Source organism: Ochotona princeps, chromosome 7, assembly GCF_030435755.1.
Source record: "Ochotona princeps isolate mOchPri1 chromosome 7, mOchPri1.hap1, whole genome shotgun sequence".
Lineage (NCBI taxonomy): Eukaryota > Metazoa > Chordata > Mammalia > Lagomorpha > Ochotonidae > Ochotona > Ochotona princeps.
Window position 1 is genome coordinate 80,306,961 of NC_080838.1, and position 141,114 is coordinate 80,448,074.

At 51.4% G+C, this 141,114-nt stretch overlaps 4 protein-coding genes across 4 annotated transcripts in view; 2 read left to right on the forward strand and 2 right to left on the reverse strand.

The window, feature by feature from the left end:
* Positions 1–5,458: 5,458 nt before the first annotated feature.
* Positions 5,459–58,460, forward strand: IGFBP7 (insulin like growth factor binding protein 7). Its single transcript, XM_058667274.1, has 5 exons — positions 5,459–6,000; positions 50,708–50,817; positions 56,819–56,935; positions 57,256–57,382; positions 58,200–58,460. The coding sequence occupies exons 1-5, from the start codon at positions 5,526–5,528 to the stop codon at positions 58,217–58,219; spliced, it is 849 nt and encodes a 282-aa protein (XP_058523257.1). The 5' UTR covers positions 5,459–5,525; the 3' UTR covers positions 58,220–58,460.
* On the reverse strand, positions 58,371–94,643 carry POLR2B (RNA polymerase II subunit B). The gene is made up of 25 exons (XM_058667266.1): positions 94,486–94,643; positions 92,130–92,202; positions 88,724–88,874; positions 84,980–85,092; positions 84,636–84,855; positions 84,161–84,319; positions 81,571–81,735; positions 79,231–79,427; positions 78,958–79,077; positions 76,889–77,075; positions 76,050–76,193; positions 75,690–75,829; positions 75,492–75,603; positions 71,595–71,749; positions 70,618–70,816; positions 70,201–70,369; positions 67,047–67,143; positions 66,420–66,514; positions 65,336–65,586; positions 65,163–65,252; positions 64,949–65,056; positions 63,785–63,898; positions 63,230–63,390; positions 58,932–59,127; positions 58,371–58,612 (listed from the first exon to the last, which is right to left on the reverse strand). Exons 1-25 carry the CDS (start codon positions 94,502–94,504, stop codon positions 58,523–58,525), a joined length of 3,525 nt encoding a protein of 1,174 aa, XP_058523249.1. The 5' UTR covers positions 94,505–94,643; the 3' UTR covers positions 58,371–58,522.
* Positions 94,644–94,859: 216 nt separating this feature from the next.
* On the forward strand, positions 94,860–108,819 carry NOA1 (nitric oxide associated 1). Its single transcript, XM_012928600.3, has 7 exons — positions 94,860–95,975; positions 97,068–97,232; positions 98,134–98,339; positions 100,958–101,089; positions 103,844–103,960; positions 108,170–108,290; positions 108,514–108,819. The coding sequence occupies exons 1-7, from the start codon at positions 94,883–94,885 to the stop codon at positions 108,711–108,713; spliced, it is 2,034 nt and encodes a 677-aa protein (XP_012784054.2). The 5' UTR covers positions 94,860–94,882; the 3' UTR covers positions 108,714–108,819.
* Positions 108,820–122,350: 13,531 nt separating this feature from the next.
* Positions 122,351–141,114, reverse strand: part of REST (RE1 silencing transcription factor) — a 21,454-nt gene continuing 2,690 nt past the window's right edge. The window contains exons 2-4 of the mRNA XM_058666658.1: positions 139,701–140,604; positions 130,655–130,738; positions 122,351–124,448 (exon numbers count right to left, since the gene is read on the reverse strand). Of these exons, the coding sequence (XP_058522641.1) occupies positions 122,557–124,448; positions 130,655–130,738; positions 139,701–140,595 (2,871 nt within the window). The 5' untranslated portion in view covers positions 140,596–140,604 and the 3' untranslated portion in view covers positions 122,351–122,556. The remainder of the gene's footprint in view (positions 124,449–130,654; positions 130,739–139,700; positions 140,605–141,114) is intronic.

Genomic DNA, 141,114 nt, shown 5'->3' on the forward strand with positions numbered 1-141,114 from the left:
CATATCCAGATGTGAGGATACAATGTAGTATGCATCTCTACTTCCAGACAAAGATGGACTTACAATGAAACTGTTTACTATATCTTGACAATAGGATGCTGGACTCTCTGCCATTGTCCATGCCTGCAATGATGGACATATGACTGTGTATGAAGAACTATACTTCAGTAATGATATAGGGGAACTTGGGGGGGTGGAAGTTGGGGAGGGGATAAGGGAAATCCCAGGAGACAATGGAACTGTATCATAAAATGATAATAATAATAATAATAATAAATTTAAAAAGATTTAAAAAAGAACCTGTTATAGGACTTGGACTTCAGAGTGACACAGCAGATTATGGATGCCAATTGATGTTCTGGCTGCTCCACTTCCCATCCAGCTCCCTGCTAATGTGCCTGGGAAAGCAGTGGGCAATGGTCCTAGTGCTTGGGTCCCTGCAATCCACATGGGGACCCAGAAGAAGCTCCTGGATTCTGGTTTCAGCCTGCCCAGCTCTGGGTTTTGTAGCCATTTGGGGAGTGAACAAGCAGTCTCTCTGTCTGTCAAATAAATCAATCTGTTTGCCTTAGCATTGACAGTTTTATGACTTTATTACTAATAATTGCACTTTTCAAATGTGTAAATTTCACAATGCTTAATTCAGTTCAAATCAACAAACATTCACGCCTACAAAACAGAACAAAATGAGATGGCAACAGCTAAATTCTTTCTAAAGATCAAAATATTGGGATTTGAAAACCTACATTTCAGTGCCACTGTCAATTCAACCACATGTGCATTACTTAGAAAGCCACAGCACTGTCCATAGTTTAGCCTTTCTTGACAGAGTGCAATTCATCTCCCAAACTACTTTTCCTCGGCATGAGCTTTGCCAGCACGTGAATCTGGACAGGCCAGAGAACTGTCATCTTGGTACCTGGTTGTCGGAGAGTGGCAGGTCGCGTTTGTGTCTGCTTCAGTACCAGGAGAGGTCACTGCTGACGCTGGGCCCGAGGGACAGTCACTGCCCTTGGGAGTTCCTGCTGAGTCTGAATGTCTGCTGAATCACGGAATCACTACCAAAGGCTCCGTGCCCTTGACTCTTGTCTTGCTCAGCAGGGCAGCTTGGTCTTCCTCTTCCTCCCTCCTCTTGGATGCTTCCTGGTTTCTTTGGCTCACAGTGCTTCTTCAGCTGCTCCACTTGTGATCCAGCTCCCTGCCAATGGCAGGGGAAATGGCCTGAGTGCTTGGACTTCTGCACTCACATGGGACACCCGGATGAAGCTCCTAGCTCCTGGCTGCTGGCTTCAGCTTAGCCCAGCCCTGCTGTTATAGTCAGCATATGAACCAACAGATGGGAGCTAGTGCGCGCGCCCTCTCTACCCACCCCCACTCCCTTTACCTCCCTCTTTCTCTGTATCTCTTTCAAATAAATAAACCGCTTCTAATCTGTAGCATTTTCTGTAGTAGCACTGGCAAACTAGTACCTATCTTCAAACATCAAAGATATGGAATTCGTGGCCAAGGAAATTCTCACAGAATAAAGCACAGATTTAGCTGACTTTACTGGCAAAATCAACCAATCCTCCAAGAAGAATTAATACCAATTCCTTACACTGTCTTTCTAAAACCTTGGAAGAGGTGGAAGCACCTGCTAATTCATCTTCAGAGGCCACCACGACCCTGGCACAAGTGTCAGAGGAGCGTCACAGGAAAACTGCAGACGGCTCCCCAACAAGACACCAGCGAATCCTCCAGAAGCAGGCGAAGAAGGATGCACGCCCTGATCCAGGGGGATTTGGTCCAGGAATGCAAGTCTGGGTTCAGCAGTTGCAAATCAGTTAAGGAAACCTGCCCCATCAGGAAAAACAACAGAGTGACAAATCACCTCAAAGCCAGCAACAGCATCTAACCTCAACATTGCCTCACGCTAAAAGCTCCACACACCAGAACATGTCATCTTCATGCTAAAAGCTCCACACACCGGAACACACCATCTTCTTTTTTTTTAAGATTTATTTATTTTTATTGCAAAGTCAGATACACAGAGAGGAGGACAGACAGAGAGGAAGATCTTCCATCCATTCATTCATTCCCCAAGTGGCCGCAATGGTCAAAGCTGAACCGATCCGAAGCCAGGAGCCCAGGGCCTCTTCCGGATCTCCAATGTGGGTGCAGGGTCCCAAGGCTTTGGCCCATCCTCAACTGCTTTCCCAGAACAAGGAATTTTTGATAGGAGCATGTGTGCACACCCCATGGCTGGCATCACACTCAGTGGTCGGAGCTTGAACATTTCCCTATAAATTCAAGACCGAGACAAGGATGTCTGCCAGCACCATGGGGACTCCTCATGGCGGAGGTTCACACCGGGGCTGCTGAGCGAGAAACACAACTACAGGCTTCCAAAGCAAACACAAGGACGTAAAGCGTCCCCACCTGCACAGCCCAGGCTCTTCACAGCGCTAAAATGGACATCAGGCAAGTCAACAGGGCTGGGGTGCTGGTTCAACTGACTAAGCCTCCCCTTTCCAGCACTGGCATCCCAATATAGGCACCATTACGTGTCCCGGCTGCTCCACTTCCCACGCAGCTCCCTGCTTGTGGCCAGGGAAAGCAGTAGAGGATGATTCAAAGCCTTGGGATCTTGCACTCACATGGGAAACCCAGAAGAAGCTCCTGGCTCCTGGCTTCAGATCAGCTCAGTTCTAGTCATTGTGGCCATTTGGAGGGTGAACCAGAGGCCGGAAAAGCTTTCTGTTTCTCTACTCTATCAGGTCTACCTTTCCAAAAAGAATAAACAAATATTTTTTTTAAAAACCAGGTGAACAACTTTCATGGGAAAGTTCCACCTCCTGTCTGGCCTCCTTCCTGTGAACACTGGCATTCAAGGCCCCCATTTGACTGGCACCACCACACAGCCCCAGTTCCCCATGTGCGGGAAACCCTGCCCTTCCTCCCCACCCCATCCCACCCCCTTTTCTGTTTTTACCTTGTGAGCAGTGCTCACTGTTCAGTGTCCTTGAATTCTCCCTGGTGGCGCTGGCGTCACTCTCTGTCACCTCAGTGGGTGAGCCAGCAATTCTGGATGCCCACAGCCCAAGATGGGTCAAGCACCCGCACTGGCCCGGCCTCTTGGCAACAGTCATGGTGCTGGCCGTGGCATAGGCACATGGCATGGGCACGTGACAGAGGTGTCTCCTTACAAAGAACCAGCATTTAACCACCAGGAAGCCCCCCTAGCCACCTAAGCCAGTCCCACCTTTCCCACAACCCCACCTCCACACACCCTAACTGGATTCAATTCCATCCTCTCAGTGCCACTAACGTTAGGCCTTGGGGCTAAAGACCTGATGCGGGAGACACAGCTACTCACAGCTTGGCACAGGGCTCTAACACACTGTGGGGTGCTGCCCCTGGTCTCCCAGCTGCTGGCAGCTCCCCCAGCATACACGCACACACAGTCTCGACCACGTGTCCTGGCATGGGCTCCCACGCACACCAGCATCATCAGAATCATGGTCCCAGTGCCACCCTCTGAGAACCTACAGTTACACAGACTGCGGAATCCAGCGAGCAGAGCTGGACCAGCAAATGTCTAAAGCTGACCCAAGACTCAGTGCCTGCTCCGCTTCATGTTCCACAGAAACCGCCTTCTCAGCCATGTGAGCTACAGGAGCATCCAGGGACTTTCTGCTCCAAAGATGCTTTAAAAAAAAGATTTATTTTTTATTGTAAAGACAGATTTAGAGAAAGAGAAAGATCTCCCACCTGCTGGTTCATTCCCCAAATAGCTGTTACAGCCAGAGCTGAGCCGGTCTGAAGCCATGAGCTTCTTCCGGGTCTCCCAGGTGGGTACAGGGGTCCAAGAACTTGGGCCATCTTCCACTGTTTTTCCAGGCCACAAGCAGGGAGCTGCATGGGAAGTTAATGAGCCAGGACATGAGCAGGCTCACATATGGACCCCAGCACTTGTAGGCAGAGGATTAACCAACTGTGCCAATGCACTCTCCAAAAATACTTGTCTCTTGTCACATAAGAGTTAAAACACACACACACACACACACACACACACACGAGTCACTTTTCCAGAATGCACTAATGGGGAGAACAAAAAAAGAAAAACAAGGTTTTCTGGATGGAACAATATTTGAGGTCTCTCCAACTTTGTGATTTAAATTTCACAGGGGCCAGTCTGGGGGGTACTGCCATAAGCTGCCACCTTCAATACCAGCATCCTATATCGGCGCCGCTTCCTGTTCCAGCTGCTCCACCTCCAATCCAGCCCCTTCTGCTAACTGCCTGGAAAAGCTGAAGATGATCTGAGAGCCTGGGTCCCTGCCACCCGTGCTGGAGACCCCTGAGCTCCCCGCTTCAGCCTGGCCCACCCTGGCCACTGTGACCATTTGGGATGGTCACAGCAGATGGGAGATCTCTCACTCTCTGTAACTCCACCTTTCAAAATAAATAATGCTTAAAAAATATTAAGAGAGAGAGCAAGCTCAAAGTAATAGTCCCGAAAGACTCTGGAGTTCCGTCCATCACTGACAGCACTGTGAACTTCACGCTAAGCAGTCCCCATGCCACAAGCCCTCCCACTGACACCAAGGAAAAAGAACTCCAGTGTGATATGCAGAGTCGGGCAGGTGGGAAGTCTTCAAAGGCGGTATGGATTTCAACTCATCTTCTGCACCATTCCATTTTCTGCAGCCCTTTTTCAAGTACCCCCCTCGGAAGGCTGAAAGGCTCTATAATCAACCAAAACACTAGAAGTGACTACAGAAGTTCGCATAGAAGGGGGCGGGAAGGAGGGCCAACACTCGGGAAAAGAACCTCGACTTTAAATTGGCAGAGAGATTGTGGTAAAGTTACCAACAAACCCTTTAGGTTCTGCCACCTACCTTGGGCTCCCCTGCGGCAAAATCCAGCAGTACCGAGTTTTCCTGAGGTGGAGCAAAACTCTGGGCGTTCCAGAACCTTCCAGAACTCGCTCTTGAACCTTCCAGAACTGACTTGGCCTAAGCAGGCGTGAGTGCAGTGTGGCAGGAGAGAGCAGTCAGAATCCTTCAAAGTGGTGCCTGGCAAGGGACCCATCCTTTCTGCCTGGCACCCGAGTCCACATCGGGGCTGCGGCCAACGGGGATGCCAAATCGGCGGGAAAGAGGTGTTTTTATGGTTTGGGGTCTTTTTTTTAAAAAAAGGTCTGTTTCTAAAAGTACTTGCCAAACGATACACAGGCTAACAGGACGCACAAGTCGCGAGCCGAGGCGGGAATCAGGTCGTCTCAAAGTTGGTGCTGTTCCCACTCGGACTTGGGATGGCAGCACCGGCGCCGGGGCGGTGAGCTGGGCGCAGGGTCCTAAGGCGCCGCGGACCCCGGGCCAGGGCCAGCGCCCTCCCCGCAGGCCCGGGAGGGCGGCGCGGCCGCCTCACACCGCCCCGGGGAGTGGTTCCCGCGGGCCGGGCGGGCGGGGCGGCGCGTTTAAGGCGCCGGGGCCGGCCGGAGCCGCCTCACTCGCGCCTCGCCGCCGCCGCCGCGTCCCGTCATGGAGCCGCCGGCTCTGCGCGCCCTGCTCCTCGGCGCCGCCGGGCTGCTGCTCCTGCTCCTGCCCCTCTCCTCTTCCTCCTCTTCGGAAGCCTGCGGGCCCTGCGAGCCGGCCGCCTGCCCGCCCCTGCCCCCGCGGGGCTGCCCGCTGGGCGAGACCCGCGACGCGTGCGGCTGCTGCCCGGTGTGCGCCCGCGGCGAGGGCGAGCCGTGCGGGGGCGGCGGCGCCGGCAGGGGGCACTGCGCGCCGGGCATGGAGTGCGTGAAGAGCCGCAAGAGGCGGAAGGGTAAAGTGGGGGCAGTAGCCGGCGGCCCGGCGGTGAGCGGCGTGTGCGTGTGCAAGACCCGCTACCCAGTGTGCGGCAGCGACGGCACCACCTACCCCAGCGGCTGCCAGCTGCGCGCCGCCAGCCTGCGCGCCGAGAGCCGCGGAGAGAAGGCCATCACCCAGGTCAGCAAGGGCACCTGCGAGCAAGGTGGGCAACGAGCGCATCCCCATCCCCCGGGCCGGCGCGTGCGCGCGTGGGGACCCCGCCCTGCTCCTGGCGTGTGCGCGGTTTTCTGGAGAGCTTTCGGCGCGCGGGCCAGGACAGTGAGAACTGGCAGGTTGGCGAGCGTCCGAAAGGTTTTTTTCTGAGCGCTGAGACTCCTGGCTGCGGGGAAGCCCGGGTCTGTCGTTTTCTTGGCTTAGGGTGGAGAAAAGGGCCGAAGAGTTTGTGCAATCGGAGCGTCGCTTCCGGAGCGAAGTCGTCTGTCCCACGCTTTAGTTGGCTGTGTGCTAATAGTTTCCAAAGTCGGATTTCGTGTTTCTTAGTAGTAACAGGGAGGAAAAATCTCACTTGGTGGAAATTACCCTTGCCCCACCATCCCCTAGCCAACTAGTTACAAACTCTTGGAAGAATGTTTTGCCGTATATCTTGTGAACCTGCTGTTTTATTTTACTTTATTGTTTCTTTTAGTCTGTGGGCTGCAGCACTGCCTTTGGAGGGTGGGGTGCCAATGAGGTTTTTTGAGAGTTTATTTCCATTCCCGACCTATCCAGACTTGCCGTAATGAAATAGGAAAACAGAGAGCCCTGACTTTCAAAAGCGAATAAAAAAGCAAGTTTGAACTCTGATGCCTGGAATAGCACTCTCCGTCGACAGTAGTTTCCAGGGAAAGTTGGACGCTCTCACTGGCAGACTTTTGCCTGCTCCCAGTGGGAGGGAGGCTGGGAAGGGGGGAGGCGGGCAGGGCAGGAGGAGGGGTGTACAGGAGGGAGGCGTTTCTGAGCCGAGCAGAACTGTGGCTGTGTTGGCTCTTGAGAGCTTTTCCCGGAAGTCTGGAGCCCCCTGGGTAGTGTGTCCCTCGTCTCAGAGTTCAACCCTGTAGACTAAATCCAGAAATCCCCGTTAGCTGTGTACAGTATCATCACTTTACTGTTAAAGAAAACTTATATGGCAGCCCCAAAATGTCTTCGGAAGCAGGTGCTGGGCTCTGCTGTCTCACTGGCCACTCTGTCCTGGGGAGAGAATTGAGTGTCACTTTGAGGATTTATTTCAAATATTGCCATGACCTTGTGAAGGTGCCGGGGGGGGGGAGGTTTACACACACAGAGGCAGGTGCACGGCGTGAGAGTGAGCTCGTGGCTTGGGTGGTTCTCCTTTTCCAGCCTGTCGCTTGTTTTCTCTTTGCTTCTCGCTCCGACGACTACTGCCAGCAAGCACGCAGTGCCACCAGAGCAGTGGGGAGATGCCAGAGTTCCCTGACTCCTGCACGGGCTTGGACAGTTTTCAAAGCCAGCCCTGCAGAACACACTTGACCTCAGTGCCATTCTGTGCTGGGGCTTTGCCGAGATGAGAAAATGCATTTTCTGGTTTCCTCCAGCCATTTCTCAGAGGAAATTTGTAACTTGTGTACTGACAGGGAGGAGACACTGCGGGTAGGGGTCTCTCGCCTTCAGTTCTGTGGATCTCTTCTGACACACCCTGGCTAAGCAGCTAGCTGTGTCGCACGATGCTACGGATGCCGTGTAAGCCTGCAATACCAAAATCAGGTTTTGCTGGCACGTGTACAATATGTGACTTGCCAGGACACTTTCCTGCTCCCTGAAGTGACTCCCAGTCTTCCCTTCTTTGCTTTTCCTTTGGAAGATCTGTTTGTTTGGAAGGTGATGAAAAAGAAAGATTGAGATCTTCTGTCCTTTGGTTCTCTCCCCAAATGGCCAGGCTGAAGCCGGGAGCCAGGAACTCGGTCCTGGTGTCCCACGTGGGCAGCAGGGCCCTGAGCACCTGAGCTGTCTGCTGCTGTTCTCCCAGGTGCGTCTGCAGGGAGCTGGATCAGATGCAGAGCAGCCAGACCAGAACCGTGCTTTGATAGGCATCAGAAGCAGCAGGCTTAGCCTGCCCCCGCTTCCTGGGACCACCCAAGGAAGGTTGGTCGGATTGCTTTCTGAATCTCGGCATACAAGGCAAAGGGTGAACGCAGGGAGCGGGGATTGGACCGATGACATTGATAACACAGAGCTGATGCTGAGGGCTGTGATGGTCTCACAGGCCGAGGAGAGCAGGTGCTCCGTCCTGCCCGTTTCTTTCTATAGCCTTTTCATCGTGGCCCTCAGCACCCGAGATGCTTGGAAATCTGAGATTGCTTTGGCTGTGTGATCCCTCTGGACGCCACCCTCCTTTCTGCCTTGAAACTCACTTTAACACACATGCTCCACCCCTCGTAGTTCTTGTGCAGCCAAGGCGGAGGAGAGGCTGCAGTGTGTACCAGCCTTCTGCCGTTGTGGCCTCATCCCTCTGACCCCGTTTGATGCACCAACTACAGGAAGTGGCTGCTGCGTCTGTTCTGCTATTCCTACCTCTGGGGACACTGTGCCTTCTGCCTGGACCGTGTCCCCATCTCTGTGCACATGCGTACACGCACACACTCTCACATACACACTCACACTGCACTCGGCCCCTGCACCCTTCCCTGTCTTTCCTTCCCAAGCACTCTGACCTGGCTGGAGTCTCCCGGATGTGAGTTCCAGTAACTCACTCCCTGGGTGCGGACCCTGACCGCTTAGAGACCACAGCCTTGAACCTGAGCCAGTTCCCTGAGGTTCCTGCCTGAGGGTTAGCCGCCTTAGGAAGTGCAGCTGTATCCATGCCTGCCCCACAGGGCTGTCCTAAAGACTGTCCACAAAAAGCTCTCAGTGAAGGTGATGATGTAGTTGTTCCTAATAGGCACTTGTCTTATGCGGCAAAACTTTCTTGCACCAAAATGCACTTAGAGTTTTTGAAGTACGCTTGTGTGTCCCCAAGGCCTGAATTGGTGCCTGGCATGAGTGGAGCACATGAACGGATGGATGGCTAAGTACGTGAACTGGTCAGCCTGTGCCCACTGCCCCACCTCCCCACCGCCACTGGACTGTGGTGTGTCAGAGGACTCCACCTCGCCTCAGGCTTGCTTACAGACCGGCAGCTTTGTGAATATTTGTTGGGTACACAAAGGGGTCCCCTGAAGGAAGCGCCTGCCCAGGGGCGGGCGTGGCCACTCCTGCCAGTAGGATTCTCCTGAGCTGTGTGCCTCAGGGGACTCTGTCCTCAGCTGGCCTGAGTGCTGGCGGTGGGTGGCCAGTCCGCTCGCCACGGGGACTTTTTCCAGGTGCATTGGCAGGGAGCTGGATGGGAAATGGAGCAGCCAGTGCCCATTTGGGATGCCAGCGTCACAGGCAGCAGCTTTGCCACAATGCTGCAACACCAGCCCTGTAGGAAGGATCTGAAGAACTAGAGAAACTGCAGAAAAGAGCTCACCTTGAAGGAGAGGACTTCAGAGTCTCTGGGGGGAAAAAACCTTAATAACAGGCTAAGGTTCCTATAGAAGGGATTAGTGAGTGAAGGGGCGGGGCCTGGGTTAGGGCTCCCTAAGCGTCTGAATGCCTGGAGTTAAGTAGCCCTGAGGTGCACAGCCCAGAGGATGTCCCAGGCCCATCCAGTGTGTCACACGTTCCAAGGGAAGTCAGGCAGGGGAGCATGGCCTCCTGAGAGTTTTCTGCTGCCTCCTTCCCGGGGCACTGCCGTTCTGTGGGGTGGTTCAGGGTCACAGGCCTGGCTGGACAGCATTCAACACCCTTTCCTCTCAGCCGCTAGAGCCTGCCCTGCGGCCCTACAGCCTCAAGGAAGCTGCCTTATAAGGCTGTCTTCTGGAAAGTTCACGGACAGGCAGAGAGCACACTCCCTTCTGAGCCAGCCAAGTCCAAGGCCACCAGCTCCCTGGAGTCCTCCATCCGCTGCTTCCTGTGCCCTCGGGCTGCCTGCAGTTTCCCACTGCACTGGAAGGGTTCTGTCCTGTGCTCCCCGTTAATAGAGGGACCCTGAATTACTTCACAAAAGCTTCTAAGCCAGGAGCTGGATGAGTGTAACTGAAGATTGGGCGCAGGGAGACGAAGGTACCTGGATGTCAGTTAATGCACCTGCTGGGTATAGGCCATTTCCCAGGAGCCCTTGACTCTGAGAGACCGTAATAAGCCAGGGGACGCCCCTGGTCTGTCGAGGGTTTTCCCCTGGTTGTCCCAGACCGTCTCCGCCCAGGGAGGCCACTGAGAAAGTGGGGTGGGAGAGGGGTCAGGAACAGTGAGTTCTTTGATTTCAAATTGGATCAACAGCTGAAGGATGCGGCCCCTTTCAAAAAGCCAGCTTGTGGAATTTCCCTGGAGGACAGGGGATGGGCGTGGCTGAGCCACAGCAGCCGCTGGATGGCACAGTGAGCCCACCCCCTCGAGGCCCCACCTGGCGACGGCTGGCCAGGCCGCTGGGCCCCAGAGCAGGCCAGAGCCGCAGAGAGATCTCCTGGGTCTGAAAAGTTAGAAAGGTTCAGATGGGGTGAGCGTGCTGACAAAGCGCCATTCATGTGCGATGCAGGCGCAGCTAAGTCTACCTGTTGATCTAAGACTGCTGGAGACCAGAGAGCCTGGAGACAGGAGGCAGGCAGAGGGCGGGGACAGCAGGCCCACCAAGATGGTGAGCTCTTGTCCTGCCGAAGCACCGGCAGGTGCGGCTCGCAGCTCTACACATCTGTAGCAGGTCGATTTTTTTCATCTTCATTTATTGTACAAAATGTCGATTGCATTATTTTGAATTCAGAGTCACAGAGAGATCTTAAGCTGCTGGCTCAGTCCCCGAAAGGCCACAGTGGCCACCACAGGGGCCAGGAGCTTCATCGGGTCTTGCACATGGGGAGCAGGGCCCAAGCACTTGGGCCATCTTGTGCTGCTTTTCTCGGATGCATTAGAAGGGAAATTGTAAGTGGAGCAGCCAGAACACCAGCAGGAGCCCAGATGGGATGCCAGCACCACAAACGAAGGCTTACCTTGCTGTACCACCACAAGGCTGGTTTCTAAGCTGGTAATTTTGTCTGGCCCACAAGTGATGCTATGGCCCATTTGCAGGAGGTGGGGGACATATTCTCCACCCCTAATACTGTCTACCCCCTGTGGGCAAAGACCCTATCCATACTGTACGTTATGATAAGTGATTTTGATACTTCATAGTAATTTAGAGTTCATTAATGGCTTCTCTTGCTGTCTCCCCTCATTGGATACTCAGCAGCCCTGACAAAGCAGTGTTTCCACCATGCAGGTTAAACAACTGCCTGCAGCATCAGCAACCCGTGTGGGCACCAGCCCAAGTCCTGACTGTTCCATTTCTTACCCAAATCTCTGATTATGGCCTGGGAAGGCAGCAGAAGACGGCGCACGCCCGTGGGCCCCTGCACTCACACGGGGGTCTCAGTTGGAGCGCCTGGCTTCTTGCTCAAGCCTGGCCCAGCCCTGTCTGTCGTGGCAGTTTGAGGAACACACCAGTAGGCGAAAGATCAGTCTCTCTCTGTCTCTTCCACTCTTTCAAATAAATAAATGTTTTAAAGGAAAAGGAAAAATGCAAAAGATGGAATAGGTGTGAAAAAGTTGCCAGAATCTCATTGTGAAATTATTTCGCTTTTCTTTGCAGTGTGTTAACAACACAGATGTGTGTGTATGTCTGAACAGATCTGAAAGAACTGTTTTTGTCAGTTTGCAGAAAATAAAAGCTCCAGGCCCTAATGAAGGTGACGTGGGGTGGAGGAGGCTCCGTGTGGTGCATGCTGTGTGACTGCCACATGACACTCAGGAAAAGCCAGAGTGTGAGGTTCCGGGGTCCCACGTCGCCCTGCAGGTCCCTGAGGCCAGTCAATGCCAGGCCTGCCAGGATAGCGGTCCCACAGCCTGTCTCCTGGCTGTGTGCCAGGGTGGCGTGAGCATGTACCCACAGCAGACCTCCCAAGCATGCCGCTCAGTGCCACTTGGTCGATGGCCAGCCCTTCTGCTGAGGTGCCAGGTGGGGTGGAGAGGGTGTTCACCCAGCTCTGTGCATTTCACCCGTGTTGACCCCACACCTGCCACCACAAGTTTCCCTTACTTAGCAGTGTTTACAACAGGCCAGGTTTTTTTTTTTTTTTTTTTTTTTTTTTTTTTTTTTTTTTTTTTTTTTGTGGGGCTGCTTGGCAAAAAGCATTCGTGATTTTTTTTAAGAATCGAAGTCTGTTTTTTGGCCAGCCGTGGGGCAGCCTGTAGAATTTTTACTGTGCAATCCATTGTGGTAAAAAATATGTATGTATTACAGAGAGATCTGCTTCTGCTAGTTAACTCCCCAAATGACCACGACAGTCAGGGCTGGACCAGGCTGAAGCCAAGATGTCCATCTGAGTCTCACACGTGGGTTCGGGGGCCCAAGGACTTGAGCCATCCTCTGCTGCTTTCCCAGGCGCATCAGCAGGGAGCTGGGTGGGAAGTGGCACAGCCAGAACTCCATACTGGATGTGGCATTACACAAGCTGCAGCTTAACACACTGCTCACTGTGTCTGAGAGGGGAGGCAGAGAGCGACAGCAGTCATGGTCCCGGCAGTGGGGATGCAGCCACCCACAGCCACCCACTCCAGCCCTAAAGAGAAACCCTAGCATGTCATTTCCAACACCAGCTGGCCATCAGCAGCCAGGGTCAAGTGGTCCAGGCCCCAAAGCAATAACGAAAACTGTGTGAGGGTGGATCTCCTGGAGCCCTCAGGAGTCTTTGCAGGAAACCACACAGAGAAGTGGCTTCAGGCGTTTGAGAGCTGGAATCCCCCAGTGCCTCTTGGCTCTGGCAAGTAACACCCCACAGCCCCGCCTCCCAGAGGAGCCCCAGAGCTGTGATGGAGAGAAGCAAACTGGAGAGCCCTCAGTCCAGCTGGGGGGCAGGCTGGAGGCCGGAGAGGTCCTCACAAGGGAGCCCCAACCGTCTCCCCCAGCCCCTGCCCTTCTCTCTGCCCCTGCTCAGGCAGGCCTTAAATCCAGGGCAGGAGGCTGGTCGGACCTCGCTCTGCTGAGCCTGGAGTTGCCAAGAAGAAAACCGACTGGGCAGGAAGGCAGGCCTGGTCCAGACCAGCCACACGCTGTGCCCGAGAGATGGAGCCTTCCTCCCTCCTGCCTCCTCACGGACTCAGATCTCATGGGAAGCGTGCTTGTCTGTGCCCTTTGTGCTGGAAGGGAAACCAAAGATCGCAGGGCATGTGGCCGTGAGTTCCTTGTAAGTTCATTGAGCCGGGGATAAGTAGTCTGCCATGGCTATAGACGGAGTGTCGACATGAACGAGGGGAGGCAAGAAGACTTTTAACTTCTGTTTGCTCAGAATTAGGTTAAAAAAAAAGAATTTTGACCCAAGGAATCTTCAAGGCTGCATTGAAATACTTTGGTAAATGCTAAGAAAGAAATACACAGTAAATACATGTTACCTAGTTCTCTGGAAAAATGTTAAAGCATACTTGCGATTTTTAAAATTTATTTGAAAGGCAGAGCTACAGGTGGGCATGGAGAGCGATCTTAGAATACCCTGGTTGGTACCACAAGTGGCCACAACATCCAGAGCTGAGCCAGGCCAAAGCCAGGGGCCTGGAGCTCCATCTGGTGTCTCATGTGGGTGACAGGGGTGCCGGCGCTCGGATGGTGTCTCATGTGGGTGACAGGGGCGCCAGCGCTCAGATCCTCTTGCTCTGTTTTCTCGGGTGCATTAGCAGGAAGCTGAGCTGGAAGAGGAGGAGCCAGGACTCAAGCTGGTGTGCGTATTTGGGATGCTGCTGGTGCAGGCAGCTGCTTAACCGGCTGCACTGCCGCTCCCGCCCTTTAAAGAAAAATCCTAGGTGGGGGTGATGTCTGGTGGAGACAGCGGGGGTCCCATCTTCACTTGATCTGCCCCAGTTCGTTGTTGGGTGTTGGGCTTTTGGCACAAGCCGCAGCGCATTCTAAATTCTGGACTGTATGCACACACTTGCAAAAATTCGTGCATCTTACGAAAAGCTTGCATGAGTTTCAGAAATGTTTTACATTGACACAAACTGAATTCCATTCTTCCACACATTTTTGAAGTCTAGTAGTATGTTCTTCTTAATGAAATTCACTTCATATGTTGGAGCTTTCAATTGACTGGGATGATGCTCTGCTGGCTCTGTCTTCAGACCAGAGAGGGTATACCTAAGAAACCGTTGGACTTGACTGGACAATAAGATGCTGAACTCTATGTTTGGTATACGCTTGCAATGGGGGAATCTCAACTGAACTTGAGCTGTGGTTATGCAACAAGGTGGAGGAATCCACCATGGTGGGAGGGTTTGGGGAGGGGTGGGGAGAACCCAAGTATCTATGTAATTGTGTCACATAATACAATGTAATTACTGAAGTTAAATAATAAATATATAAAAAAAAATAAATAAATAAAAAATAAAAATAAAAAAAGAAAAAAAAAAAAATGAAATTCACTTCAGCTTCTGCATGTCCCAGAGAGGTCAGCCAGTTCAAGGTAGACGCTGGCCACTGCTGTCTTGGCCCCGTCAGCTCGCAGGGGTCTCCCCAGCGCGGCCCCTCTGCTTGCTGCTGCTCCAGTTCCTCTGCCAGCCACTGTGGATCAAAACTGTCAGCTGAAAATTTCCCAAATAAGCGATACCTTGTACTTTTTTTGAAGATGTGTTGATTTAAAAGGCAGAGTGATGGTGAGAGAGGGAGATGGAGAGGCAGGGAAGTCTTCCATTCCCTGGTTCATTTCCCAAATGGCTGCAGTAGCAGGGGCTGGGCCATGCTGTACCAGGAGCCAGGAACTCCACATGCGTCTCCCACATAGATGGCATCTTCCGCTGCCTTCCTGGGTGCGTTAGCAGGGAGCTAGATTTGAAACAGAGTCACTGGGATTAGAATTGGCATTCCAGTATGAATGGCAGCACCACAAGCAGCGTCTTAACCCACTGCACCACAGCATCAGCCCCAACCATGTTTAGTACTACAATTTATTATTACCATTATTCTTTTTTATTGATAGCTGTTGTCATTACTTTCTGTGTTTAATTGGTAAATTAAACTTCACAGCTATAGACTTATAGGAAAAATTGTATTGCATTGGGCACTACCCACAGTTTCAGGCAGCCCCTGGGGAGTCTTGGCACTTGTATCTCACACAGATAAAAAACATTGTGCATATCCAGCTGACTCCAGGCATTCGTTTAAATCCAAATTGAGCGGGGCCAACGCTATGGCATAGCAAGTGAAACCACTGACTGCAGGGCTAACATCCATATGGACACCAGTTCATGTCCTGATCGTTCCGCTTCCAATCCAGCTCCCTGCTTACGCACCTGGGGGAACCACAGAGGATGACCCAAGTCTCGGGGCACCCAGAGGAAGCTCCACTCTCCTAGTTTGGGTTTGGCTGCTCCCTGGCTGGCCCCTGTACCGCCATGGGAGGTGGGGGAGAAGCTCCTGACAACAGGTTTCAGCCTGGCCCAGCCCTGGCTGTTGCAGCCATCTGAAGAATGAACCTGCAAATGGAAGACCCTTCCCACCCTCCCTCTCCTTTCCTTTTCTTCCTTCCCCTCTTCTCTCTCCCTGTCACTCTTTCCAATAAATCATGAAATCTGTTTTTGTTGTTTTTAATGTCACCACGGAGTCCTTAAAATCAGCAGAGTATCCTGAGAGCTAGATCTAACTTCAGATGCTGCCATGGAAAACAGGGTAGGCTCGGAGGTGGATTTCCCGTGAAAGTATGGCATTTAGTTCAGACTCAGGAAGTCCCTGACAGACAGGGAAGCGGAGGAAGATCCCAGGGTCCCTGGCTGAGCCTGTTGGGTCATTGGGGTATTTGAGCTGATAGCCATGGGTAGGTCCCTAGGCCTGTGCCCCTGCACTGTATCCGGAGCTGGTAGATGCCGGGGGGGGGGGAGGATGAGAGGAATGGTGGCCAGAGGGACGGTGAGGGCTGCGTTCAGCTGCAAGTACCAGAAAAACTGGAGGCACTGACCCGGCCAGGGAGGCCTGGGCATGTTTCCCGGCAGCCCCAAAGTCCAGATGTGAGAGCTACAGCCTGCCTTTGGCCACTCAGCAACGCCCCAAAGCACAGGTTTTCTGCTTCTGCCATCACGTGCTTTGTGCATCGGGCCTTGCCTTCTTACTCAATGGATGCGAGAAGCCTGCTGTGTCTGTGCTCATTGCTAATTAGAAAGCAGAAGGGAGAGGGCAGCACCACCGGCTGCGTGTCCCCATTATGTCAGGTGAGCAGATGTTTCCAGAACCTTCCATTCAGCACATTTCTGTCTGATGTCATTGACCAGGAATGGGTCACTTGGCAAGATGACAAGGGAGTCTGTGACTGGGGGCAGGGCGGGGGCCAAAGGAAGCTTCATGCCAAAACATGTCACCCACAAAACCAAGCAGTGAGGAGCTGCTGTGTAAGCGGCTGGCATCAGAAGTGGCAGAGACCAACTTTGGAAGACAGTGCCCTCACCCTCCTTCCCAGTCTCCTCCCAAAACAGGAAAAGGCTCACAGCTTGCATTGAAACAGAAGCTGCAAAAGTGCTTAGGAAAACATTGTACTTTATTTTGCAGAAATTATAAAAATAACCGGTTCATCCTTGAGTCTAAGTATGGTGAATTTCTAATTGTAGTGTTTTACTGTTTTCAAGATTTATTTATTTTGAAAGGGAGAATTAGAGAGAGAGAGAGAAAGAGATCTCCCTTTTGCTAGTTCACTCCCCAAATGGCCGGACCAGGCTGAAACCAGGAGCTTCTTCCTGGTCTTGTGCGTGGGTGCAGGGCTCAAACAGGCACCCATGTGGGATGCCGGCGTCACAGCTGGTGAGGACTCAGCACCAGCTTCTGGTTGTAATGCCTTATGCTTCTTCAAATTGTTACAGAGCTAGCGTTCAGGAGAATATGGGATTCAAATCCCCGCTCCTCCATCTTGGGGGTGTTACTTCTCTGAACCTCGGTTTTGCCATCTGTGAACCGGGGACAACACTGCCCACCCAGAGGGTAGGGTGACCGTTGCAGCTTGATGCGCAGCCTCAGCTGTGGTACCTGACACACAGCACTGCTCACCGAACAGCCGTCACGTGTCTCGCCGCCGTGCTGGGACCTCCTGCACTGTGCCTGAGGCGTGGTGACAAAGAGTGAAGGAAGAAAGGGAGCCACAGGGTGGCTAAGGGACTGCGTGGGAACATGCAGGCTGGCCTCTGGACTGGCCAGGATCCACTCTGTGATTCTCTGTTTCTCCTTCACATCCTGCCTTCTCTCGGCAAGGAGGTTGAGGCAGTTTCTGGCACCACACTCTTCAGATATCGCTGTGAAAAGCAGCTTGCACTCAGGAGGCCCCATCCACACCTGCTAAAAGTGATTGTTAAGCACGATGCGTGGTCTCGGTCCTCCCGTTGCCTACATGCAAACTGGGCTTAGCGTTAAAGGGTTAGGATAAGGGCTGTGAATATAAACAAAGTAAACAAGGCCGTGGGAAGTGCCGGTTGCTCTGTGAATGCAGGAGTCTGAGCTCTGAGCTTTGCAATGACTGCAGTAACAGCTCCCCAGTCTCCCCAGGGAGAGGCTTGCTGTGTTCAATGTTGGCCTCAACAGGTCGCCTCACAGACTTCTGGCCCCAGTAAGTGGTACCCAGGGGAGTGCCGTGTCCTTGTGTTAGCCAGGGCCAGGTAGCAAGCTGTGACCGATTCCTAGGGAACTCGAGATGGAGACCCTGCCGTGCAGGCTCAGTGGGTGACCGGCTGCCCCCTCTCCTGCCCCCTCTGGAGCTTGTAGACAGAGATGGCCTCGCTCTCCCTCCCACAAGTGCCTGTGGAGGTGTGAGTGCAGGCGGCCATGGCAGCTGCTGTGTGATCAGCCAGCCACTTGAATGAGCACGAGAAAGCCTGCTACCACCCGGCTCCAAAGCACAGGAACGAGGAATGAGGACCTCTGTGGTCTAACATGGGCATGTTATCTGCATGTCAGGTGCCGCACACGTAGAGCCGTGAATGTGGCCCACAGGCACCCAGGGGCCAAGTTGGATGGAATTCATCTGTGTCACAGGATTTGGTCCCTGGTGGACAGATGGGGCCATTAGAGGTGTGGCCATCAGGGGTGTCAAAACAGGGGAACAGGGAGTTTGTTCAGTGGGCTAGGCTTCATTTTTGCAAGATGAGGAGAGTTCTGGAGAAAAACTGCATGGTGGAAGGCGTGGACATGTACTGCCGGAACTTCCTCCCGGGCGCCCACCCAGGTCCAGGGCTCCCACCCAGGTCCAGGGCGCCCACCCAGGTCCAGGGCTCCCACCCAGGTCCAGGGCGCCCACCCAGGTCCAGGGCGCCCACCCAAGTCCAAGGCGCCCACCCAGGTCCAGGGTCCCCACCCAGATCCAGGGTCTCCACCCAGATCCAGGGCGCCCACCCAGGTCCAGGGTGCCCACCCAGATCCAGGGCCCCCACCCAGGTCCAGGGCCCCCACCCAGGTCCAGGGCGCCCACCCAGGTCCAGGGCCCAAGCACTTCCAGGCACATTCACAGGAAGCTGGGTCAGAAGTAGAGCAACAGTGACATCAACCGGGCCCCATATGGATGCCGGCAGTGGCTTGACCCTGCTGCGCCACACACTGGCCCATGGAGCCAATGGAGGGAAAGCAGCCTCAGAGGGCAACAGGTGGTCTGGGCCGTAGCAGCTCCTTCACAAGGTCAGGAAGGCCGGCTGTACCTAAACGGAAGCACAGAAAGGGCTGAGGGAGTCCCCACAGAGGGACAGGAGGACGGGAGAGATCCGCCTCCATCCTAGAGGGACATCTGCAGCACGTGCGTATTCACATGTAACAGCTGCAACCTGCTTTTGAGCAAAATGAGCTAGAAACCAGTGTACTGAAGTAGGCAACCTTCACCTGCTTTGCTAGCATCCTATATGAGAGTTGATTCATGTTTCTGCTGCTCCACTTCCTCATCCAACTCCCTGCTAACGCAGCTGAGGAAGCAGCAAAGGATTGCCCAAGTGCATGGGTCCCTGCCACCCACGTGGGAGACCCAGATGGAGCTCCAGGCTCCTGACTTCAGCCTAGCCTAGTGCTGGGGTTGTGGCCATTTGGAGAGTGAGCCAGCAAATGAAAGATTCTCTCTGTGTCTCTGTCTCTCTCTCTCTCTAATTCAGCCTTTCAAATAAATAAATAAACCACTTAAAATGCATATATAAAATGCAGTCACAACATCAAACAAAATTAAAAGAACTGAAAAATGAGATAAAGAGCTCAGAAAATAATTAGAAATAAAATGTAATTAATTTAGAAATAAAAGCAGATTCAGAAGAAACACAATCGAACATAAACATGCAGACAACACTTCAAAAGAAACAAAGTGGAAAGATCGGAAATGGTTATGTTAGCAGGAACCCACAGCTGAAGATACACCGGGCAGAGCTAGGAGAGCAAGCCCGGGACTCACCCAACACGGAAGCTAGAGCAGCCGAGCAGGACAGACACCGGACACCACAAGTCTGGGAAATTCCAAAGATGCAGGAAAACTTGAAACAGCATTCCAGAAGAGCAGACGTGCCTCTGAGGAAGCAGAGCTAGGCTGACAGCTGCCGCGTCATCCCCCAGTGAGATGACTAGACTTGGGAGTGCAGAGTTAAGTGATTCACAAGGGAGAAGTTACCGTCCGACTTGCTGATGGCATTGCCTGATGCCAGGGCAGGTAGAACCCCTGAGCCACAGAGGTGGGAGGTTCACTAACAAGCAACCCTGTGTAGGGGGCGTGAGAATCGCGACCTGTCACAGGGAGGCAGGCAGCCATGGCGCCTGCACAAGTGATGGCCTCATCACCACGCCAGAAAGGAGGTTTGGGGCTGGCATGCATTGGCTCAGCTGACTAATTCTCCAGTTCATGTCCCAGCTGCTCCCACTTCCCATCCAGCTCCCTGCTTGTGACCTGGGAAAGCAGTAGAGGATGGCCCAATGCCTTGGGACCCTGCATTGGAATGGGACCCCTGGAAGAAGCTCCAGGCTTCTGGCTTCAGGTTGGCCTAGTTCTGGCTGTTGTGGTCGTTTCGGGAGTGAACCTGTGAGTGAAAGATTCTCTCTGTCTCTCCCTCTGCAAATCTGCCTTACCCATAAAAATAAAAAATTGTTAAAGAAAAAAAAGGAGGCTTATTTGGGCTCTGTAAGATCAGGTGACCCCTCTCAGTAGGCCTGACAGAGTCCCCAGGTGGCAGGTAACAAGACGTGATATGGCAGGAGACCGAGGGGGCGGGTCTGTGTGGTGCCTGTCATCAAAGAACCTTGATGATCTGAGCCTGGGACCACACTGTTATGACCAAATCTGCATAATTGCTTTGCAAACTCCACCTGTGCGTGCCATCATTGGTTAAGTTCCTACCTGCTTAGACTGTTGGCCTGAGGCTCCAGGGACCAACGCCCGGGTGAGTGGGGGCCTGTCCCAGTTCACTAGCAGGGGAGGAAGAAGATGTGTGAGTTTGAGTGCTTTATTCTGTGAATCCAGTGTAGAATGCTAAGCGTGTCTTACAGCACTCCATGATTTTGTTACAATAGAAGTGATCAGCTGCGTCCCTCACGCTCTCTGTGTGTGTCAGTGTGAGCCCAAGGCGCAGCCACTGAGGCGCTCGATGATTGAGACAAGCACAAGTGTGTGTTCGCTTGAGCAAAAATCCAAGCAGAGTCAGCTACATCGACAGGCACTCACCTTTTTTCATTTTTTGTATATTTTCTTAGATTTCTCTGACGGTCGAATGGGTTTTTAAGATTGATTTATTTGAAAGGCGATATATTACAGAGAGAGAAAGGGAGAGACAGAGATATTCCATCACTGGTTCATTCCCCAGATGGCCTAGATGGCCGGAGCTGGGACGATCCGAAGCCAGGAGCCCAGAGCTTCCTCCTGCCCTCCACATGAGCCGCATGGGCCCGAGGACTTGGCCTGCTTTCTGCTCCTTTACCGAGGCCCATTAGCAGGGAGCTGGATTGACAGTGGAGCAGCTGGAACTCCAATCAGTGCCTATATGGGATGCTGGAATCACAGGTGGTAGATTTACCCACTATGGCACAATATTGGCCCCAACTGTAGTTATTTTACTAGCATATAAAATGGATGGTGGTATTTGTATTCTAGTATATAGATATTTTTATATATTTTTTTATTAATTATTTTGCATTATGTGACAGTTTCATAGGCTCTGGGAATCCCCCCACCCCTCCCCCTCCCCTAGTATATAGATATTTTAAATTATTTAAGACTTATTTGTTTTTTACTTGAAAACCATATTTACAGAGAGAAGAGACAGACAGATCTTCCATCCACTTGTTCACTCCCCAGATGACTACAATGGCTGAAGCCGAGCCAATCTGAAACCAGAAGCCAGGAGCTTCTTCTGAGTCTCCCATGTGGGTGCAGGCTCCCAAGAACTTGAGCCATCCTCCACTGCTTTCCCAGGCCATAAGCCTGGGATAGGAAGTGGGAGCAGCCAGGACCAGAACCGGCACCCACATGGAATGTGGGTGTTGTAAGTGGAAGCTTAGCCAGATATGCCCCTAGACCAGTTTAAATTCTAAAATTATTTACATTTCCTGTAGCCCTTTGCACACTAAGACGTGACTAACATTTACAGTTTGTTTGCCTTGCTGCATATGCAAAATGAATTTACGATGAATCAGGACTTCAGATTGAGAGCGAGCAGGTTTCATAAAAATAATGCAAGATAAATTGAAGGAGTCATTGTTCAAAAAGTAATAGAACAGAAGCATTTTTATGCCAGAAATTTTAAAAGATGGACAGACGTGCCCACATTAAAGTTTCAAGCTTGCACACTTATCCATTCCTCCATTTCTTTCGTGTTTTTTTCATTGAGAATGTTCTGTGTGTCAGGCACTGTTGGGGTGCAGGGATCACCCCACGTTGCTGCTCTGCTTGGAGTTCATGAGCTGTGTTAACCAGGGCCATACATCAGCGACCGTGGATAAGGTCATTTGCAGAAGATGTGATACATAAAGGAAATGTGTGTAATAGATAAGAGCTTGTGCAAGTTTGTAAATGGGGCAGTAGGGAAATGAGACGCCACGCGTGCAATAAGCGTGTGAGCTGTTGCTGACGCTCGCTGGTGCTCCTGGAAATGCAGTTAGAACAACAGTAACCAACGGCGCTTTGCCCCGTCAGTTTGGGCTAATTTCTGAAACTTTGTCAGCCCCAGTACCTGGAACCGTGTGAGAAAATGAGCCCCACCACCATCTCTGTTCCACCACTGCCAAGGGCAAGAATTCCACACAAGCTGTGTTGGAGTCTTTTGGGACAATCTATGGGAATTCCACATTCTCATACCCTTTGACCGAGCAGGTTCATTTCTGGGAACCTGTGGCACAGAGACAAAGAATTCCAATGTGAAGGACAAACATAGAGGCATATTTGTGGAGTCAGAGTTTAGAGACAGAAAATGGCTAAAGCATCCTCGGTGCTGTAAAAGAAACAGCCATGTCATGTAAGGGACAGAATGAGAGGCAGCTGGTTGGCTCAGTGGTTGAGCCACCTCCACGGGCTGCCCACTGCCCACATCGGAATGCCTGCGATGCGGCACGGGCTGCATCCTGCGTCCTGCTTTCTGGCAGTGCACACTCTGGAAGATTTCCCACGATGGCTCGAGTCCTCGGGTCCCTGCCACCTACATGGGAGACCCAGATGGGGTCCAAGGCTCTCTGCTTTGGCCTGGTCCAATCTCAGTTGGTGTAGATATTTGGGGAATGAACTATTAGATTAGCCTCTCTCTGCATTTCAGGTAATAAATAATTTTTTAAATGCAAGGAGAACGAGGGACAAGAGACTAGCTGAGTGGCGAGGAAGCCCATCAGGGTGCCTGCCTCCCATACCCAACTGCCTAGGTCAGACCCTGAGTCCAGCGTCCTGCTGATGACACTGGGAAGCAGCAGGTGATGGTTCAGCCACCTGGACCTCTGCCAGCACGTGGGAGACCTGCATTTACTTCTGCTTCCCAGCTTTGGCCTGACCCAGCCCTGGCTGTTGCAAACTTTCAGAGTGAGCCAGCAGATGGAAGCCCAGTTTCTCTCTCTCTGTCTCACCAATTTCTACCTCTCAAAATGAGTAGCTTTTTTAAAAAAAGAAAATGAAATGTGTATGTATTGTTTTAATGAGCATGAACTTAAAATTTTAAAACTAACAAAATATTTTCAAAAAATAGTATGTCATTACCTCATTGGTATTGATGTAATGTGTTAACATGGTACAAGTTACCAAGAATATGGAGGAATTTTGTTTTTCTTTTTTAAAAAAAATCATGATGTATTTGTTTTTATTAGAAAGGCAGATTTACAGGGAGCAAAAGAGAGATCTTCCATCTGCTTCCCTAAGTACCTGCAGCTGCAAGACTGTACCAGGCCAAAGCCTGGAGCTTCCTCTGTCTCTCCCACCTGGGTCCCGGGGCCCAAGGACTTGAGTCGTCATCCACATTATCAGGGAGTTGGATCAGAAGTGGGGCAGCCAGGCCTCAAAGCAGCACCCATTTGAGGTGCCAGCATTGTAGGCAGAGGCTTACCCAACATATCTAAGTGCCAACCCTTTGTTTCTTTAAAAAAAAAAAAAAAATATATATATATATATATATGGTGTAGATTCATAGAGGTAGGCTGATCCTGGAATGGTCTTGGAGGCCACCATTAGGCTTCCCCTGCCTGCTCCCTCTACCATCCGGTCTCAGTGGAGAAGCAGGTGCACTCAGCCCTCAGAGAGGAGGAGTCTGCATCCCTGGCAAACGCAAGTGACCCTCAGCCGAGAGTTTCTGACCGGGACACCTGCCTTTGGACCAATCTGAGATTCAAGAGCCTCTTGACTCCAGAAGAACCTGCTACATCACTGCTCTCCTCCGCCCACTTTAGAAATGAAAACACTTGAGGACCAAGCAGGATGAGGCAAGACCCGGTCCCTACACCCACTCCACCTCCCTGCGCGCTCCCCTTCCCCATGCGCTCAACATAGCATTACCCTTCTGCTGGAGCCACAATGGCCCACCCCTGCTCCATGCAGTCTGGCTGGTGCTGGCTGCATCCATAAAATCCCACCTGTAAAGCCAGTTGTCAGCATCCCAGGATGGGGGATGAGGAGAGATGCCCCATGCTCTGATGTCAGCATCCCAGGGTGGGAGACAGGGGAAGGTGCCCCATGCTCTGATGACAGCCCCAGAGGAGGGTCCTTCACAGCCACGGTAATCCTCCAACTGCCCAGCATCTGAGCCCTCCACCTGCTCCCTTTGCTGGCCGGTGTGTTCACAGCATCAGGCAAACTCAGGGGAGTTCCCCCACCCCCACCTCGACCCCAGTTGTGCTGGATTCACACCAGAAGCCCTCGCACCATCCCAAAGCCCCAGTTCTTTGCTCAGTCCCATGCTCCTTTTTGGCTGAAGGACAGCCAGCCACCCCAACCCTGCCCTGAGGGGGGTGACGGGGTCGAGGGTACACAGAAAGAACTATACACCAAGTCCAGGCATCCCCCCTAGCCTGGGAGCAGGGTGACCCCATGCGACCAGAAGGATGTGTGACTCACAGGGATGGTGACCTCAGAGCCCCAGCGAGTCCAGACAACTTCTGATAAACACTTGAACGGAGCTCAGGAATGTTTTCCTTGCCGCGGGAGGCGGTGGGGGTGGGGCTGAGTGGTCCATGGTGCGCGTGGGAGGGGGAGCTGGAGCTAGCCCACAGTCATTTCGCTTCTGAATTGCAAGGCATTTCTGCAGCCGGCCAGCTTTTCTTTAATGCCCTCACGGTCTGAGTCGGCAGCTGGGCCAGGGCCAGCAGGGAAGGGGAAGCCAGCAGGAGCTGTTAAAAAAAAAACGGACAAATGACCACTTGATGACCAAGCACGTTTCCCAACTATGGTTGGGAACACGGGGTCCATGTCCCTGGGCCCCTTTCCAGGCCCCAGGTGCGAACTCACTTCCTGTGCTGGCTAAAGGGGGGAGCACTGCCCAACACCCAGAGAGAAGGATTCCAGCAGTTCTTCCATCCACTGGTGCGTTCTCCAGATGGCCCCCATGGCCAGGGCAGGTCAAGGACAAAACCAGGAACATGGAACTCCATTTGGGTTTCCCCTGCGGCTGCTAGGAGCCCAAGCACTTTAGGCCATCTCCTGCTGCTTTCCCAGGCACATTAGTAGGGAGCTGGATTGGAAGCAAAGCAGCTGGGACTTGAACTAGCACCCACGTGGGATGCCAGCATCATTGGCAGCAGCTTAACGTGCTGTGCCACCTGCCCCTGGAATGATCTTTGATATATACTCTGGGTAATTGAAATCAAAATGCCTTGGAAACTGTCAGCTTTGTGTGTTTCCTCCCTCGCTGCTGGAGCCTGAAGCCCTGGGTGCCTGGGCAGCTAGAACATCGCACAAACCATGAATTCTCTCCTTGAATCTTCCACAGGCAGAGGGGGAGGCCATTTTGATCATCAATATTCCCATTCTATTTTAGACATAGCTCTTTGCTGAAAAAGTACATCCTTGTAAAAGTGTAGTTTTCAGGGACCAGTGTTGTGGCACTGCAGGTCAAGGCCCTGCTTTGTAATGCTGTCATCCCCTATGGGCACTGGTTCAGAACCCAACTGCTCTACTTCCTGTCCATCTCCCTGCTAATGTGCCTGCAAAAGCAGTGGGAGGTGACCCAGCAACTAGGGCCCCTGCCACCTGTGTGGGAGACCCAGTTGCAGGTCCAGACACCTGGCTTCAGGCCTATGCATTGTGGCCATTTGGGGGGTGAACCAAGCAATAGAGTATCTTGCTTTCACTCTGTGTGTGTGCCCCTCTCTGTGACTTCTACCTCTCAAGTAAATTAATATTTATAGAAAAACAAATGTTCTCCAGAAAGCACCTCATTTGCCTGTTCTATCTTCCACGTATTCGCTCCAACCCTGGCACCATGAAGACAGCTCAGGTGCTTTGCTGCCTTGTTGCTTAAAAGAGAACCTCCGGGGGCAGTAGGCGCTCCCAGCCCCCAGTGGCTTCCGCACAGGGCTCAGACATTAGTTGGCTCATTCATTCAGGCAGGTGCCCACTAAGCAGACGCCCGCCAAGCCTTGGGGTGGGCTCTGTGTGGATGGCAAGGTTTGGGTGCCACAATCTCTTCCTCAGATGGCACCTGCCTCATGTCACCAAGGAGCACAATCAGATGGCAGTCAGGGCACATTCATGTGGGGGGCCAGGGTGGTGGCCATCTGTACTCTCCACAGTTAGCTTTCAGGAGGGATGGAGCCCCGGGGCGAGAGGGGACAGCACAGTTACATGTGCGAGGGTGAGCTCCTGTAGTTACATGTCCAAGGGTGAGCTCCTGTAGTCACACGTGCGAGGGTGAGCTCCTGTAGTTACATGTCCAAGGGTGAGCTCCTGTAGTTAAATGTCCAAGGGTGAGCTCCTGTAGTTACACGTGCGAGGGTGAGCTCCTGTAGTTACATGTGCGAGGGTAAACTCCTGTAGTTACACGTGTGAGGGTGAGCTCCTATAGTTACACGTGTGAGGGTGAGCTCCTGTAGTTAAATGTCCAAGGGTGAGCTCCTGTAGTTACACGTGCGAGGGTGAGCTCCTGTAGTTACATGTGCGAGGGTAAACTCCTGTAGTTACACGTGTGAGGGTGAGCTCCTATAGTTACACGTGTGAGGGTGAGCTCCTGTAGTTACATGTGTAAGGATGAGCTCCTGTAGTTGCACGTGCGAGGGTGAGCTCCTGTAGTTACACATGCGAGAGTGAGTTCCTGTAGTTACATGTCCGAGGGTGAGCTCCTGTAGTTACATGTGTGAGGGTGAGCTCCTGTAGTTACACGTGCGTGGGTGAGCTCCTGTAGTTACATGTCCGAGGGTAAACTCCTGTAGTTACACGTGTGAGGGTGAGCTCCTGTAGTTACACGTCTAAGGGTGAGCTCCTGTAGTTACACGTGTGAGGGTGAGCTCCTGTAGTTACATATGTAAGGATGAGCTCCTGTAGTTGCACGTGCGAGGGTGAGCTCCTGTAGTTACATGTCCGAGGGTGAGTTCCTGTAGTTACACATGCGAGGGTGAGCTCCTGTAGTTACACGTGCGAGGGTGAGCTCCTGTAGTTACATGTGCGAGGGTGAGCTCCTGTAGTTACACATGCGAGGGTGAGCTCCTGTAGTTACATGTGCGAGGGTGAGCTCCTGTACTTACATGTGCGAGGGTAAGCTCCTGTAGTTACACATGCGAGGGTGAGCTCCTGTAGTTACATGTGCGAGGGTGAGCTCCTGTAGTTACATGTGCGAGGGTAAGCTCCTGTAGTTACACGTGCGAGGGTGAGCTCCTGTAGTTACATGTCCGAGGGTGAGTTCCTGTAGTTACACATGCGAGGGTGAGCTCCTGTAGTTACATGTGCGAGGGTGAGCTCCTGTAGTTACATGTCCGAGGGTAAACTCCTATAGTTACACGTGTGAGGGTGAGCTCCTGTAGTTACATGTGTAAGGATGAGCTCCTGTAGTTGCACGTGCGAGGGTGAGCTCCTGTAGTTACACGTGCGAGAGTGAGTTCCTGTAGTTACATGTCCGAGGGTGAGCTCCTGTAGTTACATGTCCGAGGGTAAACTCCTGTAGTTACACGTGCGAGGGTGAGCTCCTGCAGAGCCTCTTTCCCTCCCACTCTGTTATTGTTTTTTTATTCCATTGTACTGGAAAAGCGAGCCATTCTCTTTGCATTTCATTTTCTGTTTTGTTCCCAACACCTCGGGAACCACCTCAAGCCAAGGAAGGCATCCTGGCATTGGCCTTGGGGCACCAGGCCAATTATCCGGTCCATTATTTGACTGTTTCTGAATGTGTCTACCTTGGTAAACCTTGGCCCAGGAGGATGGTGTTAATATGTAACAAGCAGATAAATCCCCACTGCTGTTTTCTTCTCCTGTGGCTGTTCAACTAGAAAACTGAGATGGCTTGATTTGCATCTCATCCAGTGCTGTTGAGAAAAAGGACTTTGATTCCTGATAGACAGCTGGACTGGAATGTTCCAGGAAGGCCTGGAATCCCCTGATGTCACAAGGTGGTATCCGCCTCACTCAAAGACGTAACGGTGATGAACCAGAAGTTGGCATTGTGCATTGGGCCGGCTGTGCCTCCAGGCAGGTGGAATGAACAGTCCCCACGTGCATGGACCGCTGGCTGGTCTCTCTCACCCTGATTGGAAGGCACACATCTCAGGGGCTGGGAACCCAGTTTGGGATGAGAGGAAATGAGCAGCAGGAGGCTTAGAGTTGGGCTGGGGGGATCCCAGAGCCCGTGGGGCAGAAGCAGGCTCCGCCCTGGCTGGCACGGGTAGGCCAGTGGAGGGAGAAGGGGGTGCTCCTCTGAAGTCCCAAAAGCTTTGCTGGTAAATCGCCCTGTGACCCTCCAAGTACATTTCTGAAATGCCTGGAAGCTCCAGGCTCCGGATTAGCCAGTGCAGCATGACCCAATGTGCATTCAAATCAGAGATCAAAGGGACATGGAAAATTTTCTAAAGTCTCAACCCTCAAGGGAAGGAAATGCATTATTTTTCTGTCACTGGCCCCATGAAGGGTGAGAGAGGAGGGAGGGAAGTCACTAATTAGGAATGCAGCTCTCAGAGTTCAGAGCTGACGGAAGCTGGGGCACCAAGTGAAACATCCCTGGCCCTTGTTGAAGCCATGTGTTTGGGCCCAGCTCCGCTCCCATGCCAGCTGCCTGTTAACACACACCCTGAGAGAGGGCGGTGAGGGCTCCCTGAGCTGAGTCCCTGCCACCCATGTGGGTTGCCTGGATCGAGTTCCTGGCTCTTCCATGTGGTACTGGTCTGGGTGCGTGTTCACACTCAGGCTCTCTGACCCGCTCGCTCGCACTCCTTCAGCTCCCTGCCTCTCAAATAAACAATAACAGGAGTTCAGAACTGAAGGGACCCTGGCAAAAGCAATCAAGAAGGAACTGGAAGCCAGCATCGGAGCTCTTGTCAATTTTCCTTCAGCCCCAAGTCGTTTACCTGGATATGGTTAACAGATTTGTTGAGGAAGAATTAGAGAACAAAATAGTTTGTTCATGTAATTTACTGGAGAGGCACAGGGAGAAAGAGAAAGAACAGAGGGATCTCTCGTCCATTGGTTCACTCCCCAAATGCCTGCAGCACCCAGGTCACCTCTGAAAGCCAGGAATTCAGTCCAGATCTCCTGTGTGGGTGTCAGGGACAGAACCACTCGAGCCATCACCTGCTCCTGCCCCCCACCCCCAGAAGGCACGATAGCTGGGATCAGAGAGAAACCAGGACTCGAACCCAGACCCTCCAACATGGCATCGGCCATCCCCCACGGCTTCTCAACCGCTGTGTCCAACACTCACCCTAAGGGAGGATCTTGGATTGCCATGAGTCAACATGGGATAAGAGTTACAAATGTGAGTTCTGGAACCCACCCTGCCTAGGTGGGGCTTTTTTAAAAATTTATTTTATTTTTAGATGAAAGGCAGAGTTATACGAAGAGAGATGTTCCAGCCTCTGGTTCACTCCCCACATGGCCACGACATCTGGAGCTGGGCCAGGTCACAGCCAAGAGCCAGGAACCTACTCCAGGTCTCCCGCGTGGGTACAGGGGTCCAAGCACTTGGGCCTTCCCACTCTGCCAAGTGCATTAGCAGGGAGCTAGATTGAAAGTGGAGCAGCCGGGACTCCAACCGGCACCCACATAGGGTGCTGGCACTGCAGGTGCAGGCTTGGCCTGGTACACTAAGATTCTAGCACGAGGTGCCTCGTTTTTCATTTCAGTTCTGCTATGGATGCGTTTCGTGACTTTAGGCAAGTTACTCGGCCTTTCTGTGCCTTAGCATTCCCCTCTGTAAGCTGGCAGGCAGCACCCAGCTGCCAGGACTTTAGAGAAGGCTGAGCCTGTTGAGTCTGTGAGTGCGTGGGTCCACAGCCAGAGTCCCTGTTGAGTTGTGAAGTAGGGGCAGTGAGTGGAGCAGGAGGATCACAGGGCGTGGTTGAGAGAAGGCACCATGAAAGTCACTGGTGTGGCTGTCCCTTCACCAGAAAAAATGTCCTTCAGCATTTTAAAATCATAAGTAACACTAGCCACGTGCTGAGCGATCACTACATGCAGATAGCACAGGAGGCCAACCACCCACAGGCTCCACTACTTTATACGTGAGAAAGTCGAAGCTAAAACCTTACGTTCACCCAAAGCCACCTAGGTGTGAATTCATGTCTGTCTGGATTCAGGGTGGATGTGAACGGCACGGCGGTAATGCCTGCTGCCTTGAGCCTGCTCCGCTCCTGAAGCCTCGAACCACAGTAGCAGGGTTTGGCAGCAGGCTTTCTCCGGGTCTGGGCTCTGGGCTTGGGCCTACAAAAGAAGTGCCATGTCAGCGGCCTGGTGTGGGAAAATGGGCTTACCGTGACAGGTGTGCTCAGAGGGAGGGCTGTGGTGATGTGTTCCACCATCTCCCCAAAGCACACACAGCCTTTCTTCCATGGAACCCAGAGCACACATTTAGAAACACACTTTAATCCCACTCTTCCTGAAGAAATAGTTTTCCAGTGCCATGGATTAGCAGCTTAAAAGAAACACTAATTAATCTTTGAAATGCCTTTGGAGAGGCCAGCATCATGTGCTTGGGGTTAAACAGCCACATGTGTCGCTGACATTCCAACATCTGAGTGCCGTTTGAGTACCTGGAGGCTCCCCTCCCCATCCAGCCCACTGCTTATGGCCTGGCAAAGCAGCAGAGGATGGGACAAGGCCATGGGCCCCTGCACCTCCATGAGATACCAAGATGGAAATCCTGGCTTCACCCTGGCCCAGCCCTGACTGTTGTAGCCATGTGGGGACGTGAGCCAGATAGAAGATCTCTCTGTGTGTCTATCTGCGTAATTCTACCATTCAAATAAATAAGTCTTTTGCAATAAAATAAACTTTGTCTGGAGTAATCCACCATCTGATTGGGTTTGATTGTGACTGTGAATAAAGCAAGGGCCGGGTGCCTGACGGCTGCATGGTCTTTCCGGTTCACATGGCCTCCGGGTGGGGAGCCTGTTCATCGCTGGATGGATGTTGCGCATGTGTGATGCGTCTTCCCTCTCAGTGCATCCCTCTGAACTTCTTGTGCTTAGGCATGGCCCCGTCTGAGACAGGAGACTGTAACAGGAGTCTCCCCATGCCAGAACCCACACCCCCATGACCCTTGTCCCTTTTTCTGTTGCTTTCAGACCTGACACCATCCTTTACCACGTCACTTCCACTCTGGACCTGTTGACCAGATCCCTGCAGGCCACACATGGCGCTGTGTGCTGCCCCCACGCAGGGCTGAGCTGGTGTAGTGGCAGGCTCCGAGGTTGGCAGCAGATGGGAGAACTTCTGAAATCCGTCTTAGAGTGGCTGGTAGAGTAAGCTTCGCAGCACTGTTGGTGGGGTGCGAGGGAGAACTCCCCATCACAGGAGCCTGCATAAGAAGGGGCCAGTGTTGTGGTGCAGCTGGTTAAACCCATGCCTGCAGTGCCAGCATCCCATAGATGTGCCGGTTCAAGTCCCAGCTGTTGCACTTCCGATGCAGCTCCCTGCTAATGCACCTGAGAAAGCAATGTAGGGTGGCACACGTGCTTGAGCCCCTGCACCCACATGGGAGACCACCGAGCCGCGCAGCCTGCTGGGGAGTGAACCAGCAGGTAGAAGAGTCTCTCTCTCTGTGCCTTTCCTGCTCTCCTCATAACTCTACCGTCCAAATAAGTAAAATTAAGCTAACGTGGTAGCCTAGTGGCTAAAGACCTCGTCTTGCTCATGCCAAGATCCCGAATGGGCACCGGTTCATGTTCTGTCTGCTCTACTTCCCATCCAGCTCCCTGCTTGTGGCCTGGAAAGCAGTCGAAAATGGCCCAGAGCCTTAGGATCCTGCACCCATGTGGGAGACACGGAAGAGGCTCCTGGCTCTTGGTTTCGGATCAGCTCAGCTCCAGCCATTGAGGCCACTTAGGGAGTGACCCAGTGGACGGAAGATCTTTCTGTCTCTCCTTCTCTCTGTATATCTGCCTTTCCAATAAAAATAAATTCAACTTTTAAAAGAAAAATTAACTCTTAAAAAAAACCTAGCAGGATGAGTGGCAAGGGAGTAGCTGGAGTCGGAGCTGGGCCTGCCAGCGACATGCTGTGCCTCAGGGCCGCCACCTTCCCTGGACTGTGACTTTCTGCATGTCTGATTCCCAGTGGCTCTGTTGATCTCTCCCCTCCCTGAAGGATGTCTGGCTATTTTTTAATGCTTTTGCTCCAGGGAAAATTGGTGGTTTTTTTTTTTTTTTCATGGTTTCATAGTAACCTTGCAGAAATTTCATTAGAAAAGCACTTTAATGGGTGACTTGGCCACCAGATGCGTGGCTGTGTTCTGGTTCATTAGTTAGGAAACCTGCCCCCGCTTGGAGCAGTGGACGGTCCCCTGCAAACAGGGACATAGCGACCCCCTCCTGCCTGGACCAGCACTGGTTTCCGTGCTTTCTGGGGAGAAGGGAAAGGAAGGCAGGCTAATCCTGGCAAAGTGAAAATGGCGCTGATTAAGAAACAATGACAGGTGTCTCGGACGAGAGGCACGTTGCCACCGTGTTATCCATGGCCTGCTCTGGGTCTCCCTCAGAGGATGGAGGTGTGTTGAGCGACCGCTCCCCACACCCCAGCTGACCATGGGATCAAACGAACGAGGGTGACATGTCAAAGCCGTCCTCATCCGGCCGTGAACAGATGCATTCGGGTCTGATTTAAGAGGGTTTTCCTCTTCAACTTTAAAATTGCAAACCATCAAATTCCTTGCAGGCCGTGGTGTGTGCGGAATGACTGAAAGAGGATTACTTCTCTCTGAAGGCAGGTGCCCCGTTGGCAAAGTGCTGGGCTCTGAAATGGGATCAGGCCAGGTCTGGGCTGTCAGGCTTTGCCCCCACAGGATACTGGTTCTCTCTAGTTCCAGATTCCCGCCTCAACACTTGGCTCAACCCCAGGGCATCCCATGTATCGAGGCTAGATGAAGCCCGGGGTGCTGGGGACTTGATTTTGCGTTGGTATTGAAACAGTTCAAAGAAGCAGGCTGTTTGAGAAGGCTTAGGTACATGGCCAGCCATGTAGGAAACCCGAATTGAGATCCTAATTTCAGCTTGACCCAGCCACCTCCCCCTGCAGATGTTGCACGTGTTTGGGAAATGAAACAGCAGGTGGAAGCTTTTTCTTAGTGTGACAGTGTGCCTTTTAAGTAAATTTTAAAAAAAAAAAACTGACATAGCTAGTAAACGATTGCCTCATTAGGAGAAAGGGGAGGCATGGCAGAGTGTGAGCAGGCGCGACGAGCAGAGGGCCGGCAGGGTCAGCAGACTGCCGCCCTCCCCGCCACCCGAGGGAGCAGCAGAACAGACAGAGCCCGGGCTTGCTTTTTAACACCCGCAGATGCAGAGGAGAGAGGGCCAGAGAACAGCTCCATCCATTTTTGCTGCTCACAACGCAGAACCACAGCTAGCTAGCTAAGCTCCCTTGAAGAAAGGGGTAGATTGGGCTCACAATTCTGGCACCAGTCCCAGGGCCACATAGGGTGCCAGCCTCCCTGCCGGCAGCACCCTGACTGCACAGAGCCTTGCGTGGCGTGACAGAGGGCTTCCCCAGCCTGGATCTTGCAGCTGACCCATTCCTGGGGTGGCCCAGACACTACGAGGCCACTCATTGCACTACCAGAGGGCAGAGCTTGACCCACTCAAGGCCCCACCTGCTGCCTGCTCTGAGCATCATCTGCTGAGTGCTGAACTGGACGAGCTGTCTTCTGCAACAGAGGGGCAGGCACTGGAGGCCGGCTTCGTTCTGGGTCACGTGAAGGCTAGTTCATGTCCCAGCTGCTCCATTTCCCATTCAGCTCCCTGTGTGTGGCCTGAGAAAGCATATCAAAATGCTGCTATCTGTAGGACGTTCAGAAAGGCATTGGAGGCCATCAGCTGGCCAAAATAGATTTGTTTGGTATCTTTTCTTAAGATTTACTTATTTATTTGAAAGAGTTAAAGGGAGAGACAGAGAACAAGAGCTCTATCTGCTGGTTCACTTCCCAAATGCAGACCATGGCCGGGGCTGGGCAAGGCCAAAGCTAGAAGCTTCATCCAGGTCTCCCACAAGGATAGCAGGATGCCAAGTACTTGAGCCATCTTCTGCTTCTCCAGGAGCCTTAGCAGGAAACTGATTTGGAAGTGGAGCAGCAGCCAGGACCCGAACCGGCATCCTTACAGGATGTTAGCGTTAGAGGTGGCCACTTAAGCCACTGCACCACATGCCAGCCCCTTCTTCTGCACCTGTCTCCAGGTTTCATCTGCCTCCTCCAGCAGCCTTCCCCCTGCCAGAGGCACATTGGCACCTGAGGACCTGGCGCGCTTGGGGCAAGATACCTTCAGAGAAGGCACAGGAAGTGGTGTGCAGGCAGCATGTACAGGAAAAGCACCCGTCCCAGGAACGAGTCTTCTTCATTAGCAGTCTTACTTCTCTAAACAGGTTAAACATTGGAAGGCGTATGCTCTGCCATTCTGCTCTGATCTGCAAGGCTGGTTGCATTTGCTTGTTAGGATCAACCCATCTTCATTCAGTGAGGAGACACCCCAGGGTCTTTATTGCCTTCCGTGTTCGTGGCCTCTGATGGCCATTTGGGAGTGGGCTTGAGTTGTCCTAGACACTCGGGAGTGAAAATAAGGGTTTTCTTACTTCAGCTCTTGAGTTTTGCATATTGTGCATCTGACTTGAGCAGGGTGAGAGCCCAGGCTTGCCGACCACGACTAAGAAGGTTCCATCATTGCCCACTTGGCCTGTCACAAGCTCGCCTTGTTTAACAAGACGATACAGTGGATGCGGGACCAGGACGGACTGCCTCCTCCCACAGACTGATCCGTTTAACGGGTTTGCCCTCCTTCCTGACTCCAGCGGATTAGCAGAATGTGATGTTAACAGGAAGTATAGGTTTGTTTTCTGGTTGGTTAGCCATGTGGAAAGACATAGGTAAGCAGAGTTGGTGTTAACCGTATTAACACGGACCCTTAGGGGTGTGTGTGTGTATAGAGGAAATGGAAGAGGCTTATGTCCAGTGTGACATGAATGCCTCTTTGATTTATTTGCATTGAAACCAGCAACCTCTTCATAAAATTTCTTTTAAAAAAAGATTTATTTAATTATTTGAAAGTGTTACCAAGAAAAAGAGACACACAAAGAGAGAGAGAGATTGATCTTCCATCCGCTTCCCTAAATGGCTGTGGTGACAGGGCTGAGCCAGGCCCAGCCAGTTCTTCCAGGTCTCCCATGTGAGTGCAGGGGTCCAAGAATTTACACCATCTTCCTCTATTTTCCCAGGCACATTAGCAAGGACCTGGATCAAAAATGGAGCATCCGACCTTGAACCAGTGCCCATATAGGATGCTGGCATTGCCAGGCGGACACTTTACACACTACACTATAGCGCCGACCCCTGTACAGTTACTTTCTTAATAAGAATGTGATCTCATGAATCCAACCCACCAGTTAAGGTGGAAATGATTCACTCTGGGAGACTGTCTAGGAAAAAGAGGCAGATGCCCATCTGAGAGTGCCACAGGAGACCAGGAGAGAGCCCGGGCTGAGGGTGCCTACCAGGGCCCCCCTGGGTGGTTTTGTTGAGTGGGGTCATGAACAGCCTAGCCACGTAGAAATCTCAGAAGTCGCAAGCTCATGTTGTCATGGGACAGCAGGTTAAGCTGCCACCAGTGGGCTGACCTTGTTATGGTGTACTTGGAAGCGCCCGCCATGGCCCATGCGTCTTTTACTTCTCTCTGCTCCTTCTAGCCCCACAGATGGCCCAGGGCCCCATGGGGTGGGGAGGCAGGCTTCCTCCCTTGGTTTGGTGTTTTCACTGGGCAAGCCAGTGTTCGATTCCATTTAGGAATGGCACAAGAGCCAGACATAAAGACCCCTGATCCTGAGCCCTCGAGGCCTCACCCCTCCTATCCCACCAAGAGGCTGGCTCGGCTGTCAGTCCTCATGCCCCAACCCTCCCCATTGCCTAGCTGAGGAAAGGGCTCAGAGTAGTTTTCTAGGCTTAGTCCAGAAAGCTGCCTTGCAACCTTGCTACACCATGCACCTCCAGCCCTGAAATCAATCCAGGTCAGCCTTGCCCAGTTGGCTCTGAGCAAGAGAGGTAGCAGATGGGGGAGTGACTGCGGGAAGAGCCAGGGCGTGTGCTCAAGTCCTGGTGTCCAGATGCAGAGCGCACCTGCCCCCCTCCCTGTCCTTACACCACAGCCGGCCTCCTCCCACTCCCCCCCCCCCCGCGTCTCCCAGGCCCCCAGCCCTGCCGCAGTGCAGTCCGGGCTTCCTCCAGGAGGAGGAGGATGTGGAGAACACAGCCTGCCTGCCGCCCTCTTCCCATAGCAGGATCTCTCTTGTGCCTGCACAAAGCCATGTGGCATCTGGCTATGCACACACAGGGGCACTTCAGGAAGTCGGTGGGAAAACAACTGCAAGGGACACCGACTAGTACAGAAACAGTCTGTGTGTGGTTTTGCGGCAGGGGTATTTCCCAGCGACTCTCGGGGGCCCTGTGTGCTCACCCCTCTCCCCCTCTTGACCTCTCTGACCCACCCACCTGACTGGTGAGCCACCCTGGGCCTCGCTCAGCCTCCACACCTCTGCTGTGCCACCTGCTGCCTTGAGCATTGTCTCCACGTCCTTGCTTAGAAAATGAACTGGCGACCTTGAGGCTGTGTTGGAGGTCTGTCTAGCTTTACAAGAGTCTCAGGTCTTTTTCTTTAATCCCATTTCTCTTGAGACTTCAGGAGCTGTCCAGGAGAACAGAGTGAGCTCCACCCACGGAGAGCAGGTAGGAGGCAGAGAGCTGGAGAGGATGGGGACTTTGAGCTGGAGTGACGCTGGAGAACAAACAGAGAGAGGGGCAGGGGGAGAGGAAGGCTGTGCATGCGTGAGGATTGCACGTGTGTTTGTGGGTATGCACATGTGTGTGTTTGTGTGTGTTTATATGTGTGGCTGCATGTGTATGTTTATGTGTGTTTGTGCATGAGCATGGAGGGGGAGACTGAGTATGCATGAGTGCCGGCATATGTTTAAATGTGTTGGAGTGTTTACACATGTGTGCACACGTTTACATGTGTGTGTTTATGTGTATACACATGTGTACATATGTTTGTATTCTGTGGGTATGGATATGTTTATGTGCAAGTGTGTGTGCCTCTTTGTGTGTGTACAGATATGGGCTGCAAGCACAGATACCTGTCTGAGGTTCATGTCAGGGCTGAGGCTCAGGGAGGGAGCCTGGAGACAGCTCAGGTCTCCATCAGCAGCTGGACAGACCAGGAGAACGTACCGCAAGTCAGGGCCAAGATGGTCTTCTGACTTTGCGAGGAAGGCAGCTTGCTCTTCACAGCAGTGTGCGTGGAGCTGCAGATCTTGCTTATGAATGGAGAGGGACAGACACACACAGACAGTTAGCCAGTTATCACTCACCTCTAACCCAAGGCGGCAGGTGGCTGGCAGGGGAAAGGGTGAGGGGCCGTGGGGGAGCTGCATGGTCCAGGGGACCAGCCTGGGATAGGCGGGGGGAGGCGCTCTTGTTTCGGGTTTGGTCTTTGAGCTGCACAGGGTGGTATGTGAATCAACAGCAGGTGTTTCTAAGCTGTCAGGGTCAGCTGTTGACCCTGTAACTTGATGCCTGTGACCAGCTGTCTGGCCAGAAAGGAGGCTGTCAGCTCACACTTTCTAAGGTGCACCGTCCAGGAGCTGGTGGATGCTCTTGGCCTGGTGGCGGCTGAGGCTGCCCCCAGGAGCCACAGCCCTGACCTGCAAGAGATCACTAGCCTCTTGAGCTGCTCTTGGGTACCCTGCCCCCATCAACACCCCACCCTGGATGCCGGAGCCTTTCTCTGTCCTCAGTGTAGTGGTGGAGTTCGTTTCCAAGAACGGTGTCTTTATTTTCTCCAAGCCCCAATCTCTTTCCTTGGTGTTCCTATCCTGGCTGTAGCCTTTGGGCAGGCTGGCACCTGACTCCCACATTCTCAGAGCTGAGGTTCCCCTCCACCCCCAGCGGTGGTGTTCCACCAACGCTGTTTGGCTTATTACCCAAATTCCAGAATGGGCTGCAGTTGTGCAAGTCCACGGCTCCAGGGAACTGTAGCGGGACAAGGGGAGTGACTTCCCTGGAGCCCGGCTTGTCTCACTGGTCCATTTTCTGTTCACACAGCAGGGAGAGACCCCATAGCTGCATGCATGCTGCCCTCTGTCTGGCCTCTGCAGCCGTGGGTGCCGTTGCTGGTCTGTGGTGCCTGATGCAGCTCCCAGCTCCGTGCTGTGTGCCACAAGCCCGTTGGCCTGGAGCCAAGTGTGTTTGCGTTGTCACTAGCAATTTGCAAGGAAGTGGATTCCTGGAGTTGCAGTGAGTTTGGGCAGGTGCTTCGTTGTCCCTCCCCCACTGCTGGGCTGAATCCCTGGAAGGAGAATTTGCATGCCTTGTGGTTCATGGGCTCTGTGGTTGCCTGAGTGTGATCTTAGGGGCCAGCATGGTTGTGTATTGGGTTAGGTTGCCCCTTGCCATGCCAGCATCCAATGGGGGAGCACTGGCTCAAGTTGCAGCTCCCTGCTAATGGCCTGGAAAGCAGTGGAAGTTGACCCAAGACCTGCATCCAAATGAGAGACCTGGAAGACGTCCTGGCTCCTAACTGTTGCAGTCATTTGGGGAGTGAACCAGTGCCAGTGGAGGGAAGAGCCTCTGTCTCTCTCTCTCTCTCTCTCTCTCTTCTTCCCTTTCTCTCTGTAATTCTGCTTTTCAAATAAATAAATGTTTTTTTTTTAATTTTTGATTGGGAAGCCAGGAGAAGACTCCTGGGTCTCCCATGCGTGTACAGGGTCCCAAGGCTTTGGATCACCCTCCACTGTTTTTCCCAGACCACAAGCAAGGAGAGGGATCGGAGCCAGAACAGCTGGGACTTGAACCAGTGTGTATATGGGCTGCTGGTGCCACAAATTAGCCAGTTGAGCCATCACGCTGCCCCTTGCCTCTCCCTCCCTGGGGCTGGTTTTTAAATAGGTCACTAATCAGACTCTCTGCCCCTTCACCTTTTTCCAAAGGCGAAAGCATGACCTTGGACAGCCTGGAATTCCACAAGTTCTGCAGTGTGCAGAGCTGCCACCCTCCCGGGTTTGTTAAACAACGAACGGCCCAGGATGTCAGTTCTCAGACCGCCTCCTTCGGCTCTTGAACCTGTACATGTACATGCACTGTGCTGCTGTGTATCTTGCTGGCGATGTGGGTTAGGGTTAAGGTTATGTTCAGCTGGTTGTCACTGCCACTCGGTGGGACACAGAAAGGAACTGGAGAGAGTGTGTTTCCTGTTCCTCCCAGCGAGGAGCACACAGTCTGATGGGTGTGCAGGCTGTGACATGTCGAACAGGCCACATGACAAGCCAAGAAGGGGCCCCATTTTTAAGAGGGGGAAAGGGCGACACTCAGCACAGATGGAAAGAACCCACTTGGGACGTCCACCTGCCCCAGTCCACATGTGCACTGAGCACACGCACCCCAGGGACCCTGTTCAGACACGACAATGCCAGGGTGTACCCCGACATGCGTGCCTGGTAGACACTCCCATCTAAGGCCGGCATGCAGCCAGGGCTGGCAGCCATTGGCTGAAATCCCACAAGCTGGAGCCACCACCACCCCACCCCTGCCAACCACACCCAGGGTTCTGGCGCATTCCTCCTGGCCTGGGCCTCCAGCCAGATGGAAATCCTGCAGACACCACTTCATGGCATCTTGTCCAGCCTCTGCTAACCCCCGGCCTAACAGACTTGCCCCTGGCTGCATATTCAGATCCCAGCAGCTAACAGTCCCTTCCCTGGGTGCAGTGTGACACAGAGGGCTAAATCATCTCAGCCGTGTCCTAGGGATCCAGCATGTAGGCTACCTGATGTCCCTCAGGTCATTGAAGTACATAAAGGACAGGCTGTCCCCAGGGCCGAGTTCTCCCACGGGACCTCCTGGGAGCTGGAGTCTTGGCTTTTAGGAACATTGTAACATTAGGGTGTGGCTCACCTGGCCCTCTTGAAGCTGAAGGTCACTTGGGAGTCCCACAAGGAGCAATATTCAAGGCCAGTTCTTCCTGACCTGACTACACCCCCCCCCCCCCGGTCTGCAGGTAGACACGCGCATCAGGGAGCCTCTCCCATACATTCTGCCCAAGAGGCACTCACTGACCTGTGGGTGGATGCCAGGTATGGGTATGGGTGGAAGGGCAGGTGGGCACGCCCTTGGCAGTGAAGATTCTGGGGGATGCCCCGGTCCAGACTAACAGGAAACCTTGAAGAAGGTGTGACCACCCCTGTGGTGGGGCCATGAGCGCGGTCCTGTGGAAGCCTGTCCGGCTGACTCCAGGCTCACAGAGCAGGACCAAGTGGAGGGAGATGCGCCTGCATGGGAATGACCCATGGTGCAGGGCCAGGCAGGTCAGCAGGTCCACAATGGACAGAGGAAACATTATTTCCAAGGCTGCGTGAACGGAAGCGAGAAACACCCAGGTGAGCAGTGTGTGCGGGCTGAAGTGGAAGTGTCAGTTCTTCCAATCGCTGTAGCCACAGCCAAGTCCAGCTGACTCGTGCGGGCATGAGCCAGGACCAAGGAGCGCACTTGGGTTCCCATCCGCTCACTGTGCAGAAGGCCGCCAGCATGAGCTCTGCCCCCAGTGCCCCTGTGGTGCTCGGTGCCTCTTGCCAGGGCCCCAGCAGAAATCACCCAGGAAGCTGGGAGGGTCGGAGCCAGACCCTGGAGCCAAACCCTTGGTTAGTACCTCACTCTTTCCTGGTCTGGACTCATACAACGGAAAAAAACAATTAAGTATGAAACTGGCCTGCAAGCTGCAGATGGCAAGGAGCAACTTTGTCCTCGTGTTCTGTGTTCTGTGCAAACTTGTGCTACTGACTTTGAGATGGGCCTGCAGCCGGCACGTGCCCTTGAGAAGGTTCTTAATTACACTGTGAGAAGACTTGCATCACCAAAGCCTGGAGAGAGAATGAGGGTGGGGAAGGGGGCTTCTGTTAATGTAGGGGAGTCCCGTTGGTTGTTCCTCACTGCACAGTCTGCATGCCGGTAGATTGCACCTGCCAGAAAGTGGTCAGTGGCTGAAGCAGGCCTCATCTCTGCTCCCCACCCCCCCGACTCCCCAGACAGGGTGGCCAGCTGGGCAGCAGTGAGCTGAAGGAACGCCCCTGGAGAAGCCTGAGGGAGGGGAGTCCACGGAGCCTTCCAGTGTCTGCCTTAGCACCAGGGTCCTCTGGCTTGTGTCCCTGCTCCATGCAGCCCAGTGCCTCCTTGTTGCCCAAGTGATGCCCCAGTTCAGCACATCCAAGCCCAGGCCCATCGTCTTCCCTTCTCCGATCCAGGGCTTGCCTGCCTGCCATGGACACGCTGCGTGGTGTCTGCCCCTCACCTACAGCTTATTCCTCCTGTGTCACACCCAGCCGGGTCCTGGCTAGCACTGAGTCATCGTTCTGTGCACATCTGTGCCACCCGGGCTAGGTCCTCCACGTCTGCCCCAGTCTTCCCGAGCAGTATACCAAGATGCCGCCCAGGTCATTCCACTGTACTTGCGGAGATAGGCCGCTGTGCCCGCACACACATGGATCTTGGCTCCCTGGGCCAGCCTGGTGAGCTCACCACTGCACGGCGGGCTGGTGCTGGCCTGCCTCCAGCTGCTGCTCGGGCAAGCCCTGTTGCTGAAATAAAATTGGGTGGCTCATATGCACGGAATGTCCATTGCCTGCCAGGTCCTGCGCTCCTGCCTGGGTCTTGTCTGAGCCTTCCAATGATGCAGCAACTTGGCTGTTATCCCACTTCTCAGGTTACCAGATCACAGATGGTTCAATGGCTTGTGCCATGTCAGACAATCTAGGAGAACTCCTGACTTCGTATCTGTGTGAGAAACCATGGCCTATAACCCCCACCCCAGCACTTCATCCTTGGTCTGAACGTGTTGAAGTTTCTGTCCTCACCTCAATAGAGTGTGTCCAGAAGGGAAGAGGAGGCAGTTCCTGCACACTTTGGTGCCAGTGTTGGACAGAGCCCATCACTCTAACTGTTGGCTCCTTGTTCATACTAGAGTGTAAATGACTAACAACAGCTATACATGATGGCCTGACACCAAAACTCTAAAGTTAAATCTGACCATGCTGTTCCAAAATTTCCTATTTTCTTCTCCTCCCCTTACTACCCTCAGCTGATGCCTCTAACATTGAGCCCAAAGTACAGGGGCTGTGTCACCCACCTCTGGAAGTTTCCAGAATGACTTGCCTTGGCAGACAACTCTGCTCTTTAATTAGCTGCATGGTGCCTGCTTCCCTCCACCCCCCGCTTAATATCAGGAAGTCCCCGCTTGCTTCATCCCTTTCCCCCCATGGGCCAGGGTGCCTTCCTAGTATTCTTTTCCCACTTTGTACCTTTGTTTGCTGTCTTCCCCTCTGTGTATTATCGGAATCCCAGCTCGCACTGAGGGCTTCTGCCAAGTTGTCTGAACTCTGTATCTCCACGTGTGGTATCTGAGCTCGCTCTTCAGCCCTTATTTGGCATTAATGCACCCACTCCTTGTGGACTATTCCAGAACTTTCTGCTCTGTGGTAAGTGTGGGTTGCAAGTCTGCTGTACCTTGGAGAGGTCTGCATCTCACCTGGCTCAGCTGTGTGAGCAGGTGCCCAGAGAGAATCACTCTGTGAGTGCTGTAGTCCAGCATGAGGCAGGAGCCCCTCTGCGGTTTTGGGGGCGTGATGACCGTTCACCCCCAGCAGACCAGGCACTGTGAGGTTTGTTTGGAGTGATGGGTGTTCGGGCCGCTTCTGCATCTCCAGTCCTACTATAGCTGGTGGTGAGGGAGCGGCAACCAAGAAACAACGATAGAAAGTAAAGTACAAGGTCAAAGAAAATTGTGACAGTCATTTACACAGCTGGCGGGCGTGTGAGGCACCTACAGCACACAGCTTTGATCAGGCAGCTGGGCAGTGGGAGCGCAGTTCTTAGCCCAGTTCTAACCCTGTCAAGGCATTGGCATCCTCCGCTGGCCCCGCTGGGGGAAAGCGTGAGAGAACCACAATGCACCAACCAGTGTGGAACTAACTGTGACCCAAGAGCAGTAGGATCCCTGCTGTGAGGAAAGTGAAGGGGAGCCTTACAACCCAGAAAGGAGGCGGAACCCAGACAAGCCCCCCCAAGGAGGCAGGTCCATGAGCAGGAGCCAAGATCCCAGATGTGAGAACAAATGTGCAGGGTGGGTGAGCACTCGTGTGTCAGGAAGCAGACAACGGGCTTGAGCACACGTGGGGAAGGAGTGAACTGGCGGGATCCAGGTGTACGAGATGAGGGGCTAAGGGGAAAATGAAGCTTTAAACGTGTGGTGGAATGCGAGGCTGGAGAACCCAAGCTGACTTTTTTGCAGGAAATTTGATCCTGACCTCCAAAGTGCGACCTCACCTGACTTCTTCTGTCCCACCCTTTTCGGTTAAAGCATCAGCCAGACGTGCAGCTGAGGGTGGGTAACAGGTGTCACCTTCGTAAACCCTGCGAGAGTGGACTGCTCTGGGAGCACACACACTGTACCCAGGCAGACCCGCTCTATGGTGCTTTGAGAGGCGGTCTCGCCCTGCTGGATGGAGTAGCTGATCCAATTATCGGTTGTCAGAGAAGACAAGGGGCCAGAGCCGTGTATCCTGTCCTCAAGAACTTTGGTCTTTTTTTTTTCCTTCACAGTAATATGCTGAGGACATCCCAGGTCATGGCTGGGCTTGGGCTCTGGGAAAAAGGAGGAAATGGCTCGGGTGCCTCTTCCGCATATCCCTCCCTGAGCTTTTTATAGCACAGGATTGCTAAACCTGGCCTCTCCGTGGCCCATGGGTGGCAGGCAGATGGAGGTGAAGATGTCCACTCCCCGTGCTGGGGTGCCAGAGCTCCGCGTGGCCCTCCAGCTTGGTGTGGATGTACACCCGGGGGAGCAGCACTGACACGGTAGCTTGCTGCCTGCTCCCTCCCCCTCCTTGGTGGGAGACCTGGATTAAGTTCCCAGTTCCCACTTCCGCCTGGGCTGGCTGAGTTCTCGGGACATCTAGGGAATGGACCAGTGGATGGGAACTCCAAACTTCTCTGCCTCTGTCTCTCAGCCTTGCAAATACATTGTATTGTTTTCTAATTGAAAGAAAACAAACTTGAGTGACTTCATCAGATCCACTGCTGAGTCTGTGGCCAGGTTGTTTCTTCCTGCTTGGGGTGGGGGAAAATGGGAACCCAGCAGGGGCCAATCCCTGCTGGAGCCGGGTGGAGCCAGGGCCGGGTACCTGATAGAAAAGGGCTGGGGAGGAGGAGATGAGCCTGCGGGGAGATGCTGTGGGAGCTCTCACTGCTTCTAAATGCACATGCTTTTTAAGCTATGTTTTTATTTGAAACTCAGAAGCCGGTGAAGAGAGAAAGAGGACAGGTCGACACGTGCTGGTTCTCTCTCCAGTTGCCCACAGCAGCCAGGGCGTGGCCAGGACAAAGCCAGGAACCTGGCGCTCCACTGGTCTCCCACATGCTTGGCCGGAACCAAGGGCCTGGACCTTGAACCTGGTGCCTCCCAGCATGTGCACAGGCACTCCAACCTGGATGCAGGCATCCCAAGGGCATCCTAGCCACTGGGCTAGTCCTTCCAGGGACTTTGAAGGTGACCCTGATTCATTTGATGGAATTTTCATTGTCTTCCTCACTTCAGGCCATAGCGTCACAGATTGGCCATGTTTATTCGGTTATCTTATTTTCATATCTTCTTTTTTCTCCCTCTCTTCCTCCTCCTCCTCTTTCCCTCTTTTTTTGCTTTCTTTCTTTTTTTGGAGATTTATATATTTGAGAGGCAGAGAAATTTTTCCATCCAATGATTCCATCACCCAGATGGTCATAAAGGACAGAGCTGGGCCAGACCAAATCCTCAACCTGGAGTTCCATGCAAGTCTCCTGAGTGGGTGCAGGGCCCCACGCACACCCATGCACTCGGGCCATCGTTGGCTGCTTCTCAGGTGCTTGTGCAGGGAGCTGGATCGCAAGTAGAGCAGCCAGGACTCAAAACTGTGCTTGTATGGGATACCAGGGTCACAGGAAATGGCCAACCCACAGTACGCCCTCTCCCTTTCTAGTTCTTTCCCTCCAAGAAAAGACAGGAAAAAAAAAAAAGAGGCAAGTATTTAAAAAATAAGGTACCAAAGAAATGACCTTGGAAGGTTGAGAGCAAACAAGAATAAACAGGCTGTGTAAGGAGCAGAGAGAGGAAGTCAGTACAGTGTAGTTCGGGGATATTCGGAGAAGCATAAGTGGACCTAGGGGCAGGGAGGGGTGCATTGGCATGGACCGTGCCTCATGGTGGCTTGTGGCGGGCCCCGGAGGACCCAGACTGGGCAGTGACAGAGAATGGTCAGCCCATCTGGGGACAGGATGTTTGCGAGACAGTCAGTGGAGCAGCCTGGGGTCCTGAATGGAAACAGAGCATGGAAAAATAAATCTCTGGGCCTGGCCGTCGTGTGTGTCCCTGCGTGACTTGCCTTCTGTGGAATGCAGACCCGGAGCCTGCCTGAGACGATGTCCTTGTCACTCGGGGCTCTCCTTCTGCATGAGAAACTCCAGTCAGAGTCCCCTGAATTTGCCCTTTATCCCTGAAAAGGGGGACTCACTTCTGGGTCTGCTGCAGGGCGCAAGGAGTTGGGATCTGAGGCACAGAGCACAGTGCTCTCATCAGGTAGGACAGAACCTTCCAGAAGGGCGTTGTGAGAACAGGAAGTCCAAGTGAGACCGCCTTGCCCCCACCTGCACCAGGCGTTCTGTCGGTCCCTTTCCTGTCACCCCACAGCCTCTCTTGCCTTTGCAGGAGACCCCCAGGCAAAGCCCTGTGGAAGAACACCTTCCCAAGTAATGTTGATGACGCATTTCATTGCATTAGTGAGTCCAACATGCATTCGAGGATGTTTGTGATAGCCGAGGGAGTTTGTAAACACGCAGCCACCTGTTCCAGCTGACCCCCCACTGCCCTGTCACCCATCTCTCCCTCTCTCTCTCTCTCTCTCACACACACACACACACACACACACACAGTGTCAACGATGACAGAGTGCTGCGGTTCAGAAATTCCCCAGGTTCCTGGGCCCAGCCTGGCTGCAGAGCTGTACCCTTAAGCACTGGGAAACCTGGAAAGAGGACCTCAAAGCTGTATTTCTGTCGACATTGATGCACCAGTAATGACTCTTGCAGAGTGTTCCCACATTCTAGAATGTTCCATGCATTTTGGTACAAGAATGGATGCATAGAGAGCCTCGCAGGAAACAAGGCACATGTGGTCCACGGCTTGGCCGCAGAGGCATGTCTAATGATTCAGCAGAAAAAAAAATTTGGTCTTTTGTTTTTTGTTTTCTGTTGTTTTTCAAAGATTTATTTAGCTATTTATTATCTGAAAGGCAGAGTTACAGAGAAAGACAGATCTTCCATCTGCTGGTCCATTCCCGAAAATGGCCACATCAGGACAGAGCTAGACCAGAGCCAGGAGTGTGCAGCCCCATCCGGGTCTCTCCCATGGGTCAAGGGCCCAAGCATTGGCCCATCTTCTGCTGCCCTCCCAGGTACATGAGCAGGGAGCCAGCTGGAAGTGCGGCAGCCAGGATTTGAACTCACTCTGGTGTTGGATGCAGGTGTCCAGGGTGGCAGTTAACCAGCTGCACTGCAACGCCAACCCCCTAAGTGGTGTTTTGCTCAAATGCTGCTGGAGGAATTGTGCATCCTTTGAAGGGAAAGATGAGCTTCGGCCTTCATCACCCAGCGTCCATGCAGATTAGCATGGGGTGGGCCAGAACCTCAGTGGGGGAAAACAAAGCCACAGATGTGAGGGAAACTGGGAGACCTTGAGAGACCCTGAGAGCACAGGGCTGTGCAGCAGTTTCTGACGCAGGACCCAGGAAGCACTGACTGTAAAACACAACACCTGGTGCCCTGGACTGTACTGAAGGCACGAACGGGGGCCAGCGCTGTGGAAAGCTGCCCCCTGGTACACCAGCATTCCACAGTTCAAGGCCTGGCTGCTCCACTTTCCATCCAGCTCCCTGCTTGTGGCCTGGGAAAGCGGTCGAGGATGGCCCAATGCATTGGGACCCTGCACCCGCGTGGGAGACCCGGAAGAGGTTCCAGGTTCCTGGCATTGGATTGGCGCAGCACCGGCCGTTGCGGCTCACTTGGGGAGTGAATCATCGGAGGGAAGATCTTCCTCTCTGTCTCCTCCTCTCTGTATATCTGACTTTGTAATAAAAATAAATGAATCTTTTTAAAAACGAAAAAAGAGTGAAGGCTGTGCTGGAAGCGGCCACTGCAGGGGAGACCTCATGTGTTCTGGAGGTGGTCACGCCGGGACACGCTGCAGCAGCATGCCTCCCCCGCCCCCCAGCCAGACCCCTGGACCCTGAGAAGAAAGGAAGCTCTAACCCTGGCGAGAACCAAGACTCAGGCTGACCTGCAGGGGCGGTGCTCCTGGGCTCTGCACACTTCCCAGCCCTCTGGGGGATCCTGCCAGCTGCACCTGCCATTCCAGATGGGCAGATGCTCTGGTGGATCTGTTCTCCTGCAGCTGCCCCCTCCTCAGGGCCCAGGGAGAGGTTGGTGGGAAGCCCCGAAGGCATCTAGGGTCTGCTGGCTTCCCTGACCCCCGCCATGTCCCAGAGCAAAGGCACCCCTTGGTTTGTCAGCAGCAGCTCCCTCCCCGGAACCTGCACATGATGGATGTCTTGAGCCTCCCTGGAAGTCTTACTGGGGCTTGAATCTCCCTTTGCTTGACTGGAGCAGGAATCACATGAAAGGCCATGTGGCCAGTCTCAGGTCCCAGTCTCAAATGCACCTGTACAGCCATGGTGGCCGTGGTGGCAAGTTTGCAGCTGAAATGAGGGCTTCATATCATTCCCACATGTTATATTATCCTAAAAATTTTAGGACCATGTGAAAACCCAGAGTATTTGGCCTAGTAGCAGAATGCCTGGGTTTCAGACGCACCTCTGGCTCCAGCTTCCTGCTGACGCACACCTGGGAGGCAGCGGTCATGGCTCCTGTAGCTGGGTGGCTGCTGGCCACGTGGAGCCTTGGATCAAGTCTCCAACTCCTGACTGCAGCCTGGCCTGTTGGTCCCAGCCATGTATGCATGTTTAGGGAGTAAACCAGTGCATGGGATCTCTCTCCCTCTCTGTCCTGCTGCCTCTCAAATACATAGATTTAAGTAAGAAGCTCAAGGCAGACAGGAGGAGGTTTTTATCCCAACCCTGAAGACTCCTAGATCCTCACCAAGGGCTATCAGTATGAGCACCGAGGACTACATCCCCACTGCCAAGGAGACCACGGGGAAATGGAGTGCCTTCGGAGGCCAAGAACTCTGAGGTCACCCACCCCCATTTGGATCTACCACATGGGATGGAAGAAGCCCAAATCCTGCCTTGCAGGATCCAAGGTCATCGGAACAACAACCAGGATCCCTGAGCGGTCCGCAGAAACAGAAGAACAGTAAACTTCCTTCAGGACTAGGGAGAGGAGCTTTCTCTGGTCCTTGCCTGCTTCCAATTTTGGGTCCCCACCCCTCTCGTAATAACCATCAGGAGCGCTCCAGAAACCCCTCAAAATAAACTAACAAACAAACAAAACTAGAATAGATAGAGAACAACAAGGAAAGCTTAGAATCAGACAGGAAACAGCCAGCGGGGATGCACTTGTAACTCACTGGCTGGGACACAAAGATTAGTCACTCCTCACTGGGGTATGGAAGATTTCTCTGCACACCCCTCCTAAACATGCTTACCTAAACTGTTGACATATATCCTGTTAGAATTATAGAGTTAGACCACCCGAAAAACAGCCAGGTTCAGCGAAAACGTGCTTCAATGCTATAAACTGCTAAATACTAAAATTAAAATAGGCATGAGACAGCTGAATAGCAATCTAAGCCATTTTAAGGTGTATAGAACACGGTTGAATGTAAACCAAAATTGAAATGTCTATGAAGAAGTCACAGGTTGTGGTTGAGAACCTGCATTTTCCTATTAGCATATTGGTTAATCAATACCATGTCAATTAATGCCATAATGTTATAAATGGTTGAAACTATTATGTTGGGGCTTTTAATTGATTGGGATGATACTCTGCCGGCTCTGCCTTCAGACCAGAGATGGTCTCACCAAGAAACCATTGAACTTACCAGGACAATAAGATGCTGGACTTTATGCTTGGTAAATACCTCCAATGAAAGAATGTCAACTGAATTTGAACTATGGAAATGCAAAAAGGTAGAGCAATCCACCGTGGGGGGGGGGAGGGCGTGGGAAGGGGCGGGGCGAATCCCAGTGCATAAAAAAATGTATCACATGATGCAATGTAATTTTTAAAAAAATGAAATGCAATAAAAAAAGTTAAAAAAAAATAAATAAGTAAGAAGCTCACAAAGACTTGGAAGCAGATGTTTAGCCTGAGGGTCTCACATCAGAGAAGTAGAATCCCATCGCTGGCCCTGCTTCCCCTCCAGTCCTCCAGCAGTGCAGCCCTCGGAAGGCAGCTGGGGTGGCTCCAGTAACTGCAGTCTTGCCACCCATGTGGGAGACCTGAGTTGAATGCCCAGCTCCTGGCTCTGCCCTGGTCCAGTGCCAGTCATTGGAAGCATGTAGGGAATCAAATTGGCAGACAGGAGCTCACCTACTCTCTTTCTTTCTCTGTTCTGTCTGTCAAAGCAATTAAATATGTTTTTGGAATTTTTAAGTAAAACCAAGGGGACCAGTCTCAGCTTGCAGACTGAGCAAGAACCAGTGTTGGGTCAGCCTGGGCCTGGGACCAGGACCAGAGTCCTGCACCTGGCGCACAGGATCACAGTGCTGATGCTGAAGTGGAGGTGAGAAGTGGGGACAGGCACGACCCTCCATGTGCCTTCTTGCCAGAGACCTGGACCCCGAGAGCCCTGGGAGAGAGCCCACGCCTACTGCTCTCAGACCAGGCTGCCCCAGCAGGAGGGTCCTGTGTGCCAGCCCCAGTGGCCCCCAGGTCCAGACAGGCCCACTGTGCTGCAGCCCCAGGGCAGAGCCAGACACTCCAAGATCCTCAAAATGCTGCGGACACGGACTCTCACCGCGTCTGGGCACTCAGCACGCTTCCAAAACATCCTGTTAGAGATACACAGAGATGGGCAGACAGTGGGCGCACCTGTCTGCTGGTTCACCCCCAGGATAGAGCAAGGACCAGAGCAGGAGCTAGCAGCAAGAGCCAGGTCTCCTTTGTGAGTGCCATGGACCCAGTCACTTGGACCATACGACTGTCCCCGCCCCAAGGCTTCTGCATTGACTGGGGTCTGGAGGTGGCAGCCAGGGCCAGGAGCTCAACCCTGGCACCCTAGAGGGCGGCACCAGCATCTGACTGCTCTCTGCTTTGTTCTCTTGTTTCCCAAGGAATGGGTTTCTGCTGACCTCTTGCTCTTAGAGAAACAAGGGAAAAAGAGACACTGGTAAACAAAAGAAAGAAAAAACATTTTGGAACAACAACAAAAAAAAATTTACTACAGTAATTGGAAAATTCCAAATAATGCAAAACAGCTGGTGGATTAAAAATAAAATGCTTAGGGGAAAGAGAAAATAGTAACCACCGGTTTTTCTTGCTAATTCTTCTTGTTTGTGCTTTCCCAGAGGAGAGCTGGGAACAGCGCATGGGTGTTGGGGCTGGAGGAAGCCTGGTGACTGAAGCTGGCTTCCAAGGGAGCTGCCTCCACCACGGCACGAACATTCTACTTCCTGGGTCACCGACTGTGTTACTTAGTGCTGCTGCTTTGTGTCCTCCCACAGGTCCCTCCATCGTGACGCCGCCCAAGGACATCTGGAACATCACAGGTGCCCAGGTGTACTTGAGCTGCGAGGTCATCGGGATCCCGACCCCCGTGCTCATCTGGAACAAGGTCAGGGCTGTGGGGGTGGGGGACGTGTCCCAGGCTGCGGGCTGTCCTTGCCCTGCACCTGTTCACAGGGCTGAGCAACTGGGACAGTTATGTAGGCACCCAGGTCCAGACACACTTACCCTCTGAGTGTGTGCATGCCTGTGAGTGTGCATTTTATGGGTGTACCTGTGTGCATGCGCGTGGATGTGTGCACCTGTGAGGACTATGCAGGGAGATCTACCTGTGCTTATGCACGTCTATAGATGTGTGAGTGCACCTGTGTGTATATGGGAATGTGTGCTGTGGGAGTGGGAGGAAGTGTGCGTGTGTGTGCTCATGTATGTAGGTGTCCAAGTGCACCTGTGTGTGTATATGGGTGTGTGTGCTGTGGGAGTGGGAGGAAGTGTGCGTGTGTGTGCTCATGTATGTAGATGTGTGAGTGCGTGTATATGGGCATGTGTACTGTGGGAGTGGGAGGAAGTGTGTGTGTGTTCGTATACGTAGATGTTTCAGTGCACCTGTAAGTGTATGTGTGTGCATGCATTCGTGGGTTGTGTGTATGTTGTGCCCAGAGCAGACCACCCTGGAACACAGCAGGGAGAAGCAGCCCAGGGGGTGGAGCACAAGCAAAACATCCTTGTCTCTGGAGTCTGCCACTGGCCCCCAAGGGGGAAGACACTCCATTGGAAGGAAGGAAGGAAGCAATGAGCGAGCACTCACTCCTTGGCCAGACCACGGTGTTAATTCTGGGGGTGGTGCCGGAGCTGGGCAGGTGCTGAGCAGCCCTTGGCAGGTCAGTGTCCCTGTAGCCCCGAGCCGATCCAGCCTCCACAATGGCGAAATCACTAGGGTGGCAGAAAGGCCCTGCCCGCAGCTGCACACCACGCCCTCCACCATCCAAGCAGCATCAGTGCTGGTGATGTGACATCAGTCATGACGTCATGCTTACAGCCACCTGCAGCATAGGGCGCTAGAAAGCACCATAGCCATTTCTCATGGCTGTATTGACTGACTCTCTCTCTCTCCCTACCCTGCCCCACCAATCTGTCGCTCCTGTTTTCCCGTGGGCAGTGTCGCGTCACCAGCTGGACTTCCATACTGCCCTGGCTGTCATCAGAGCCCCTGAGAGAGCCCACCCAGGTCAGGTCACCTGCCCCCAGGTGTGGCCTGAGGGAAGCAGATGGCTTGTGGTGGATCCCAGAAGATTTCTAGGGGCTGGAGTGGGTAGAGACACACCGCCCCACAAATCCAAGGACTCTGCACAGCTGAGCCCAGTACCACAGGGAGTAGTGGCCTGCCCCTCAGTTTGTTCTGCCTGTTCTGGGAAGGGAGTAGGGGCCGAGGCCATGTTCCCAGGATGACAGCCTTGGAAGCAGCCCACATCCATTCTTCTTTGTGGTTTGGGAAGGGCCTTGTGCACTCAGGACTGGGCAGATGTGGGGGACCCTGTGCCCAGGAGTCCCCACACGCATCCATGGTGTCACTGTGGGCCCCTGGGGACATTCCATGAGAGGCCAGGGGGATCCAAGTATCCTGGGACATGTGACCTGTGGTGGCAGAGCTTGGCAGGAAATACTTATTTTATTTTTAAGATTAATGTATGTATTTCAGGCCCGACAGTGTGGCCTAGCGGCTAAAGTCCTTGCCTTGAATGCCCCGGGATCCCATATGGGCACCAGTTCTAATCCCTGCAGCCGCTTCCCATCCAGCTCCCTGCTTGTGGCCTGGGAAAGCAGTCGAGGACGGCCCAAAGCCTTGGATTCCTGCACCCGTGTGGGAGACCCGGAAGAAGTTCCTGGCTCCTGGCTTCAGATCGGCATAGCATCGGCCGTTGCGCTCACTTGGGGAGTGAATCATCAGACGGAAGATCTTTCTCACTGTCTATCCTCCTCTCTGTATATCTGACTTTCCAATAAAAAAAAAAAAGATTTATGTATGTATTTCAAAGAGTGACAGAGGAAAGCAGAGAGGGAGGTCTTGCATCCTCTGGTTCACTCCCCAAGTGGTCACAGTGGCAAAGCCTGGAGCCTGGAACTGAGTCCGGGTCTCCCAGAAGCAGCAGGGGCCCTTGTACCTGGGCCGTCTTTTACTGCTCTCCCAGATGCATTAGTAGGGAGCTGGGTGGGAAGTGGAGCAGCCAAAGCCCAAGCCAGTATCCACGTGGGATGCAGTGTCACAGGTGGCTCCAAAGGTTTCTTTGTTCAGTCCTCGCTGTGCCCCTGCCTCCCTGCCAGCATGCCTGGGGGACAGGGATAAATGTGCCTTGGCCACCCTTCCTTGGGCACCATGAAGCACACCAGGGCCGGCAGGCAGGACGTGCGTGCTGAGAGAACACAATTCCCACCGACTTGCCAGAACCCTGTGTCATGCTCCACCCACGTCCTTGCTCCGAGCTGACAGCTTCCAGGAACAAAGGTGCAGCACCCTAGGTGGGCTGTGCCAACCTCGGGAGCCGCTGCTGTGACCTTGCCATCCAGGGCTGATCCCATCAGCCCCCCTGCTGCCACAGTGTGCTGTGGCTAACATAGAAGCCAGGCTCTGAGCTAGTTGCCTGGGCCTCCCTCTGAGCCTCCTGCCCGCCGGTTCTTCCAGGGCCCACTGAAGGAGGGACAGCGCTTTCCGGCTCTCCACCCTACAGATTCCTAAGTCTAGACGTGGGGGTGTTCCCAGCCCATTGAGGCCTGCCAGTTGCCTTGGAAGCCACTACTCACAGCCAGCAGTTATCAACACTTAACACAGATAAGGCAAAGTTCACTGCATAAACATTCTTGGCATTTCTTTACAGGTTTTCTATGTGGTTTGTAAATTTACAATATACTAATTAAAATAAACCATGAGTTGCGTTAAGTATTATATATTTTTAAGGATTAGTTAGGGCTGGTGCGGTGGCATAGTACTTATCCTTTGTCTCAGCATTGGCATCTCATGTGGCACTGGTTAGAGTCCTGTCAGCTCTGCTTCCCAATCCAGCTCCCTGTTTGTGGCCTGGGAGAGCAGCAGAAAATGGCTCAGGTTCCTGACTCCAGCACCCAGGTGGGAGACCCAGGAGAAGCTCCTAGCTCCTGGCTTCAGATCAGCGCAGCTCTGTCCTTGGTGGTTGTTTGGAGAGTAATCCTGCAGATAAAGATCCCTGCTCAGAGCCTGGGCAGGCAGGGGATGCTGACCCAGGTGTTTGGGCTCCCGTATCCATGGGGAAGACCCAGATGGGGCTCCTGCCCTTCGATTTGGTCCTGCTCTGGCCATTGTGGCCATCTGAGGAGTGAACCAGCAGATGGAAGATCTCTGTCTCTCCCTTTCTCTCTGCAACTCTTTCAAATAAAATACATTCATCTTATTTAAAATTAATTCATTTAACTTGAAAGTCTGAGTTACAGAGAGCTGAGTTGGAAGTGGAGCAGCCTGAACACAAACTGGTGCCCACTGGCACACTAACATCACAGACCGATAACTCCACCTGCAGTGCCACAACACCAACTCCAAATATTGTGTTTAACAAGAATTATTTGGGCCTGGCACAGTGGCACAGAAGGTTCATCCTCCACCTGTGATCTTGGGTGCTCCATTTCTGATCCAGCTTCCTGCTGGTTTGCCTGGGAAAGTGGCAAAGGATGGCTCAAGTCCATGGACCCTTGCACCTGTGTGGGTGGGCCTTGATAGGGCCTCTGGCTCCCAGCTTTGGGCTGGTCCAGCTCTGGCCATTACATCCATTTGGGAAGTGAATCCACGGATGAAAGATAATCTTTCCCTGTCTCCATCTCTGCGCCTCCTCCAAGGAGTGACAAAGAGGGAGTCAGATTCTCTGGCCACAGTTTCCCTCCCCAAAGAGCCGCCATGGCCTGGGGCTGCGCCAGGCTGAAGCCAAGAGCCCAGAGCCCAGAGCCAGGTACTCCATCCACATCTCTCACACAGGTGCAGGGGCCCAAGGACGTAGGTGGGCCATCTTGTGCTCTCTTCCCAGGCCATTAGCAGGAAGCTGGATTGCAAGTGGAGCAGTCGGGACTTGAACAAACACCTTTAGGCGATGCATAACCCACTGCCCTGCCAGGCCAACCCCTATTTAATTCAGGAGAGACTCTCCAGATTCCTGCCACAGCTGGGGTTGGGCCAGACCAAAGCTGGAAGCCCAGAACTGTACAAACAGCCAGAATTTCCCGTGGTTGGCAGAGCCGCTGGGGCCTCCCAACATGCTGGTTAGCAGAACGTTGACCTCAAACATTCTGAGTGGTGACCCCAACCCAGGGTCTGTGATGTGGGGTACCAGTGCCCCAAGTGAGCATCCCAACGACTGCGCCAAATGCCCACCCTCAAAATGCTCTCCCCTGAAGATGGACAGCTCGGTTGCCGAGATTCGGAATTTCCGTGCCGCAGCAGTCCTGATTCTCTGGGTCACACGGAAAACACCTGTGGGACTGCGACTCAGGAAGTAAAGGCCTGAGACAAACTGCTGCAGCCTGCGGATCGCGTCAGTGTGAGACTGCTTCAAACAGCAGCCCAGGGCCTGGCGCCGTGGCCCAGTGGCGAAGTCCGAGGACATCTTGCATATGCTGGGATCCCATATGGCCACCAGCTTGTGTCCTGGCTGCTCCAGTTTTCATCCAGCTGCCTTCTGTAGCCTGCGAAAGCAGTGGAGGATGGCCCAAAGTCTTGCACCCATGTGGGGGACCTGGAAGAAGCTCCCAACTCCCTGCCTCAGGTGGCTCAGCTCCAGCCATGTGGCTACTTGGGGAGTGAACCAGTGGATGGAAGATCTTTCTGACTCCACAACTCTGCCTTTCCAATAAAAATAAGTAAATCTTTAAAAAAAAAAAAAAAAACAGAATTTATATATTTTAAAAAAAATTTACCGAAAATGGAATTAAAAGATGTTTATGTAGGTGCAAACTTGAAATCCATGATGTGTTTTCTTTTGTTTTAATATACAATGCTCCACCAACTTTTTGATGACTTCACATGCATGGCTGTCACATTTATTTTACCTCTCCCCCAAGAGAAATGTATCTTTTAATCCTGCTTTTCACATGAACTTTTTGAAACCCCTCTGTACTTAACCAGCAAGCTACACTAGCACACGCTTTCTGCCACCCCTTTGGTAAAGCTGAAACTCAGCTGCCGCATGTAGGTGTAGAGGGCTGGGGGGGTGCTGGCCTTTTAAAATGAGGTGTGTACTGGTGGCTTTCGTGACAGGCCTGGAGGCAACTCACAAGGATATGTGCAGGGGGTGGCACAAGTTTAGTTCCAAGACAACATATATGTGACAGACATGTGTGTGACAGGCATTTTTGGTCTCAGCTCTTCAATCCCCTGATGGCTCCTTAGCCCTCAGAACAAAGGAACGGTCTTGTCCTTTGGACTCGCCTGCTGTTATCCAACAGATGGGTCTGTTGCCTGAAGAATTCCAAAGTTCCCAGAATCCAAGCCAGGTCAGCGTGACTTTGTCCATCTAACACAACAGGGCTGGGAAGTAAAAGAGGCGAAGGATTTCCAGGGGCCAGAGAGCAGGAATGGCAGCTCTGTAGAGAGAGGGTGCCCACGGGGATGCCCCATGCATGCAGGATGTGTAGCCTAAGCCACACGTGCTTTGAGGGAGACCCAGGACAGGAAAGGAGAATATCCATGCTGTGTGTGTACTGGGGACAGGGCTGGGGGTGAGCTGTGTGTGCACTCGGGGCAGGGCAGGGTGAGCTGTGTGTGCACCGGGGACAGGGCAGGGTGAGCTGTGTGTGCACTCAGGGCAGGGCAGGGTGAGCTGTGTGTGCACCGGGGACAGGGCAGGGTGAGCTGTGTGTGCACTCAGGGCAGGGCAGGGTGAGCTGTGTGTGCACCGGGGACAGGGCAGGGTGAGCTGTGTGTACACTTGGGGACAGGGCCGGGGGTGAGCTGTGTGTGCACTCGGGGCAGGGCAGGGTGAGCTGTGTGTGCACCGGGGACAGGGCCGGGGGTGAGCCACACTTTTGGGCCAATGATGAGGATGCCCCATGTGTTCCCAGGGAAGAGAAATGATATACCTCTCTGATTTCTGCAGGTGAAGAGGGGTCAATATGGAGTTCAGAGGACTGAGCTCCTGCCTGGTGACAGGGACAACCTGGCCATTCAGACACGGGGAGGCCCAGAGAAGCATGAAGTGACCGGCTGGGTGCTGGTAAGTGGCTGGGGTTAGCGAGGACATGTCCCGGAGTGAGCCCTCCTCCACCACCCTCCAAGTACTCGGTCGTGTGAACAAGCGGCCGGACCCTGGAGTCGCCCCAGTGCTTCTCAGGATCTGAGCTGATTCCTTCATCGAGGTTTAGAGGGGATCTGTAGAGACCATCAGGAAAGAACTGCTTTCCCTCCTTTCCACATTTTATTTGACACCCGTGGATTGGAGGGGTCTGTGTGGTGTAACCAGAAGCCATCCAGAATGCCATGAAGCCCTTCATGGGGGGCCCCCACCCCTCAACACACACACTTTTCCTCTTGCAGGTGTCTCCACTGAGCAAGGAGGACGCGGGAGAGTATGAGTGCCACGCGTCCAACTCCCAGGGGCAGGCGTCGGCGTCTGCCAAAATCACCGTGGTGGACTCCCTACACGAGATACCAGCAAAGAAAGGTGGGCTGGCTCCCATGGCAGGGAAGGGCACACCGCGCCAGGGCGAGTTCCGGAGGACTGTTGCTGGCATTCGACGTCACACACAGCCCCACGGTTGCAGGAATGCCGTGGTTTCTGCTTGCCCCACACCCGACTGGCTTGGCTCTTGCTTGCCCTAACCAGCTCTCCCAGAGTGCGAGCTTGGATGTTTCCCATAAGGACATGGTTGTGGGCAACTCTGGTCCTTCAGGCTGGCTGGAATCCTGCTCAGCCTCCACCTGGCTGCCACAAGCTTTTGAGAAGGGCTTGTGCCGAGGGCGTCACGGCAGTGCAAGCAGACGTATCTAAATGGGCTCTGCCAGTGGCAGCCGGCCTGACCCACTGTGGAGCTTGCTCGGCCGGGACATGGCAGGAAATGGCCAGCAAGGATGGTCCGGCCAGCTTCTGCTCGGCCATGGTGCAGCTTCACCAAGTCTCAGCTCTGCCACTAACCACTGCCCCAGCAGTTCACACCCTGAGGGCACACTGTCCCTTGGCCCAAGGAACTGCCTGAAATCCAGAGAACCCCACCTGGGCCCTACAGAGTCTGCACCTTGTGTGTCCCTTGGGCCAGGGCTAGGGACTGTCCAGCCTGGGAATTCACTTGGGCTGGCCCTGCCAAGGCAGCAGCAGCTGGACTACACTTTCAGGGGGTCATTTTGTCCAGCCCTTGGCAGCAGTGTGGTCCGTCAGTGCCACTGCAGGCCCACATGGGGAAACGTTAGAACACCACACACCTGACAGGGCATGGTGTCCTCCGTGGGTAAAACTAACTTACTGTCTTTCTTTCTGTGTCCAGGTGAGGGCGCGGAGCTGTGAGCGCAGCGTGAACTGACTTGCCCAGCCCCAAGTGGTCCCGGGGCACTGCAGCTTCTGCCCTTGGCTAATCCCACGTCTCTTCTCCTGCTGCCCACTAATCCTTTGCTTATATTCAATGGTTTTGCACAGGAGCCCAATCTAAAAACACACATTGAGATTTTCTACAAAACTTTATTTGACTATTTACAGGAAAACAGCATGCATATCATTAAACCAAATAAAACGCTTTCATTGCAACACAGTACAGTTTATTGTCTTTTCAAAGCTGTATCGTAGAACTCTGTTGAGAATGTTCTAGAAGAGCTACACACTCATCATCCGTGGGGCGATGCTCATGGACATGAGTTCCTGGAACAGCAGCTTGCACGCGTACGGCATCCGCACCAAGGAAATCTGGAGGGCACGGGGCGTGTCAGCAGAGGACGGGCACGGGCCTGAGGCTGCAGCCTCTCTCCAACTTGGGCGGCTGCTTTCTCCCGTCCCTCCTTATCCCAGCCCTGACTCATCTGTCCCCTCCTCAATTAAAAGGTTTCAGAAAAACTAAAGTGCTTAAAATTCCTTGTGCAAGGTCTTACTGTTTACAAAAGATGAACAGCTAGAAGACAGTATCCCACCTGTCTGTAGAAAAAGCAATCATGTCCCACCATAGCACATCTCCCCGAGTGGTTACCTCCTCACAGCCCTGCTCTGGGCAGACAGGAAGTGCACCCACCTGCGTTTTATTGCGGCAGCCTCTGCATTCATATGTGTGGGTCCTGGTGTTGGCAATGGCCATGATGCCACACAGATTGCAGACATGAACCTGATAGGGATCAGATGCCTCGAAGAGCCTTTCCCGTAGAAACTGTGCAGCCCCGTGGGCAATCTGACAGTCCCGCTCCATTTCTCCAAAGCGCAGGCCGCCGTCACTGCCGAAACACAACAAGTCTGAGTGCAGGGCCGCCCCGATGCCACCCCGACCAGTGGCCAAGGGAAAGGCAAACGAGGCTCCAGTTCCTCTGTCCTCCCAGTCTCTCCCCCTGGTGCCAGAGGAGAAGCCCACTGACAGAAAGACACAGGCTCCTCAATAACTGTAATTTTCCTCATACATACACCCAACTACAGAATGAAGGCTCACTTTGCTATCACTGAAAACTTTCTTTTTATTAGAGAAGACTAACTGAAAGGCAGAATTACAGTGCCAGGGAGAGTTGGGGGCCAACCCTCCACTTGCTGGCTCACTCCCCAAGTGGCCACAACAGCCAGCACTAGGCCAGGCTAAAGCCAGAATGGCTCGCCCATGGGTGCAGCGACAAAAGCACTCGAGCCACCGTCCACTGCGTCGGCAGGCACGCTAACCAGTAGGGAGCTGGAAGCAGAGCAGCCGGGATCCAAACCAGCACCCATTTGGGGTGCCGGGGTCGCAGGCTGGCCCCTCATTCAACCTTCTACACTCCAACTCTTAGAAATCAAGTCCAGAAGTGACTGTCTTACAGGTCTCCTGGCAGGGAAAGACGCTGTTCAGACGGTCGGGCAGGTAGTAACGTCAACATTGTCCACACACAAACACCTAGAGCCAGTCAGCCATAACATTACCAAAACAAAAACATTAAGTCAACTTTGGAGAGTGAAGGTGGCCAGCTCATCATTCTGCAGGAACACAGCATCAAGCATTTATTCTTTCACCACAGGAACCATGTCATCAGATAACCAAAATTTTAGAAGTTATCCAGTTAAAAATGAAGGATGAAAAATGAGACTCTCATTCATAGCTGCACTGTAGGCAGCCACATACAGGAAGTGTACCACCACTTCCGGGGCACTCCTCTGCAACCCGAGCCCTGCACCGCACTGGCTGTTCACAAAAAGCCACACAGCACGGCAAGAAAACTCTACGACCATCTAGTTTCTTCAACCAACCGAAAGGAAAAAAGTTGATTATCTTGTACTCCAGATTTTTAATAGAGCCAAGCAGACATGTCCATCAACTACAAAGCAAGCCCTACCTGTATTCTGACTAAACCCAAACCCTTGAACACGTAAGCCAGGAGGCCATCTGCACGGCACCTACGCAGTGCTAAGGCAGTGCCAACCAGAGGCTCTCAGTGTGCAGCCCTGGCATTCTGAGGGCCAAACCAGTGCCTGCTTCTTCCCCCGCCGGCCCTGCACTGTGGCTCACTCAGCGGCACCCTCAGCACAAGGGGACTCCACTCACAGACATGGCACTCAGGTGATGGGAAGCCATGTTCACATCCAGGGTCCCCCAGGAAGCCGTGCATCGGCCTCACTGAACCCTGAGTCTCAAACACACGTCACTTCAGTGTTCTGGAACAACATCCATACCATGCACCTGCACTGGCTGTGGAAGTCTCAGAAGCCAGCCACGACGATGGCATGAAAGCTTGCACGTGACAACCGCCTGACAGCTGTCACGCACCCAGGGACCACGGCAGAGACCCACACGGAGCTCCCAGCTTCCACCTGGCTCCTCCCTGACCATCATGGTCATCTGGAAAGTGGAAGAAGTCTCTGTCACTCTGCCTTTCAAATAAAATAAATAAATCTTAACTTCTCATTAGGGGACAGCATCAAACACTATCTACAACCTGAAACTCCAAGCCATCTTCCCGTCTGCTCCCACATGTCCCACTCTCCTCACACACTGGAATACGATAGATCCAACAGGGCCCAAGACAGACGAAAACACAAGCGTTCGGCTGCCTGCCGGAAGCTGCTCACACAGGGACCCAGGCAGAGGTGAGCAGCGCCATTCGCGTCCCTGAAGCTACATGGAAACAAATGTTTATTGTCATGTATCTGGAAGGCAAGGCGAGAGCAAAAGCAGAAGACCCGAGGGAGAGGAGCTTCCACTGCTGGTTCATTTCTCAAATGCCTGCAACAGTCAGGGCTGTGCCAGGCAAGAGCCAGGAGCCTGGAGTCTTACCCAGAGCGCCCTGGGGCCCAGGCTCTCCAGCCATCACCGGCTCTCCCAGGATGCACTGGCAGGTAGAGGGACTGTGTCTGCATGCTGAACCAGCACTCTGGTAAGGGATGTGCAGCCCAAGTGGTGCTTAGCCTGCTGTGCTGCAACACCCACCCCCCGTTATCGTTTAGTTTTAATTATATATTTGCAATGTAAAGACAGCGACAGACATAACTCTCAAACATGCAGAAGGGCTGGGGCTGGGCACACTGACGCTGGAAACTCAGCCCAGGTCTCCCAGATGGCTGACGGCCACCCACCTGAGCCCTCACCAGCTGCCTCCCAGGCTGCACACGAGCAGGAAGCTGGAATCAGGAGCAATCAGAGTGCCTGAACCTGGGCACCATGGCATGGGACGCAGGCATCCCAACCTGGGGACACCTTAACTGCCAAGTCAAATACCCACCCTCACTTTGCAGTGAATATGTTATTTATACTAACACATAATGAATTTGTATTTTAAAAAATAGCACATATTCAGGGCCGGTGCAGTGGGGCAACAGGCTAATCCTCCACCTGCAAGTGCCAGCATTCCATACAGGTCATGTCCCGGCTGTTCCACTTCTGATCCAGCTCTCTGCTGGTGGCCTGGGAAGGCAAAGAAGGAAGGAGGTGCAAGGCCTCGAGCCCCTGCACTCACATGGGAGACCAGGAGGAAGCTCCTGGCTCCCAGCTTTGGCTCGGCTCAGCTCCAACCACTGCAGCCATTTGGGGAGCGAACCAGTGGAAGGAAGACCTCTCTTTGTCTTTCCTTTTCTCTCTGTAAATCTGCTTTTGAAATAAAAATATTTTTTAAAAATTAATACATATTTGGGCCCGGTGCGATGACATAGTGGTTAAAGTCCTCGCCTTGAAAGCGCTGAGATCCCATATGGGCGCCGGTTCTAATCCTGGTGGCCCTGCTTCCCATTCAGCTCCCTGCTTATGGCCTGGGACAACAGTCAAGGACAGCCCAAATCCTTGGGACCCTGCACCCGCGTGGGAGACCCGGGAGAACTCCTGGCTCCTGGCTTCGGATTGGTTCAGCTCCAGCCATTGCGCTCACTTGGGGAGTGAACCATGGATGGAAGATCTTCTCTGTCTCTCCTCCTCTCTGTATATACGCCTTTCCAATAAAAATAAATAAATCTTTTTTTTTCTTTTTTTTTTTAAATCCAGTGGCCTACCTACCACTTTTTCCTTCTGTTACCTAAGACTCTTACTTTCTTTTTTTTTTTTTTTTTAAAGATTTATTATTATTGGAAAGCCGGATATACAGAGAGGAGGAGAGACAGAGAGGAAGATCTTTTGTCCGATGTTTCACTCCCCAAGTGAGCCGCAACGGGCCGGTGCGCGCCGATCCGATGCCGGGAACCAGGAACCTCTTCCGGGTCTCCCACGCGGGTGCAGGGTCCCAAAGCTTTGGGCCGTCCTCGACTGCTTTCCCAGGCCACAAGCAGGGAGCTGGATGGGAAGTGGAGCTGCCGAGATTAGAACCTGTGCCCATATGGGATCCCGGGCGTTCAAGGTGAGGACTTTTAGCCACTAGGCCACGCCGCCAGGCCCAATAAATCTTTAAAAAAAAAAAAAAAATATATATATATATATATATATCTCAATTGCTACAAGCAATTCGGGATCCTAGGAGCAAGCAGTGTGAGGTCTACTCACAGATGTACATACAGAAATCTTTACACAAGGGGTACCGTGTCCAGGGGGAACTCAGTGCTTAGCCCACTTCTGGGGATGCCACAGCCCAGATCTGAGTGCCCAGGTCTGAGTCCCCACTCTGCTAACATGAATCTGGGCGGCAGCAGATGACGGCTCAGTACGTGAGTTCCCAGCTCCTGGCCTCAGCCCAGACCAGCCCTGGCTGTTACAGACATTTGGGGAAGCGAACCAGGAGAGGAAGATCTTTCTGTCTGTCTGTCTCTCTCCCTGTCACATAAAATGAAGTGAGTAATCAGGCTTGTAGGGACCTGCGCAGGTCATGCTGAGGACAGGCACACCGCGCGATGACACGATGCCTCTGTGGGGCTGAGGCTGGGCCCCGAACCCGCGACCCGTACCGAGAGCGGCCCTCCATGGGCTGCCTGTTAAGGATCTGGATGGGGCCTCTGGCCCGCGAGTGGATCTTGTCATCCACCATGTGCTTCAGGCGCTGGTAGTAAGTGGGGCCGACAAAGATCTGCGACGTGATTTTCCGACCGGTGAACCCGTTGTACAGGACCTGAGACAGACGCAGAGGGAGAGACACAGACCAAAACCATGAAACAATTTCAAAGAACACACCTGGCATGTGTATATGGTACAATTTCACCCATATCAGAACCAAGGCAGACAAAGCTAATTTAACACCAGCAGTCATGGGAGTAGTCACTGAGAGTAGGTGGGGAAGGCAGGGACTGGAAGATTCTAGAAATTCGCTTTTGTAGATGCTACTGCTAGTTAGGTGTGTTCACGTTATAAAATCCCATCAAGCTGTACATGATTTGGGTATATATGTATATATATATATATATAATGTGCTGTACTTTAACAAAAGGTCCTTTAAGAACAAAAAATCTACACACAGAAACTCAAGGACAACAGGCGAGAGGAATGACTACAGTGTGAGCCGGTACCTCGTTTCCTCTGAGATGGTAGCCGTAATCTGATAAGAGGTTGGAGATCTTCTGCACGTTAACAGCATCGTTAAATGGCGTGGCGTCACCTATCTCCCCCTTGTTGGCCGACACCTGGGAGAGAGAGCACTCTTGGAAGGATGCCCTGAGGTTCTCAGCAGAACCACACTCAACGGAGAACGCCCTCTATTCGGGGAAGATTCTGAGCTCAGGACCTGCGATGTCTGTTAAGGCTCATTTCATTAGCTCACCAAAAATACAAATTCACATATCTAAAAAGGAAACTCAATTATAAAGACTGCAAATAAGGCTAGGATCGGGTACAAAATGAATGAGATTCTCAAATGCTTCTCCATAGCTCAAGAAAATGCCATTTTAATGTCCCCAAACCAGGCGATCCATGTTAGACTCCAGGCATTGTGGCTTACCAGACACTTGAAACCAGAAAACCTCCAGGGAAAAAAGCATGTATAGCCGACAACGCAGATGTAAAATTCAGTTCACACCACACTAACCAAGAATGAATTAACTTTTTGTCAGTTAAAATAAGGACCTGGCAAAAGATAACCTCACATGTATGTAGAGGTTGGACAGCAGTCTAGAAAAACCCTAATAAAATGAACTTGTTTAAAATGTTAAAATTCTAATTTGACCGTAACTGTCAATTTCTTTAAAAAAATAAATAAATAAAAAGCAAAACTACAATCACTTTAAAAGCAGGAAGGTAAGTAAGTACCATACCAGCTCTGAAAGCTTTCTAGAAGCAGGTCAAGATGCCTGAATCGCACGTGGAGTGCTGGGCGCAGCTCCAGCTCCAGCACCTCATGCCAGCTTCCCACTAACACAGACCCTACCAGCCTCAACCGACCGGGCTCCTACCACTCACTTGAGAGACCAACTGAGTAACTAGCTCCCAGTTCCAGGCCAGGCCACTCCAAAACTAGAGCGGGCATCTGGAAAATGAACCAGCAGATGGGAACACTCGAGTTGTCTCTCTTTTCAAATGTTTTTTAGAAACACAAGGCCCCGCAGTGGCCCTGGAAACCGCCCAGCTTTCTGAGCCCCAGGTCTGAAAGGAAAGAGAAGGCGTGTGCTTCAAACCCGAGCAACCATCCATCTCTGTTCTGAAAGGAGCTGCTCTGCTCTCCGGAGCACGCCTCTCACCTTCCCCTGCAGACACTCGATCAAGTGGCCGATGGTCATGCGCGAGGGGATGGCGTGCGGATTGATGATGATGTCGGGGGTGATGCCTTCACAGGTGAAAGGCATGTCCTGGGAAGAGAATTGTAGAGACACAAAGACACTTCAACTCCTTACAGCCCATTACGAAACATGTAACCTCCACTGTGGCTCGGGGTGAGGGAGACCAGAGACCTACCTCTTGCCTGTACTGAATCCCACAAGTTCCCTTTTGGCCATGGCGACTAGCGAACTTATCTCCAATCTGCGGAATCCTGACAGAGCGCACCTGCAGTCACGTGAGAACAGCTCAGTGAAGCTCAGTTCAGTGCTCTACCTTCTAAAGCAGCTACTGCCTAAAGCAATACGCACCCTTATTTTGCAAAACTTGTATCCTTCCTGGTTGAGCGTGACCATGACCTGGTCCACAATGCCCGTCTCGCTGGTCCTGAGGAAGGTGCTGCAGTCTCTCTTGGTGTAGCGGCGATTGGTACTCTCCAGCTCGTCCTCGTTTTCGGGCAAGGTGACCGTCTTGCCTATAATAACATCGTCCCCGGACACACGGACGCCGGGAGCTATCAAACCATCATCGTCCAGCTTGTCATAAATGGCATGCCTCATGCCTGTGGGGAGACGGACACGGGACGCTCTGAAATGCTGCTATGGGACAGATGGTACTTAAGATGTCTCAGTCCCCAAAAAAGACTAAAAACTACACACGACTCCGCAAGTCTGATGTTCACAGGACTCTAACATTAGGAACCATGTCTGGTGATGATGTGACGCTCTTATTCCAAGCATCACTTACTACTGGGAACCCTGCAATACCACAGTCTACGAAGAACGAAGCCAACAAAGGGACACTAGGCTGCACGCTGGGAAGGCAGCCTCTCCCGACACCCATCCCGGGCGACTGCAAGCTGCCCTCTCCTGACCCCATGTTCTGTCTGTGCCCTGGGCACACCTCTCGCAGAGGAACTGAGCATCACACGTGACCTTCCTTCCCACACAGAACCCTTCTACACAAAACACATTCTACATCACGTGATGCCATTAGAACTCACACCTGTGACGGACAGCTCCCACTGCCCGACATGGCCTATCCAGCCCACTGCACACACGTCTATGAGAACAAATGCCTGGGAAGTTTAAGCTTTTTCAGAATAAATGCTAGGTATCCTCCTTTGTTTTTATAATGTTTATAAACAAGGACGAGCGCATGATCTCTCCGACTGCCTCAGCCGTCTCCGTCAGACGACAGCAGGGGTGCCTCAGCAAGCCCATCTCTGGGCAAATGGCTCTCTGGCTGGCAAACAAACTCTGAAGAATGACATGAAAATGTACTCCTATACCACAAAAAATTAACAAGAGGGCAGGGAGACACACTCAGCAAAATGACCCAGGAAAGCACAGTAACCTGAACGAACTCCAGAACTTAAATCTTGGGATCACTTACCTTGGCACGTTTCACGGGTAGGTTTCTCGAAAACTTCTTCCTGATCAAATCCTTTTTTAGACTCCTGTTCTTTGTATGAGCGATAGAAAACAGACCTACAAACACAGGATTCCAGAGGTAACTTCTGTTTTCTCTTAACAGGACTTAGAATACTCCACCGACTCTTCATTTAAAACATTTGGAACCCAATTTAAAGCATGAATCTGGCACAAGAGTCACTGCATTAGGGGTCAAAGGTAAACCTAAGTGCTATCGCGAGGTACATTTGAGCCACAACCCCAGCCTCCTGGAACCACGGGCTGGCACCAGCCGAACCTCCTCACACAAGAACCCCTCGTAACAGACAGACAGAAGATCCCCAGGCCTCCTCATGCGTTTCCAGGCAGGGAGTTTTAATTCTTTAGACATTTATGTATTCTCTAAAAGAAAATATACTTGCCTACCAAAAAAACACAAAGCTGCAAACCTTCACCGCTGACTGTCCGAGGCAGGCACACCTGCACCGCCGGCGACCAGCCAGGCCTTTGCCTTCTCACAAAGCACGTGCTCACGGACACACCTCGTTCTCATGAAGAAACCTGTCCCTCCACTGTGCCCGTGCCTGGATAAACGCCATGCGAAGCTGACCTGAAAAAGCCTCGGTCCACAGCGGAACGGTTCATGATCACGGAGTCTTCCTGGTTATATCCGGTGTAGGAGGCGATGGCCACAATCGAGTTGATACCTACAGAGAACGTAAAAAATGTGCATTAAGCAATCATCTAAGACACAGGAAAAGAAATGCCTTTCTGTTAAAAAAAAATTCATCTATTTCTTTTTATCTGAGCACCACTGGGAAGAGCTCCCATTTGCTGGTTCACACCTCAAACACGCCCCACGGTCTGGCTGGGCCTAACTAAAGCAGGAAGCCAGCAATTCAATTAGGGTGTCCCGTGGGGTGGCAGGGACCCTGGGTATGACCCAGCCCCGACTGCCCGCCCAGGCACCTACACATCAGCAGGAAAAAGGGACAGACACTGGAGCTGGATACGAACTTAAGCACGTGGACACAGGGTGGGAGTGTCATTAGCATCTTAGCTGCTAGACAAAACCGACCCTGCCCCTGCTTCTCAGTTTTATTCAGCAGGAGACACCTGAGGCCAGGTTCACTCTCTAGTTCTGACTCCTAACGGCAGCTCCCTGCTAACGCACCCTCTTGGAGAAGGGGAGAGCTCACATAACTGGGTTCCTCCACCCACATACATGGACGACTAGGATTGAGTTCCCAGTTGCTCACTTTAGGAATGGCCACCAAAGCCATTTACTACAGGCATGCAGAAAGTGAACCAGTGGATGGAGTGTGCGAAATACTTAGAATGGCCAAGTACCGAACCCTGACCGAGACAGGGCGAACTCCCAATGAGTCAAACAGCATGTGCCCAGAGATGGTACAATGAGAACACGTCACCACTTCACTCGTCCTGCCAAACTCACAATCTGAGGACCACCGCAGGGAAACAGCCGTTAGACACAAACATGAAACTCACAGAGCAATTTGCCTGATCTCTAAAAATGTCAATGGCATGAGAGACAAAGACAGACTGAGCCACTAAATAGGCAACAGCACGTCGTACTCGACGAAGTCCCAGGAACCATGGGGCCGTCATCAGGACTCCTGGAAACACCTGCCCCACGGCAGGCCAGCCAGCCAGCACCAGCATTCTCGTGATCTGGATGGCTCGAACGTGCAGAGCGACTCACTTCAGAAAGCAACCATCAAAGAACCAAAGTCACACCAAAGCGAGATGTGACTTTTTCACTCATCCTTGGTTCAGGAAGACAGAATAAGGAGAAAACGAGTAAGCCTGAAGTAACCCAAGATTAGCTAGGGAATCTGGCTGAAGAGTACACAGGGTTCTCCGTACCCGTCTTTGAAATCAGATCCACAAAAAAGTTTCTGCAGAAGATCCCAGGACAAGGGTAGGCAGCAGAGCTGAAGGCACACAGTCCAAAGGCCCCACCTCACCCCTCCACATCAGCAGGATACGCACTGTCTTCTAAACCCACGCCTCACTGGATTTTTCTTCAGCCCTCAAGAAACTGCACTGGCTAAACAGTAAAGAAAACACTCCTAAAGCAGCCCAGAGCTCTGAACGTATCTGTGGGCAACCTAACAGGTCCTATCTCCCTTCACATAGGTGATCCCTTGAGGAGAACTCTGAACACAGACCATCTGAACCCACAAAAACTTGCTGTCAAAATTCAGAGTCCCCTATTACAGCTAATAAGCTACAACCACTGAAGACAAACGTCACTGCTAAAATAACGTTTCCCACATTTAAAAAGCCCAATTAGGTTAGCACGAGACGTCTCCTATGACAGACACCCACCCCTCAGGCTGCCCTGTCTCCAGCTCCCGGCAAACTCCACGCTCTCTTCCTTACCAGCTACTTCTCCTATTTCTTCTCCTGGCTCTTCTTTGGGGTACCTCCGGTTCTGTCTCTTGCCTTTTTTTCACCCTCAACTTTCCCTAAGTAAATTCACAGTCATCTAATTATAATACAAAAACTTACATCTGGACTTGAAGGTACAATGAGTAAAGAGAAAGCTCTTCCGTATCGTATGTTGGTTCACTCTCTAAATGCCCGCTGACGGCCTGAAGCCGGGAAGCTACAATTCCATCCAAGCCTCCCACACAGGGCAGCAGGACCCAACCACCTGGCTCATCATCTGCTGCCTGCCTGGGCAGAGGAACAAGGAAGCGGATCAGAAGAGGAGCAGCAGGGACCTGAACTGGCATCCCAAGCATGGGCTTACTTCCTGTGCACACAACACTGACGTTCCTTCAAAGTGCACTTGCAATTTACTGTAGGAAGATCACTGTTAGTGTTCCAGCACAACTCAAAATCAACACGCTCAACGAGCACTTACCATCTCAGCCCCCAAGGTGCTGCTTCCTTCTAACAGGCTCCAATCGTACTAAGAGAACCTCACTCCACACAACTGCCCAAGCCATAAACCCCAACATCTCCAATTCCTCTCTTCTCTCCTCATTGATCAATCAAGTCCCACCAGCTGTACTTCAAACATGTTGCACTCGCCGCTCTTTTACGTGCCTAGGACCTCACGACACCACACAGTAAAAACTCAGAACCATCTCCACCCGGACCCACTGCCTGATCCTATTCCACCTCTTCGTTACTGTCAAATCAGAGCCCCGATGCACGCCTGCCACCACATCGCTCCCCTGCTCACTGAGGTCCAACGTGCCTTCTTCCTCAAGCTAAACTTCACCTGCTCCGGTTCGCTGCACACTATGAAACCAAGCTCCCTCCATATGCACAGGTACCTTAAAATTTTCATGGAAAATATAACTGAAAGATAATTATTCTGGTGCAGTATTTTCATAATATGTATTCCTGTGAACTTTTCAAAGATCCTGCATGTGCACATATTTCAAACTTGTCTGAACCAAAACAACAGCTTGCAGCCTCATTTCTGCCCTTCCTCTCTGAAGCAGCGTGGCGTCTCCACGTCAGGCCCTCCCTTGTACTGGCGCACATGCGTACATTCACTGTTCCTGCACTCAGACCCTTGCTCAGACCGGCTCTGAAACCCAAGACATTGGGACTCATTTTACTCCAGACTTCCCACAGGAGTGAGCGCTTCTCAGTGCCTCAGTCCTACCACCTTCCCTGGCCCCGTGTTTCCTATGCTCATGGCTCCCACACAGTACAAACTCCACGAGAGCAGGCACTGTGTGTGTGCATTTTTTACCCAGCATGGACAGTACTGAACATACCTGCTGGCAGTTCTCGGAACCGCAGGTACTCCATGGAGCGTGTAGTCACAAGTGGCTTTTGCGGATAATAGAGGACATGGGCCAAAGTGTCCATTCGAACGTGGAAGTTGGTGATATAAACCCCCATGGCTTGCTTCCCCATAGCAGACTGGTATGTGTTTCTAGGGGACTACGGACAGAAAGGAGAAGCACACCAGTGAAAACCTAGCATCTCCAAAGGGAAGAGATGGACCGTAACCCCAAACATGATGGTAAGAGTCCCTCCTTTCCTAAAGGTACGTGATGACCATCAGGGGGCAGCTCGGTGCTGGTCCTACAGGAGTCCATGGGCTGGCTCTCAGACAGAGGGCACAGACGAGCTCCACTTCTCATGCTCTCCCCTGCCCCCTACCCACCAGAAGACAGAGCACCACCGACCTGGTTATGATCGGGGAAAGGGATGATAGACGCGCAGACGCCAAGGATCATGGACGGGTGGATCTCACAGTGCGTGTACGTGGAGCAGTACGCGACTTCCTTCTCCTGCAGATCGTCCGGCGTCATGGCGAGCATCACTGTTTCCTCCTCCAGCGTGTCAATGTACTCCACGACCCCGCTGGCCACCAAGTCCTGCCAACTGGAGGAATACCACGTAACTTCAGTGCCTCCTGCAGCATGAGGCCTCCGACACAGCATCCCATGTTTACACATACCAACATGCAAAGACTTCCAGCAGAGACAGACGATTGCTAACAGTGAGAAAAGCTACCATTGTTATTAGACTGTCCGCTTTATTTCAAAGAAGCTGCATCTGAGTAAGAGTTTAAGTCTATAAACACACAGAATATGGTTTGGTAGAACACACACCCAACTGTTGCCAGTAGTTACTTGCAAAGATGAAAAATTTTCATTATACATATTGTTCCAATTTATCCACAATAAGAATATGTACACTCAGTGCATCTTTGTCTCTTATTCACATCCTGTAGTATACTCATGACCCTTCTTCACATGTCCTAAGTATACGTACCTATGGGGCACACTCTGGTATTTCAATGCATGCATACGTGAGCCATGGTCCAACGAGGGAAACTGACAGAGCCATCACCTCTAGTACATATATTTGTAATGTACAGTTTATTAATTACGATGATTTTAACAAACACAAACATGTTATACTTAGAAAATCCTGCAAGTCGCTCGCTAGCCAACAGGCATTAAGACAAGCACTACCACTACGGGGCGCCTCTCTGTAGGCAGTGCCAACATTCCGCTGTCAGACCGTGGTGACGGCTGCTCACCCGCGAGGAAACCACCGAAACCACTCAACTGCATGCTTTTAAAGCAGCTTATCATTTTACAGTACACAAACTATCACTCTTTGAATGGACACATATTCCACTGTCTGTTTTTACCTGTAGTTGTTATATTCTCTCTCTTTCAACTGGTCAATATGTCTCTTCTTCAAAAGCAGCTTCTGTTTTTCCACAATGAGCAGTGGTCTACAGATCCGGCCTGCGTCCGTGTAGATACGAATCTCCCTCTCCCGAATGTCTCTGATCATAGAAACCTACACCCAAAGACAAATCCGCCGTCTCATTAAAGCTTAGTTAGAAATCTGTAGGGGACCATTTGGGCCAAAGGTTAAGGCCTGGGCCAAGACACCTGTGTCCTGTACTCTGTGTTCTATTTGGAGGCACCTGGCTTCAGACTCCCGCTCTGCTCACAGACTCCGCTCCCTGGCAGCCGGGCAGGGCAGCTTCAGCAGTGACGCCACCGCCTGCCCATGGGAGATGTGCACTGCCGTCCCAGCTCCATGCTGCTGGCTCTGGGCACTGGGCGACTAAACCAACATGGGGGAGTTCTCTCTCTGCTTCTCAGTCTCTCAAATACACAGTTTTAAATATACAAAATAGGGCCCAGCACTGTGGCCTAGCGGCTAAAGTCCTCGCCTTGAATGCCCCGGGATCCCATATGGGCACCGGTTCTAATCCCGGCACCTCCACTTCCCATCCAGCTCCCTGCTTGTGGCCTGGGAAAGCAGTCGAGGACGGCCCAATGCATTGGGACACTGCACCCGTGTGGGGGAGACCTGGAAGAGGTTCCTGGTTCCCGGCATCAGATCGGCATAGCATCAGCCCGTTGCAGCTCACTTGGGGAGTGAATCATCGGACGGAAGATCTTCCTCTCTGTCTCTCCTCCTCTCTGTATATCTTTGTAATAAAAATAAATCTTTAAAAAAAAAATATATATATATACAAAATAAATTTCTTGAGCAATTATCAAATAACATGGACTAACCTTAGAGGAGTCTTCAAAACTCATAGAAAATGTGTACTATAAAAAAAGCCTTGGAACTGCATTTAGGAACTGCATTTTCCATAAACCTTTTGAGTTATTCTTGCATTAAAAACTTTCTAATGAGGTGGGGGAGGACCAAGAGTTCAACTGTGATGTAGCTGGCAGAGCAATTGTCTACAATGCCAGCATCTCATGTGGGCAACAGGTCAAGCCCCAGCTGGGGGTAGCAGCAGCAGGAGGTCCAGTCCTGGGGTCCCTGCAGCCCCGTGGGAGACCTGGATCCTGGGCACGTTCCTGGCTGCGGTCTGGCCAGTGTGGACATCTGGAGAATGAACCAGCAGATGGAAGACTTTTTCTCTCGCTCTTTCTCTAACTCTTTCATATGAACATATCTTGAAAGTAATACCAGCAATGTCCCCAGGCTAACCCACGCTTCCAATTCCAGCTTCCCGCTCATGTGTGACTAGGGAGGCAGCAGATGACGGCTCAAGTACTGGGTCCCTGCCACGCGAGACACAGACCTGGATTAAGGCCTAGATTCCCAGCTCTTGCAGACATCCGGGGAATGAAACTTGCAGGCAGAAGACACCTCTTGCTCTCTGCCTTCCAAATAAATAGAATTTTAAGAGTAAAAATAATTTTTTAAAACCTAGGTATAATTTAAAATTGTATAAAGACAAAAATCTAACCCTGGATATTACACAGCTGAACAGCATCTGGTAAAAGTGTTCTGAGGGAAAAAGAAAATATGTTTTCAGTAAAATACTAAGGTATACATCGGCAATTTCTTATTTTGGCTCTTTGCTGATTGCCAGCCCTGTATCACTTTGTCCTAACACTTTTCCAGTGATAAATGTGACCTTTCACACTCACCGACCACACAAGTGGCTTAGAGCTCGCTATCCGAGCAGTTCCTAGGGCCCGGCGGTGTCACCTAGCAGCTAAAGTCCTGCTCTAGATCCTAGGGCCCGGCAGCGTGGCCCAGCAGCTAAAATCCCAGAGCAGAACCTAGCCACGTGTAATTACTGCTCACTGAAAGGCAGCCGTTCTGAGCTGCAGGAAAACAGAGTGTAAATCATTCATGAACAGCTCCGATGTGATAACATGTTGCAACTGTCATACTTTGGATGTGGTTTATCAGGTCACGTAAGTATATTTGAAAATATAGTCCTAAGAAATATCATAAGTATTTGGGGGAAAATTTTACTAAAGAACCTAGGAACCCTTAAAAGCATAAAATTTGAAGTACCTATATGTCTTTAAAAAGTCCGACAGGAAACATGCATTTCTTAAATTGCCATGATCTAACTGCAAGCCAATTAAGAAATGAATTAGTGGTTCATGAGGAAACAAAAAAAATACCAGTATTTCCCTTCAAAAGTACCTCTAAAACACCAAATCAAACGTGGGCCTTTTCTGAAAGGATTGGTTTTACCTAAGGAAATCTCTTCTTCAAAGGCCAAGGAGAAACGTTCTATGCTGCCAGTCCACTTCACGTCCTCAGAAAGCAACCGAGGTAAGACACACCGTTCCAGGAGCCACAGTGCCACCAGGGCCACCCAAACCCAAGCAGAAGAGGCCTTGACACACAGTCTGGGCCTCTCAAGGGAACCAACACTGCTCACAGAACACGGCTCCAGGGTCTCAGAAGACATCAACGGGGCTCCGTCAAACAGCATCCTAAGCTCAAAGAATGAGGCGTCCTTTAGCACAGGTGTAGAAAAGACTAACTACAGGACAGGTGCACAGCTTAGGACAGGCCAATGAGGACCCCTAGTGACTGCAAGAAGCACGGACGCCTGAAACCTGGCAAGTTCCTAAGAGGCTCCAGCCTTATTCTCACGTGCTCAACAAGCCTCACTGAATGTCTGCTATGCGATCATAACCAGACCCGAAACACACCCATGGCAAAACATGCTCCCCATCCCTACGGTGTTAGCAGCAGTGTAGCCAGCAAGGCAGGCAAACAAGTCCAGGTCACTGTGTGGCATATGCACCTGTCAGAAACGCTGTCATTAGCATGTGCTGAACAGTCACAGAAATAAAAATCAGTGACATTACCAAAGAGCCCAGAAGCCAAGTCCCCCTCGCCAGCCACCTACTCCTGTAAACAAGCTTCTTTTGGTTTCTGTATTATCTACGGCTGCTTCTACCATAAAATCCAAGGCCTGCCTGCTACAGAGGGCGCAGAGGAACCAAATGCTGCTCTGAGGTCAACGGGCACGAGTTAGGGTGCTGCAGCTTCTCCTCGAACCCCCTTCCACCTAGACAGGCTCCGTGAGCCACATTTGGGTGAGCCAGTGTTTGAAGGTAACCCTCAAACAGGACGCGAAAAACCCTATTTGGGGGCTTACATTTTATACTAATAATTTTCTTTTAATCCATCCTAGTATCAAAGCACTACAATATCCACCTAAACAGAAGAAAACCTTGTAGAGGTGTGTAACCCGTTATGAATGAATGTGCCTTCAACGGTTAAGTCAGAAGTAACCTCCATTTTAATATTCTCAGCTTTGGAAACAGACCTCCAAAAGAATTCTTTCACTGTGAAATATCATCTGAGCTCTAAAATAATAATAATAATAATAATTAAAATTACATGTCAAAATGTTTGAAAGAGCAAAGTAATACTACCTGAAGTTAGCTCAAAACATCATCTACTGTCTCCTGCCTCTAGAATAAGTTTTTCTGTATAATACCATGTAGACATTTTTTAAAATTATTCGAGAAACAGAGAGCTCTAATTCACCTGTTCACCCCCAAAGGCCCGACCATAGCCCAGGCCAGGGGTCCAGGTCTCCCCCTGGTGGTGAGCAGCAGTTACTGCAGCCAAGACCTGCAGCATCAGCGGAGCCGAGCCCAGAGTGGCACTGGGCATACAGGACACACCGTCTCAACTGCAAGGCTAAACTGTCTCTCCCTGAGCCCTGAAAATGTTCAAAGCAGCCGAAGCCAGTCTCCCACGTGGCTGCCAAGCTGCAGCAATGCCCCAGTTAATGACAGGCGCTGACCTCCGACACGATGATGTCCATCTGCCGCCGCAGTTTCCGTAAGGTGTTCATGAGCTGCTCGGGATCCTTGTGGATTCCAACCCAGCAGCCGTTCACAAAAATCTTGGTTGCACTAAAATGAAAAGCACAGGCAGTCTGTACTTAGCAATTCTCACGACGTTATAAACAATAGATTACAAAGAAATTATCCATACATACTCAGCAATAGCTGCAGGAGAAATTTCTTCCAAATTTTCCATACTCCATTCTTCCAAAAATTCCAGAATTGGAGAAGGCTGTGATCCAACTGAAATATAAGCCATCAGCGCCAGATTCTTCACCAGCCCCACAGCGTGGCCCTAGGGAACAACAGCCGTTACTCACGCTGACCTGACACACCTTTCCTCCGCAAGCTCTGCTCCTTCATCTGATTACACGATTTACTTACTAAGAACAAAATCACAAATAACAAGCCTAAATTACAACACACAGTCAAGTAAAAATGCATTTCCAAAATAATTCTGCCCTGCACAAGCCCTGGGACACTCTGTGTCCTAAATATTAACCTCCAAGCATTACCTCCGGGGTCTCAGCTGGACACACCATGCCCCACAGCGTGTTGTGCAGCTGTCTTGGTTTTGCCAGTTTGCCATCTCTGCCGATAGGAGAATTTAACCGACGCAGGTGGGAGAGAGTAGATGCAAACGTCAGTCGGTTTAACACCTGGGGGTGGAAACGGCCAACATTTCACATCTGAGGATTTCTGAGTCACTGTCACACGGGGCTGAGCCGTGCTTTGGCACTCAGGCCCCTGAGGAACAAGCTGTTACCATCCCTCCTTGTTCCAGTCTTTCCCTGGACAGTCCTGGAAACACTCCTCCAGCCGCTCTGCCAGCAGGCCGGCACACGTGAAGCAGTTCTAACTCAACCTGCTGTTACGGTTAGTCTCCGACACTAGGGAACCACTTCTTCAAGGGGAGGGTTTTCTTTTTAACTCTTTTGTCTTCTGCTGCAGACCGGCACCTAGAACACTACCCCACCTGTGTCAGGGACACAACACGCTTTCAACTAAATGCTCCCAACTCACCCTCCTTTGGCCACAGCAGCTATCACTGATGTCTCCAGGACTCTGGCTGCGGCCCCGAAACCCAATACAAACTGAAACTAGGCAACAGCACTTTGGCACAGCAGGGAAAGCTGCCAGCCGGGCCTGGGCATCCTGCCTGCTTGAACACAGCTGCCTGCTAATGCCCCTGCAGAGCAGCAGAGGATGGCCCAAATGCTTGGGACCTTCAACCCAAAGGGAGACCAGAAATCCCTAGCTCCAAAAGCCGCTGATACTTCTACATCTAACACAGTGCTGTCTACACAGCAGGTACGTGGCTCCCTCCGGAGCTCCGGCACGGCCACAGCCTCACCTGAGACACTCCAGCTCTGGCTTGATGCGCTTTCTTCTGATCACCCCAGTTCCCAGTAGCCAGAGAGTATTTCAAGCCATCAGATATAATCCGTGTTTTAATTGCCAACTCCAAATTAAAATCCTTCCCTCGATCAATAAATTTCTGTGCATAGATCCGGACTTCTTTAAGCAAATTCTTAAACATCCTGCCAAATACAACGGGACTGTGTTAAACACATCCAAATCAGCCACAAGTACTCTTCGGGGAACACTGCCCACAGAGAGGACAAACGGTTGGGCAGAGTTGTGCAAAGCACAAATCGCATACAGTTCACACACACAGCAGGAGGAATAATGGGGGGGGGAAGAAAAACAATCTTTCGTAGGCTGGAAACGAAAAATGTTGAAAAACACTAAGCCACAACATACTAAAACAAGTGCAAGGGCCCGGCACGATAGCCTAGTGGTTAAAGTCCTAGCCTAGAATGCACCAGGATCCAATATGGGCGCCGGTTCTAATCCTGGCGGTCCCGCTTCCCATCCAGCTCCCTGCCTGTGGCCTGGGAAGGCAGTTCACGATGGTCCAAGGCCTTGGGACCCTGCATCCATCTGGGAGACCCAGAAGAAGCTCCTGGCTCCCGGCTTCAGATTGGCTCAGCACCGGCCGCTGCGCTCACTTGGGAAGTGAATCTACGGACAGAAGATCTTCCTCTCTGCCTCTCCTCCACTCTGTGTATTTGCATTTCCAATAAAAATAAGTAAATCTTTTTAAAAAAAGTGCAAAACACTGCTAACGGGAACTCTCCTCTACGTACTCTCAACATACTTCACTTTTAAAATGATCTTTCCTAATTTGGGCCCGGCGCTGTGGCCTAGTGGCTAAAAGTCCTCACCTTGAACGCCCTGGGAACCCATATGGGCGCCGGTTCTAATCCCGGCACCTCCACTTCCCATCCAGCTCCCTGCTTGTGCCCTGGGAAAGCAGTTGAGGACAGCCCAATGCATTGGGACCCTGCACCCGCGAGGGAGACCTGGAAGAGGTTCCTGGTTCCCGGCTTCAGACTGGCTCAGCTCCAGCCGTTGCGCTCACTTGGGAAGTGAATCAACGGACAAAAGATCTTCCTCTCTGTCTCTCCTCCTCTCTGTATATCCGCCTTTCCGATAAAAATAAATAAATCTTAAAAAAAAAAAAAAGCATCCCAAGAAGGCCCAAGTGGCCCCTGCACCACATGAGTCCTGATAAACCTCCCAGTCTTGGCTCCAGCCAGATCCAGCCCTGGCTAGTGCAGTCAGCAGTCAGCGGAGGAATGAACCAGCGGCTACAAAATATCTCTGCCCTCCTTCTCTATCTGTAACTCTGGCTTTCAAATAAATACTTGTAAAAGCATGAAAAATAGAGCCCCACTCGATAGCCTAGTGCCTAAAGTCCTTGCCTTGCATGCACTGGATCCCATGTGGGCACCGGTTCTACTCCAGGTGGCTCCACTTCCCATCCAGAGCCTGGGAAAGCAGTAGAGGACAGCCCAAAGCCTTGGGACCCTGCACCCGCATGGAAGACCCGGAAGACACTCTGGGCTCCTGGCTTTGGATTGGCTCAGCTCTGGTCACTGCGATCATTGTGGGAGTGAATCATCAGATGGAAGATCTTCTCTCTCTTCCTCTCTATATATCTGATTTTGCAATAAAAATAAATAAATCCTTAAAAAAAAAGCATGAAATTATATCAAGAATAAAATTTAAAATCACTCACAAATCCATCACTATGAAACAATCACTAATATTTCTGGAATTTACCCCCAGATTGTGCCTATTTCTGTTCATAAAACACAAAAACAGAGTCAAAAAGAAATCCAACACTGGCACTTAGAAAAGACAATATACCACACTTGTCGAATGAGAGTTACCAAAGGAATAAAGAAACAAAAACAACCCACTGTCCTCACCACCTTCACTTCCAGGACATGAAGCAGAAACAAGGCCGGGCCCGAGGCCAAAGACTGCAGCCAAGTCCCTAAGCACCCAATATGGACACCAAGACACCCCCGTGTGGCCGATCCCCGCTGCAGGCACTCGGCGCCAAGTCCTCACCCTCGAAACAAGAAGGCAAGCAGCGGCCCCGCGAGGTCCAGCCTCTTGTTCCCATAGTGATCTCTGTCGTCCAGCTCCCTCCTGCCCAGAGCCGCCAGCAGCAACCTGTGGACCATGTACCTTCAGGGACAGAGACGAGAGGGGAGAAAGCATGTGGTCTTTATTTCATGTTTAAAACGTTGTTTTTGACATTTTTACCTTTAAGAAAGGAACTTTTTGTCACCTCTAAAACAAAACCAGAACAACCCTTAAAGCAACAGAAAGCTAACATACCCCAGGAAATAGGCTTTTTTGGTCTCACAAAAATCACTGACACCAACGTGGGGGAGCATTTCCTTCTGCAAGACTTCTTTTGCGTATTTAATTCTCTTCTCCTTAGTCACACCAGGCTTCGCCCCTCTCGAGCCAATGAAATTTAATGCAACATTCTGTTCCTGGATGACAAACGCTTCATCCAGGGAAGGTTTCACCTATTGGAGACAGAAACAGAAACAGTGAGTCAACTGTCACTCACAGCGTGCCACATCCCCAACATACCTAATCAAATCAAGTCACGAAATCTTACAAACCTGAACAGACCTTAGAGGTCGAAAGACCCCTTAGAAAATCTGCTCCTTTCTATGGTAGCAATACTTCTCAGAAAAACCTGAACAACTGGATTTTGAAAACAGTAGTACATATTTCATTATCTTTTTTACATTCTAATAACCAATGGTAAAATAAAGTTCCTTCCAAGAATCTAAAATCAATTTAGAAAACTTTCGTTGTCAAAATGTACTGAACTATGAGTAAGTGTGTCAAATCACTTTCACTATCGTTATTAACAAATTTGGGGGCTGGTGTTGTGGCATGACGGATCAAGCCAGAGCCTGCCATGACAGCATCCCATCTGGGCATTGGTTTGTGTTCCGATGCCTGCCCTGCCCACCCAGCTCCCTGCTGATGCACTGGGGAAAATAGCAGCGGCCGGCCCAACGCCGTGGGCCCCTGCACCCAAACGGGAGACCCGGATGAAGCTCCTGGCTCCAGCCTGGTCAGTGCCAGGTATTTGGGGAGTCAATCAGTAGACAGGAAGATATCTGTCTTGCAAATAAATAAAATAAATCTTAAATTTCTGACAAATAAAACCATTCAATTACTTTTTTAAAGAACACTACTAAAAGCTCACTGCTTTCTGTTTTGTTTTAAAGATTAACTCATTTTGCTTGAAAATCAGAATTACAGAAAGAGAAGGAAAGACAGAAAGATCTTCCATCTGCTGGCTCACTTCCCACATGGTCTCAACAGTCAGGGCTGGGATTATTTGGAGCCAGGAGCTTCTTCCAGGTCTTCCACATGGGCGCAAGGCCCCGAAAGGTTCAAGGCCATCCATCCTTCACTGCTTCCCCAAGCCATGAGCAGGTAGCTCGATCAGAAGCGGAATAGCCAGGACTCACACAAGTAACCCCACAGGACGCCAGCACCACAGACAGAGGATCAGCCTGCTATACCACCGTGCTGGCCCTTTATTTTTGTAAGATTTTAAAAGTCCACTGTTAACAGACATGTGGCCCACACCTGCCACTCCCATTGGCCTCTAAGCAGCCATGTAACCAGGGTCCTCACCTACCAAAGGCTTAGATGGAGTGCTATCTAAATTCTTCCCAGCACTTTCACACTAACTTTCCAACTGCACACAATGAGCATGAGGAATGTGCGCCTGGCAACCCTGCTCTCTCCAGGTCCCCTCTGATCTTGTCAAAGATACGAACTGCCTTTCCCATCTGGGACTTGCTGTCACTTTATCACTGATCTATCAACACCCGAATTCCAATCATGACTACAAAATAAATGCGATTAAGTATATTGCTATGACAGCTGACAGCTGAGTAAGAGACACACATTAACAGTATTACACTGCAGTTACATTTCCAGAATTGAACAATACTTTGGGGGAGTGCTGGTACCATGGCACAGCAAGCAAAGCCTCTACCTATAGAGCTGGCATCCCATATCAGCACCAGTTCAAGTCCTAGCTCCTCTATTTTCAATGCAGCTCCCTCTAATGCCCTGGGAAAGCAGCACATGATCCGAGACCTTGGACCCCTGCCCCACATGGGAAACCCAGAAGAAGCTCCTGGCTCTCAGCTTCAACCTGGCCAGCTCCAGGCATTTTTGTTCTAAAACACAAAAACAACAAAATGCCTTCTACGAAAGTGGGTGGCAGGGATCCTGGGAGACACACACGGAGGACTCAGGAGTCCGCTGTGACAGCTGCCACTCACTCAGGCGTTCCAGACAACAGTGACAGGCAGGCAGATTCCAGCTGGGGGGGGGGGGGGGGCAGAGGCGGCAGAGCGCCACTGTGACCCTGCCTGGAGTACATGGCTTCTCTCCCTGGTCTTAAACCATTCTGTGTCTGAAGCTGCTCCTTTGCCCTTGTGCCCAACTGGCAGCGGCCTGGTGTGCGCCACGATCTTCCCACCGTCCCTTCATGCTGCTGCCCCACGTTCCAGTCTATTCCACACAGCACTGGCAGGCCCCATTGCAAACGCCATGACCCAGGGGCAGCTATCTTTTCTTTGTGACAGCTGCCAGGCAAGGTTAGCCACAGTCAGAAACTCTGTATCTTACCATTTCCATCATCTCTGGATCTTCAAAATCATAAATGATATGCTCTAGGATGTCTCTGTCCGACACGAAGCCCAGGGCTCGGAAGACGATGATGATGGGGACCTCCTGCTTGATGTACGGCAGCGTCGCCACGATGCGCTGCCCGATGGCGCTCTTCTTTGCTCCCTGAGGAACCAAGTGTCAAGAGAGTGTGAGCACCCCGGAGCCCGCAGCCACACGAAAACACCAGCGCCGTGCCATGTTTTTTCCGAGGGTACATTTTTCTCCCCACACTGGATGCATTTCAAAAGCAGCTCTAATGAGGCTCCCAGGGCCACTAACTTTACAGACAAGCTACAAGAACTTCCAGTCTCTTCTGTCTGCCCTCAAGTAATCCTAACCCCGAACAACTACTTCCGTCACCCTCCTTCCTTAGATAACTGACCTCATCTCACAGGTTTGCTCAGTAGTAACTTCTAATAGTAACACTCAGGTTTCCATCTTCATCTTCTTCCTGTATTTCCAATTGTCATTTGGCTATTTCTATTTAGATGCTAGGCCCGGCATGGTAGCCTAGTGGCTAAAGTCCTTGGCTTGCACACGCTGGCATCCCCTATGGGCGCCAGCCCTAATCCTGGAAGCCCTGCTTCCCATCCAGCTCCCTGCCTGTGGCCTGGGAAAGCAGCCGAAGATGGCCCAAAGCCTTGGGACCCTGCACCTGTGTGGGAGACCCAGTCAGATTGGCACAGCTCTAGCTGTTGCAGCCATTTGGGGAGTGAATCAGTGGATGGAAGATCTTTCTCTGTTCCTCCTTCTCTCTGTAAATCTGACTTTCCAACAACAACAAAAATCTTTAAAAAATAACATTAATCTTGCTATCTCACAGTGTCCTCACCTTTGCCCTCCACACAAGCCAGCTTTCCTGACAAAGAATGTGCACCACAATTTCCTGCACTCACCCACAGCCGCCTTCCCCTCATCCTCCCCACCACTGCCCCCACCACCTGGCCAGCAGGAGGCAGAGGAGGGTCACTGAGGTGAGTCTTCAGATGAGAGCCTCCCTGACCCCTCCTGTCACACCCACCCACTCAGACTATCTCCTGGGGAATCTCGGCCAGAACGACCGTCCAACTTCTCTCTGCTTATGTAAACTCACACAGCACATCTAAGTATGAGCCACACCATTCTAGCACATTCTCCTCTAAATCTTCAAAGAACTATTACAAATACTGCCTCTTGACCTCTGAAATCTGTACTCCTGATAAAACCATTATCTTCTTCATCAGTCTGAGTTGATATCTCCCACACTACCCAGCAATACTGTACATGTAGAAGGAATTTAAAGTTCATCTTACAAAATTAAAGGTCATGAAAAACAAACAGAAACATCAGTTGCCAAGGAAAATTCAGTTCCATTTATATAAAGAAAGAAACATGTCAAATTCCTGTGCAACATCGGGATGTAGCTCACCTTCACATGGTATATACCTTCTAAGTGATTAGTCAGACCTTCCACAACAGCACAGGGCTAGAAAACTCAGTGTCCACCCAAAACAAATATCAAAAATATACGTGAAACTAGGCGCCAATACTGTGTGACTGCAGGTGACGTCAGCAGAGCACAGGTGGAAGCCTCATCCCATCTTCAGTCTGGCTTCCTGCTCGCGTGCCTGGGAAGGCAGCGGAAGACAGCCAAGGACGTGGCCCCAGCGGGAGCTCCTGCTTATGGCTTCAGCCTGACCCAGACCGGCTACTGTGTGATCAACCACAGAATGAACAGTGGATGACATGTCTCTCCCTCTGAATTTATGTATGGGTGTCACTTCCTCAAACATATCTTTTTTAAAGAAATAAAATTCAAAGTTACATGTGAGATTCCTTGTTTTTGTCTAAATTTTTACATACGAAATTAAAGGTAACTGAAACTACTTTCCAAGACAGCTAAAAAGATTAAATCAATTAATCAGAGTAGCGTTGTTGGCACGTAGCACAGTTTCAAGAAATCCCAGCTGTTACTGGATCGCATCACCATAAGCAACCTGCCTACAATGGGTACCCAATGATCTCTGCCTCCCACCGCTACTGTCCTCACGTAACCCCCCACGAGCGTGGGCTGGGCTGCTTTGCCCTTAATAAAAATAGGGCAAATACGGCAAACGCTCCTTCCGCATAAGGAATTACGAACAGACTGACTTCTAGTCTCACACTCTAGCTCTGGGCTTGTTCTGCGGTGGTTCTCTCTTAAGCTGGCTGCCATGTCAGCTGCTAAATGGAGAGGCTCACGTGGCTATCCAGCCAAGAGGCAACAGCCAGCCGGACTCTCCCCCACCAGCCAGCGGGGACTGAGTCCTACCAGCCGGCACTGAACCTTGAGGTGCCAACACCTGAGAGCCACAGTCAGGCAGAGGGCCCGACCACGTGGCACCCGGCAGCTGGCATGCTCACAGCTGCTACTGGAGTAACATCCCCGGCAGCACAGGGGACACCACACCAATACCCCATACACGCAGGATGCTCCAGAGCAGCTACCTGGAACCAAGAACGCCATTTCGTAACTTAGAAAACAAAGCACAAAGGAATGAGGCCAAACAAAGTCACTGCCACGCCTTACCTGTCCTCCTCTGGCCAGCATGCTCACCCAGATGGTGCTTGTAGGTCGGGAAGAATTCTCCAGACAAGACCGACACTCCCCTGTGTAGGCGTATTTAGAATCTTTTTTGGCAAATACATACACTGTGTTTGTTGCCATTTTTTCTTGAGCAATCAAAACCTAGACGATAAGCAAGTGGAAATCAGCATTTTCCCGTGGTCCCATTGTACAGGCTCACTACACAAGCACTCCTGAGCACCGGAAAGCCTACACTGCCCAAGGGTGTCAGAGACACACACGCTCCAGACAGACCAAACGGCCAGCACACGTCATACACGCCACCAAATCAAGCTCTGGTTAGACAAGCTTGTGCTACTCCACACAATTCAGCTGCTATTTCCAGATAATCCTGCATTGAAGTTTGCTTTTTAATATCAACTGTAGGAAGCTGAATTTCTCTATCATTTCATAATCTTGTAAAATAATACTACTCTACCTTTTCTGACCCATTAATAATGAAATAGCCACCAGGGTCCAAGGGGCACTCGTTGAGCTCACAAAGATCACGATCCGTCAGGCCGTTCAGCAGGCAGTACGTTGACCGCAGCATAATGGGAATCTTTCCTATGAAGGTTTTCTGGTGCTGAGTCTGAAGTTGCTCCTCGCCTTCTTTGATGACTGTCTTTGTTATGTCAACATAAAGTGGTGCAGAATACCTTTGGAAAGTAAAGGAGATCACAGTCAGCATCTGCTAACACCTCAATCCCCAGCTGACTAAAACCTCACCTTCTGCATTCTAACTTGGCCGCCGCTGAAAAACACACAGCAACTCCTTCTTACGTGAGGTTCCTTAACCTAGCTTCGTTTGGCATCATGGGCGAGGGAGCACCGTCTCTTTCCCAATGGGTAGGCTTGGAGAGGTAAATCTGCTCAAACTTCAGCAAGTATCTCGGCTGAAATTACAACAAAAATAAAAGGCTGGCGTCAACATTCCAAATCAAAACAACTCACCCGGGCAAACCAACCCATTTTAATGATGTGGAGACTCTCCAAAGTCAACACGCACACTGCAGAGCAGACAAGGTCCGTAAGCTCTCCAGCCAGGAGACACCAAGCACAGCCTGCCTACACCCTGTGTTTTGAGTTTGTATCCGTTAAAATGGAAGAGTATTAATGATCTACATAGTCTCACAGTCCTCTCCTGGTTTAGGGTCAGAAGGACAAAGTCGAGGTGGCAGTTTGGCTCAGTCCCTACAGAGGACACCTGAGAAGCCTGCATCCTATCGCTAAGTGTTTAGCCTCAAGTTCCTCTTCCGCCCTGGATCCCAGCTTCCTGTCAACATACGCCCTGGGAGGCAGCAGGTGACGGCTTAGGTACTTGGAATAAATTCTAGGCTCCTGGCTTCTGGCCCAGCCCCAACTGCTGTAGGAAGTTGGGATTGAACCATATGGGGAATTTCTGTCTCTGGATCTCTTTGCCTTTCAAAAAACTAAATTTCTAAAAATGCAAAGTGACCAAAGAACAAAAGAGATTAAAAAAAAAACCAGACAATTAGAACTGTGCCCTTACCTAATAAACCACAGTTCAGGCCACACAAAAACAGAGGGTTTCCACTATGTATCTACCTACTGTCCAATGAAACAAGATCCAGGAGAACAACTTTTCACCGGACACTGGTTCATCCCCAACTCAAAGCTCCGGGAAGGAGACCTGGGAACCAAGCAGGGCAAGCCTCCCAAGACGGAGAGAGCAAAGGGAAGATAACATTAGGACTATAATGACCCAAAGGAGAGGCAGCACTCCACCCTCAGCCGCTCTCTGAAGTTTCAACTAACCTAAGGGTTTGATTTGCCTCCTGCCACTTTCCACTCCACGTAAACCCCTTTCCAGAGTACGCTTCCTAAAACAACGCTTCTCACGTTTGTTGACAACCTTTCAATAACTCCTCATGACATCCAATGCTGCTCAAAGCCCTGACTCCTGCTGATCTCCAACTAACACCTTCAAACACAGACTGCAAGAACTCACAGACCACGCAAGGTGGTCCCCATCCCATCATCGGTAAGCTAAAAACCAAGTACTTTCTAGCTAAAACACCTCGGCAGCTTTTCTAAGCGCATCTTTTCACCTGTGCTAATGCCCTGTCTATCTTTCCAACTGAGAGTGCTCTTGCTCTTTCAACAGAATTTACTGTCACTGCTGAAGCAAGACAGGTCATGCCAAACTGGGCCAGAGCACTGACCAGCACACACAAGACCCTGGGCCAGAAGTGAGCTTGTGGAAGGCAGGGAAACTGTGGGGGCTCACCTGCTGGGCCACTGCTCTCACTGCTAAATGTGAAGCTGGGACTGGGAGCAGATCAGGTGAGGCAAGCTGCAACAACCGTCAGCCTGCATGTGAGCTGGGTTTGGGGTAAGGCTGGGCTATGTCTGGCTACTGCATCTGCTGGCACGTGCAAGGGCCAACACAAGCATCGACTGGCTGGGCTTTGCCACAGCATTCGCTAGCAAGTGCCAAGAGGGTGCAAGTAGTGTCAGACTGGACCACAGTGCTCTCTGCAAAGTGCAAGCCCTGGCATGGGGTCTGGGTCTAGCAGGGAAACCGTGGGCACCCCTCTGCTGGGCTGCAGCTCCTGCTGGTGTGCATGAGAACCAGGGCTGGGAGCAGGTCAGGCTGAACATGGTGGCAGCGCCTGTCAGCATACGTGTAGCCTGGATTGTGGGGTGGGTGGGCTGAGTTAAGCTGCAACTTCCATAGGTGTATACCAGAGCCCAACTGAGATGTGCCACACACTGCACTAGTCTGCTGCACATACTCACACACGCAGGAACTGGGTCTGGGGGTTGATCTGGTGGGGATAATTGGAGGTTTCTCCAACCAGGCTGCAATTCCTGCTGGTTTGTGCAAAGGCCAGATCTGTGGCATGCTGGCCTGGGCCAGGCCACAACACCCATTATTTGGCATGGGACATGGGGCTGGGAACAGAACTGACCCAACTACAATCACCAATGCAACTACAATCACCAACTTGTATGTAGCCTGATAAAGGTGACGGACTGCACGGGCAGGTACATGCAAGTCCAGCCTGGGTCACCTCAGACTCAAAACTCTGGCCACCGGGAGAATCACAGAATTTGTAGTCCAACCTTGAAATGCATGTGTTGGGACTATGCCTCCTCAATTGCTGATGCCTGTGCAGTGGACAGCACGCACAGTACAAAAGGGACACATGACAGCCAGCTCATTTGAGCCTGAGAAGATGTCGAATGCCACATAAGAAGATGGAGAGCAGAAGAGGTTAGGACAACTCTCGCCTGGGTGAGTGGTTGTACTCGCGTGGACTCTGTCAGCCAATGGACCTTGGAAGGATTTTCTCAACCTTGGAGCAGCAGAACAACAGCGTCTCAGAACTATCAAAACCAACCAAGCAATACCTGCGAATATTCTTCGCACTGGAGTTTCCAAGATGACATCGAATGGACATCACTATCCTGGATACTGATGTAGTCTAGCAACTGGAAGCAGCTCCCTCCCACTCCCAGCGGCCCCCACCCTCTGCCCAAATACAGGAGAAAAGTGAGAAAAGGAAAACTGGGAGCATCTGTCTCACCCACCTTCCCCCATACTTTGACCCTCACCAACCCTATCTGGTGGTCCTCGTGGGCTTGTGTCCTTGTCAATCATATAAACAACATGAGAAATAATTTTTTCAGAAAAAGGAACAGAATTTACTGTCACTTGGAATTGCCCATGTTATAGAATTAGTGCTTTTATTATACCAAAAACCAAGAAAACAAGCCAAATGTTTTTAAAAAAAAGGCACTTTATGTCCCTTTTTCCAGCACTGTACACTGTATCAGAAGAACCAATCACCTCTGTACTTAGAAGCAAAATGTCTGGGCAGCCTCTCCATATAAAATAGAGTAAGGGCCCAGCCTGAGGAGCTGGGCGCAGGGGAGCGCTGAGCAGCCAGCGACAAGGCCTCTCCTCCCTGGAGCCAGCTCAGGCTGTCCCCGCCTCATACCGCCCTTCACTGTCCCACCTTCTCAGAGCCCAGCACACTCTCACAGCTGCTTCCACTGCGCTAAAATGGAGGGGTCACCATTCCTGAGCATCTATTTCTTTACAACCACGGTATTACAAAATGATGCCACTACTACGATTTTATCAATGCTACAAATATGCAAGCATGCAAACAAAAACTATACGAAACTGAAAAAATAAAACAGGTGATATGTTTGTATCTCCTAAGATTTAATTTTGAGAGAAATCCACATTGTATTTAATGCAATAAATAAATTTTTTTTAAATAAATTAAATGTTTCCTTCAGGATTCCTCTACCATGGTTAGGATGTGTTTGCGGCTTGTTCATACTTCTGATCCTATTCCTCCCAACTATTAAATACCTACTATATGAGCAAGCATTTCTGTTTTGGCGTACTTGCACAAAATGCACCCATCTCTGCGTTAGTGAGAGTAAACCAGAAGCTAACTTGCTTGTTAACCTTGTGACAAGGGAAGAGAACTGAAATTTGCAACCTTCCTTCTTCTCCTGGTGCGACACCCCTCACCCCCATCTCACCGGCTCTTCCACCTCCCCGCTGGCATGCTGAGCCTCTGCTTGGAGATCTATGGGAGGAGCGTCTTCCACGATTCTCTGAACAGACATCTGAATAAACTCGTCAAAAGAATCCAGCTGTTGTCTGACCAGACCTTTCTCATCAAAATAGGAACTAGGAAAATAAGAGTTTATGATCAGTTGCCACTCCTTCCTGGCCCACTTCTTTGATTGTATTATAACACAAAGATACCCATTAAACAAACAACCACTACATGCCACTCACCGCACAAAAACCCATGAGATATCTTCAAACAGACCAATGCCAGGAATGCAGTTCCTTTATAGACGTCATTGTTTCAAAAACAGACAGAGGAATAAAACCTAGAGGAAGCCCTGGTTTGCGTCCTTTGTGGACAATTTCATTCAACATCTCTGAGGCATTTTTTAAAACTAAAGCATCAGGACCCGGCAGCGTGGCCTAGCGGCTAAAGTCCTCACCTTGAACATGCCGGCATCCCATATGGGCGCCGGTTCTAATCCCGGCAGCTCCACTTCCCATCCAGCTCCCTGCTTGTGGCCTGGGAAAGCAGTCGAGGACGGCACAAAGCATTGGGACCCTGCACCCACGTGGGAGAGCTGGAGGAAGAGGTTCCTGGATCCCGGCTTCGGATCGGTGCAGCACCGGCCATTGCGCTCACTTGGGGAGTGAAACATCGGATGGAAGATCTTCCTCTCTGTCTCTCCTCCTCTATGTATATCTGACTTTGTAATAAAAAAAAAATAATAATAAATCTTTAAAAAAAATAAAGCATCAGGAGAGCCAAATATAACAAGAATTCTAATTTGAGTAAGATGGTGATGTCAATTACTAAATTAAAAACGTGAGACAAATCTGGGGCCCAAGCTTGGGACACAGTAGGCTAAACCACACCTTGGAACACCAGCATCCCACTTGGAGCCAGCCTGCCTCCAGCTGCTCCACTTATGATCCGCCCTCTTGCTGATGGCCCATTTGCTCGCACCCCTCCGGACCGATCCTGTCAGGGACCTTGAAGGAGTTGCTGGCTCCTGGCTGCAGCCCAGCCCCCAGCTGTTGTGGCCATCACAGAAGTGAATCAGCATGTGGGAAAGACTGTACTAGTCCACTGCACATACTGGCAGGCACAGGAACAGGGCGGGGGGAGGCCTGGTGGGGGTTATTGTGGGTCGCTCCGACTAGGCTGCAGTTCCCACTGGTTTATGTGAGGGCCAAATGTATGCTGGGCAGAACCAGGTTGGACTGCAACACCCATTGGTTCCAGTGGAAGACAGCACTGGAAATAGAACCGACCCAACAATTGCAACCACCAGCTGATTGGGGCGATGACTGTGCTGGGTCCTGTACTTGCAAGTAAGTGCACACAGAATCTGGTCTGGGATCACCTCAGACAAAGTTTCTCTTGGGATCTCCTCAATCAAACTGCCGGACTCAGAAGAGAAGCGCACGTTCCATGGTCTGCCATGGAGTGCAAGTGCCAGAGCCAAGCCTTCTAAGAGGCTCACACAGAGCAGTGGAGAGCACAATCAGGTGCACGTGGAGGACAAGGCAGGCAATCGGAACCTGCAGAGGACACCTGTCACCACAACAGAGGACAGAACAAATCAATCAACTGCCTCAGCCATATGTTGGCAGTGAAAAACTGGGCAAATGGAGACTCTAAGGTGGACTATGTCAATCAGTGGATTTTAAATAGATTTCATTGTGCTTGGAATGGCGAGACTGGCAGCAATTCAGAACTGTCGAACTCTCAAAACCACTTGATCAAGACCCTCGGAGCATGCCCCACATCGGGGTCCTGGGATGGGTGGGAGTCTGGGTGGGGCTTCTCCCTTTATCTCCCCCTTTGCCCCAGATACAGGAAAAAAATGTGGAAATAATAGTCTTATCCACTTTCCTGTAGCCCTCGAACCTTTGTGCCCTAATTAACTATGTAAAGAATGTCAAAAATAAAGGAAAAAAAAAGGTGTGTGCACGGTCTGCTTTCAAATAAGAGGAAAGAAAAAAACCGAAAGATACATCGAAGAAATCTAACTGGCAGCACCAGTGGTGGAATACAAGTGCCTCGCAGTACACAGCACTGAAAAAAAGAATGGCACCGCTTTCAGCAGGAGTCACCTGAATTTAAGAAGAGAAAAGCTTCCAAAAGCCATGGGGAAGGAGAATTAAAGGACGGGGAAATCCATGCACATTTTCAGTCAACTCTGAAGCCCTCGACATCACATAAATCCAGCCCAAGGGGCATGTAAACGAGCAGGGGCAAGTTCTCAGAGCTGCAGCAAGACAGTATGTGGGTCAGCCACATTTCATACCAAGTCACCTGGCGTTCTGTTTTTGCTTCACATCCAATTGCAGCTGCTTGTTAACACACACTCCGGGAGTCAGGAGGCGACAGGTCCCTGGGTCCCTGGTGCCCTGGCACTGAGGACAGGAATGGACAGCTCTTGGCTTTGGCTTCACTCAACCCTGATTGCTGGGGATTTCTGCTGAGTGAACTAGTAGATGGAAGATTTCTCTGTATCTGACACTCTCTCTACCTTTCAAATACATAAAAATAATTCTTTTTAAACATCTATTTTTATTGGAAAGGCAGATCAGATTTATAGAGAAAAAGAGACAGAAAGATCTTCCGTACACTGGTTCGCATCCTAAGTGGCCACAACACCAGAGCTGAGCTGATACGCAGCCAGAAGCCAGGAGCCTCTTCCAGGCCTCCCACACAGGTGCAAAGTCCCATGGCTTTGTGTCATCCTCCACTGCTTTTCCAGGCCACAGGCAGGGAGCTGGATGGGAAGTGGAGAAGCTGGGACACGAAGCAGTGCCCGTTTGGGATCCCGGCGCTTACAAGGTGAGAATTTTGCCATTGAACCATCATGCCGGGCCCCAGGAATACATTTTAGTGTTCAACTTTAGTATTCAAATGATCTTGGTTTCACATAGGGCTCTCTGATCTCATACTGTCAGTTCCAGAATTGACACCACATCTCAATTTTATATGTAATACAGAACCAGACAGAGTAACTAATTAGCACAAAAATGAAATTTTAAGTGCAGTGTATGAAGTCAACATTTAGGACACCAGACATACAAACGAATAGCTAACAGAACTTTTCCATGAGTATAAAACATTTAAAAAAAATACAAAAACAAAAAGACAAGACTCTTGTAGTGCTGTGGCCCAGGGCGTTAGGCTGCTGCTCGGACGCCCACAGCCCTCAGCAGAGTGCCTGACTGCAGCAGCCCAGCAGATGAGATCTCTAGCTGCCCTCTCCCCGACACCGCCTTCCAAACTAAGACACTCAGCAGCACATTCCCATGAAAGGCCCAGCTGTCAAGACCAGAGAAAGCAGGCAACTCCGTTCCACGCGCACTGCCTTGGTCTGAAGTTACCTGATGACAATCCAGCACGCTTCCTGCCACAAATCCGGAGTGATTTCGTCGTCATCCTCGTCATATTGCATATCTGCAAAATCCAAAGCACTCACCTCATCTAGATGCCAGTCTTCGCAGTCAGCCGCTGTGACTAGCACACAGCTCACCCCCAATAAACACAAACACCTCTCCAGCCCCACTTTTCTAAAACTCCAGTCAGTTAATACAACTACATCACACAGGCTTTACCACAGAGGTTCAGTGTATACTGTGTGACTCGAAGTCCATGTAGCTCTCACTTGCAACTTTCCCAGGAGGTAAAGCAGCAAGCTGGCAACCTGATGAGCCAGCTCCCTGGAGGCTGGAGTCAGTTGGGAACGGGGCAGAGCCAGAAGGGGCCCAACAGCAGTCACCGCTCCCACGCAGTAGCCTTTCACGGACGGACAGACATGACCCATGGGCACACCCATGGCTGCCCTCCTTAAGAGTCGTCCATGTCGCGATCCTGACACCCCCATTGTCATGATACAAGGGTCTGTACACTCCCCCAGTGTTAGGTGGATTTCTGATTTTCTTGGGACAAACAGAAGCTATGCAGCATTTCAGCAGGTGGATCAGAAAAAGCAATGCAGCTTCCCCACAGTGGGCTGAACACCGTGAGTGGCCACTCATAGATGCCCCAGCCAGCCACCCTGGCCCTCGAGTCCTCCCAGGATGCGTGTCCGGCATGCGGGCAGACACACCAGGCCCTCCAGACCCCAGCTCTAAGCCAGCACTCAGCCTTCATGTGTCCCCAACCAGACACTGAGAAAACATGTCACACTTAATAAGCCCTGTCCAAATCTGCGATCCACAGGATCCACAAATAATTTCTTTCAAAGACTTATTTGAAATCAGAGTTCCAGAAAAAGAGGGGAATCTACCTGCTGGTTCACGCCCCGAGACAGCAGCACGGGCCAGCACTGGGATAACCGGAAGCAGGTGTGTGAGGGGAGCGGGCGTTTAGCCTCGGGCTAAGATGCTGGTTAGGATGCTAGCACCCAAGCCCTGGGCTCAAGCCAGGGACCTGGCTCCTAACCCAGCTTCCTCCTAAGGCGGCAGTGACGGCTCCCATAACTGCCTTCAGGAAAACCCTGCGCCTGTCTCCTTCCCTCTCCTTCCTTCTCTCCCCATCTCTGACTGCAAATAAAATAATTCTCTTTAAAAAAAAATCTCAGGGCCCGGCGGCGTGGTCTAGCGGCTAAAGTCCTCGCCTTGAAAGCCCCGGGATCCCATGTAGGCGCCGGTTCTAATCCCGGCAGCTCCACTTCCCATCCAGCTCCCTGCTTGTGGCCTGGGAAAGCAGTTGAGGACGGCCCAAAGCTTTGGGACCCTGCACCCGTGTGGGAGACCCAGAAGAGGTTTCTGGTTCCTGGCATCGGATTGGCGCGTACCGGCCCGTTGCGGCTCACTTGGGGAGTGAACCATCAGATGGAAGATCTTCCTCTCTGTCTCTCCTCCTCTCTGTATATCCGGCTTTCCAATAATAATAAAGTCTTTAAAAAAAAAATCTCAAAAACAAGAGCTGACATGTTCTAAACATAAGGAACTACTCTTTTTTTTATTTCATTTTATCGGTTTACACTTACTGAAACCCTGCATGGCATCACAGAACATGTACAAATATTACCTGGCCCTAAGACAGACACCCCAGTGTGGTCACGGGACAGTGCTCACACATCCCTGAGCAGTCCAGGGGCAGTTTCGTGTGCTGGGCTGGAAGGGTGTGTGTGTACACCGTGTATGTGATCTGCACAGAGGCGCTCACCGGGAGGAGCTGTGAGCATTCAGACTGGATGGGCAGGCAGCCAGGCTCTCTGGCCCCTGCTAGAGTGGCCTTCTAAAATGTAAAATGATGCTTGTCATTCCTCCCCTTCCCTTCCCGGGGCGGGAGAGGAAGGGGACAGAATGGGCCTATCCTCACGTCAGTGCCTCGCTGGGCACGGGCTTCAGCTCTGGACGGGCGGGCAGACATCGCTGCCCTGGGGTGCCTGCTGGGACGGAGTCCCCTCCTCTGCCTTCGCCCCCTCGGGAGCACCCGCGGTCCTGTGTGGCTGGCCGCCGACACAGCCAGGCAGCGTCCAGGAGGAAGACGCCTCAACTAACCCTCGCTCCCCGTCGGGGACCCGGCCCTGGAGATGGAGGATTCGGGGGAAATGCTCCCTACACACCGACAGGAAAAGCTGCTAGATACGCTACGCGCAAAACGAAAACGCAGGGAAACAGGAGCGCTCCTTTCCGTCCACCACGAAGGACGAAGAAGGCCGCACATCCCTCCCCGACCCCCAGCTCACGGCGGGGCGCGTCCTGGACTGTGTCCGGAGGGGTCACCTACCCTCGTCCGCGTCGTACATGTTGGCGAACAGCTCGGGGACACCTCACTCCGAAACCCACAGATGCACGAATGCACGCAGCAGCAGCCGGAAGCCGCCAAGTCCGGGGCAAAGCGACTTCCGTCGCCGGCGTTCGTACAATCCTCCGCGACGGGCGCCAAAGACCCGGCGGGAAGGCGTACACGTCTGATCTGCGCTTGCGCAATCCGGGGGCCCCTGAGCCCCGGCTCTCGGGATTCTCGGGAAGTGAGCGTTATCCTCGCGATAACTCACAGACTTGCAGGCGGGGTGGGCGGGGCGGCAGCAGGGCGCCTGCGCGCTCGGGGCCCCGCCCGTATCCGGCGCCGCGGGCTCGGCGGCCGCAGTGCGCGTGCGCGTGCGCGCCCGTGACCCGGCCCCATGCTGCCGGTACGCCTGGCCACTAGGCTGCTGCGGCCCTTGCTGAGGCCGTCGGGGCCGGCCGCGGCGCGCCATGGCCCCCGGAGGCCGCTCCCGGGCCGGGAGGCTGCAGCCACCTCCTTCTTGGAACGGGGGCTCCGAGAGGACGTCGCCGCGCCCCGGCACCCCGAGGACAGCGCTGACCCGGCTGAGCAGGAGCAATTCCTGTTTCCAGAGTACACTCCGGAGCCGGAGCCGGAGCCCAGCCCCGCGGAGCTGCTGCTGGAACTGCAGCGGCAGGAGCAGGAGAAGGAGCGGCGGCGGCTACAGCGGCAAGAGGAACGGCTGCAGCTCAAGCTGCGGGGGAACCCCGACCCGACCGTGCCGCCCAGCGGCGTCCACTGCTCGGGCTGCGGGGCCGAGCTGCACTGCCAGGACCCTGGCCTCCCCGGCTACCTGCCCAGCGACAAGTTCCTGGGCGCGGCGGGGGACGGCGGGCTGGCGCGCACCGTGTGCCAGCGCTGCTGGCTCTTGGTGCACCACCGGCGCGCCCTGCGCCTGCGCCTGAGCCCCGAGCGCTACCTGGAGCTGGTGAGCAGCGCGCTGCGCCGGCCCGGGCCAGCCCTCGTGCTCTACCTCCTGGACCTCTTGGACCTGCCCGACCCACTGCTGCCCCGCCTGCCTGCGCTGCTGGGCCCCAAGCAGCTGATCGTGCTTGGCAACAAGGTGGACCTGCTGCCCCAGGACGCGCCTGACTACCGGCGGCGGCTGCGCGAACGACTGTGGGACGACTGCGTGCGCGCTGGACTCCTCCCGGCTCCTGGCCACCAAGGGCCTCAGGGCCTCAGCGAGGACGGAGAGCAGAGCACGGGCCCGGGGCAAGGCGCCCGCACAGTGGTCCGGGACGTGCGGCTCATCAGCGCAAAGACGGGCTATGGGGTGGAAGAGCTCATCTCGGCGCTCCAGCGCTCCTGGCGCTACCGCGGCGATGTCTACCTGGTGGGAGCCACCAACGCCGGCAAGTCCACACTCTTTAACACACTTCTCGAGTCTGACTACTGCACCGCCAAGGGTGCCGAGGCCATCGACAAGGCCACCATCTCATCCTGGCCGGGTGAGTCGCGGGCAGTGTGGGCACCCGGAGCGCCTTTCCCTGACAGCCCTTAATGAGACTTTGATTTCAAGATTTATTATTTCTTTTTATTTATTTGAAAGGCACAGACAGAGATCTTCCCTTCACTGGTTCACGCCCCAAATGGCTACTACGGCTGCAGCCGGGCTGGTGCCAAGCTAGGGGCTTCTTCCCCATCTCCCAAATGGATGCAGGGGCCCAAGGACTTGGGTCCTCTCCCACTGCTTTCCCAAGCACATTAGCTAGGAGCTGGATCAAATGGCGATGGAGCAGCCAGAACTCGCACTGGCACCCCTCTGGGATGCTGGTACCATTGCTTTGCTATGGTGCCAGCCCGTTTTGACATGGTGATTAGAAAATGGGCCCTTGTGCGTGTGACTCTGTTGAGCGTGGTAACGTTAGCTGTACGTACCCCATTAGTTGCCGCAAAACCAGACTTGCACTCCATTTAGCGAGCTAGCCTTCTGCCATGGCCTTCAGCCGGGTTCTGCTCAAGTGCCTTTGCCCGAATGGTGTCGTGGGGAAGGGAGAAATCAGATTGAGAATCGAAATCCTTATTGAGCTTGGAGTCTAGTTCTGAGCTTAAGCCAAGCCTTCCTAAAGTGGCTATAATTTTGTAGAAGGCTGTCACAAAGGTTAAGTGGAACAAAGCCCTGGATCCAAAAATGTGTACCCTCAAAAACGTTAATTTCCTGGGCCTGATGGGATGGCTTAATTGGCTAATCCTGCTCTTGCAAGTGACAGGATCCCATAGGGGCAGTGGTTCCTGTCCCAGCTGCCCCACTTCCCATCCAGCTCCCTGCTTGTGGCCTGGGAAAGCAGTTGAGAACAGCCCAAAGCCTTGACCTTGCACTTGCATGGGAGACCCGGAAGAGGTTCCTGGCTCCTGTCTTCAGATTGGCTTAGCTCCAGCAGTTGCAGCCATTTGGGGAATGCACCAACAGATGGAAGATCTTTCTCTGTCTCTCTTCTGTAAATCGGCCTTTCCAATAAAATAAGTAAATCTTTGGAAAAAAATGTGGATTTCCTTCTCCATATTCCCTTTTCTAAAAACGCACATGTCTGGTGCTTCAGGTACTACGCTGAACCTTCTCAAGTTCCCTATTTGCAACCCGACTCCTTACAGAATGTTTCAGAGACAAAAACGGCTTCAGCAAGACGCAGCCGCGGCCGAGGAGGACCTCAGCCAGCAGGAGCAGAGTCAGCTGCGGCTGCTGAAGAAGCACGGCTACGTAGTAGGTAAGTGGCCGTCGGCTCAGTGCTCCAGGGCTGGGCTGAGTGACCTGGGCACCCGCCACCTCAGGCAGGGCTCCCGTGCAGGGGCCTGCCAAGGCAAGGCTTGTACCAGACCGACCCTCCATCCAGCAACTCCAGAGCAGGCTGACCTGAGGACGGGCAGGGGCGGCGCGTGCCTGTGTGCCAGTGCCAGCTGCACGCCATTCTAGCTTCCAACAGACACAGCCCGGGAGTGGCAGCTGATGCCTTGGTGGGTTTGTGTCCCTGCCTCACGTGAGGAAGACCCAGATCGAGTTCCTGGCCTCGGCCTGGCCCAGCCTTGGCTCTTGTGGTCATTTAAGAAGCAAACCATTGGCTAGATTTCTCTACTTTTCAAATAAAATAAATAAGTAACTTTAAAAAGAAAAATTGGGTTCCTCCCTCCCTTGGTATCTCTTTTTTTTGTTTTTAAGTTTGTTTATTTTTATTTGGAAAGTCAGATTTTCAGAGAGGAGAAGAGACAGAGAGGAAGATCATCCACCCAGTGGTTCACTCCCCAAGCAGCTGCAATAGCTGGAGCCGAGCCAATCCAGTGCTAGGACCAGGAGCTTCTTCCGGGTCTCCCATGCCGGTGCAGGGTCCCAAGGCTTTGGGCCAATCCTTGACCGCTTTCCCAGGCCACAAGCAGGGAGCTAGATGGGAAGCGGGGCTGGCTAGGATTAGAACCAGCGCCCATATGGGATCCCGGCATGTTCAAGGCAAGGACTTTAGCCACTAGGCTATTGCGCCAGGCCCGGTATCTCTTTTCATCCCCCCATTACTGCAAATTGATTTCCAGGAAAGCAAGGATACTGTCGCCACACATCCTGGACGCTGTAGTTAGTAACTCGTGACTTAGTAATGACTCTAGTGTGATTTGTTCTAGGCAGAGTTGGAAGAACGTTCTTGTATTCCAAAGACCAGAAGAGTGAAGCGGCTTTTGAGTTTGATGCGGATTCACTTGCCTTCGACATGGGAAATGAACCTGTTAGGATTCCAAAGAAACCCGCTGAGCGAGTCGAGCTGACGCCACAGGATGTGAAAGACGCCCACTGGTTTTATGACACCCCCGGGATTTCCAAAGAAAATTGTGTATGTACTTGGTCTCTCGGGCGCAGTTCCCGCCACCTGCCCAAGTGCTGTGTTAACTGGCGGAATGAGGGCAGACAGTTCACGTCCACCGTGGGTTAGGTTGTGATTCCCTCAGCAGCTGAGGGAGGAGTTGACTGCCTCCAGGTCCTCGTCCATCTGGTAGACCTGTTGGTAGCAGCTACAGGCCACATGCACCAGTTTCTGTTGACTGGCAAATACTTTATGACATGCAGCGTCCTCTCCCCACTCCTGCCCCATGGCTGCCTTTGCTGGTCTTTCGTTAGTTCATCCAGCAGACACGGAATGCGCAGTGTAGTGACACAGACTGAGGCGGCAGCTAGCAGCGCAGGCTCACGCTCACACAACCCTGCCCTCCGTGGGTCACGCGGGTTTGTGCCATGTGCATCTCGCCCTGATTCTGACATGCTCAGCAAACCCTGCCGCATTGTTCTCTTAGCTGGCTTGGGTCTTTGTCCGTGTCCTCAGTGGACTCAGGTGTGCGTTGGCAGGAGAGCCTCACACCAGGTTCGCCGGCCACTGGGTTTGCATCTGGCTCCTGAGCACCCCTAGTTCTCCCTGAGAAATCACAGGCTCCTGGGGTACCGGAGTCCTTGGCCTCACCAGGGTCACCTGCAGTGTCTTCATCCGCTTTCTCATGCTCCGCATCCCCGTGTCTTAAAGGGGGTCCAGCTTTTTCCTCACCCTCCTAGCAGAACGGCCCGGACTCAGCAGTCCATGATGACAGAAGAACCAGGCTGTGTCCTCGTGGCGTCCTGTGAGGTCAGCGTGGCCTGCTGCCTCCTCCCTTCACGTACTGTGAGGCCATGCACGGGGGACGCTTAGGGCCCAAGCCCTGTTGGGGACTCATTCACAAGATCGTCTAGGCCAGGGAATGAGGCCCTCAGACAACCTCTCTCAGCCCTGGCAATTTTTCTCTGTATGTTGACAGAGAAACTTTGTATGCATTTGGTGGCTGAAGCCAGTGTCTCAAACTGGGGTTAAGAAGTTTCTTCACTGCAAGTGGTTTTAAATGTCCCTTTTCAAACAGTGAGAACAATTGACAGCCCCCTCTTGTTTATTTTCTTGTAAACGTCTCTATCATATGTTTTCTAATGTCTTGTTAGGAAACCAGAGGGACAGAGCAATGTCCCATCCGCTGGCTCACACCCCAGTTCCCCGCCGCAGCTGGGGCGGGGCCAGGCTGAGTCAGGCACCCCTGATCCCCCGCACAGCTCAGTCCAAGGCTCCCACCTTGGTCCTTGAGCCGGCACCTGCTGCCTCACAGGCTGTGCCACAGCAGGAGCGGAGCCAGGCCTGGAGCCAGGCAGTCTGCGAGGGTATCCAGGCGTCTTCACCACCAGGCAGACCCCGCCCCTGTGTTGTGCTGTAACAAACCAAACTGACCAGGTTCTTTGTCCCTTCTTAACCAGATTTTAATTCCAGAAATCTTACCTAAGTCATGCACTTCTTGTCTTCCCATTTCTATCCTCTCTACTCCCTTAGGAACTTTTTTTTTCAAGATTTATTCATTTTATTACAAAGTCAGATATACAGAGAGGAGGAGAGACAAAGAGGAAGATCCTCCGTCTGATAATTCACTCCCCAAGTGAGCGCAACGGCTGGTGCTGCGCTGATCTGATGCCGGGAACCTGGAATCTCCTCTGGGTCTCCGACGCGGGTGCAGGGTCCCAATGCATTGGGCTGTCCTCAACTGCTTTCCCAGGCCACAAGCAGGGAGCTGGATGGGAAGTGGAGCAGCCGGGATTAGAACCGGCGCCCATATGGGATCCCGATGCGTTCAAGGCGAGGATTTTAGCCTCTAGACCACGCCGCCGGGCCCAGGAATTTTTTTTTTTAAGGTTTATTTATTTTTATTGGAAAGGCAGATATACAGAGAGGAGAGACAGAGAGGAAGATCTTCCGTTAAATGGTTCACTCCCCAAGAGAGCGCAACGGCTAGAACTGAGCCAATCCGAAGCCAGGAGCCTCTTCCGGGTCTCCCACGTGGGTGCAGGGTCGCAAGGCTTTGGGCCGTCCTGGACTGCTTTCCCAGGCCACAGGCAGGGAGCTGATGGGAAGCAGGGCTTCAGGGATCCCTGCGCATTCAAGGTGAGGACTTTAACCTCTACACAATTAGCCAGGCCCATCCTTTAGGAACTTTTTTCATCCTTAGAAGCCAGAAGAGTTGTTTGTTTTCATTTTATCTGAAAGAAGGCTTCTGTCTGCCAGTTCCGTGCCCTACAGGCCAAACTGGATAGTGTTTCACATGGGGTCTCCCGCATTGGTGGCAGGGTCCTTCCTTCAGCCGTCATCTGCCACACCCCGACAAACACATCAGTAAGAAGCTGGAGCAGAAGCCGAATAGCTGGGACTCGAACCAGCCGCTCCAATGCAGGATGCAGATAGTTCCAGCGGCAACTGGACCGATGCCCCAGAGGCTTGCCCTGAGATTAGTGTAGACAGAGGAGTGTGTTATGGACTTCATCTACAGACGCTGACATAATTTGGTGTATTGTGAAGTTACATGTATTTTTTTCTCTCTCTACCTTACAAGCAAATTACTATTTCTCATTTTCAATAAAAGTAATTTTCTTAAAATTCTGCCATTTGCTTCACAGATTTTAAATCTTCTGACAGAAGAAGAGGTAACTATTGTTTTGCCGACACATGCCATTGTTCCAAGAACTTTTGTGCTTAAACCAGGAATGGTCCTGTTTTTGGGTGCACTGGGCCGACTAGATTTCCTGCAGGTAAGAAAAGTGCCGTTAAAAAAGGACTGTTTTGGAGTTCATTTTTGTCTTTTTTTTTTTTTTTAAAGGACAGACTAACAGAGAGATTAAGATCTTCCATCAGTTGGTTCACTCCCCAAATGGCTACAATGGCTGGAGCTGAGTGAGTTGGAGCCAGGAGCTTCTTCCAGGTCTCCCATATGAGTGCAGAGGCACAAAGCCTTGGGGCATCCTCCACTGCTTTCCCAGGCCATAAGCGGGGAGCAGGAGCAGGATTAGAGGTGAAGCAGCTGGACTACAACTGGTGTCCCTACGGGATGCGCGTGCTGTACGGTGGAGGGTTGGCCTATTATAGATTCCCTCTGAGTCGTCAGATACGAGGGCACCTAAAAGTCTGTGGGGAAGTATAACTGAAAGTTTATTTTGTTGCCAAAACGTCTTGGGATCCCTGCACAGTGCTCGTTTCCATGACTGTTTGAAGATTCTACATGTGCCTGAATCTCAAAATTTTTTACTTTTTTTCATAAAATGGAGGGGTTGGGGGTGTGAGATTTTCCGTCTGCTGGTTTAGTTGCCAAATGGCTCCAGTAGCCAAGGTGATCCAGGCCCAGACCAGGAGCCAGGAGCCCCAGCCAGGTCTCCTGCTGCCCTCCCGTGCACATCCAACCCTGCATTGGAAGCAAGGCAGCCAGGCCTCGGAGTCGCGCCTAGGAGGGGGTGCAGGTGTCAGAGGCAGTGGCTGCACCCCTGTGATGGCCGAATGTTCAGGCCCCTGCCATCCACAAAGGAGACCTGGAGAGAGTCCCAGGCTCCTGGCTTTCACCTGGCTGTTGGGGCCGTTTGGAGAGTGCACCAGAGGAGGGAAGACAGCGCTTTCTCCTGTTCTCTTCCTGCCTTTCAAATAACTAACCTTTTCTAAAAATGTGTGGTTTAAAATAGGCTAGCTGTATTTTTTTTAATATGAATGTTTCTTGAGGAAGCAGTAAGTTATTAGAGTGGTATGTAGAAAAGATATTTTTATATCAAAATAAACTTTCAGTTCTATTTTCCATGAACTTTTGAAATGCTCTCTGGAATATGAACTGGGTTGGTAAAATGCCTGTAAGTCATGATTATTTGCTAGTTTAACACGCTTCCCTTTTTTTTTCTTGAATGTTTGGAAATCTCTGTATAAAAACTTAGGAAAAAGAAAGGAGGCCAATGAAAAGGCTGTGGTCTTAAACATTGTAACCTCCAAGGAATGCTGAGTCTCTCAGTAGCTTGGCATTGAAGACACGGTATTTCACTGTCCTTTGATATTTTAGGTAGGAAGCGTAAGAGCAAATGTTTAAATCCAGTGTTAACATGCTTCACAGTCTACATTTCTTTTATGTGCCAGTCTGTCTGCGGCTCGGTTTTGGTGCTATGCTTTGTTGGAAGTTTAAACTTGCACACTTAAAACCTTTACACATTTCAGTAAAGCTCATCTGTTAGAAATAAACGGAGGACATGAAGTCCACAAAACTGAATTTTTATTATTGTAGCAGAGTGTCTCACTGGATGACGCACTGAAACAAAGCAAGAGTCTTTTCTACTTTTACAAAAGCACAGTGCGAGTGGTGGGAAAGCAGGTGTGTGCAGTGCAGATCAGCTGGGCTCCCACAATGTCGGAGTAGCCCATAACAGTCCCAGGTAGCTCTGCTGTGGGAAGAAGAGGACCAGGCAACATCCCAAGAGACAACAGAACATCAGACCCTGGGCTCAGGCCTTTCATGACTCCAGGCCTGTGCACGGCTCTTGCGCGTCCATAGGAGGGCCTGTGCTCTACGTCTGTTGGAATGTCTGCCAAGCATCCTCATCACCCATGGATTGCTAGTATTTGTTGTTATTTAATAAACAGATTTCCCAGGCCCAGCGCAGTGGCCTAGTGGCCAAAGTCCTCGCCTTGAATGCGCCAGGATCCCATATGGGCGCTGGTTCTAATCCCTGAAGCCCTGCTTCCCATCAGCTTCCTGCTTGTGGTCTGGGAAAGCAGTCGAGGACGGCCCAAAGCCTTGCGACCCTGCACCCACATGGGAGACCCAAAAGAAGCTCCTGGCTCCTGGCTTCTAATTGGCTCAGCTCCAGCCATTGCGGCTCACTTAGGGAATGAATCATTGGATGGAAGATCTTCCTCTGTCTCTCCTCTCTATGTCTGACTTGGCAATAAAAATAAATAAATCTTAAAAAAAAAGAGAGAGAGAGAAACAGATTTCTATCTGCTGGTCCACTGCAGTCAAGGACAGGGCAGGCCAAAGCCCAGGGTCCGGAAATGGCAGCTGGGACTCCCCGTGAGTGGGGGGGTGGGCCAGGAGCCCTGCTGTCTCCTGCAGCTGCCACAGGGTGCAATAGCCGGAGGCTGGAATGGAGAGCAGAGCTGGCCTTGGAACCCAGGCACCCTTATCAGGAGCTGGCGTTCCAGGTGGCTCAACTGCCACCTAGCATCACTACAGTTTCAAGGTGGCTTTACACAGGGACGCTTGAGGCAGACAGCGTTCCTCTCTTTTTGGGCTGTTTTTGTTTTGTTACTTCTAGTGGCATCAACAAGCCTAGAGGTGGTGGCTTACGGCACTTGTTGAAATGCGCTGCTTCCACAGCCTGCCCTGTTTTATCCCGGGTGTTCCTGTAATTGGATCGTACCTGCTGTCAAGGGGGCTTGCTTTGGGTTTTCATTTTTGCTTCTGTTATTGATCACGCACTAAAGTGTGCAGGCTTTCCAAGCTTTTCCATTGTGCAGTCATTTGCTCCTTTCTTCAGGGCAGGAAGTCAGCTTGGTTTACAGTCGTGGCCTCCAACTTCCTCCCTGTGCATGTCACTTACTTAGAGCGGGCCGACGCCATCTACAAGAAGCATGCGGGACACACGTTGCTCCAGGTAAGGCAGCTTGACTTGCTGGTCTCACTGCTTGGGCGGGGTGCTCTTGGGGCATCCTGCTGTGCTCCCAGAGCCACCTGCTAGCCATCAGTTGGCCTGGCCCCTCACTACCTTGGAGGATCCTAGCTGGAAAGCAAAATGAGCCCTTAACTAAATGGGATATTGACATGGACTGAGTTAGAATAGCCATAGGCTGTGTTTCTGTCTACTGTCCAGCAGCATGGCCCCAGCCATATGTGGCTATCTAACTGTAGATTCATCAGCTAAGTGAAATGCGGAAGAGTGCACACATTTAATGCCAAGCTGGTGTGAGACGCGGTGTTGAGTGAGCAGAAGTTAGAGGTACTGTCGCCTCTGGGGACATAGCTGGCATCCAGCAGGTAGAGGCTGGACATCCCATGGTGCACAGCCAGGAAGGAGCCAGTCCACGCCCTCGGTGTGCTTGGAGACCTAGGCCGAGTGGACAGACCTCCCAGGTATTCTATCTCCAATACTTACTCTATAGGTTTTCCCACCTCTTGCCTGCTGACCTATAGAAACTATGAAAGTACAGCCATAGTGGAACAAAAACGCAGCTAGCTCATCACTTCTTCATTGCGCTCACCCCTCGGTCCTTACTGTAGTTGTCCCTACCAAGTTCCCCAAGGATGGGCTGGGTGAAGAGTGTTCCCAGCTGCTGACTGACAGGTGTGGCATGTTGTCTGGGATGCTCGGAGCCAGGTCTCCTGGTTCATTGTCTATTCCACTGCACTGCTCTACAGTGTGCTTTCAGCTCGTGTCCCTCTTCTCCGTGCTGGACCCAGCCCGTGAGGTTGTGGAGGGGATCTGGGGCCAGGCAGCGTGCTGTGCGCTGAGCAGTGTTGGTGCGGTGCTGAGGATGAAGGCAGAGGAAGAGAGGAAGGGATCTTGCAGGAATACTGGGTGCGGTGCTTACAGTGCAGCGGTGCTGTGTGTGCACGCACCTCCGAAACGAAACACACAAGCCTGACCTGAGAGGCAAGCAGGAGGAGGTGTCGGCAGCGTGTGGAGCGGCAGGTGCTGAGCGCGGCAGGGAAGATGCTGCTTGGGACACACGCGTGCCTGTCAGCACCTGGTTCAAGTCCCGCTCTGCTTCTGGTGGTAGCTTCCTGCCGATCCGCACCCTGAGAGGCAGAGCAGGTGACGCTTGAGGGCCTAGGTCCCTGCCACCGATGGGGGCCCCAGATTGAGCTGTCAGCTCCTGGCTTCTGCTCATGGCAGATACTGAGAGAGTAAACCAGGAGATGGGAGATCTCTGGCTCCCACATAAATAAAGCCAGTAATTCTTTAATTTTGGGAAAAGGAATGAAAAGTGTTTTGGTACCCAAATCTTACAGGACTGACTGGCACAATGGGTTAAAAGAAAACTTTAAATACATGAAAAATGAAAAAACTATGGATTTAATAATTGCTTTTGAGGGACACAGTGTAATGGTTCAGCAGGTTAACCGGCACCGGCGTCCCATATGGCTCCTGGTTCAAATTTGGGCTGCTCCGTTTCCAGTCCAGCACCCTGCTGATACACTTGGGAAAACAACAGAGGATGGCCCAGTGCTTGGTACCCTGCCACCCATGTGGGAGCCCAAAGAGGAGCTCAGGCTGCTGGCTTAGCCTGGCCCAGCTGTGCTCATTTTATTGAGCCATGAGAAATGATCCAGCAGAGGGAAGCTCTCTCTCAGCAAGAGGCCTTCCTGCCACTGCATCACTCCCCCAAATGGCCACAGTGAACCGGACTGAGCCAAAGCCAGGAGCTCGAATCCTGGGCTTCCACACGTACACAAGGGCGCAAGCATTTGGGCCATCTTGCACTGCTTTCCCAGGCACATTAGCAGGATGAGTTGGAAGTGGAGCAGCCGGATCTCGAACTTGTGCCCCTGTGGGATGCCAGGATTGCAGGCAGCAGCTTAATGTGCTTTGCTATGCCAGCCCCATAAAACTTTAAAAAAAAAAAAAAAAAAGCCCTATTTAGAAAACACACTCAAAATTGTTTTTGCACCAAAAATAAGTTCTCCCTCTGAACTGTGTTTTTTCCCTGAGCTCTTTGAAGTGCCCACGTACTTCCTGCTCTCTGGCTTTTCTCAGAAAGCCATACTGGAATTAAAACTGTGCTGACAGGGAAACACCTGCCCTGGATTGCCCCTGGCCAAATGCGGGGTCCAGGAGCCCTACAGGCCAGTGGAGCACGGGCTATGCCAGGCTTTCAGCCCTGCAGCTGTGGTGTCCTCTTGGCAGAATGAGGTTTGGCACAACGGGAGGTTCAGAAAGGGGCCTCGCCCAGGCCGCCAAGCCCACAGCTTGCTCTTGGGCATTGGGGCATCTCCCTCACACGTGGCTGGCACTTGCCCCAGCTCTCCCAGGCCAGGATGTAGGTGGTTTTTTGGTCTTTCTGGGACTCAGTTGCCTCCTGGCTTCCTTCTGTCTCCCTAGTCCCAATTCATCCTGCGACGTCACCCCTGGTGTGTGTCTCACCTTCAGTTTCTCCTGTTTGCCTCCAGCCACACACTGCCCTCCACAGGGCGCTGTCGGCCCCTCAGGGTCACTTGTTGGCCCCCAGGGATGGGCACGTTGGTCAGGAGGCATCCAGGACAGAGAAGGATTCCACAGAGTCTGGTCACAAGAACGTAACTGCCTTTGAAACAAATAAATCTAAGAATAATTATAAGTAAATCTTTTTTTATTTATTTAAAAGGCAGTTAGAAACAGGTTTTGCATCCACTGGCTCACTCCCCAAATGGTCAGAGTGACCAGTGTGGGCCGGTCTGCATCTGCGAGCGTGTGCCAAGTCTCCCCTGTATGGGCAGGGCCCAGGACTCGCACCTTCCTCCAGTTCTTTCCCAGGCACATTAACAGGGACACGAACTGGCTCCCAGGGGATGCCAGCACCATAGGCAGCTGTTCAACCTGGTACTCCACAGCACCAGCCCCAAATAAACAAATGGTTAAGAGTTCATGAAAATGAGTTAAAAGAGGTTTATTTGCAAAAACTGTTTTTAGTCCTTGCAGTTTTTGGTGATGTATGCCCTGGGTTTGTAAGATTGATGTATTTGACCCTTTTGTCACTTATCACCAGGATGGTTGGGTTGATGCATGTTCACGTGGCATCTAGCTCCTTTTAAACCCTGTGTGACTTCAACCATGATCCATCTGATAGGAAGGAAAAAACAAGAACAGTGAGACCCAGTGCGGTGGCCTAGCGGCTAATGTCCTTGACTTGCTTGTGCTGGGATCCAATGTGGGTGTTGGTTCTAATCCCAGCAACCCCAGTTCCCATCCAGCTCCCTGCTTGTGGCCTGGGAAAGCAGTCAAAGATGCCCCAAAGCCTTGGGTCCCTGCACCCGTGTGGGAGACCTGGAAGAGGCTCCTGGATCCTGGCTTTGGATCAGTGCAGCTCCAGCCATTGCAGCCACTTTGGCGAGTGAATCATCAGAAAAAAGATTTTCCTCTCCTTCTCTGTATACCTGACTTTCTAATAATAAACCAAAGAAGATTGTTTTCACCTGAGGCAGATTTACGAAGAGATACAGAGACCTTCCTCTGCTGGCTCACTGCCCGAATGGCTGCAGAGGCCGGAGATGGGCCAGTCCAAAGGCAGGAGCCAACAGCTTCATCCATTGTCTCCCAGGCGGGTGCAGGGACCCAAGCACTTGGGCCGTCTTCCACTGCTTTCCCAGACACGTTATCAGGGAGCTGGATGAGAAATGGAGTAGCCAGGACATAACCAGGTCATTTGGGATGCTTATCCCCTGGGTGGAGGCTTAAGCTGCTGCACCTGACACCAGCCCGCACCTTGGACTTCTATGAAGACATCTTGCATGCATATATTTTGCACCAAAATTGGCTTGTAATACCATTTGTGTGCACTTTCTGAAGTGTGCTTGGATCCTTGAGTTGAAAGAAGACATGGGTTCCACTCCTGGCTGCCCTGGGTGAGCTGAGCTGCTTGTCTTCCTGGCCCAGCATTGCTCCTTGGGCAGCCTAGGAAGCACTGTCCTTGCCCGTGGCGTGACCCTGAGCCCGCACACCAGCCTGTACTTCCCATGAGCCCTCGGTGGGCCTTGGGGTTCTCCCGAGAGGTAAAGTCCCCGTGCTGTTGTTCTTGCTGTCTGTACAGAACTCTCAGTGATTTGCCTTGAATGGGAGTCCCATGGGAGTAGGAGGTCAGCTTCCAGACACCCTCATTTTTGTTGGCAGGTTCCCAAGGGTGGAGAGGAGCGAATGAAGGCCTTTCCGCCTCTGGTTGGTGAAGACATCACCTTAAAGGAAGGCCATGGGGACATGGAGGCCGTGGCGGACATCAAGTTTTCCTCAGCAGGTAGGTAGCCCTGCACCAGGCCCCCACAAAGCACGGAGAACAGCCTGCCAGCTTAGAGCATGCCGTCCCAGAAGTGCGAACACACGTACTGCTTGTACTTGTCCATGAATGTGAGCGGTCCTGACAGTCCAAGCTTTACAAACAACCATGAAAGAGTGGCAGCTCTTTGGCTGTTTGTAGTAAGGTGGGTGCTAATGGCGTCTTCTCCCTCCTGCCCACCCAGGTTGGGTCGCGGTAACGCCTCAGGGTGACGACAAGCTGCACCTACGAGGCTACACACCTCGGGGCACTGTCCTGACCGTCCGGCCGCCCCTCCTTCCACATATTGTCAACATCAAAGGTGAACGCATCAGGAGAAGTGTGGCCTATAAGACCAAGAAACTGCCCGCCCTCGTGTACAACCTGAAGAAGAAAAACACGTAAATACACGAGGCTGGCCTCCACATCGTGTGGCGGCTCACTGAACACAACAGTCCTTACTGATGGGCCGGCGCTGTGGTGCCACGGTAAGGCCACCGCCTGCAGTCCCCTAGGAGCTACTAGGAAAAGCCTGGCCCAGCCCTGCCAGTGTGGCCATTTGGGAACTAAACCAGCAGATGGAAGATCTCTCTCTGTCTCTTTCTCTAATTTTGCCTTTTTAAATAAACAAATATTTTTAAAACAGCATACCTTGAAATTGTAGCAGAAAACACATCAGGAACTGACAGCAATGTCAAGTGCCTGAAAGTTCTGGCTGAGAGGAGATTCAAGCTGTATCTGCAGGCAGCTAGTATCTACCGTGCAGCTCAGGGCTCACTTTGGGGGCCAGTGCTGTCGTGTAGCACGTCAAGCCACCACCTGCAATGCTGGCATCCCATACAGACACTGGTTCAAGCCCTCACTGCTCCACTTCAGATCCAGCTCCCTGCTTGTGGCCTTGGAAAGCAGGACATGATGGTCCAAGTGCTTGGGCCCTTGTACCCATGTGGGAGACCTGGCAGTGGGAGAGGTTCTGATGGAGGGGCTCAGGGAACCCCTCTGTTGGGGCACAGTCCCTGCAGGTGAGCTCAAGAACCAAGAAAGGGAATAAGCCAGACCAGGCCAAGTAATGGTACCCAGCGGCATTCATTTGGCGCAGGTTAGGGACAAACCAGGCTGGGCCAGTTCATATCACCTGCTGGTGAATGCAAGCACCAGAATGGAGTGTGGGTCAGGCCAGGTGGACTACACCATGAGCCATTTCACATGAAAGTTGGGACTGGGGGCCAGCTGTGCTGAGCTAGGCTGTAGCCCCCACCAGTGTGAGCTGGAATTGGGAGTGGGCCGGGCCAGGCCAGGCTACAGCACCCAACCAGCATACGTGAGACCCAGGGGTAAGGTAGGGGGGGAACCCAACAGGGGGTGATGCATGGGGTTCCCCTGCTGGGCAACCATTCCCACTGGAGAGCATGAATTGGGATGGGGGCAGATCAGGCCGGACAGGGCCACAACACCTGTTTGCCTCATGTGAGCTGGGTAAGTGGAAAGCCAGGCTGGGCTGACTGTTCCTACTGGTGCATGCGTAAGCCAGAGTGGGTGTGGGTTTGTTGGGCTTGGGTCACAGCATCCGCTAGCAGATGCTGGCATGGGGGACAAATTCTGGCTAGCAGATGCTGGCATGGGTCACAAATTCTGGAGAGTGTAAGATCTGGGAGTGGGAGTTGGCCCAGTAGGGAAACTGGACACCTTCCTCTTGGGTTGCCACTCCCACTGGTAAACATGAAAACCAGGACTGGGAAAGGTATGGCCAGACAGAGTGGCACCTACTGGCACATGTGTAGGCAGGATAGTCAGGCTAGTTGGGTTGAACTAGGCATCAGTGCCCATTGACATGTATAAGAGTGGAATGGGATGTGGTACAGACAGAACCAGTCTGCTGTGCATACTGGCAAGCACAGGAACCAGGGCAGGGGGCAAGCTTGGTGGGGGTTATTATGGGTTGCTCCAAGTAGACTGTAGTTCCCACTGATTTGCCTGAGAACCGAGTGTGGTGGGCAGGATCAGAGTGGGCTGCAACACCCATTGGTGTTGTGTAGAAGACAAGGCTGGAGACGAACTCAGCAATTGCAACCACCAGCCTGTGCATAAGCTGTTTGGGGCGAACGACTGTGTCAGAGCCTGTATTGGTAAACACACACAAGAATTAGGTCACCTCAGATGAAGTTTCTTGGGGATCCCTCCAACTGAACCGCTTGACTCAGAACCCCAACCATTGAGAAAATTGCAGATTCCATGGTCTGACCGTGGAGTGCATGTGTCAGAGCGAGGCCTCTTCAGTGGCTTAGATGGAGCAGTGGACAGCATATCTAGATGCACGTGGAGGGTATGGCAGTATATTGGAGTCTGCAGAGAATACCTGGTACTACAGCAGAGGATGGAGGACAGAACAAGTCAATCTACTACCCCAGCCAAGTGAATACCTGGGTAAACAGAGACTCTAAGGTGGACTGTGTCAACCAGTGGATTCTGGAGAGATTTCATTGTGCTTGGAGTGGCGAGATCAGCAGTAATTCAGAACTGTTGAACTATCAAAACCTCTTGGGCCTGGCGGCATGGCCTAGCAGCTAAAGTCCTCACCTTGAATGTGCCGGGATCCCATATGGGCACCGGTTCTAATCCCGGCACCTCCACTTCCCATCCAGCTCCCTGCTTGTGGCCTGGGAAAGCAATCGAGGACAACCCAAAGCCTTGGGACCCTGCACCCATGTGGGAGACCTGGAAGAAGATCCTGGCTCCTGGCTTCGGATCGGCATAGCACCAGCTGTTGTGCTCACTTGGGGAGTGAACCAGTGAATGGAAGATCTTCCTCTCTGTCTCTCCTCCTCTCTGGATATCTGACTTTCCAATAAAAATAAAAATAATAATAATAAAAAAAGAAACCTCTTGAGCAGAACCCTCAGAGCATGCCCCACATCAGGGACCCGGGGGTGGTATCAGGGGGCTGTCCTATATCCCAGGGTGCAGGAGCATTTGGGAGGCTGGGTGTGGCTTCTCTTATCTCCCCTCTTCCCCCTGTATAGAAAGGAAAAAAAGAGAATGTGGAAATGATGGTCTAACTTACCTTCTTACAGGCCTTAACCCTTATCACCCTAATCAACTATGCAAAAATCATCAAAATAAATAAATAATTTAAAATTGCAATATCAATATATTAGGGTAATTCAATAAGTTAACAGAAAATGGAATTAAAACATTCTGTGCCTCCCTAAGCCACCACTCCCACAGCCTGACCTTCTACACAGTGTTTATTACTGGATTTTCTATTGTAGTTAGTCTGAGTTTTTTTTCTAAATCAAAATTAGAGCGAACTGCAGAGAGAGAATGAGACGATCTTCCACCTGCGGTTAACTCCCTAGATTGCTGCAACGGTCAGCTCTGGACCAGGCTGAAGGCGGGAGCTTTGTCTCTGTTTCCCACCCATGTGGCAGGGGGCCTGCACACTGGAACCATCTTCTGCTTTTCCTAGGGAATCATCAGGGAGCTGGATTGGAAGTAAAGCAGCCAGAACCTTAACTGATGCCCTATGGGATACATGAGTTGTGGTGGTGGCTTAACATGCTGTGCCGCAGCGCCAGCCCTGGTCTGCTTTATGCTGGTCACTTTGCTTTCTTTTCCCCTTACTGTTCCTTTTCTAACAGAAGTTGATAATTTCATAGTTTCAGTTTTTTTAATTGTCTTTATTGGAAAATCAGATTTTCAGAGAGGAGGAGAGACAGAGAGGAAGATCTTCCATTCACTGGTTCACTCCCCAAGTTGCCGCAAGAGCTGGAGCTGAGCCAGTCAGAAGCCAGGAGCCAGGAGCCTCTTCCAGGTCTTTCATGCGTGGGTGCAGGGTCCCAAGGCTTTGAGCCGTCCTCGACTGCTTTCCCAGGCCACAAGCAGGGAGCTGGATGGGAAGTGGAGCAGCTGAGACACAAACTGGTGCCCATATGGGATCCTGGCGCTTGCAAGGAGAAGACTTCAACCACTAGGCTCCCATGCTGGGCCCAAGAAGTTCATTTTCATACAGAAAAAAAAAAATTGACATTTATAGTTCTTCCATAATAGCACATTTCTCACAAATGTTCTGAAGACCCCTTGTATGTCTGGATCCTGGCTGCTCCACTTCAAATCTAGCTCCCTGCTAATGCCCTTGAAAACAGTGGTCCAAATGTTTGGACTCTGGCTTCAGCCTGGCCCAGCCCCAACTATTACAGCCATTTGGGGTATGAGCCACTGGATGCAAGATCTCTGTAGTTCTGCCTTTCAAATAAATAATATACAATAGAATTTTTTGGTACCAGAATATATTTTTTTCTTTTGTGAAATATTTATTTATTTGGGGCCAACCCCATGGTGTAGTAGGCTAAGCATCCACCAATGGATGAATGAATTTGCTGATTTCTTCAAATGGTTGCAACAGCCAGGTCTGGGCCAGGCCAAAGCTTGGTCTCTCACATGGGCGTCAGGCATTTTAGCAGAGAGCTGGACTGAAGGCAACATAGCAGGGACTTGCACCAGCACTCAGGGATGGTGAGTGGCAGCTTGACGCACTGTGCTGCAGCACTAGTACCAGAATGTTTTGATTCCATTTTCTGTTAACTTATTCAATTACCCTAATATGTTGCTACTGCAGCCTAGTCGGAGCGACCCACAATAACCCCCACAAGGCCCGCACCCTATCCTGGTTTGCCAGTATGTGCAGCCGACTAGTCCAGTCTGTCCCACATCCCATTCAGTGCTCACACGTGTCAATGGGCATTGAAGCTTAGTTCAACCCAACCAGCCCGACTATCCAGCCCACACACATTCTGTTGGGTGCCTTTCTGTCTAGCCCCCTCAACCCCTGTCCTGGTTTTCGTGCCTTCCAGTGGGAGTGGTAACCCAAGAGGGAGGAGCCCACTATTTCCCTTCTTGGCTACTCCCACTCCCAGATCATGCACTCTCCAGGTGGTTCTAAGGCAACACCTTTTTTTTTTTTTAAAGATTTTATTTTATTACAAAGTCAAATATACAGAGAGAGGAGGAGAGACAGAGAGGAAGATCTTCCGTCCAATGATTCACTCCCCAAGTGAGCTGCAACGGGCCGGTGCGTGCCAATCCGATGCCAGGAACCAGGAACCTCTTCCATGTCTCCCACACGGGTGCAGGGTCCCAATGCATTGGGCCGTCCTCGACTGCTTCCCCATGCCACAAGCAGGGAGCTGGATGGGAAGTGGAGCTGCTGGGATTAGAACTGGCGCCCATATGGGATCCCAGGGCATTCAAGGCGAGGACTTTAGCCGCTAGACCACGCCGCTGGGCCCAAGGCTACATCTTCAAATATAAGCATGTTGATGGGAGCACTCATCACTTTGTGGAGAGTCTAAAAGCAGGCAGGCGTTCAACACAGCACTGAAGTCCCTGCTGGGATACGTACATTCCACATGGAAGTGCCTGGTTTCAGTCTCAGGTCCTCACTCCCAATCCAGCTTCCTGCTAATGTGCATCCCAAAGGCAGCAGAGGGCTGAGCCGGTGCTTGGGACCCTGCCACCCAGACAGCTGACCTTGGTGGAGCTCCTGACCCAGCCCTGGCTGCTGCGAGCACTCGGGGAGAGAACCAGTGGGTGGCGCTGTCTCCTCTGCGTTTCAAAGACATAAATGTCCTTTTTAATGAACATAAACGTAAAAAGGAGTCACCGCCTTGACCAGAAAATTTAGAAATCAGAACATCACCTCTCATTAATTGTCTAGACTGCTAGGCCTCCTGACTAATACAGGTTGCATATTTCAGTGTTCCCAGTTCATCTTCTCACAGCTCAGCTCCTTCTGCCATTACAGTATTGTTTCCTGAAGCCATCCTCGGCCATGTCGAGAAGTTCCCCAAAGTAATTCCCCAAGAGTCCCAACAGTACAACTTCTGGGCTTCTGTTGATGTGGTCGTATTGGTTTATTTGGGCCTTCGTTTCCTCACTCATAAAATACAGGGCTTACAGTCATTATAGCTTTTTGTTTGTTTGTAAGGGCTGTGGGTCCTAACCTCTTGAGATCCTATGGGAAACAGGCAGGCAGGGGAGCGGGCGGCCGGCGGTGACGGAGGCGCGCGCTCCACGCCTAGACCTGGTCAGGAGCGGCCGCCATCAGTCAGTTCATCTCCTGCAGCCTAATGTGGCCTCCCCTCACTGAGACCACGGCATGCCGCTGGGCCGTTTTGACCAGTGGAGGAAAAATGAGTGGCGAAGTGGCAAGACAACCCCTCGCTTGCCAGAGCTGTGCCAGGCTGTGCCCAGTGACAGGAAAACAACCAAGTAGCAGACAGCAGACCCTGGCCCTGGCTCTGCAGCCTGGCAGTGCTGGGCAGCTCAGCCCCTGCTGGCATGCACCCCACAGCAGCCCAGAGTTTGCCCGCTGGGGGCTTTCTGGACTTCTATGACATTACGCCCCATTTTTAGTTTTAAGGAAAGTTAAGTCAATTCTCCTGAACAGAACGAAAACAGCAGCTTTTTAAGCGGCTCAGAGAAAAACGCAACTCGCAAGGCATGTGGCATTCTGAATCTCATCAACGCCCAGCTCCACCCATTGCCCAGGCTTAACTGCAGCTCCCAGGGCCTGCTTGCTGACCTGACTTGCAACACTTCATCCTCCGCCCCTGCGACCGGCCAGCAGGAGGCGGAGGACAGACGCAGCCCTGGTGCCTCTGCCTTGCCACCACTGCCAGACCCGGAACCGGGACAGCGCTGCCCGAGGCGCTCCCTGCACACTGTCCCGCAGCCTCGCAGCGCTGAGCCTGCCTCCCAGCCCGTTTGGCTCTGCCTCGTGGAGCAATAGAATCATTTCCATTCTTTCTCAGGCTGTTTCATCTTCTCTTGGCTGCTCTCCCCTTCCCAGGGGACAGGGCTGGCTCTCAGCTATCGTACCAAAGAGAGCTACTCAGCTGGTGGAAAACAAGGCCTCAGACCTCGGGAAAGGGCAGAGAACGCCTGTGCCCGCTGAGGAGGGCGATGCCTCAAGCCTCTGCCCTACCAATGCCCTGGGTGTGCAGGGGCAGACTCCCCATCACCGGGTGAACACCGTGCTGGAATGATGCCGCACAGCTCCCCTGCCTGTCCACACCGTCCTTCCCATCTCTTCCAGCACAACAGTTTCATGATCCGCATCCTCCCAGGCCATTCGAGATCATCCTCGAAACAGCCACTACTCCCACGTGCCTGGTTCTTGTTTTCCAAAAGCTTCCATTTACTTCCTAGATGACTCCCAGAGTTCACCAGGGGCGGTGGCTCAGTGGGTTAAGTCACTCCTCTGGACAGTTGCAGGCTCCAAGTGCCTGGAATTGTCTCACCTTTGCCTCCCTAGCTTCTTGCCCCCACCCTAGCTTCTTACTGATGTGCAGCCTGGAAGGCAGCAGGCGATGGCTTCAGTCCCCGGGTCCCTGCCACACACGTGGGAGACACAGGCTGAGCTCTTGGCACTTGGTTTCAGCTCGGCCCAGTCCTGGGGGTCATGGACATTTGTGGCATGCACCAAGCAGATGGAAGATCTCACATGTGCGATCTCTCTCCCCCGCTGCTCTGCCTTTCAGATAAATACCGTGAAAGAAAGAACTGACTATCTGTCATCAACCTAATGGAAGAATCTCCCTGGTGTGATGTCTGGTCACAGAGCCTACACTTCTGGCCTGCGGCTGGGTCCTGAAACAGGCCAGATGTGTCAGTGACCCTGTCATTGTGTGTCAGGTGGCCTGGAAGCTGAAAAGATGCCAAGGTACTTTCATAGCTTTCAGTAAGTCCCTGGAAACAGCAACAGGTGAACAAGCCAGTGACTGGGCAGACTAAGTGGATTGTTTTATTGTTATTATTACTATTAATCATTATTAAGTATTAGTATTACTATTTGAAAGGCAGATTTAAAGAGAGAAGGAGAGACACAGTGAGAAAAATTTTCCATCTGTTAGTTCACTCCCCAAATGGCCACAACAGCCAGAGATGAGCTGATCCAAAGCCAAGAGCCAGGAGCCTCCTCCAAGTCTCCCACGTGGGTGCAGGGGCCACCCTCCACTGCTTTCCCAGGCCACAAGCAGGGAGCTGGATGGGAAGCGGAGCAGCTGGGACATGAAGCAGCATGTGTATGCAATGCCAGCGCTTGCAGGTGGAGGATTCTCCTGTTGAGCCCCTACACCAGCTCCTTGGAAACTTTTCTACCACGGCTTCCCTGTTTCTGACCTCCTTTGAATCTCACCACATGCGATTCCTCCTGGAATGCAAAGCCTGGTGTGTGTGCCTCCACAAGTGTATGCACACACGTGTGCTGTGCCTGCCCTGGGTTCCTTCAGCGATGCTGCCCAGACGTGAGTGTCCCCGTGTGACTGGCATGTGGCTGTCTGGCCCCCTCAGCCAGTTATAATGGACTGTGATTTCCTGGCGGCCAGACGGGCTGGGACTCCTCACGCTGCTTGAGAGCCTGCCAAGTACCACGGACAGATCACAGCAGGCCTGGAGAAGCTGACCCACAGTCCTGCCGAAGGGAAGATCAGACATGGATCTGGAAGGCAAAGCTGCACACACTGTACAGCACTAAACCAGCACCGAAAGGGGGTGACTGGTTAGCCTAGGGGTGAAGACGTGGCATCCTGCGTGAGTGCCTGGTTCCAGTCCAGGCTCCAGCCCGATTCCAGCTTCCTGCCAATGGAGCTGGGAGGCAAGAATGATGGCTGAGGTAACTGGGTGCCTATCCCCATGGCAGACCTGGATGGCGTCCCTGGCTCTTCATCTTGTCCCCAGCCCAGACTCAGCGGTAACAGGCATTTGTGAAATGAACCAGATGGGAGTGTTCTTTTTCCTTATCACAAATTAAAAGCAAAACATGTTAGGGACTAGTGTTGTGGCACAGTAAGCCAAGTTGCGGGCACCAATTCTAGTCCCAGCTGTTCCACTTCATATCCAGCTCCCTGTTAATACACCTTGGCAGGCAGCAGAAGATGGCTCAAATGCTTTAACCCCTTCGAGTCCCACAGGAGATCTGGTGGAGCGCCAGGCTCCTGGCTTCAGATTGGCCCAGCCCTGGTCATTTTAGCCATTTGGGGGTGAACCAGCGGATGGAAATACCGTCCATCCCCTTCTCTGACTCTTCCTCTTTTCTCTGCAACTCTGCCTTTCAAAGAAAACAAATATTTTAAAATCTTAAAGCAAGGAAGCTAGGAGCCAGCACAATGATGCAGCATGCTAATCCCCTACCTGCAAGTGGCAACATCCCATATGAACACGTTTCAGTCTCAGCTGCTCCATTTGCAGCCAGCTCCTTCTTAATGACCTGGGAAAGCAGTGGAAAATGGCTCAAGTCCTGGAGTCCCCGCACTTTGCACTTGCACAAAACCTTGGGACCTTGCACCCACATATTCGCAATGGCCAGAGCTGAGCCGATCTGAAGCTAGGAACCAGTTTCTGCCAGGTCTCCCACTCAGATACAGGGTCTCAAGGCTTTGGGCCGTCCTCCACTGCTTTCCCAGGCCCTAAGCAGGGAGCTGGATGCCAAGTGGGGCTCCCAGAGCGTACAAGATGAGGACTTTAGCCACTAGGTTACTGTGCTGGGCCCTGTCCCACTTCTCAGTAAGTGTTGGAGGGAAATTTTATGTGAAAAGCAGTTAGAGATCCGCTGGTTCACTCCTCAAATGATTGAGAGGACCAGGACTGGACCGGGTCTACCACACAGAAAAACGTGGCCAAGGGCCTGGGCTGTCCTCCACCTTTCCCAGGTGTATTAGCAGGGAGCTAGATCAGAAATGCAACAGCTGGGACTCCAACCAGAACTCGTGGGCTACCAGCACTTGCAGGCTGGCAACAGTGTCACAGCACCAGTTCTCGGAGATTTTAACACAGGAACTCTAACAATCCAGTAAAAACCTCATTCCTTGCAAGACATGCAAACCAAGCCGGCAAGTTGTAAAACTAGATCAGGGAGGGAAAAATACCAATTCTGGGGTAGTATTTATGAATAGCAATATTTTAATGTACTTGGCAAAACTTTTAGAATTCACATGAAATTTTCATAAAAAAACAGCATAAACTTGCTTATATATTTTTCAAGATCTTTTTTTTTTTTTTTTTTTTTTTAAAGATTTATTCATTTTATTACAGCCAGATATATACAGAGGAGAGACAGAGAGGAAGATCTTCCATCCGATGATTCACTCCCCAAGTGAGCCGCAACGGGCCGATGCGCGCCGATCCGAAGCCGGGAACCTGGAACCTCTTCCGGGTCTCCCACGCGGGTGCAGTGTCCCAATGCATTGGGCCGTCCTCAACTGCTTTCCCAGGCCACAAGCAGGGAGCTGGATGGGAAGTGGAGCTGCCGGGATTAGAACCGGCGCCCATATGGGATCCCGGGGCTTTCAAGGCGAGGACTTTAGCCGCTAGGCCACGCCGCCGGGCCCTTCAAGATTTATCTTTAAAAAGTTTATCTTTAATGGGAAGGCAGAGAGGACATACACTAGTTCACTCCCCAAACGGCTGCCATGACAGGAGCTGGGCCTGGGCCCACCTGAAGCCAGGGGCCTCTTCTGGGTCTCCCACATGGGTGGCAGGGCTCACTGCTTTCCCAGGCAAGCGGGGATCCCGACATGTACAAGGTGAGGATTTAGCCACTGGGCTATCACACTGGACCCACTGGCAACATTTCAAAACCCACTTCTGGTCCAGCTCCACGCTAATGCACTCAGGAAAGCAGCAGTAGGTGGCCCAAATGCCACTGTGGCCACTTTGGGAGGGAACCAGCAGGTGGAAGCATGCACTCTTCCCCTTCTCAAATAAATAAAATGCAAGCCTGTGCCTGCAAAGGGATTTGCCTGTATCACTGTGAAGGGAGCCTCTGGCAGGGTGGAGTTCTGCACAGGAGCCTGCTCCACAGTGAGGCGCCGCGTAGAGGAGACCACTTTCATCACCTCCCGCTGGCCTGTCACCCAGACAAGGACTCTGATGTTTCTTCCCACTGCAGAAATGACTCGGAAACACTAACATCTGGAATTCCACCAGCTGTTTCCTCAACACCCATACATCCACGAGACCAAATGCTTTTTAAAACTTTATTTCAATGTAACTATGCTTACAGAAATACACTCATATTGGTTAATAGAACACAATTTAACTTATCCTACGATTCTGACCAAACACTTGGTACATGGTTTTAAGATTTTTTTTTTCAAAAAAGGATTTGCAGCCAGGTTTATTTTTCTCTATCACAAATGTATAAAAGATCTTCCATCAACGCTGCACAAGGAGGCAGCAAAAATCTTGAGAAATTTACCTTTGGTTTGCCTTAGAAAAGTAATACGTATTGCACTGTGAAAGTTTTACAAAATCGGTGCAGTAAAACATCATTGTAATGTTTCAATGCCAGTTTACAAAGTTCTGTAACTAATGAGGAAGGGCCAGACAGGAGAGCTGGAGAGCTCGGGAAGACAGGTCACACTGCATGCAGACTGTGAGCGGACAAAACCCAGGTGGAGATCATGTCTTCAGTCCGAGTTAACACTGTCAGCTTACTGTATCTGCCGAAGCACACTGAGCTTTTCTGACACATGCCAAAAGAAGAACATGAAGTTTCTTCGTAGCTTTTCAGTCCAGAGGGGACAGTGTCCTACAGGCATTCCTTCCGTCGTCAGCAATCACAGGGTGGCGTGCAATGAGGTCTGCTTGGGTTTCCATTTGTATCAACACTCATACAAAACAGTCCCCAAAGTTAATGACCACGGGACTTCAGAAGTGATTCTAAAAAATAAAATGGCCCTTCTTGGAAGACTATAAGAAACACAGAGCCACAATTCAAAGAAACCTTACCAAAACAATACAACACAAGTCCCCGCGAATTACATCATAATAATTAAAAAAAAAAAAACTAGCCCCAAATAAGCAGCTCTGAAAAGAAAAAATATATAACTTAAAATACATTGAGAAACCAATGTGAAGATGAAGATACATTTTAATATGGCCATCTAAAATTAAAACATATTCTACTAATTCAAGTTTATCACTAGCTAACTAGACATCAATTTACAGATTTTTTTAAATTGTTGTTCCTTTATCAGAAGGGAAAATTCTACTTTAATCTATGAAGGGGAGAGGGACTAGGAGACATTTCCATGATCACATTTTCCAAAAAAGAACTTCCAACCCAACCATGGAAGCTCATCACTACTGGTTTCCTTTTTCCTGAAACACTATTCGTAACAGGTGCAGAAGTACAGCGTTAACCTGCCAGACCCCTGGCACATCCTTGCTTTCCACAAGACAGGCCTAGTCCCAGTTTCCAGGAACGAGGCTGGTCAACATTTAATACGGGATTTTTTCTCTTTTTGTTCTGAGCATTCTAGTCTTAAAGACTAGATTAGAAACCAGCCGGATTCCCCAGAAAACAAATTTTTCACCTGCAGTATGAAAGAATCCACAAGATCACCTTCATCGGATGCCCGATCTCCAATTTGTGCTTAAAATCCTTTTCTATAAAAGTAAAAGACAACTGAAGTACAGTGTGCCCTTGAGCATTAAACTAGCTGTTAGATTTAACTAGTTTTATAACTTAAATTTTAAAACATACATAAATATCTGCAGCTTGATCTTCCACTGACAGTGATTGTCGGAGCCTAGATTTCAACATGTACAAATCCCCACTCATGCACACAAAACACACACCATGTATCATACAACGTATTCTTGTGTCTTCAAAGAATCTTCTGTTTCTTTAAATCTTTGGCCTCCTAATTAGTTCCAAGTTCAGGTAACTTCTAACTCCAACTCTTCTGTCCGATTTTGAGCAAGTGTCCCACTCACCCACTGATGCTTGTCCTAATGGTTCGTGTACTGACCAAGCCCCAGAGACCAGATGAAACTCCACCAGCAGGCAGTGCTGCAGCTCACCTGGGGCCTCGCCTGGGCACAGCAGGTGGCACAGGGACAGGACGCCCACCAGGGCTTCGGAGATCCCTGAGAAAGTGTGATTTTTTTGTTTAACCTGTAGACTGTACTCAAGTTATAGCAGCCTTCTTGCTGTCTGCGGGAAGCCGAGCTTGGTCGGCCAGCAGCCACGCCACCTGCACTCGTGTTGGCTTCAGACTCTCCCAAGTGACAGTCTGTGGAGTCTGAAGGATTTGTTCTCTCCCAATTCCAGGTTTGCAATTTCCAAGTATCGTTTTACTGTTCTTATTCGGTCAAGCAGCCACACAGACACCAACCACCTATGAGAAAGCATTCTTCTCAAAGGTAGGGTTCAAATTAGGAAGCAGCTGTACCAAAAATGGGCCAAGAACTAATGGTTGATATTGGAGATAGAAATTTGTTCACTATGAAACCTAGTGTTGCATTTATTGCAAAATCAAAACTGAGATGTGAATTTACTATAGCCATTCAAAATAAATAATCTCTAAGAAACAGATTCTAGCAAGATACAAGATGAGAAAATTCAAAAAAAAAAAAAAATCAATGGATTGAATCAGCACATCTCATTTGCTTACCAACTTGCACACACATTTTGCCAAAAGACAATCATAGCAAAGGAAACAAAACAAAACCTCTTTTGCAAACAGGTCCTAAAAGCATCCCTCCAAAGAGACCAAAATAGACATGCATATATATGCATAAAGTGTTATTGTCCAACACAAATGTTATCTCTACAAGGATTTAAATGCATAGGTTAAAAAAAAAACACAAAAACTGTGCAACATCTTAAGCCATTAAAGCACCAAAAAAAAAAAAAAAAAACCACCCACAATTACTGCCTTTAACGATGACCATACACAGGAAATATTGATCAAGATTCAAGAAGTAAAACACCTGGACTAATATACTGTCCACTGCTCGGGAGACTTTTTCTTCAATTCAAATGTCTTCTCCTTCTTATCTCTATAAAGAAAAACCTTAAAGTGCTAATTTTATAAAGCAGGCAAAATTCTTCAAGTAATCTGCTATTAAGCCAATCTCTATAAACCTAAACAGGGAACTAAACGTAAAGGGAAACGGGAAGAGATGCAGAGAGAAAGTTCCAGCTGGACCAAGCAAGGGCAGGGCTACTGTGGAGCTGTAGCCTTGCCCAACACGCCCAGGCATCCTGTTGGCTTAACACGCCCTTGGACGTGCTAAAACTTACACAACCATCTACAGGCGCACACAAAACCCCCAGGAAAACAAAGCCGCTGAGAAACCGACACTGGACGCTGATTAAAGCAATCTTAAAAAGGTGTCTACCACTATAAACAAAATTCAATCATTCTTACATACTAAGAACCGAAACTCCCGTCCACTTTCGTTACTCCTGTCCTGTAGCTGCTTTTTCAAGGAAGTACACGTTCACCAAGTGGCGATTGAGGTGTTTACTATAATCTTTTTCCTTTCTAAAGGAACGGTCACAGAAGATACAAACAAAGTCTCCCTGGGCCGCTTTGGGCGCCAGAGCCTCCTGGGCGTCTTTGCCCCGGGTCTCCCGAGGGGCCGGCCGCGCGCCGTGCAGCCCAGAGTCGTCGCTGCCCTCCGACATGTTGTCGCTTAGGTCGCTACCGTCGTGACTGTGGATGCCTTCATCTTCCTCGATTTCCGGAGACTCATTTCCTGCCAGGGTGGCTGGAGGCGAGGCTGGGGCGCTGCTGGAGGCGGCTTCCTGCTCTGTCTGTGCGGTGGGCAGCAGCGGAGAGGCTGGTCCTTCCACGGGGGGGTCCTGACCAGCACGGGGACCTTCGGCCATGTTCTCATCCGTGAGCATCTCCGTCTCCCGAGGCGCTGCGTCTGCCTGCTGCTGGCCCGGCGGCGTGTGACCATCCGCTGTGCCTGGGCTCTGCTCGGAGGACGGACGGCTGGCAGCACTGCTGGCACCAGCCGCCACACGAGCTCCGTGCGGCCCTGCCTCTGCAGCTGCTTCTTCCTCGACGGGCATCTCTGGGCTTCCTTCACCTTCTGCGCCTGCCCTTGGGCCTGGCGCCTCCTCTGCCAGTGAGTCTTCCTTTGGCAACGGTGGTGATGGCGGGGCGGGCTCCTGGGGGGCTGCGCCTGCCTTGGGCGGCTGGCTGTCTTTGACAGGCACTAAGCCCACCTCACTGAGGACCTGCTCCTTCAGTGTCCTCTCATCCTGCGGGTCGTACTTCTCCTTCCTGCTCTCTCTGCGAAGAGGGGACTTTCTGGGAAGAGGGTCCATGGGAAGAGGATGTTCTGTGGGAGGCGGGGGCTCCACCGGCACGGGCTCCGACAGGGGCTCCACCGGCACGGGCTGCACCGGCACAGGCCCCACGAGGGGCGGCCCCACGGGGGAAGGCAGCCGAACCCCTGCAGCCGCCAGGGGAGCAGGGGCCTCAGGGTCCGGCTCCTCCGGGGCAGGTTCCTCCAGAGCTGGCTCCCTCGCAGCAAGCTTGCCGTTTCTCTTACTTGGTCTATTTTTCAGAGTTTTCTTCTTTGTACTTTTCTTCACGCTGGGAGTCTGCTTCTCAGCCTCCTCGGCTTTGCTGTCACCCTTCGGGGCTTCCTGACTAATTCTGCACTTGCCTTCCGCCTTCTTTCTCTTTTTCGCCACAGGCTCCTCCTCATTGGGCGCCTCCTGTGGGGAATCGGCGTCGGCGCCCACCTTGCGCTTGCTCTTCTTGGTCTTGCTGGACTTCTCGGGACTGCTGCCCGCGTGTCCATCTGCCTCCTTCGCCTCCGCCACCAGCTTGCGAGTTCTGGTGCTCACCTGTATCGCCGAGACGCTGCCACAAGGCTTCTTCTCTTTTGAAGCACTATCTTTTTTCTCCACTTTCACAGACTTCTCATTTTTCTTCCCGGCTGTATCTCCCTTTGTCTTGGTCGGCTGTGTTTCAGCTTTCTCATTGGTAATACTGGCATCTGGCAGGTCAGCCTCTCGCTTTTTGGTTTTCTTTAGTTTCACCTTTGAGACATCCATAGTTTTATTTGGACAAGTGGGATGCTTCGACTTGAAATGGTACTGCAGGTTGCACTTCTTGGAAGCTGCATAGTCGCACACAGGGCAGTTGAACTGCCGTGGGTTAACATGCAGCTCCACGTGTTTCTTGAAATTGCTCCTGTCGGCTGTTTTGTAGTCGCAGTGTGGGCAGTTCAGGGGCTTGGGCCCATTGTGAACCTGCCGTGCATGGCGAGTCACTTCGTGCTGATTAGAGGCCACGTAGCTGCACTGATCACATTTAAATGGCTTCTCACCTGAGGGTAAGCAAGGGTTAGAGAAGACACAGATTAAGACACAGACTCCAGGTTTATGGAAATATCTAGGCATATAAGGAACAGAAGATGGGCAGTCACAAGGACCACTCACTGGAAGACCATCATGCACCTCCATTTACCATATTCATCTGTATGGCTGCCCTCTGACTCTGGACACTGGCTCACAGAGCAGAGGGCGATTAAGTCAGCCGGCCACCTCCATCTTCAAATGAGCAATCACCCACTCAGGCTACATCAAAGACCCAGCAGTTAGCACACATGTACCAGAGGGCCCTGCCGGGCTCTGTGTGCCAATTCTGGAGGAACGGCCAGTCACTGCAAGTCATCTGAAATGTGGTCATGTTTAACCAAAACAGATGAACACTGCCGTCCCCTGCAGTGCGAAGGCCCCGCAGAAGGAGTGCCTTCCAGGCCTGGCCACACGCCTGGCCCAGGAGCACACCCGAATCACTTTGTCCAGGGCAGCAGGTGCAAGGTTCCACCCCCTGAACTTTGCAAAGGCCAGATTTTGCTACTATGAGCAAACACAAGGGCAAGAAAAAACTTTTCTTAGTTCGCTCTTCAACATTTCTACAAAAGGGGCAGAGAAACCCAAGTAAATGAGAAGTGGCATACAAATAGATATGGTAAATGACATACATAAACACAGTCGTATCACAGATACACACAAGACCAGAGCCAGCCCACCCCCGATGACAGGCAGAGGTGCCACATTCCACCTGCATACATACCCAGCTAGATCACACGCTAGTAAATATTACCAAGTGGTATCCACACCCCACTGGTCCAAAGGAATGCATAGTAAGAAAACGGAAATTGACATATGAAAATTCATCTCTCAAACATCCTGAAATTCACACCCACCAAGTCATTAAAATATTTCATAAACCCAAAACTTGGACATTAAGCAAAACCATGTGGACATTAAGCTTTACAAGACTAGAAAATGTCTGGTTAAGAAACAAACACAGAAAGTCAGACTTTTCAGACTGGACACGTAACCGATTGCACAGCTCCGGCCCACATCAGTGTACCCTTAGACCCATAAGTCGTGTAGTCCCCACAACATGCCAAGGTAACCCACACTTGGCCCTAGAACTGCCCCAATGAGCACTGTAAACAGACATGAACGTTTGCTTAGCACACAGACCTGAAATGGAAAATGACAGATGAAATTAATGGCTAAGAGCTTAATCTAAAGTTTAGAATATCTGGGCAATAAAACATACACTTCTCTCTGAACTATGTAAACAACATTAAAATTAAAACTTAAAAATATGAGCTCTGCAACTTGCTTAATGTAAAACCTTGAGTGCAGTATTGAAAGCTCTTTGGGGCTTAATTTCCCCAACTATAGAATAGTCTTATCTATAAGACAGCATCTTAAGTGTAATACACCATGGCCAATCCCTTAACATTCTGCATGAGTAAACACTCTTCATGAGCTGTAACTGTTGAGTTCTAGTACCTCAAAGAGCCAGGGCTAGTGTTAGGGTACATCAGGCTAAGCCACTATTTGCAACACCTGCCAGCAGGACCCATGGAAGTGCTGGTTCAAGTCCCAGGGCTTCAGCGGGAGATGGCTGAAGTACTTGAGGACCAGTTCCTGGCTCTGGCTCCTGGCTCTGGCCTGACCCAAATCTGCTTGTTGTGGTGATTTGGGGAGTAAATCGATGGGTACTCTCTGTTGTCAAATAAATAAATCCCAAAAAAATTAGAATGAGCAAGTGTCAAGTACGTATCCTGCACCTTTTTGGTAAACCCCAATCTCGAAGTTAACAAAACTGATTGGCATTTTTAATGAAAACAATGTGTTAATTAAAAAAAAAATCACAACTTAAAAACTCCCATCAACTTATAACCCTCCCAACCAAGGAGGAAATCTATGCAGCAAGCATACTTTAAGTACAAGCCTCTGCTTAAAAAATATGATGGCAAGGCCAGTTCTGTGCTGTGGCAAGTTAGCCTGCTGCTTCCAGTCCGGCTGCTCCACCTTCAACCCAGATTCCTGCCGAAGTGTGTGAGCAAGCAGATGCCACCCCAGGGCTTGACACCTGCTCCCCACGTGGGGGATCCAGACGGAGCTTCAGGGTCCTGGCTTGCACCTGGCCAGCCCTGTCCTTCTGGCTATTCGGGAATGAACCAGCAGGCGGCAGAGCTATCCGTTTCTGCTCCTCTCTCTGCCTTTCAAATCTTAGCTAACATGACTTTCATGTTGCCAGTACCAATGGATTCCCTTTCCCCATTCTGGTATCACTTACCAATATTTTTAAGCTTTACAAATACACCAGTTTACTATTTTTCCCAAACCTACTTTCAAGTAGACATAAAGGGAAAAGGGAAAAAGGTTTTTACAAGTTCGACAATTCTTAGCAGGAATAACTCACAAAAGGCGAACAGAAGTTTTTACCTGAAGACTAGCAAGGACATCTGATGGATTAATGGGTAGCCACTCCACAATAAACAAAGTGCTGCAACACAGGCTGTCTCAGCAAGTGTTTACAGAATATTGTTCTTTTTTTATTTTTAAGATTTCTTTTTATTGCAAAGTCAGATATACAGAGAGGAAGATCTTCCATTCATTCATTCCCCAAGCGGCTGCAACAGCCAGAGCTGAGCCAATCCGAAGCCAGGAGCCCACAGCCTCTTTGGCTCTCCCACACAGGTGCTGGGTCAAGGCTTTGGGCTGTCCTCGATTGCTTTCCCAGGCCACAGCACCAGTCCCAGAGTATTATAATGTTCTAGAAACCTTTGCAGTGGGAAGACTTTGAGGGCATTGCCCCAGAAAGGAACATCTCTGAGTAAGTCCCATGTCTTCATCTGTGGAGTCACCCAGTTGAGTGAAACAGTTACCAAGCTGTATACTTAAAAGACATGTACTTTCAGGGTTGGTGCTGTGGCTCAATCGACTACTCTTCCACCTCCAAGAACCAGCATCCCCTAAGGGCGCCAGTTCATGTTCGGGCTGCTCCACTTCCCACCCTGCTTATGGCCTGGAAAAGCAGTAGAGCATGGCTCAAGTCCTTGCGTCACTGCACCCACATGGGAGACCCAGAGGCAGCGCCTAGCACCTAGCTCTTGGCTTCAGATCATCTCAGGATTAGCCAGTTGGGGAATGAGCTAGTGGATGAAGGGATTTTTCTCTCCTCTCTGTAAATCTGTCTTTCTAATAAAAACATAAGCCTAAAAAACAAAAAATTACTTTTCATAAAATACTATCAAAATATTCATTCTAAGGATTGGTGTTATCATGCAGCAGATTAAGCAGCAGCCTGCAAAGCAGCATTCAAGTTCCAGATGGCTCTGTTTCCCATCCAACTCCCTACTAATGCGCCTGGGAAAGCAACAGAGGAAGGCCTAAGTGCTGTGGCCCCTGCATCCATGGGAGATCCAAGAAAAGTTCCTGGCTCCAGGCTGGTCCAGACCTGACCCATGGTAGCTACTTCGGAAGTCAATTGGCAAATGGAAGATCTTTCTGTCTCTCCCTCTCCCTGGCTCTGCCTTTCAAATAAGTAAAATCTCCAGAGACCAGCATTATCACAGTGGATAAAGCTGCTGCTTGCATCACAGAGTAGCACCTGTTACAGTCCCACTCTTCCACTTCCGATTCCCGGGAAAGCCATGTGCCCTGTCACCCATGTGGGAGATGGTGTTCAAACCTGCTGGCTTTGGCCTGGCCAGTCCTGGTCACTGCAGACAAGCAAGAATCAAAACAGCAAATGGAAAAATATGTTCTCTCTCTCTCTCTCTCTCTCTCTCTCACACACACACACACACACACACACACACACACACACTTCCTTTCAAACCAATGAATAAATCTTTAAAACTTCTTTTCTAAGGGTGGGCATTTGACATGGCACTTGGGAAGCACAGTTCAACATCCAGGTCCTCCTGATGCCAGCTTTGTGTTCACATGTACCTGGCAGGCCACACTCAATCACTCACAGTGGTTGGATGGCCACCACCCATGCAGGGGACCCACACAGAATTCCTGGTTTCTGCCTTAGCCTGGCCACTGAGGGCATCTGGTTATTGCCAATATGTGAGTGGCCTATCTTTCAAACAAACAAAAAAATGCCATCTAACTCTATAGTTGATGCAGACACTCTAACACACTTATATAGTCACATTTCACATAATCAGGTCCTTGCCTTGAATGCGCTGGGATTCCATATGGGCACCAGTTTAATCCCAGCGGCCCTGCTTCCCATCCAGCTCCCTGCTTGTGGCCTGGGAAAGCAGTCAAGGACAGCCCAAGACCTCAGGACCCAGCATCTGTGCAGGAGACCTGGAAAAGGTTCCAGGCTCCTGGCTTCAGATCAGCACAGCTCAGGCTGTTGCAACCACCTTACTTGGGGAGTGAATTAACAGATGGAAGATCTTCCTCTCTGTCTCTCCTCCTCTGTGTATATATGACTTTCCAATACAAATAAAATAAATCTTGGAAAAAATGCAGAACATGCATATGCATCTGAGGGACTAGAGGACTGCCTATTTGTAACTCCCCAGCTCTCTGCAGGCAGTGTACCACGGTTCCCACTGCATCACATGGCAGCTGCCTCACTGGAGTCTCTTTCTGAACCATGCATGCGCCTGACTCGGATTACGTAAGATGCCAGCTTCCCACTCCTCTCATCCTGCAGACCATTAACTGCAGCCTGTGTGCTGACATGCTAACCCACCTACCCAGACACACACTCTCGCCAACAGCAAACGCCATCTCAGCAGGTGTATAGTAAGGAGTAGAAGCTACCATTTAGTAGCTACAACTATTAAGGCACAGAAATAGTTAACTAGACTGAAACAGCAACCTTTAAAACACAGCAAGCTTACTCCAGACAGAAGCTCGCACATCCACACCAAAGTGTTTCCGGCATATGAACCTCTGCTGAAGCAGCACGAACATCTAAACAGTGACAAAGCAATACAATGAGTGAATGTAACTGTGTTGTCCTTCTGATCCAGGGACTGCACAGCATTCACAGCAGGTCAAGCACATGTGACTTCAAATGAGACATGGTCCAAGGTGGACATGAAGCCTCCCATTTCCAGCATATAACACGAGGCACAGATGAAAAGCTACAGGACGCTTTGAGAAAAAACAGACTAACAGGAGAGTGCATTCTGCAGGGAAAATGCGTCCAAGCTTTAGTTTCCCCTCTGATAAAATGGGGTTCCAGGATTTCCACAACACAGCCCAGCCAGCGGGGTTAAATAGACAGGATTCAGCTGTGGGAGGACAGGACTCCTGACCACCCGAGGCTGCACAGGATGGGGCAAAGGCGAGCCGGCTGCGGGCACCACTCTCAGAGGAGAATGCAGTAACAGGACACCGGCTCCAGGCAAGCCAACAGCGTCAGAACACTGGGACCCAGCATGGCTCACTCTCATCACTGCCAACTGAAGGCAGCAAATGCCACCAACAACGCAGTTCAAACCACACAGGGCATTTTAAACGTCCTGGTAGTCACAAAGGTAAAAGGTAAATAGGTGACAGTAATTTTGCTGCATTTTAAAACCCAATATTCAATATTCTTAACACGCAATCAAAATTTTAAAACTAAGATTTTGCAGGTTTTAGCTCCTAGGGTTGGGCATCCATTTCAATTCTAACTTTACAAGTACAGCAGCCACACATGGCTGTGGCTCTGCAAGTGGACAGCACAGATCTAGGGTAACTATTAACTTAAGGGAGTTGGCTCTAAACTTTTGCAAATAACAAGAATTTGGCAAACTTTCCCCTTGGGGACACACATTCTAACCCTGGAAGAGGAGTGAAGAGGTGGCTCGCCAAGGTCACTTGGGACCACTGCAACCATTCAGCACAAGCAGGCTGCTGGCTCCTCCGTGGGGCCGCTTCACGGTCGGGGACCCCAGCCCGAGGAGGGCGGCTGCTGCCGGCCCTGTAGTCAACTTCTCACTTGTTTAGAAAGAAAAGTAAGACACTCCCCCAACGGCAAGTACACACACATCTCACTCAATTCCTCAAGTTCCACCTCTGGATTCCATGTTAGAAATGTCCACTTAAACACAGCTACTATAACAGAACATTGATTTTTAATTTCTAATCCCTATATTAAAAACAAATCATAAGCAAAGAGCTTGGCTCCAGGTCTAAAAGAAAAAATTATTTTACATTGAATTTACTTAAAAAGCTACAGAAGTTCTCATTTCTTACCAACCTGAATGAGTTCGCATATGTCTAGTTAGATGAGTCTTCTGAGAACTCGAATAAGGACAAAGTTCACATTTATAAGGGCGTTCTCCTGCAAAACAACAAAGTAGCACCTCAGTGCACCAAAATATGCCAGACACAATCTAACAACGTAACAGTATTCAGCACAGTACACTGCCAACAAGGATCCCCACCAATTCTTGGCCAAATTCAACACATTACATGATTACAAATGTAAATCATTTATTTCTTAATTCACATAACATTATTTCAACATAGTTGACAAGGTATCAAACAACATTCTCTGTAACTCTTGCCTTTCAAATAACTAAATCCTTTAAAAAGAAGAAAAGAAAAGGTAAGTTCTATTTGCAAGCACTGTGGACATGGAGATCCCATATGGGTGCATGTGAGCATCAGATCCTGTCCCAGCAGCTCCACTTCCCATCCAGCTCCCTGCCTGTGGCCTGGGAAAGCAGTCGAGGATGGCCACAGCACTGGGACCCTGCACACGCACAAGAGACCCAAAAGAAGTTCCTGCCTTTAGCTCAGCTCAGCTTAGCTCTGGCCATTGCGGCCACTTAGAGAACCATAGCATGGAAGATCTTTTTCTCTGTCTCCCCTTCTCTCTGTAAATCTGCCTTTCCAATAAAAATAAATAAATCTTTAAAAATTAGAATTATCCTTTGAAAAACACCAAAAGCTTCTAATGCTATTATTTGGTCATTTTTTAAAGATTTATTTATTGGAAAGGCAGATACACAGAGAGGAGGGGAGATAGAGGAAGATATTCTATCCGATGGTTCACTCCCCAAGCAGCTGCAACGACTGGAGCTGAGCCAATCAGAAGCCAGGAGCGAGGAGCTTCTTCTGGGTCTCCAATGCGGGTGCAGGGTCCCAAGGCTGTGGGCCATCCTTGACTGCTTTCCCAGGCCACAAGCAGGGAGCTGGATGGAAAGCAGGGCCGCTGGGATTAGAACCGGTGCCCATATGGGATCCCAGCACATTCAAGGCAAGGACTTTAGCCTCTATGCTATTGCACCAGGCCCGCTTAGGCATTTTTCCTGTAAGTGATGACCACAATCTCAAGTTAGTGCAAAGAAACTGTTATTTCCATGAGGATGTTACTGTTTGAAGTGAAAACCTCAAGTAAGTGGCAGCTGCTAACATGTGTAAGACAGCTATGTCACTAGTGTGCAAACATAAAGCCCTGAGGATGGGGTCAGGGATCCTAAAGCTCTAAGCCAAGATGGGCTCTGGACACAGGCTGTCAACCACACAAGAGTCTAGGAAAAAAAGCTGGGTGATGATTTTTTTTTTTAATTTGGTCTTGGGCAAGATCCTTTCACAGCCCAGTTTCTGATCTAGAAAAACATTAGCCCTGAGGCAGCCCATGGCATGGCAGTAAGTCAGTCACTGGCACCCTGGAAGGCAACAAACAAGGACCTGAGTACTTGGGTCTCTGCCACCCACACAGGAGATCAAGGAGCGCTCCAGTCCGGCCCAGCAGGGCGAGACACTTGGGATAAGAATCAGCACATAGGATATACGTCCTTGGTCCGACTGTTTTTCAAATGAAAACAAGTAACTTTGACCTTCAAAATAAGTGAGACATTCTTTAAAGCAAACAAAGAATACCTTCACTTTCTACAGCTGTGCACCTGCTGAGCAAAACCCTGCCTTCACTACCAGCTGCTAATGGTTTATACAAAAAGCTATCAGACAGATGTATATAAAAAGGTTAGCAAAGACGGCATGAGAAGAATGAGGCGTGGTCACTGGCGGAACTACTCCAAGGTCACTGGCTGGAAGCTGTCAGTGGTACCCAGCCGGGGGCAACAGAACAGAATGCATACTTTATGATGTGGAAGCAGCAAGTTTAAAATGTTCATGTGTTTCTACAGAAGCACTCATGCAATAAGCACATGAAGAGATGCACTTCAACAAACAGGAGGAAAATGGGAATGAAAACCCCTGGCCCCGCCCAGTGGCCTAGCTACTAAAGTCCTCAGCTTGAACGTGCTGGGATCCCATATGGACGCCAGTTCTAATTCCGGCAGCCTTACTTCCCATCCAGCTCCCTGCTTGTGGCCTGGGAAAGCAGTGGAGGACTGAGACCCTGCACCCGTATGGGAGACCCAGAAGAGCTCCTGGCTCCTGATTGGTGCAGCTCTGGCCATTGCAGTCACTTGGGAGTGAATGAATGGACAGAAGATCTTCCTCTGTCGTTCCTCCTCTGAATATATATCTGACTTTGCAATAAATATATAAAACAGAAAAGAAAACCACTGGCCCCTGTCCTGGCACTGCAGCATGGCGGGATACGCAGCCACCTTCCACAACAACATCCCATATGAGCGCTGGCTCAAAAATACTGACAATGGCTGGCACCCCACATGGGTGCCAGTTTGTGTTCCAGCTGTCCCACTTCCAAACCAGCTCCCTGCTTATGGCCTGGGTAAACAGAGATGACTCATGTCCTTGGGACCCTGCACCCTGGAGGAGGTTCCATGAGCCAAAAGACGCAAGAATTTTCCTTCTCCTCTCTGTAAATCTGCTTTCATATAAAAATAAAAATAAGCCTTTTAAAAAAAGAAAAGTATTGATTGTATACTTCTTATCCAGCTTCCGCTAATGTGCCTTTGCCTGGGAGAGCAGCAGAAGGAAGAAGGCCCGCGGGCTGGGGTCCCTGACACCCACGTGGCAGATCTGGGCATGCTTCAGCCTCAGAGCTGCCCTGCGTGTTGTGAGCATTTCCGTGAGTCAGCGGATGGGGCGAACTCTGCCTCCAGGAACGGCGGAGAGCAAACCTCTCCATTTCAACCACTGTAATCGAGAGATGGGTGTTAGTCACAATGAAGAGGATGAGGAAGTCAGAGCCCTCACACACTGTTGAGGGACTGTAAAATGGTGCAGTAAAACCCAACAGTCACCGCAGGGCCCTGGAGTTCCACTGCTGCCCACTCTCTACTCAAGAGACAAAAGCTTGGGCATGGTGTGGTAGCCTAGTGGCTAGAGTCCTGGCCTTGAATGCACCAGGATCCCATATGGGCGCCGGTTCTAATCCCAGCAGCCCCACTGCCCATCCAGCTTCCTGCTTGTGGCCTGGGAAAGCAGTCAAGGATGGCCCACAGCCTTGAGACACTGCACCCATGTGGGAGACCTGGAGGAAGTTCCTGGCTCCTGATTTCGGATTGGCACAGCACCAGCCATAGCAGTCACCTGGGGAGTGAATCATCGGACAGAAGATCTTCCTCTCTGTCTCTCCTCCTCTCTACCTGGGGAGTGAATCATCGGACAGAAGATCTTCCTCTCTGTCTCTCCTCCTCTCTGTATATCTGACTTTGTAATGAAAATAAATCTTAAGAAAAAAAAGAGACAAAAACTTACTACACCAACAACTCAACTCACAACCGAATGTGGACACCAACATCATCTGTCACACAGCGCAAATGGACACATCCACCCACTGCTGGAACACAAAACGCTAAGTAAGCGGATCAGTGTTAGTGGGTAGTAACAAGCAGTACTCAGCTGTCAACATGGAAGCACTCCTGGGCGACATTCTCCCAAGCAGATGTGGGTGGGCCCAGAGGAGCCTGCTGGCATGGTTCCACTTCCATGGATGGCAGGGTCAGCACAGTCCTGGCCCAGTGAACCACAGGGCGTGGAAGTTATGTCAATAAAGATGCAATAAAAATGTCAATGGAAGAAAAAGTAAATAACCTTCTCAGACTCAGCATGTAGAACCAGTCAAGGGTAATTTCCTGTTATCTTTTGGAAGGACAAGACTTGCTTTATCTGTATAATTCCACCAACTAAATGTAATTACTCTTCTACAAAGCTCAGTCAAGTACTCATTTCTTCAGTCACACTCATAGGCAAAAAAATTAACCTTCATTATTTTTAAAACTCTGTATTATTTGCAAGTCAGAAGGAGAGAAGAATTGGGAGGTAAGACAATGAGGGTTCCCATCACTGGCTCACTCCTGACATGCCCACAACAGCCAAGACTGGGGGCTGAGCCCGAGCCAGCGGCTGGCAACCAGATCATCTGGGACCTAGCCACAAGCCACTGGCCCCAACCTCTCAGCGTGCCAATCAGCAGGAAGCTAAATCCAGAGCAGAGTTGGAACTCAAATTTGGCACTCCAATATGGGATTCAGGCATCCTAGCCCAGCCGCTAGAGCAAAAACCAACCCCCAAGATGATCCTTTAAAATAACATGCATGAACTGGTTACATTTCAAAAGCACAAAAATCAGTCTTTTGATTAAAAAGGTCAACTTGAGCAATGGTGATCCCTAACTCCAACACGACAGTTCACTCAGCAGTGGAATAATGAGATTTCTCAACTCTGCTACTTGCAATGGGCGCCTGAGTCCATCAGTTCAGGCGCCCCTATCCAAGGTTTCTCTGTAAACATGCATGCTTACTCACATGCACTGCTTTCCTCAATGGAGTGTTTGGAGGACCAGCACAGAACAGAAACAGCAGCAAGCCCTGTTTATCTCAGTAGGCTGAAATAAAGCCATGAAGTCAACTTACCGAAGATGAGACCTGCCGAGCATGGGCAGAGCCAGCAAAGCGGGGCACTTGACCTCTTCCCCAAGGCTCCCCAGCTCTGCCCTCACTTTCCAGCTCTCCCCTCCAGCACTGTATCAATTTCTCAATAAAAAGATTCAGAATTATTCACTGACCATCGTTTATAATCCCCAAATGAAACAACCAAGAGATGAGCCTTCTGAGCTCAGCTCTGTGGCGGGGGCGGGGGGGTGTCCAGTCCCAGCTGCTCTCTCTACTTCTGGTCCCCTTCCCTGCCAGCTGTGAAAGCTGGCCTCAGTTGGGGCCCTGGCAGCCACACGGGAGATCCAGATGAAGGTTTAGGCTGCTGGCTTCGGCCTGGCCCAGCGCTGGTTGTTGCATCCCTGGGGGAGTGAGCCAGTGGGTACAAGATTCTTCGTCTCTCGGGCCCGGCGGCGTGGTCTAGTGGCTCAAGTCCTCACCTTGAAAGCCCCAGGATCCCATATGGGAGCCGGTTCTAATCCCGGCAGCTCCACTTCCCATCCAGCTCCCTGCTTGTGGCCTGGGAAGGCAGTTGAGGACGGCCCAATGCATCGGGACACTGCACCCACGTGGGAGACCCGGAAGAGGTTCCTGGTTCCCGGCATCGGATCGGAGCGCATCGGCCCGTTGCGGCTCACTTGGGGAGTGAATCATCGGACGGAAGATCTTCCTCTCTGTCTCTCCTCCTCTGTATATATCTGGCTATAATAAAATGAATAAATCTTTAAAAAAAAAAAGATTCTCCGTCTCTCCTTTTCTCCAAAACATAAATCTTAAAAATTAAAAAAAAAATTTGGGCCCGGCGCTGTGGCCTAGCAGCTAAAGTCCTCGCCTTGAACGCCCCGGGATCCCATATGTGCGCTGGTTCTAATCCCAGCAGCTCCACTTCCCATCCAGCTCCCTGCTTGTGGCCTGGGAAAGCAGTGGAGGACGGCCCAACCACTGTGGCCAGCTGGGGAGTGACGACAGGACAGCAGGACAGAGGATCTTTCTCTCCGACTCTCCTTCTTTCTGTAAATATGCTCTTCCAAGAAAAATCAATAAATCTTAAAAAACAAACAAAAAAAAGCTGCCCCCTTCGACAATGGCAGCCCTATGGGTGTAGGCTTGAGTCCTGCTCCCCTACTCCTTCCCCGGGCTCCCTGCCATATGCCTGGGGAAGCAGCTCAGGAGTGGCCCAGGGCTTGGGGCTCCACTCAGATGACCTTCCTAGCTCCTGACTCCAGGCTGGCCTAGCCCTGGCCACTGAGGAAGTGAATCAGTAGATGGACGATCTTTCTTTCTCTCTCTAATAAAACACTGCCTTTCAAATAAATAAATCTTCAAAACAAAACAAAAAAGCCTACAGCCGGGCAGGTACGCAGTACAGGAAGGGAAAGGCACTATCTGCTGCACAGGTATCCCATGGGTGCTGTCTCACGTCCTGGCTTCCCAGGCCCCTGCTACCCAGCTGCTCTTGGCTCCCAGCTTCCACCTGGCCCAGCTCTGGCCAGATCTCTTTCTCCCCTCCCTCTGTGTAACTCTTTCATATAAATCACTCAATTTGTGGGGAGGAGGAACAGAGAAAAATCTTTTTGAAAAGCACTAAGAGGGCTGGCGCCATACTATAGTAGGTTAAACCTCTACCTGAAGTGCTGTAATCCCATCTGAGTGCCGATTAGTGTCCCAACTGTTCCCCTTTCAATACAGCTCCCCGAGCATGGCCTGAGAAAGCAAGGGAGGATGGCCTAAGTCCTTGGACCCCTGCATCCACATGAGAGACCCAGAAGAAGCTCCTGGCTCAGGACTGGCCCAGCTCCAGCTGCTGCAGCTATTTGGAGGGTGAACCAGCAGACGGAAGACCTTTTCCTTTCTGGCGCTCTGTCTCTCCTTCTAACTCTTTTTAAAACAAAATTAAATCCTTTTTTTAAAGCACTAAGGTTGGGCCTGGTGATAGCCTAGTGGTTAAAGTCCTCGCTTTTCACACACCAAGACCCCTTTCAGTGTTGGTTCCAATCTCGGCTGCCCCACTTCCCATCCAGCTCCCTGCCTGTGATCTGGAAAAGAAGTTGAGGACAGCCCAAAGCCTTGGGACCCTGCACCTGCGTGGGAGAACCGGAGGAAGCTCCTGGCTCCTGATCAGCTCAGCTCCAGCCACTGTGGTCAACTGGGGAGTGAACCAGCAGATGGAAGATCTTTCCTCTCTGTAAATCTGACTTACCAATAAAAGATAAATAAATCTTAAATAAATAAGGCCCAGTGCAGTAGCCTAGCAGCTAAAGTCCTCTTCTTGCACACACTGGGATCCCATATGGCCATTGGTTTGTGTCCCAGCTCCCTGCTTGTGGCCTGGTTGGGCAGTCGAGGACAGCCTAAGGCCTTGGGACCCTGCATCCACAGGGGAGACTTGTAAGAGGCTCTAGGCTCCTTGCTTCAGATCGGTGGCTCAGCTCCAGCCGTTGCTGTCACTTGGGGAGAGAATCAATGGACGGAAGATCTTCCTCTCTGTCTCTCCTCCTCTCTGTATAACTGACTTTGCAATAAAAATAGCCTTTAAAACAAAAAGAATGAAAGAAGGTGCCACCTCAAGAATGGGGCTCCGTGCCACCCGTGTAGGATGTGTGGCGTGCCTTCCCAGACCTTGGCTGCCACAGGTACTCGAGTCAGACAGCAGACGGGCATCTGGCTCTTCCACCTTTCAGATAGAGCACTCCTCAAGGTTAACTCAGAGGTGTCAGGGAGAACGGTAGGCGGCGCTAGCAGAAATGGCCGTTTGTCTGCAGCACCAAGAATGTTCTAAAATTGACTCCAACATCGGTGGCATGATGTGAACACACTCACAACCTTTCACCTGGGAACCAGTGTTGTAGCACACGGGGCCAAGTTGCTGCCCAAATGGGCACTGGTTTGAGATCCTGCCACTCCACTTGCTACACGGTTGCCTGCAGCTACATCCTGGAAGGGCAGCAGAGCACTGCCCAGGCCTGGGGCCCCCGACATCCCACGGAAGCCCGGGTGCAGTTCCCCTGGAGCTGGCCTGGACAAGTGGATGGAAGGACTCTGTTTTCTCCCTGCCATTCTGCCTGCAATAAATACGTAAATCTTTAAAAAACAAAACAAAACTTCTCTTTTTGAGTCTTTCTGACTTTAAACAGGTCTTTTTAAACTGTCGGAACATACCTGCCTCCTTTTCCACCTGAGTGCTTGCTTTCCTAGGAAGCTGGTTTGACCATCTGTCAAAAACTGACTTGTCACACTCTATGTTTTGGAGACAGACATAGTTTCATGAGCTCAAAGCCTTCAGTCAAAATGCTTTTACACTACAAGGCTTTCGTTAAAAGAGCTAAGCAAGGCTAATCACTGGCTTCAGTTTTTGAGTTAAGATCTCAATTCCCTTTGGAAACGAATGTTTCAGATGCGTGCATCATCACATCAACGCACCTGCGGCCTGAGCTAACAGAGCCGCCTCCCCTGGGCTGCTGGAATGGCAAGGACTGCGCCCCGGCGGGTAAGCCTGGCGACAGCCCCCCAATGGGAGTGTCTCATCAAGTCTTGCTCTGCAGTTCCAACCCAGTTCCCTGCTAAGGCCCCGCGAGGCGGCATGGGATGGCCCCTCAGGTACCTGCTTCCTGCACAGGAGACCTGCCGATGGAGTTCCAGGCCCCTAGCTTTGGGCTGGTTAGCTTGGGCTACTGCTGGCATTTGGGGAGTGACCCAGTGGAAGGAAGATGGATCTCTCTCATCAAGAAATAACAAATCTGGAAACAAGGTGTTCACCCAATTTTCCCTAAACCTCGATGGTTCCCACCCTGAACAACCATGTAATCATTATTAAAAAAAAAATCTCTACCATTATGCTTTTCAAATAACTAAATACATAAACCTTACATATGAATGATTTATCAGGGTTATTTTGCATCAGTCTTATGTGTGTTGTCACTGAATCCTGTATGCTGTCACCCTATGAAGAGAATGAAGTGGGCCGGGCGCAGTACCCTAGTGGCTAAAATCCTTGCCCTGCACGCAACAGGATCCCATATGGGTGTCAGTTCGTGTCCCAGTGGCCCTGCTTCCCATCCAGCTCCCTCCTTGTGGCCTGGGAAAGCAGTTGAGACCCTGTACCCGCCTTGGGAGACCTGTACCAAAACCTTTGGACCCTGCACCTGTGTGGGAGACCTGGAGGAAGTTCTTGGCTCCTGGCTTCAGATCGGCACAGCACCAGCTGTTGTGGTCACTCGGGGAGTGAATCAATGGACGGAAGATCTTCCTCTCTGTCTCTCCTCCTCTCTGCCTTTCCAATAAAAAAAAAAAAAATAAATCTTAAAAAAAAAATTGAGGCATAAAGAGGATCGAGAACTTGCTCATGACTGAAGTTAGCAAATAACGGGTCCTAGACTTGAGTCCTAGGTGGGTCCCTTCTCCCCAGCACTATTCGAGCACTTAAGGGTAACCACCAGGAAGTGAGAAAATTGAAGATAATTTTATTTAGCACTAGGAAGCTGCGCTTACCTGTATGGGTTCGAACATGCTGAACGTAATTATTTTTCCTGTCTGAGAAGTAGTTGCACTTCCCGCACGTGTACACCTTCCTGGGGAAGTGGTTCCTCAGGTGCTTCCTCCAGTGGTACTCGCTCACTGTCGTGTAGGTGCAGATGATGCACTTGTACACGCGCTCGTTGGCGCCGGCCCGGGTGTGGTGCTTCAGGTGCGCCGTGTAGTGGTCGTAGCGGTTGGTGTTGTAGCCGCAGCGGTCGCAGCGGATGGGGCCCTTGGAGAGATCCCCGTCTTCGGCGGGGGCAGAGCCAGCCTCCCTGGCTTTGGCTTGCTTCTCGGCACTTTCTTCCACAAAAAACTTCTTGGCGCTGTGGACGCGGATGTGGTGCACAAACTGCTCCTCCGACTCGGCTTCGTACTGGCACGGCTTACAGCGGAAGGGCTTGGTCTTCGAGCTCTTGCCTTTGTCCTCCGCTCCCGGGGCTTCGGCCGGAACCTCTTTGTTGGAGCCGTAAACCGCTGGCGTGGCCGCGGCCTCAAACACGGGCTGCTGAGGCTCCACGGCACCGAGCTCCAGGCTCCGCAGCTCCATGCTCTGCAGTGCGCTGGATTCACCTTTTGCTTCCGAGGCCTCCTCAAGTCCTTCTCCATCACTGTCGGAGAAGTGGTCCCCAACAGGCATCAGCTCTGCCATCTGTCTGTCTTCACCCACCAGGTAATCACAGCAGCCGCCATTCACTTCCCCGGTCAGGGCAACGTTGGCCAGCATGATAAGCTGGGGGGCGGCCAGTTCCGCCTTGGAGAGCTCCTGTAAGTCATACATGTCGTTGGGCAAGGCCATGCCCATGTTGCCACTGCTGGTGAACAGCCCTCCTCCTCCAGGAGACTGTCCCATCACCTGGGTGGCCATGGCTGTATTCTGAAAACACACAAGACCGTCTGCTTAGATACAATGTGACTAACCTTCAAGCCAAGCATCACTGTTCATTCCTCACAACCTAAAAAACAGGCCCCGGCGGCATAGCGGGTAACTCCTTGCCTTGGCAGGTGCAGATATTCAATATGGCTGCCAGTTCGTGTCCCAGCTGCTCTACTTCCCATCCAGCTCCCTGCTTGTGGCCTGGGAAAGCAGTAGAGGATGGCTCAAAGTCCTGGGACCCAGCGCCCACGTGACAGACCCGAAGCAGCTCTGGGCTCCTAGCTTTGAACAGGCTCAGCTCTCAGCCACTGTGGCCAGCTGGGGAGAGAACCAGTTAACAGAAGATCTTTCTCTCCGTATCTCCTTCTCTCTGTAAATCTAGCTCTCCAAAAGAATAAATTAAATCATAAAAAACAAAAAAAAAGCAAAAAAACATTTTCTCAATATAATCTTTAAACTCAATCAGTGGGGCTGGTTCAAGTCCTGGTTACTCCACTTCCAATCCAGCTC

What these genes read in the sequence shown, in the direction of transcription:
- NOA1 (XM_012928600.3), top strand. Translation starts at nt 94,883, where the DNA reads ATGCTGCCGGTACGCCTGGCCACTAGGCTGCTGCGGCCCTTGCTGAGG. An exon ending in GAAGCACGGCTACGTAGTAG is followed by an intron (nt 97,233 to 98,133) that starts GTAAGTGGCCGT and finishes GATTTGTTCTAG; the next exon opens with GCAGAGTTGGAAGAACGTTC. An exon ending in CATCAAGTTTTCCTCAGCAG is followed by an intron (nt 108,291 to 108,513) that starts GTAGGTAGCCCT and finishes CTGCCCACCCAG; the next exon opens with GTTGGGTCGCGGTAACGCCT.
- IGFBP7 (XM_058667274.1), top strand. Translation starts at nt 5,526, where the DNA reads ATGGAGCCGCCGGCTCTGCGCGCCCTGCTCCTCGGCGCCGCCGGGCTG. An exon ending in CAAGGGCACCTGCGAGCAAG is followed by an intron (nt 6,001 to 50,707) that starts GTGGGCAACGAG and finishes GTCCTCCCACAG; the next exon opens with GTCCCTCCATCGTGACGCCG. An exon ending in CGAGATACCAGCAAAGAAAG is followed by an intron (nt 57,383 to 58,199) that starts GTGGGCTGGCTC and finishes TTCTGTGTCCAG; the next exon opens with GTGAGGGCGCGGAGCTGTGA.
- POLR2B (XM_058667266.1), bottom strand. An exon ending in ATCCAGAGATGATGGAAATG is followed by an intron (nt 79,428 to 81,570) that starts GTAAGATACAGA and finishes TGTCTCCAATAG; the next exon opens with GTGAAACCTTCCCTGGATGA. An exon ending in ACAAGTTTTGCAAAATAAGG is followed by an intron (nt 65,253 to 65,335) that starts GTGCGTATTGCT and finishes ACGTGACTGCAG; the next exon opens with GTGCGCTCTGTCAGGATTCC.